The 121,896-nt window shown below is 40.0% G+C and overlaps 6 protein-coding genes across 10 annotated transcripts; 2 read left to right on the top strand and 4 right to left on the bottom strand.

Annotated features, from left to right (window-relative positions):
* Window positions 1-6,041: 6,041 nt before the first annotated feature.
* Window positions 6,042-21,545, top strand: ncln (nicalin). Of its 4 annotated transcripts, none has more exons than XM_053321673.1 (15): window positions 6,042-6,306; window positions 7,356-7,546; window positions 8,422-8,566; window positions 8,836-8,930; window positions 10,735-10,815; window positions 11,099-11,202; window positions 12,372-12,460; window positions 12,775-12,914; window positions 14,233-14,411; window positions 14,762-14,849; window positions 14,945-14,983; window positions 15,512-15,672; window positions 15,828-15,881; window positions 16,081-16,159; window positions 17,163-21,545. In XM_053321673.1, exons 1-15 carry the CDS (start codon window positions 6,132-6,134, stop codon window positions 17,223-17,225), a joined length of 1,683 nt encoding a protein of 560 aa, XP_053177648.1. In that variant the 5' UTR covers window positions 6,042-6,131; the 3' UTR covers window positions 17,226-21,545. The 4 variants fall into 4 exon arrangements, with proteins under 4 accessions (XP_053177648.1, XP_053177647.1, XP_053177646.1 ...); XM_053321672.1 differs by having other exon boundaries at window positions 15,509-15,672; XM_053321671.1 differs by having other exon boundaries at window positions 14,233-14,459.
* Window positions 21,546-21,649: 104 nt separating this feature from the next.
* On the bottom strand, window positions 21,650-52,073 carry cers1 (ceramide synthase 1). Of its 2 annotated transcripts, XM_053321675.1 has the most exons (8): window positions 50,881-52,073; window positions 30,329-30,488; window positions 26,817-26,997; window positions 26,090-26,251; window positions 25,824-25,971; window positions 25,361-25,443; window positions 25,226-25,324; window positions 21,650-23,882 (listed from the first exon to the last, which is right to left on the bottom strand). In XM_053321675.1, the coding sequence occupies exons 1-8, from the start codon at window positions 51,127-51,129 to the stop codon at window positions 23,840-23,842; spliced, it is 1,125 nt and encodes a 374-aa protein (XP_053177650.1). In that variant the 5' UTR covers window positions 51,130-52,073; the 3' UTR covers window positions 21,650-23,839. The 2 variants fall into 2 exon arrangements, with proteins under 2 accessions (XP_053177650.1, XP_053177649.1); XM_053321674.1 differs by having other exon boundaries at window positions 25,226-25,443.
* A 214-nt stretch (window positions 52,074-52,287) lies between these two features.
* cope (COPI coat complex subunit epsilon) lies at window positions 52,288-59,605 on the bottom strand. Its single transcript, XM_053321676.1, has 10 exons — window positions 59,492-59,605; window positions 59,251-59,313; window positions 59,026-59,126; window positions 57,869-58,021; window positions 57,460-57,513; window positions 57,070-57,151; window positions 56,249-56,404; window positions 53,916-53,984; window positions 53,188-53,262; window positions 52,288-52,649 (listed from the first exon to the last, which is right to left on the bottom strand). The coding sequence occupies exons 1-10, from the start codon at window positions 59,591-59,593 to the stop codon at window positions 52,596-52,598; spliced, it is 909 nt and encodes a 302-aa protein (XP_053177651.1). The 5' UTR covers window positions 59,594-59,605; the 3' UTR covers window positions 52,288-52,595.
* A 2,043-nt stretch (window positions 59,606-61,648) lies between these two features.
* tnfaip8l1 (tumor necrosis factor, alpha-induced protein 8-like 1) lies at window positions 61,649-76,072 on the top strand. Its single transcript, XM_053322568.1, has 3 exons — window positions 61,649-61,830; window positions 74,495-74,774; window positions 75,553-76,072. The coding sequence occupies exons 2-3, from the start codon at window positions 74,503-74,505 to the stop codon at window positions 75,839-75,841; spliced, it is 561 nt and encodes a 186-aa protein (XP_053178543.1). The 5' UTR covers window positions 61,649-61,830; window positions 74,495-74,502; the 3' UTR covers window positions 75,842-76,072.
* Window positions 76,073-93,816: 17,744 nt separating this feature from the next.
* On the bottom strand, window positions 93,817-102,120 carry mydgf (myeloid-derived growth factor). Its single transcript, XM_053322086.1, has 6 exons — window positions 101,895-102,120; window positions 100,311-100,361; window positions 100,150-100,211; window positions 99,784-99,865; window positions 97,105-97,177; window positions 93,817-95,462 (listed from the first exon to the last, which is right to left on the bottom strand). Exons 1-6 carry the CDS (start codon window positions 102,048-102,050, stop codon window positions 95,383-95,385), a joined length of 504 nt encoding a protein of 167 aa, XP_053178061.1. The 5' UTR covers window positions 102,051-102,120; the 3' UTR covers window positions 93,817-95,382.
* Window positions 102,121-111,023: 8,903 nt separating this feature from the next.
* On the bottom strand, window positions 111,024-115,302 carry loxl5a (lysyl oxidase-like 5a). Its single transcript, XM_053322968.1, has 6 exons — window positions 114,354-115,302; window positions 113,385-113,493; window positions 112,347-112,484; window positions 111,583-111,739; window positions 111,317-111,412; window positions 111,024-111,143 (listed from the first exon to the last, which is right to left on the bottom strand). Exons 1-6 carry the CDS (start codon window positions 115,300-115,302, stop codon window positions 111,024-111,026), a joined length of 1,569 nt encoding a protein of 522 aa, XP_053178943.1.
* Window positions 115,303-121,896: the final 6,594 nt, after the last annotated feature.

Below are 121,896 nucleotides of genomic sequence, written 5' to 3'. Positions count from 1 at the left end.
AGGAAGTCAGCAGTAAAACAGGACAATAGAGAGAGCAAACGATAGAGAGAAAGAGAGAGCGAGAGAGAGAGAGAGAGAGAGAGAGAGAGAGAGAGAGAGACCAAATCTACTGGCCATAATGAGTGAGCGTCTCTGAAAGTGGATATGAAGGCGGATGAGCCACGCCAACCTCCTTTGACCGCATTAACGAAACCTAATGGAACGGCTGGCTCCAAGAGGCCTCGTCATCCATTATCTGACTGTTGCCCAGCGCAACCAAATAGGCTCACGGCCTCAGTGGCTGCAGCTCAGCTGTCATGCACTATGTTCTCCCTTTTTCTTTGTCTTATTTCCACTGGCCTTAATGAAAATGATTGGTAAATCAATTGCCTGGTACGTAAAGAAGCCAGGGAAATATTGCCTCCACCAGGCCTGTGGCCACAAATCACTGTAAATCAAGAGGAGAGGAGAGGAAAGGATGACCATATTTTGTATTGAGAAGCAGCCATCATCTCACTACACACACCAGATCCATCATTACCAGCTCATGATGAGTGAACAAGCACAGTTCAAACCCTCAGCATGGATTTGACAGTTTCAGTGTGATTGAAGGATTCAGAAAAACTGTATTTTTCTTCTTGCATTTCTTATTTTATGAAATGATAATACTGCTAGGTTTGAAATGATAATACTAGGAGGTTTCAGAGGTTTCTGGTGCCTCAGTGTGTGATGACCAAGTTTTGAATGTTAATGGTTGTATTGCAGTGCTGAGTAACTATGCACTATCTGTTTAAGCACTCTCCTTAACTTGTACAGTTCTTAGGCACTTATACTTTACTTCAGTTGTTCTAATTTATGTTTTATCCTCCTATACATACTTAAACTCCATATTTCAGGGAGAAATATTTTATTTTTTAATCCACAACATTTATTTTAAACTTGTAGTTACAAGTTACTTTTTTTACTTTTTTATACAAAAAATAAGATGAGTTTATAGATATATCATTTTCCATAAAACTGAATGGTTTGCTTGTTTGTTTTATCCATTGTAAAGCATCCTTGGGTTTGTGAAAGGCGCTATATGAATCACATCTATTATTATTTATCATTAGAGTATTCAAAAGCAGCTACACTCCAACCAGCTTTTTTTTTTTTAAAAAACAGCTCACATATTATTGCATTAAAATAGTAATTTAAAAATGTATTAAGAATATCATAATGTAACACTAACAGGTGCCTTTCTGTCGCCATTATTCATACTTTTATGAAATTTTATTCTTGAAATACATTTGCTGATAATATTTACTTTGTAAGCAAAAGTGCCTTTTTTTAATTTGCATTTTATGAATACAACAAAAGACCAAATACAGACAGCACACAAGAACAGTATGCCATAGATTACATATAAAAAGATATAAGTAAATATAGTATATTTGCTCAGTTTATAATGCAATGATCTCATTGCATCATAAACACTTCTCTTTTCAGACTTCCCTGTTTTAAATACAAGATTCAGGTTACTATTCATTTTATATTGGCTTCTTCTTCTTCTGCATAGCACCCTAAAGGGCTTTTAGAGATTAAATATAAGGTCAGGTAATAATAAGATAACGAGATGAACCTGTTTCTTTTTTGCTTCTAGCAGTGTCATTCAAGTTTCTATATGATGAAAAATAATTATACTGTGATAAATATCTTGGATTGTGTAACTGTTTTTCCAACGTAAGGAATTTTGTTATTGTTAGATTAGGGTTAGGGTTAGGGTTATTGTGGGTGGACATGACGTTGCTTGTAATCCAGGGCTGTGGTATACTGAACTACATCATTGATATTTCACAGATTTTCAGAACATAATTGCTGGTTTAACTGCATATTTGTGTCTGTGTGTGTGTGTGTGTGTATGTGTGTGTAACAAGGTGACTGTGGATATATAATTTACTGGCTTAAAGGGGTGAATTCAGTGTTAACCTGCTCTTTACAAACATTAAAATTCAAATGATTCAGATCCTCTGACCACTCTGTCAGATCAAGGACCCACTCACTAAATTCTCAGGTCCATCCATCAAGCAGGACCTTGTGTTTTTTCCAGGTTTTTTCTCATTAACAAGGGGATTACAGCGGGTGGTGTGCAAAGGGGTGAAAGACACAGAAGACCTGCTACATAGGTCTTAGTTAGAAAACCCATCATTGTGTGCTGATAGTGGTGTCTGTGTGGAGAATTGAGCACTCCCTCTTACAGTATATCTCTGGTATTTTGTGATTCTGACCTTGTCGTTGAGTGGTTTAAGCACTTCAGTGTGGCCAGTGTTTGAGCAACCTGCCAGTGTGGTGAGAAAATGACAGCATCCTCTGAGAATGGAAAGGGGCAATAAAAAGAGGGGGGGCTACTTACATAGGCATGCTATACAGAAATTGCTTACTTACTGCAAGGTAGCTAATCTCTCGTTAATCCACGGTACTTACCCCCACGCACACTGACTGCACCTTTTGTGTGGTCTCACAGAGAAAGTGTTTTTCTGTGGCCGGGGGTCGGGAGCAAAGGCTGGTCTGATTCAGGACATTCCCAGGAGCACTGGAAAGAAATGAGGACACTGAACAGCTCATGCATTGTGTCTGTGTGTCTGTGTGAGTGTTTATTTCAGTACATTTGACGTTTTTGTGTCACAGTCTTCAGTGTTGTGCGGAGACATATATTTCACACACACATTTCACATTTGGAAAAAAAAAAGGTTTTTCATGTGAAAAATGTGACCACGTACACGTTTACTGAGCTGCTGTGTGAGGTGATGCTATGATAACAGGATGTTATGATTTTTGAGGAGTGACACAACTTCTGCTATGCCACTCATGCACCATCCACACAAGAACATTATTTTCCTCTTGGAACAATTGTTCTTTTCTACTTCTGTCTTCACATTGAGCAGCGACAGTTAGTTTGACCGGACAGCCAGTCATCTGAGCGGATATCCAAATGATCATTTCTCAATAATGTGAAATCATTACACTGAGTTTCAACCTCCACGCCAAATTGGTTTTGTGCTTTGTTTGCTGCTTGCCCTCTCACCAGCCTGGCCATGGATTACTCATACAACAGGAAATAATGACGCCAAGGTCCATTAAGTGGGATGGCAGGACATCATATCAGCATTAATCTCCACTTAGCAGAGCTGCCCCAGGAGAGAGAGAGAGGGAGGGGAGACGAGAAAGCGAGAGAGAATATGATTTTCAGCTCTTCCCAACTGGACTCAGGCTTTTAATTTTTATTACTATTTCTTTTTATGATATAAAACTTTGGTGAAAAGGTCTGGTGGGAACTAGGATCGTAATCAGGCCAAATTTTCCATTCATAAACACACATTTATTATTTCTGCACATTAATACTCCCAGCAGGAAGACACTTTTTAACATTCTCTTTATAGACGTGTTGCCTTTCCCTTCAAGCCAGTGAAATTATTTAATTTAATTGGATACATTTGTGTTTCAGAGCAAGATGAGCCATTAGAAATATATATATATATATATTTTTATTTTATGTTAAATATTTAAGTTAAAGATTTTTGTATATAAATACTTATATTTAAGATATATTTTACATCTACCAAGAGACAGCAGCACAAGGTTTTGTAAGTGGTCCCTGACAAAAAATGTCACTAAATAAAAAGAGACTTGGTAAATGTATTTTGTATTTACTGTGACTCTAATGCCACCATCAGGCCAAACTGAGCTAACCTTTTAGATTGTCTGTGTTCACAGCTGTAACTGCTGTTGAAGACCCTGAGGTCATGTTCTTGTCTTTGTGGAGGGGTGGGGGTTAGCCACCTTTTACGACATATAACTTACAATACGTGTGAAAATCCGATATGGAAATAGTCCTCCAGGATAGGAACTAATTCACATTTAGAAAATTGGGCCTCAGGTCTAAGGTTTGACCCTGTGGTGGAATGTTGAAACCTGAACCACAACAACCCTTTTCTTTGGTGCATAGGCAAAATATGTAGGGCTGCAAATAACTAGTATTTTCATTATTGATTAATGTCAATTCCCAAAGCCCAAGTTAACATTCACAAATGTTTTCTTTTGAGCCAATGAACAATCCATTACCCAAAGATATTTAGTGTACTACCATAGAAGGCTAATAAACCTATACATATTCACATTTGATAGACTTGAATCAGATTATTTGATTCTTTTTATTTATTAAAAAAACATCCAAAAACAAATCAATTATTAAAAAGATACAAAGAGCAAAAATGTAGACATGGTGTATCAACATTTTTTGTCCAGGGTCTTTCCATTGACAAGATATTTCATCAAAGAAAAACAGCCTGTAGTCTCCTTTGCTGCAAAGAGAAAAATACTACTAATAAACAACTGCCAGGCTTAATATTGACACCCCTGTCACTATAATACAACATATATTAATTTAAGCATACAAACAGTTTTAACTAGTTGAACCCTAAGTATTATTCAAATGTAAGCCAGCTAACACCACGGAAAGGCTTCTGTCTTTAATGGTTTGTGGTGACTACACACAGTGTTCTTATTATTATTATTATCATCATTATTATTATATATTACACATGATCCATCTCTACTGCCCTTCACACTGTACTGCTCCATCTGGAAAAACCAAGAACTTATGCACGGCTGTTGTTTGTGGACTACAGTTCTGCATTCAATACAATCCTCCCAAGCAGACTGTTTCACAAGATGTCCGACCTTGGCCTCCATCATAACATCTGCCTGTGGATACGAGACTTCTTAACCAACCTGCCACAGTCTGTGAGGATGGGCCCCTCCACTCCTCCTCTTTGTCTCTCAGCACAGGAGCCCCACAAGGTTGTGTCCTGAGCCCCTTCCTGTACTCACTTTATACACATGACTGCACACCCACCCACAACACCAATGTCATCATTAAATTTGCAGATGACACAACAATGGTGGGCCTGATCAGTGAAGGTGATGAGACAGCTTACAGGGAGGAGGTCCGGAGGCTGACTGAGTGGTGTTCAGTAAACAACCTGGTTTTGAACACTAAGAAAACAAAAGAAATGCTTGTTGATTTCAGGTAGAAGACAAATGATCATCAGCCGCTGGAGATACATGGGCTAAGTGTGGAGAAGGTGGCTACTTTTAAGTTCCTGGGCACATACCTTTCTGAGGATCTTACATGGACAAAGAATACTCACTTCTACCATTGTTTGGTGGAGAGTGTTCAGACTTATGGGATCCTTGTATGGTATGGCAGCAGCTCTGCAGCTGATAAAAAGGCCCTTCAGAGGGTTATCAAAGCTGCACAAAAAATAACAAAAACACACCTACCCACCCTGGAAGACATTTTCAACTCCCGCTGTCTTCAGAAAGCCACCAACATTCTGCAGGATCCATCCCTCCCAGCCCATCATCTGTTTGAACCAGTCAGTTAAAACCAGAACCACCAGACTGTTAAACAGCTTTTATTCCAAAGCCATCCCCACATTCAACACAAGCTTACAAACCCGAACTCATACCTAACAACACATATACCTTAGTGCAATATTACTGTGAATGTGGAATCTATCTATGTTGGCACTTTTGTATGACTGAGTTCCCTTTTGTATGACTGAGTATGTAGGCTATGTGTATGGACGCGTGTGTATATGTATTTTTATCTCGCCCTAATTTTTTACTTTTTTAATTTTTTTAAATTGAGCTCCATTCTCTGCCTTGGGTTTTCAATTGCGTTGTATTCTATACAATAACAATATAGAAATCTATCTAATATCTATCTATCCATGGGTGTACTGCGCCATCGAGTGTCGTTGAATATTATTGCACAGCCGTCCTTAAATGTCCCTGAAGGACCCCTACTCCATTCAATATAAAATATTTAAATATCTGAGAAACATGTAAAAGAAACAAATACTTAGCGGTGCAAATTGATTTGTTTCACTGTGTTTTCGAAGCGGAAAATAAAGATAATAATATATTTGTCTACGTGCCCCTCATAGATATGCTATGCGTGCCAGCAGATCTGGTACCTACACCGGCTGTCCCGTCGTCGCCTGATCAGAAGTGTTTAACGGCTGCCCCTGTTCCCCCGGCTGTCAGAGGCTGTGACAGCTGAAAATATCCTTTCTCTCTTTATCTGTGCGCTGAATACAGTCGCCACCATGTTTGAGGAGGCCAGTGAAGTGTTCGATAACATGTTTAAATCTTCGTTTCCTCTCACCTTCATCGTGTTTCTGCCCGCGGTGCTGATCCTGGTGTCTCCGCTGCCGGCCGAGGCGGCGCATGAGTTCACGGTGTACCGCATGCAGCAGTACGACCTGCAGGGGCAGCCTTACGGTAAGACCTTCACCCAGGACTAAATGTCAAGCTTTAGGACATTATATTGACATGTAATTAGATGTGTGTCGAGCTAACGGGAAGTTTCCCTGTGAAGAATCTTCTAATGTAGCATTAGCCAGCTAACTAGCAGCTAATGTTAGCTTCTCTTTGCTAGTAGGGAGGATCAAAGTAGCCTGTTTCCTTTAAGCAAATCAATAAATCTAAGCATCGTGCTAAAGCATACATATCTCCTTCATAACCTGCACCAGTTTCATTATTTCTGTAATGCCATTGTCTAAATAGTGTCGTGGTTAAAATCATCAGCTTTGTACGGAACAGCCAGAAAATTAGAGGCTGTCACAACGTGCCCTCCTCTTCCTCGTATGTTTTCGCCTCGATGAACTGATAAGATTATCTGCAAGTTGCTTAAATTGTGTACAAGTATGAGCATGAGTGGGTTGAAGGACTTTCTATCCCCAGTAGGAGAAAACATTTTGACAAAGGGAACATGAAGGATAGATATTATGCTAATCCACGTAGTCTACAACACTGGTGAAAGTAGTAGAAGAATAAATACTCTTTCTGTGTTTTGTATAGAAATGACTGGAGGCCAGTCAAATGCATAACTGAAACCAATTTATCAACAAGTCTTGAGAAATCTGAGAAATTATTGATTTAAGTTAAACATTTTTTTATTAAATGGTTAATCTAGCCATCCATTCATTTACTGCTGCTTACCCACATCTAGGTCATGATAATGAGTAACTAGTTATATTATTGGGAATGATTGTTTTAAACCACAAAGTAATTCACATTGCACATGATAAATAATTGTAGCTCTGGTGGGTTAAAATGTTCTTATTGATTTCTTTACATGTTTTTAAAAAGTCTTAAATTTAACGTGGTGAAGGCTACAGAAATCCTGCAAACCCAAACCTGCTGTTAGTGTCTCTGTCAGGAACCTGAGTGTGATTCATTTTATTATTGTGTCAGCATCAGTGTATAGATAAGAGTCCTAACATATATTAAAAATGGTTGATTGATGATTTTAATCATTGTGCCTTCAGGTACCAGGAATGCCATCCTGAACACTGAGGCTCGTACTGTGGAGGCAGAGGTACTAAGTCGTCGTTGTGTTATCATGCGGCTGGCAGACTTCTCTTACGACAAGTATCAGAAAGCCCTGCGTCAGTCAGCGGGGGCTGTTGTCATCATCCTGCCCAAGAACATGTCGGCTATGCCCCAGGACATAGTGCAGGTATGTATACACACACACTGTTGTTATAAATTTTGTGCTGTGTCCCATTTCTTCCCCTCTCTATTCTCAACCTTTTTCGCTCGGATGTGTTAAAGTGAAACATGGTTGTGTAACATTGCAAAGCTTTGTGAATTGATAAGGAGGTGGAGATCTTTCTCCTTACCTTCAGTAGTGATGTATTAGTGATGTTCTACCTGTGACTGTGACTATGTAATCTAGTAATTCACATTTGTGTTGTTAATCTTTATGCACATTTTCTCTTCTGATCTCAGCATCATTTAAAAGTCACGAGTACTATCCCTGCTTTAGTTTTGAAATTACTGAGCAGATTACTCAGCCACAAGCTTATCGGTTTTAAGTTTAGTTTGTTTAGGTTAGGTGCCTTGCTCAAGGGCACATCAGCACTAGTAGAAGTGAGTTTTGTTACCGTTCATATTTCTTTTGTTTTCTCTTTTTTTAACAGATTTTCAGGTTTAGTATGTCTCAAAAACAAAGAGAAATGTTTAGAGTGAGTGTAGGGAACAGTGCGGTCCTGCCTGCCCCTGACAGAAATTCAGGATTATCTTGGTGAAACACCAGCTGTGATGACGTAGACTTCCCACCTATGAGGGGGGGTTATAAATCTTCCTGAAAAGCTAAAGGTGTAGGCATATAATGAGTTACTGGTTTTGTTGTATACCTAAAATATATTTTTGGTTAATTTGATAAGCTCTAGAAAGCTGTTGTAAAGCAGTTAGTTTCCTATCTTCCTTTCCTGAAACTTTTCGGTCGAAAGAATTCGATCCGATTTCCTCTTTCAGTTTGAACACATCGGCACTAAATGGACCTCTGTCTCTTATCTTGTTAAACATGCTGTTCCTCCTTGTTTTGTGTAGCAGTTCATGGAGCTGGAGCCAGAGATGTTGGCTACTGAGACCATCGTCCCCGTCTACTTTGCCATGGAGGATGATGAGCTGCTGTCCATTTACACCCAAACCCTGACCTCCTCTTCCTCCCAGGGCTCCTTATCAGCAGCTGAAGGTAAAGACTTGATCGTGCAGGCGAGCTCTGCTCACAGTTGAGAAAGTAGATGAAGTGATCATGTTTCTTTTGTGCTTTCTTTACTGTGTGTGTCTTTCTCCTTTTTGTGTATTGTACACACTAAAGAAACAGTAAAACATCTGTGGTTGCAGCCCGGTCTTACACTGAGGGTAGCCGGGACACTTGATATGATATGATATGAGAATACACAATACTTAATTTAATAAGGTCTTTAATCTGTGATTGTGTTATTGTTGTTTTTTCTGTAGTCTTGCTACATACAGCCACAGCTAATGGCTTTCAGATGGTCACCAGCGGAGCTCAGAGCAAAGCCGTCAATGACTGGGCCATCACCAGTCTGGAGGTGAGAGACTGAACTATAATCAAAAGACAGATGTAGCTGAATCAGTTCGTTAAAAAAATGTATTTATGCCAAGGCATAGCATGTTGAAGAGAAAACGACATGGTCCCAAAATGTAAAAAGACAAAGAAACATTTGACATGAAACTAACAATAAAATCCTGACATCCAAAAGTACATCACCATAATTTAGATAAAATAATAATAACACTGCAGTACAAGGAAAATTAGCCTGTCTTCTGTATGCCTGTTGGGCTGTTTCACAACACAGCACCAGTGTAAAAAAAAAAAAAAAAGGAACTTCTGGCTACATTATTAACGTGAGGGAGTTTAATGCATGCTGGCCCTGGTATTATGGTTATGCTAAGCGGGCCATTATGTGTGAAATCATTTTATATTGCTGTATTTGACAGTGCATATTAATAACACTTCTGAGAATGTGTCAGAGTTAACCATAAAGTCAGATTGTCATCTGTAGTCCTTGAGCAGCCAAATAGTTGGAAGCACAATTGTTACGAGTAAAAGCATTGAAAACACAATTGACAATAAAAGTAGTGAAAATATACAGATATAAACAGAGCGTGCACTACATACAGATACTACATACTGTGGACAGATTATGTCATCATGTGACAACATTCACTCAGTAGTAAGATAAAAAACACTTTCCATGTTGTTAAATTTAAATGCTGCATGTTGCGTACTTTCGTTTTTTTAAATTTCTACATATATAAACTTTTAAAGCCAAAGCGAAGCTCCAAAAGTAGGTTGCAGAACAATGTTACACAACATGTAGCAAACAGAAGCTCTGTGGTTTTGACTGATGACTCACTTCAAGAAGCAGCTAGTATTTCTCTGTGTGGTTTGTGTTACTTCTTTAAAATTATAAAGTTACTTCAGTTCAATTTTAACTAAACTTTGCTTTACAAAAGGTTTCAGAAATTCACCTTGTTTCTAAACTAGTGAGAAGAAACTGAAGCGATAACATTGAGTGCTGTTTTGTTAGCATAGTGTTGGGTGTGCTGCCTGGCTGCTACAGTATTTTAGTGCCCAATCTGTGCCTTTTTTCCCCTTTCTTTTGAACATGTGGGTGGTCTTAAATCCCTGAACAAAAACAGTTGTGTGGATCTAAAGCCTGCAAGTCTAGATGGATTTGATCAGAAAGGCTTTTATTTAGTGTTTGTGTTGCTATGCACATATTGACAAATTGAATCTGTAGCCGAATAATTGTTTACACTTTAAATTGATATTATATATTGTGTCATTTATACAAACCCACTGTGTACCCAAACAAACCTTAAAACTGTTTTCGCTTTATTTATTTCTATTTACCCTCAAGCTCAAATTTCACTACTAATTATGTTGATGCAAAACCCGGAACAACTAGATTATTAATGCACAGTGGGAGATCCTTCTGTATGAATATCATTATCAAACTCAGCACTCAATTGTTGGCTGTTATTTCTGTCTGCTTTAGTTATTGTTAGAAAGAAGTTTTAAACCAAAGAATTGGAGTCAGAAAGGTTAAAAAATAAAGCTGGAGAGAAGTGTTAAAACAGGACTTTTTCTAATCTTAGTTCGTGTTAAACCAGAAGTCGAAAGTGGTTTAGTGGTTTAGTCACACTGCAGAGGATTAGGAGACAGAGGGCTTGTGTGACTGTAACCCACTGCAACACTGCACAGTTACAGGCTGGCAGTTTAAACACACAGTCACACTGGATTAGCTGAATTCTCTGCCACTGATTTACTGTTTCTGCTTTTATTTCCATGATCTGTAACTATCTAACGGCTTCGTTGTTGTTCACCAGGGTCGCCTGGCAGGAGTTGGAGGAGAGGATTTGCCTACTATTGTGGTGGTGGCTCACTATGACTCCTTTGGTGTTGCTCCAGTAGGTTCACCTTCCTCTTCTTTTCTCTTTCAGATAATCCCTGACACCTTAGAAAACATCCATAGAGTTTAGCAGCTGAAGAAATATTTTGTCTGCAAACAGCTGAGAGATGATGTTACAGTTCATGGTTTATTTAGTCTGTGAGTTGAGCAGTCAGATACAAGTGTCTCTAAGAATAAGAGATGTAAAAACTAGAGATATAATTTGTGCTTATACAGTAATAGATGTTCAAAGTATTATCAGGTAAGATCAGAAAGCTTATCTGACTTGTGTTTGTGTGCAGTGGTTGTCGTACGGAGCAGATTCAAACGGCAGCGGAGTATCCATGTTACTGGAGCTGGCTCGTCTCTTCTCAAAACTCTACACGTACAAGAGGACGCACGCTGGGTGATTAACGACACAAATGCACTCAGATTTTAATCAGCACTTTCAACACACCTCTTACACAATCACGGTAACGTTTTGACACCACACTGACGCTCCAGGTTGCTCATGAAATGTAAGCTTTGTGTGTCTAATGAACTAGTAAAAGTGTTATTCATTGCTGACTTCAGTGGTTCATCCAAACGTCAGTCTGTTTATCATGTCCATCACATTTGGAGGTTAGCGCCCTGCTCTGGATGCTTTTTGAACTCTACTGAACATTATCAGTGCACTCCCTGTGCAGTAAGAACCACATCAGACACTCAGAGTGCTCAATAAACTGATGGAGGTTTGTTCTTATGTCCAAATGTACTCAACTGTTGCTGAGTGGGAGGAGCTGCTTCTTTCACATGCTGAATAATGGACTTCACTGTTTATGCAGTGCTAAAACAGACACTTCTTTGTAGAACCAAAGCTGGCTCTATGCAGTTGATGTCAAACAACTTGTGATTTATTGTCCTCAATGGAAATGACCATTATTCCTTAATTACCACTCTTGTTCCCATGTCTGAATATCCTAGTATCATACATTCTGCTTCATCATGTTTTCACAAGTTATTCCTTTGGGTTTGTTTTGCAAATTAAAATCTAATTCTGAATCAGGTTATTATTGAGTCAATCAAGTTGAGTTTCACGACTTACATGAGTCAAATTTACCCATATTACAAACAGTCTATAACCTCAGAAATATTGCTAGAGTTAGATCCTACCTTACACTGGAAGATGCCAAAAAGATGACTCATGCTTTTGTTTTTTCTCACCTGGATTATTGTAATGCACTTTGTTCAGGATTACTGAACAAAAACATTGGCAGGCTGCAGCTTGTACAGAATTCAGCAGCCAGGGTTTTAACATAACCAGGAAAAAAGATCACATCACTCCAGTTTCATCATCATAGTGGCTGCCTGTGTCGCTCAGGATTGATTTTAAAATTATTTTACTTGTTTATAAGACTCTTAATGGTTCAGCACATTATATATATCTCTGATTGCTTAGCCGAGTATGTTCCAAACCGTCCTCATAGGTCTACAAAACGTGAAGCAGCCTCTGTTTTTATGCACTGTTTTTCTTCTTATTCTTCTTATTCTCATTCTTCTTATTCTTATTATTTATGAATCCTCTTGTATGTTCAGGTACAACCTGCTGTTCTTTGTATCTGGTGGGGGGAAGTTTAACTACCAGGGCACCAAACGTTGGCTAGAAGACAATCTGGACCACACAGGTACTGTAGAGTTCATTGGTCTAACAGTGTTCTGGATATTTATAGAACAGGATGTAATGATTCATGCAGCTAGATTTGGTTTGACACAAAATACTGGTGCCAGAATACTTGAGCCAAAACCTGAATGGAGACAGTTTATGTGAATGTATGAATATAAAGAGCTCCCTGCATTACATATACCTGTGTTACATGCACTAACAGTTGAGGAAGAGAAGAGTGAAATGATCAAACATCAAACATCATTCATTGTCTCTGCTCACCATATGAACAGGTTTTGTCGTGTCTATTAATTGACTTCCTCCTTTTCTCAATAGACTCCAGTCTGCTGCAGGACAACGTAGCCTTCGTGTTGTGTTTAGACACTTTGGGAAATGGAGACTCATTACACCTCCATGTTTCCAAACCTCCTAAAGAGGGAACTCCTCAGTATTCTCTGCTCAAGGAGCTTGAGATGGTAAGAATATGTTACTATAGAGTATAATATGTATACCCTAATTTGGTGACACGTGAATCTGTCTATATTAATAATCTTATAATTTGCATAGGAATGTAAATGACTGTGAAAAGTTGGCACACCTCACTTTAATAATGCAGATATTTCTGCAACAGAAGTTTTCTTAAGTCACGTCATGTGAGTTGTGAATCAGAGCATGTGTGTGCTACTTCACACTCAGTTAACTAATGTCCTCTAACTTAACTGTTTTCTTAATGCAAACCAATAGATGAACATGTTTAGGGTGGAAGATGCGACCAAGTTAATCTGTTACAGAGCTGGAAACACATTTTTGCTGAGGAAATGTGGTGTGAATCCTCACACATGCACTGCAACATTAAGATTTTAGGAACATTACCTGGAGGAGGTTTATGTGTGTACGCAAATGTCCAAATCAGTCGAACCAGTCAGTAAACAGACTTATTGGGGTCAGCTCCGTAGTCCATACAATGTCCGTTTGAACTCACGTGTGAATACAGCATTAAACTCTTAGAAGATTTCACATTGAGTGAGTTGACTACAGCAGTAAAGTTTGAATAATTTATCAAAATGTTGAACAAGCAGAATATGCGCTGGATAAGCACAGCAGGCCAGTTGAGCTGCTTTTTTTTTTTACTGGGCTTGAACGCTCAGCTGTTGAGCTAATGTATCGAGGTTTTTGTCTGGAAACAGTAAACACACATGAAATAATACACAACACTAAAGGGTTGAAGATTTTAAAAAGTGCTACATGTATGAAAGAATAATTCTGGAAAATGTCCAGACCTGATTCAAGAAAAACTTAAGTGTCCACCCAGGTGGGAAATTTATCTTGGGCTAAAAACCTGTGCTGCAGAAAAAACCAACAAACAAAACAAAAAAACTTCCACAAAGGCCATAACACACATAATACACATGAAGCAATACAAAACATAGTACATAATACATACAATGCAAAAAGACATTAAATACATACTCAATACCAGATAGCAGCTCTAATAGATGGACCCGATTCTCTGAATATTCTCCAAAGTTAATATGCGAAGGCAGTTTTATAGATGAATTCATTGGAAGAAGAGAGACGAGCAGTCCACTGGAAGAGTTTGAATTTAATAGATTACTAAAAACAAAAATATCCTGCTTCATATCTCAGTATTTTCGTTCCCTGATACAATTTGTTTGAATTCTTCTAGCTGTACCTTAATTACTTAGCCTGGAGCAAAGGTTCAGATATTCAAATGATCACACCTTTAGAGAAAACTAAGCTTATAATTTCTGTTTTTCTCTCCTCTCCCCTCAGGTGTCATCGAGTCAGTACCCAGAGGTCAAGTTCTCCATGACCCACAAGAAGATCAACCTGGCCGACGACATGCTGGCCTGGGAACACGAGCGCTTCGGGATCCGCCGGCTGCCAGCCTTCACTCTATCCCATCTGCCATCCCATCGCCTGGCTCAGCGCTCCAGCATCATGGACGTGCGGTCAGTGTCCCCCTCCTCTCGCTATGGAGCGGGAGAGCCCCCTGCTGGGTGGGTTCATTACTGCAAGTCTCTGAATCACCAACAGAAAAGAGTTTCCGTGTCACTTGAGTCTTTTTCATTAGTGTCACTGATGTTGTTGGTGCCCCGTTCCTTTTCACCTCTCCTGACTTTCTTCATTGCATCAGGTTAAATAAACTTTCTGCATTACAGCCCACCTGTGTGGGAATGGATGCTCTGTAAGCGGTGTCTCTTTTCTCTGTTGTTTTCCTGGGTGATTTTTTTTTTGTCCTCTGATATCTTTCACTTCTTCATTCTCTTACTGTCTTCAACCTTGTGTTTGTGTCTTACAGGCCTCATGTTGACGTGAAGAAGCTTAGCAGGAACACCAAGGTGGTGGCAGAGGCCCTCGCCAGAGTCATCTACAACCTCACAGAAAAGGTTAAATACACAGATAAAGAAAAGTGATATCAGTTAGATGCTTTTTCCTGTTTCCAGTCTGTGAAGTAACACTTTTCTTGTACTCTGCTGCACAGGGAGCTCCTGGAGACCTGCAGATCTTCAGCGAACAAATGGTCAGTAACTGTTCACCCTCGCCCTTTCACAAACATTAAGTGCAAACGTTTTGTGGATTACTGTTGAGTCCAGCGCATTCTTTTGTCTAATTGGCAATCAATCAGAATCAATCAGAAACAGGCTCGGAAATTGCGACTGTGCCTCAGGAGGTAGAGCGGATCGTCCACCAATCAGAAGGCTGGTGGTTAGGTGTCCGGCTCCTGAACGCTAAATTGATCCCAATTGCTGTGCTTTAGATCTTGAAAAGTAAAACCACTTCCAACAATCAGCTGTTTTTGCTGCTATTATGACAAAAATGATAAAAGTTTAGAATGTTACATTGTAAAGTATGATCTTTTTTAGTTGAGAAATACTCCTAACACGGGCATTGCTTCATAGTAAAAATATTAAAGTAATAGCCTACTATGTGTTTCCATCTCAGACTCTGGTGGTTATTCTTTATAAAGCACCATTTTCTTTGTGTAGCACCCTTCTTATTGGGTGTCCTGGTTCTGTATCTGTCTGTGATGTGATTTGTGTGACAGCAGGTGCAAGAGGAACAACTGTCAGCAGTGGTTGACTGGCTTACAGCGCAGCCCCGAGCCGCCCAGCTGGTTGACAAAGACAGCAGCGTGGTGTCCACCCTGGAGTATCACCTGGGACGCTACCTTAAGGATGTCAAGAAACACTACGTCAAAGCAGACAAGAGGTAAAGGAAATGAACAGAAGACACTTTTAGGCCCTTGAATACCCAAAATAATAACAATGACTCTTTCCTCTATATTTCCAGAAATCACAGATCTAACGTTAGTCATATATTCTGAACATTTTGACGATGACGGCTTGTGATTTTCTCTTCCTCAGGGATCCAGAGTTTGTATTTTACGACCAGCTCAAGCAGACGATGAACGCCTACAGGTACGGTTTAATGAGCTAGTCTTCTCTCCTCTGAGATGCTTTTCTTCAGCACTGATGTGGCCCTGTATGCACTCTCAGCTCACAGTTGTCTGGAAAGTCTTGAGTGTTGTTTCAGTCAATCCTCAGTTAACGTTGTTTCAGACTGTGGTTCATTTCTCCCTTTAATCCTGAATCCCTGATGATTCTCTCTTCCTCTCAGAGTGAAGCCAGCTATTTTTGACCTTCTGCTGGCTGTCTGCATTGCAGCCTACTTAGGGGTGATGTATCTGGCGATCCAGGTAAGGCACAGCCCTCTCAGACATGCACTTCAATATGCAGTTTTGTTTCTTTGCATGTTGATCTTATGTGAGAATAAATGAGTCACTTTTCTGTGAAAGTCACAGCAGCAGTCTCTGTAGTTGTAACATTTCTGTAACATTTCTGTAACATTTCCAGCACAAGTCTGCATTAAATGTGGTCACGTTAACAAATAGAGAGAAATGTCAAATACACAACTTGTCTATGCTTTTATATAGAGCACTGTACAACATCATCTCTTGCACACAAATAAGATACTGAAATTGTTCTGGGGGTTCTTTTCATGTCAGCTCAGTCTGTTAAATGTTGCAGTGGGAGACAAAAGAAGTGAAACATAAATAAATAATGTGCACATCTGGGAACAGCTGTGAACAATAACCAGCAGTCTCCCTCCCTAAATTTTTAGTTGTCAAATATGAAATAAATATCCTATAAAACATACTAAATAAATTAAATAAATGAGTCACATGTTGATGTTTTGTCATTCTACATTTGTGCACATCATGTTAAATTTGATGAGAACACTTTGAAGCTGTTTCATTAGAGTCTTTAATTAATTAGGTTTACATGACAATGACGTTTTAAAAATCCATAACTGACCCACACAGTTTCCTCTGGTGCAGCAGACACAGTGTTACTTCAGCATCACATTGATCCCATCATGAATAAAGCTACGGCTGCAACTAATGATGATTTCCTTGTCAATTAATCTACTGATTGTTTTTATAATGAATCGTTTGGTCTATTAAAATGAGAGTCAGAGTAATGAAAAACTGTCCAGTCATTTCCCAGAGCCCAAGATCTTCAGATACCGTCTATTGTCTGACAAAAGGTCTAAAACTCAATGATGTGTAAAAGATTAATGTTAATGGACACCAATGACAAATACTCCATGTTTGCAAAAGGCTCATGAGTTTGCAGATGTTTTGTGAGTCTTGCCTTAAAACATGAACTGATGTCTTTTCCCTTGTCGTCTCTTCACAGAACTTCGGAGTCCTGTACAGCGTTGTCCGTAGAATCACCCAACCCAAGACGAAGGCCCACTAAGCCTCACAACACTTCTTTTTTTTTTTTTTTCCTTCCGCCAGACCCCGCCCTTTTCCTCAAATCCAGAAACTCTAGCCAGTAAGAACACAGACGCCAGGCCAAGCTGCCGTTCTCGTGATGGTTTTCAAAACCAGCAGAATCATTTCTATTTCCTTCATCCTGAACAACAAACTATGATGTCAGATCCTGTCTTGCTGCCAACTTAATCTATTCGGTCTCACGGACCAGAATAATCAGGAATCATTTTTTGCTCTCCCTGTCCTGAGTACACACGCCTCGTCATTCATTTAAAATAATCCCTCTACGTTGGAAATATTTATTTATTTGATTGACGTTAACCGTTAGTTCACACCTCGGATCCAGATGAGATGAAGTGAGTGGTTGTGATGTTGCTGTACCACTGATCACTCTTCATTCCTCTTCTCGTTATACTGTACGAGTGATCGTTCTGCCAAATTGACGTCATGTGTTGTTTCGGGCAGCTAGAGGGAGACACAGACCGCACAGAGTTTAGCCCAGAGTTTCTTTTTGTGCCCTCCACCAACCTTTTTTGTCTTCTTTCAAGTCCATCTTGATTGAATACTCCCTTATGTAGGCTGAAAGAGTTATTATTGGTCTCTGCAATCACTCTCCTTCTGCATACTGGTCGTGTAGAGACCTGCATCTAATGTGAAGCCAGTGTAAGAGAATGAGCATGTGTTTAAGCTAATAAGAGGCTTCAGAAGTTTGAGTTAACCAACCCGAGTGTGTATTCCTGTCAGTCCACCACATCGAGTCCAACATCGAGTCCAACATTGAGTCCAGACTAAAATAGCTCAACAAATACAGGATGGTTCACCATGAAACTTTATACAGTCAGTTATAGAGCTCAGAGGATGAATACTCAGTAAAATGTCTCCACTTGGGCTGATTATTGTTCATTATCGATTACTTCTTTATTGTAGTCTGAGGTGACATTCATTCATTTACTATCATATAAGTTTAACAAAAGCAGAAAATATTCACATTTAAGAGGCTGGAACAATTTGTCTTTTTTTTTTCCTTAAAAAATGACAAATAGTTCATCAGAATCAGAATAGTTGGTGATTCATGAATTGTTGCAACTTTAGTTTCCTCAACTATTGGGTGGATTGCCATGAAATTTGGAACACACTCATTTCCCAGTCAGGATGAATTTTGACTTTCTCTCTTGCACCAACGTGAGATCAAAGTTTCAGTTTGTCCAGTGCTTTGATTGATTATGAAAATCAAATGATGTTAATGATAAATTATCACCTGTTAGCATTTAGTTCAAAGCTCAGCTGCCCACATAGACTGTGCAGTTTGTTTTTCTAATAGACTTTCATACCAACAGTAGAGTAGAAGTTTGGCCTCTTACCTCCCTCTTTATTTAACTCAGACTACTGAAGCTTCATATTAGCTTCAGTTCAACTCAAGAATACCACCAAAAGACACTAATAACTCTTTCAATATACATATGGGCATGTGCGTATTTTATGAAACCGTACTTGGAAAAATCTGTGAAAATGACTCCTCAACACAAATACCGTTTACGGAAAAGGCAACCTGTCCAGATGAAATGTGAAGTAGTGTTTTAGATGATCCTGATAACATTGCCTTGGTAGGACAAAAATATTCTTGCCAACAATAAATGTGTGCATGAATTTCCTCTTTTCTCCCCAATGAATAATAGACATTTGTAGAAATCTAACCCTGAAATTTTTTCTAGACTCGGTTTGTTTCCTGTTGCTGTGTGACTTCTTTGTGTCTTATTTTTTTTACCACTCAGTTTTCTTTCTTTCTTCTTTTTTTTTTTTAAAACCCTGTACTGATAAGAAAGTCTTGATGTTGAATTACTGGCGGCAAAAGGTCACATGCCACAAACGTGTTCTCTTGTCTAATCAGAGACCCTGTGTTTTTAGTGTGTTAAGAGTACAACGCCAACACATCACAATGAGATAAAACTCCCCCTTTACTCCTTTTTTTATCAGTCAAACCGTGCTGATTGTGGCAGAAATGCGATTTCTCACTTAATCTGATTTTTTTTTTTTTTTCTTTTAAAGCCGTGACAAGATTTTTGGTCAAGTCAGCACTGCAGGTTTTATACCATTGATGTCTTAAAGTGAGCACGAACACAAAGGGGGGAGGTGGTTAAATCTGAAAAGTATCTTAAAAAACACCAATTCTTTATTAGTTTGTGTAAATTCAACGATTCTGCAGTGAAGTCTTGACCTTTTCTCTGCCCTGGTCTTGCCTTGTTGTGGGTGAATGGTGTCTATTAGCTGGTTTTTGTGTTTTTCAGTGTTACTGCATGACCTCTTCCCTCCTTTTTTTTCTCCTGTTGCCATGGTAACAATGACATTTTATTTACCAACACAAGGGAACGATTCGTGTGGTACATATGATTTTTTTCTTCTTTTTTTTTTTTTTAATTTATTGAAACCGTTTTGATCTGTGCACTGAAAGTGAACTCTCCTCTCGTCTGAACTGTTTCACCTCATCCACAACACTTGATCTTTGCAATGAAAATGATATCAGTTGTGATTAAAAATAAATAAATGACAAAAATAAAATCGCACATGTGTTCTTCTTTTTGTTTACTGACATGTTTTATTTTATGGGAAAAAAATAATAACATTGGCTGAATGGTATTAAAATTGTATTACAAAAGAGCAAGTAGTGTCTTTTATCAAGTGGTCAGATTTTTAAAAAGTGGTAAAATTTAAACAGTTTGGAGAGAATAATAATAATAAAAAAAAAAAAAACGGGGCAATTTGTTTTAACTTACAGTGTTTTATCAATGGTCCAAAAAACATTTCATTAAAATAGACTTTCAATTAATTAACAGGTTTTAGTTAATGATTCTTCCAATAAAGTCATAAAAATTCCCAGATTCTCCCTTCCCTTTTCTAATTTTGATCTACGAATGAACAATAAAAATAATACTAATAAATTACAGTGCAACTTTTAAGAAATACCTGCAGTGCTTTCAGCCTGTTGTTCTCTACCAGCTTCTACTAAGCTCTCGTCTTCACTCGTCAGCAGCTCCCACAAAAACACTTGCCTCATAATTTTGGGGTGGACATTTTGGCACAATCAAAGCATTTGTGTAAATAAGTGGCGTCATGATGGAGTGAGGCCTGCGAGGCGGTTCAGACAGACAGCTCACATGTCAAAACTAAGAGCAAAGCAATTCATCCTCAATGTGGTCCTGTCAATAAAGCTGATTGACTCATGAGTTTGCAAACATTGCTTCATATTTTATCATTTCTCTGCTGAGCTTTTGTGTATGCAAGCAGGGAGTGATAAGATTGGAAACAAGACCTCTGCAATAAGGTGGTCCTGTGACTCCTGTCAGCAGTGCATGTTTTACTAATCAATTTCAAACACTGCTTTATTTTTTATCTTTTCTTTCCTGATCTTTGGTATATGCAGAGATCAGAGACTAAAGACACAGAACAATATACTACTCAACAACATGTGAAGTGGAGCCTCTGCCTGCCAATAGGTTTAAAAATCAGCTCTGCATTCACATAACATGTTCCAAGTAAGTTGTCTGACTGAACCGAACTTCGCATTAACAACTTTAAACCAACATGAAGTGTGTGAGCCAAATGTTCAAATGTTTAAATGAAATAAGAAACAGCCAAATTGCCACAGAAAGACAAAAAAAAAAAAAATAGAAGTACAATTTCACGTATTTTTTGTCACTTCTGGGTAGTATTAGAGGTGGGCGATACGTATGAGAATATTACAACATTAATATACTTGAAAAGTGTTATCTAGTGGACACCACGCAGACATATGTGTAGTAAAATGAAATCATGTGAAGGTAAAAATTTGAATTCTTCTAAACTGTTCACTAATTTTAGATACATATCAGGCATCTATCAGGACACTTTGTATGTCTAATAAATTCAGTGTTGACAGTGTGTGAGAATCCAACCTTTACTTTCACATAGAAAATCAATTGAGTACCATAGATGCAAAAAAATCCAGCTCATTGGTTTCCAGCATACAGCACAGCGTCTTAACACACTCAGAGATGTTTAATGATATTCATATGACAATATAAATAAATATGGCTAAATGATTATCATCTGACAGTATACATATTGTCATATCGCCCACCCCTAGCAGTAGTTACTTGTTCACACGTCACAGCGCTGTTTGTAGTCTGACACAGTGGGATATCCGTACCAGACTTGAGGGATGAGTCGCACCTGATTCAGATCACATGTCTTTGTGGGTTTACTGCAATCTAGATTTCCTTGTGTCATCATACAACCACTGCCGTACAGTTGATGCATCCAAGAAAAAGAAGAAAAAAAAAAAACATCAGGAAATTATGGATAATGTAGTCTCACAGTTTCAGCAGGCAGGATGTTGAGAGATCACTTCCTACCAGTAAACCATGCTATTTAAAAACCTGGGGGGGGGACTCTGATTGTTTGATAAATAACACACAGTAACATGTCTGATAAACCGTGTTACTTACAGTACAGATGGTTGATGACTACAATTTAAAAAAAAAAAAGAGCGTGAGCCAGCATTGAGATTAAAAGGAAGAGATATAAGACTGAATCCAGATGTTTGTAATGTACGACTCTCCCTGGTCCCTGGATATCTGTTCCAAGCAGACTATCACTGACTCATACATAGCAGAAAAAACCCCCAAAACGACGGGCATATAAACAGTGTTCTCAGAGAAAAGAAAACAGCAGCAATTAAAAAAAACAAAACAAAAACAAACCTAAAACAAAAAAAATTAAAAGTTAGTTTTAATTCCCCAAGTGCTGACGCAGTGGTGTTGGGGATTATGGAAGACGCACAGATAAACTAAAACGGACAGACGACATCTGCGGCCTGCTCCGGCAACACAAGCAGCTGTTCATCCAAACAAGAGCTCGAAGTTGATCGAGAAGGTGAGAAGAGTGAAAGTATCCCTTATTTTTTCTTTTTTTTTAAAAAAAACAAAAACGGTGCCACAGCTGTTACCATGAACACACCAATGAAGCAGGTAGACATTAGAATTAAAATTCCTTCCTGAACTTGTTCCTTCTTATCTTTAAAACAATGTGTGTGTGAGACATTTGAATCGCACACATTTGAGTGTGTGTTCATTATGTGTGTTCAGTGGTCACCGCTGTTTTAAAAAAAAATTTGTAGACATTAATAAAGACGATGATTACATATCTAGAGGATTTTTTTTTCTTCATCGTTTTGTTTGTAAGACAATTTTCATAGCATATTTCCAGAATCATTCCGATGTCATGCATTCCTGGATACCATAATGTGAGCATACATAATGTTTTTTTTTTTATCATACTGATTTTTAATCTTTACACAAGTTCTGGGCTATTGTTTCTAATTTTCTAGCCGTCACCACCTGTGAACCGGTTATAAATGTTATTCAAACGTCGCATTGTTTAAACAAATGAAATCATGAGGATGATACTGAAACCCAGTCAATCAATTCCAGCTATTTGCTGTCATTAAACCAGCAATCAGCTTGTATGCCTTCATGTCAGTGCAGCAACAGATGCTTTGCAACAAACGCACACACACACATACACACACACACACACACACACACATAGAGGAAAATAAGGGAAAAAAAAGAAGAAAAAAAAAAGCTTTTTCCATTCAGGAATGCAAAGTGAATATCTGTTGATCATCAGCGACAATATAGTAAATCAAACCGAGAGGTGAAATGTTGTGATTTTTGAGTTTAAAAGACTCGGCTACATGCGTACTCTCACACATACCTACACACACACACATACACCGATGTGGCTTTTTAAAATCAAACTAATGGACGCAGGGGGGGCCGGAGCTGTGCGGTCGCCACCACTGGAGTTGTGCAATGATATGAAAATCAATACATGTGGTGAAAACAGCACCGGACGAACCGGGCTCTCCTGCATCGCTGCAGCTATGAGAGCGACACTCAGAGCGACGCAGTGTTTTTTCTCCCTGTCTGAATTGTGTTTTCGGCCTTTTATCCTCACGCCTGGAGACGAAGATGAGGGACGGATTTCGAGGAGGAGGCGGAGAGAAGGAAAGCAAAGAAAAAAGATTCCAGACAGGGACTTTAGGAAACACTTGGACATAGTTCACTGATGGCGTATTGCCTGATTATCAAGTCACTGCAGGTCTAGATGTCTACAGAGTCACTACAGGCCTAACCCTCGTCTTGTCTGGGCGCTGTTAAGGGTGACGATGGTGATAATTATGACACCCTGTACTACTGTACATGACAACTACAGCCCACCTCTTACTGAAACTGGTTTGTCTCTACTGAATGTATCAAATGCAAAGTTAGCAACAATAAGACAAAAAGTCACCTGAAATAACATTCACAGTGCTCTAATAAAAACAAAATGACAGTGATGAAATGACATGGCCTAAAACAAATGAAAAGAATAAAAACTTGTTGCAACCTAACTAGGTTTTTTCCTTCCTTTTTCTTTTTTGTGACGCTCTTCCTTGGAGCCACGCTTTTTCTTTCTTTCTTTCTTTTTTCTTTTTTTTTAGCGTGACCTATCCAAGGAGGGCGTCTCGTCTTGCTTGTACTCGTAGCCTTGTGCCAGGTGGTGGCGACAGAGAGCCTGTTATAGATGCTTCTCCTTGGAGATCCCATTCTGCACGTGCTTCCTGCAAGGAGAGAGAGAGAGAGACAAAGAGAGGGAGGGGGGGGCAAAGAGGGAGGGAGAGAGAGAGAGACAACAGAGCGTCAGACAACTGAGAGCAAAGCGTCCCCGGATGAGAAGGACAGTAAGCTTGCCAGGTGATCAGCAGATGTGAGGTATTAGTGGGCCAAGAGGATATCAGCAGTGTTCAAGGCCAGAGAGATAAGGAGTGCCACATAATCACATTTCCATATGGTCTCAGGCTCTTTCATCCAATCTACCTACGAGGGTCGCTGGTTACACCATGGGAGATCTCCTCTATCTGTGTCTGTTCCTGCCCTCAAGAGAGGAGGAAGTACCAGCAGACTCTTAACGTGCTTGACTTATTAAAGCTTAAGGAAGCTCAGTTTATTGTCTCTGACTAAACTAGTCGTGGAGAGTGTCTACACATCTGCAGTTTCAGGTTGTGTGGCTTAGTGGTGGTCAAAGGCTACTATGATAACCATCAGAAGATGATAGGGGTACACATGACAGTCAGCCATGAGGCTGAAAGCAGCTCCTCAGATAAAGTCTGGTGAATCCATAACTTCAGATAAAGGAACACACAGATATACTGTGATTTTAGTCACGTTTTCTAGTTTAAAGCTCACTATTGAGTGTTGAGTAATCACTTACACATTAGAGGAGACAACTGTATTACGTAATACACTGTCTTCTTTGGAGGAATAAAGTTGAAATGTGTAAAAGTTTACTTACTAGCAAATGATGGAAATAATTGTCAATTGCAGCTCTAAACTCAACCCAGTGGCACTGAGAGTCTGACTTTAATTAATGCCATAATTCACCATAAAAGCTGCAGTTTCAAGTGTGACATCAAGGAGCTTTACTGTGAAGTGCAATGTGTTTCAGGTTAGCGTTGAATTTGCGTCAGTGTAGTTTTACTTTGACCTCAGGGTTTGACCACCTGCTCTCAGTAGGGAAGTCTTTCAAATATACAGTGACTTTAATTTTTCTGAGGCCTGTTTATTATACTTTTCAGATCTACTACTACAATTCTTTATACACTCATTCTGTATCGTATCATTTAGTCAACGTAGCACAGTCACTGATCTGGAAGCATTTACACCGGTGTGAAAGCTGCAACAGATTTTTTCATTTTTACAGTAGTTCATGTTTCCGTATATTAACGACCTCTCTTAAAACTAATGATTTATTGATGTGGAAATTCTACAAATAGCACCTTAAACAGTTGGTTTGGTTTCCTGCCACAATGCCTGCGAGACAAAAACAAACTTTGTATTTTTCCACACTAAGCTGCGGCCTCTCCGTCACATTAAACACATGACAGTGTCTGATGCTGCTGCTCACCCCTGGGCAGAGATGTGATGTCCAGCATCATCATCGCCGTTGTTCTCCACCTTAGGCTTTCTGAGCAGGCCCGCTGCTGCCTTGTTGCCCGCTGCTGCCCTGTTGCCCGCTGCTGACTTGTTGCCCGCTGCTGACTTGTTGCCGTCCTCGTCCTCGTACTCCCTGACGTCGTTCACCTCCTTCAACTTGAGCACCTTCACTACGAACACCACGATGAACTGCACAGAGCGGGAAACACGACCAGTTCAAGACTGTGTTAAATGTAATTTCAGTTTTCTCAACAAAAACAGGCATGCTTTCCACAATTTGAAAGTAGATGGCATAGAGATCAACAGGAATCAGGGAGAGAGGGAGAGATAGAGAGAGAGACAGAGAGAGAGAGAGAGAGAGAGAGAGAGAGAGAGAGAGAGAGAGAGAGGGCAATGACATGTAGCAAAGGTCCCTTGCCAGAATCATAGCAGGGACACAGCAAATATGCGGCACATACTGTACGATAATAGCCCAGCTACCAAAGTGCTTCTGCTTTCCTTTGATTAAAAAAAAGCTCTCCATCCTGTGATTTATGCCCCAAAAAAAATCTGCATTTCTGTGTTCTCACCAAGAACCAGTAGATGTTCATTAGCAGCAGGGCGAGGAGAAGAGCGTTGAAGAAGAAGTAGAAAGGGATGTAGGGAACAGATTGAAGGCTGGACACACATGTGGCATACAGCACTTTTAGAGGAAACCAGTAGAGACGGAACCAGAACCTGAGAGAGACACAACAAACATTAGGAATAAAAATATTATACGTATCTAAGTATTTTTACTAGTGAATAAGAGAGAGATTGTGTGTGTGTGTGTGTGTGTTTGTGTGTGGAGCCACACCAAGTGATGCTGAAGCTGACAGAGCCCATGTTAGACAGTATATCATTGAGCAGGTAGTAGCCTCCTCCTCTGGACTTCAGGTAGACGTTGAGCTTGGTGAACTCCAGCTGGATATCATTGATGTCATGGAGGAACAGCACCAGAATGCCTACGTTGTGGTATCTTAAGGGCAGAAGCGTACAACATGTGTGTTATTTTCTACTGTACACAAGGCAACAGTTAAACAAATGCTTGATGTGACTTATTTCTAATAGTGATCCTATAAAAGTAGACAGCTGTAAAGATCAAACCAGCAACCTTTCTAAAGCTACAATAGTAAATCTGTAGCTGTAAACAAAATATTTTACAGATAAGAACAAAAAATAATTGCAGCAGTGACGCACTTTTGAAGGCTGTGTCTCAATTCCCAAATGTAAAAATCAATTTTCTTGCAGTTGCATCTTCATTTAATTACAGGGAAAAGACCCACTCGAGCATTTCCGAGTTTTGGCTTTGTCCTTTTACCTGTTCCTGTTCTTGCTGAGCTGTGACAAATGCAACTCCTATCTTCACTTTTCTGTAACGTCATTTTATTTGCAGGCAAAAAGCTGAAAGCCTGACATGCTCATATTGTTGTGTATTCTTTAGTTTTTATTGTCTTTTTTGTTTTATGCCGAGCCATGACCACAATTGGCCATAGCATAGTTGCATTGTTGTCTTAAGGTGGACAAATAAAATTTAAAAATACCTGAAAGCATAAGAGAAGCAGATGAGTGCCAATGTGATGATGTGGTGCACCACCATGACAGAAGAGTCCTTCCTCCATGCGTCCATGTAGACTGTAGCATAGATGGAGTGGCCGTAGAAGCTGCCCTGAATCAGGTAGGCTATGGCGATGTCTAGAGGCACTGACATACCGCTCTTCCAGTCTGGACAAACAGGAGAGAGACAAGGAGCGACGTTAGGGTCTGATACACACTGGAGGTACACATCAGATATCTCAGACTTTACTTCAAAATCAACTGATGAGGAGAAAGAATGTGATCCCTAACAAGGTCAAGTCATTTTATTCTGTTTGCATAGGAAGGGTTAAAGACTACAGTTATAATAAATGCCACCACCAGGCTGATATTAACTTATTACAGAAAATAGTGATCTCTGCAACTATAAGTAACATTAAATTGTAGGATAGAAAGGCTGAAACTAGGTCTGAGGTAATCTATACACTAATATACTCACTTTCCATCGACCCCATTTTTTTTTTTTTTTAAAGAAGCAGAAGAAGAATCTAAGCAATCTGTATAAAGCTATATGTTTATGGTAAAATAAAAAAAATACTATTGGCTGATATATCATCATCAGATTTTTTAAACAAAAAAAAAAAGGTCAGACTGTACTAAAGACAAATATATCAGTGCAGGTAATGATGTGCCATAATTTGTTTCAAATTAGTTTTTAAATCAACTCTTCAATTTTTGATTACGTCATCAATGTTTGAAATATGTAGATGAGCCTGACATACTGTTATATCATACAGTATGCTGTAGCCATGGTCTATTTCACATAAATGACCGTAAATAAAAAGAGTCATATGGTCTGTAGGTGGCGCTGCAGCAACATGATCAATTTAAACAGCCTTAACTTAGTGGTCTCTCAGTAAGTCTCACTCTCTTAAAACTGTGCAGCAGTCATCCATGTATGCTGCTCTAGGACTCCCAGGGTCCCAGTCCCCATCAGATTACCATAATTCACTGTCAATATATGAGCATTTTGATCTGGATCCAGATGTAGATTCAAAATTTCTAAAAATGTTGTATTATCGAAATAAAGATGCTCTCTCTCTCTCTCTCTCTCTCTCTCTAGTGGTAAATATATTGTTCTATCTCTCTGCTTGTTATCTGTTTTCTTGTTGTTTCTACTTGGGGATCTCACACTGTTAATAACACCATAAAACAGAACATCAGAACATAAAACAGCATTCACATCATAACTTCACAGAGTTGGGAACAGGCCTGTTTACTTGAAGCTCACTGCATTAGCACGCTCTAGTGGTGGATGCAGCTGTGGTTTAAAGTGTATTCACCTCTTCTCCAGTAAAATCAGTCTATTGCTCCAACATCACTTTCTGCACTGAGACTGAAGACTGAAAAGCATCTTTGAATTGACTCTGAACAGATGCACACTAAACCAAACAGAGACTCTCAATGTTTGTTTCATCTTAAACAAACATTGGTGACCTTAATGATAATTTTATAATGACGATTGGACAACTGGAGTAAGAAGTAATTGTTAGGTATACTGTATATATCTGTTTTTTCTCCCCTTCTTTTTACCCTCTTCTCTCTTGATCTTGCAGTCACCTTCATTATTTTATTTATTTATTCAAAGTAAAATATAAATGCAAGCTTTTAAACCTTTTATTAAAAATAGTAATTTAAAAAATGGCCCAACATTGTAAACCTGGAGCTTGGATACAAAGTTAAGCATGATTCAGCAGATAGATGACCTTTTTTAATAAAGGCTACAGTCTGCTGTCAGAGAAAGCTCATTTTTAGTGGTTAAGTGTATAATGTGAATGAAATTGCAATAAATGGATGCAATTCAGACCCCTATTTAAGAAATAAAATGATTAAATGTTCAATGTGCCAACTATTTTACTTCATTATTCAGTGTTTTCATCATGAGTCAATGAATATACATAAGTGGACTTTCAAAATGTTTTTAATCTGCACTTTTTGTTAATTGATTTACTATATTGCCTTCTTATCATATATAATTTGTCTCTGGTTGTCCATTTACATTTTATAGTTTTATACACATTTTAATTTAAATGTGTCTATCTTTAATTTCTAATATCTCCACATACTGAGTTATATACAGTGACTTCCTGTGGGGATATGAAGGGTCATTTGGGGTAGTTAGTATGAAAGGAGGCTGGAGGGATCAGGTTTAACCTCCAGAGAATTAAAGAGGGTTTCTTAAGTACCACAGGCAAAATAGGCCACATGTATGTTAAGGCTCCTGGGTAACCTCGTGTCTCTGAAGCCTATCAGATGGTGGACGGAAACTTTCTCCTCCACTGTTTGAATAAGGGTTGTCTCTGGTGGGATGGGGTTACTCTTGGGGCTTGTGTAATGTTTATTGATCGGACCTTCCGTCATTAAACATTGAGAAGAAGGCTGCTAGATGGATCACAAATGAAGGGCTGCCAAGTGGGAATTGGAGCCTTTTTTTTCTCTCCTGGAGACTGTTTCGCTTTTTTCTGTTCTCTTCAAGACAAACATACCCCCCCCCCCCCCCTAACTTTCCAAAGTCGTACCTTCTTTTTGTGGCTTTAGACCTCCACCCTCTCTCTCCCCCCTCCCCCCCTCTCTCTCTAACGGTCCAACTGCATTACCCTGCTTCAGTACACATCTCAGACTGACAGCTATTAGAGGTGACGCAGCTATTAAAGATGAACCTGGCACTGTCAAAAGGCCTTTGCTGGCTCCACTCAGAATGACTGAGATGGACCGGAGCTCTGACACTTCCATGTTTGATGGAAGAGGCCAAGAGCCTATAAAAGACATGGATGGATTATAAGTAGAATACCCATTGCACATCTTTCCTCCATTAGCACTACAGTCATGGTCTTCACACAAAGTCTATTCTCCATTAGCTACAATTATGCAGCTATTTTTTTTCTTAAATGTTGGGGCAGAACATAAAACTTTGCCCTCAGTTGGCTCATTGTTAAATCATTTTACTCCTGTTCACAATAAAAAGAAGACAGTTTTCTGTTGAACCATAACTTAAATGTTGAGTCACTGGTAACAGATAACTGTATTATCATCACTGGTGGTACAAGAACTGAGAAGGATGATCAGTTCAAGGTTCAGAATACAGCCTGTACGTCTTGTATATGTAGATATATATATATATATATATATATATCTACCCTGAGAAGTGAGGTAAGAGACTGGCTCAATATTAAATGTGCGTTTTCTAAGGGCAGCGTTATCTAACATGGACCAGCTTCTGAGAAGGAATGAAAATAATTCACTGATTCAATTTGCACTGAACCTATTAAATGTTGAAGAGATTTTAACCATAGAAAACATTTTTTATGTGAATGTAATGCAGAGCACAGTTAAGCAAGTCAATTAATAGATCCAAAAGAGCAATACTATATGAATTGCTAAATAAATGAACATTAAAAACACATTACTTCCTCTTTCCACACCACACTTCTCCTTTTAATGCAGAAAATGTGAATCTTACTGTAGAAGACAGAGGGCGGGTCATGGAAAAAGGGGTAGGAGGTGAAGAAGAGCAAGTAGGTGCTGTAGCACCACGACATGGTGTAGAAGACCAGCTTCCACGCACTCTCCGGCATCTTGGCAGCATCTTTGGGCAGCAGCCTGCACCACCGTGCAAGAGGCTGCAAGAGACAGAGCAGAGGAAAACAACAGTCAGTAAGAGGAAGTCACACAGAATTTATTTTACTGTTTCTTCAGGCGTGAGGCGGGAAGGCCTTTAGATACAATAAACTTTGTTTAAACTGTTTTCTTTTACAGTATTGTGTGGTGAAATGAACAGTTCACACATATTGATCACAGTCTGTTATTGCACTGTTGTGGCTTTTGAGATGAGATGAAATCATTTGGTTGTTTTTGTTATTTCATTAATAACTATTTATGTTTTGTGTCCTGCCATGAAGAGAGAAAAAAACATTTCACTACAAATTTTCGATAATGTTGCCATTTTTTTATCTTTTAACAGCGAGAATGAGCTGAGACAGTTACAGAGAAATCTTGGTTGGAAATCTGGATTTTGGAAAGTCAACTGTTGCAACAACTTGAGGTACATTTCTCTGAACTAATAAACACTAGTCGCAGAAAACAAGTGAGCTTTAGGGAGAGACTCTACATTGTTTCTTCATATAAGGCGGCAGAACATTCAAGACACAACGTGAACAAAGTCGACATGGCAGTGTTTATAAAATAGACCACAGAATAATAGATGAAAAATGTGAGACTGCCACACATAAAATGAACAGGTAAGAAAAATGACAACATCCTGCACACAGAGGTGTTTAAGAATAACCTTCAGATTATTTTTATTAGTTTATATAGTGGTTTATATTGTACTATATAATGATTGTCCATAAAGTGTAAGATGACCTACTATTGGCCAACAGCCAGTGACTACTGGGTGTTGTTTAGATTATTACAGATAGTGTAACTTTAGGTAAATATTAATCAACTAACTCTTACACATGAACACATGGACCTCCTCCTTTGACACACATGTACGCTGCTGCATTACAAGCATGTGACTGTCTGCCGTCACAAACGTGTCTTGCACAAGTCTGTTTATAATTTGCTATGCTAGCAGAAATAGAGGAAGTCGGAGAGAGAACACTCTTCACATACTGATGTAGCCTGATAATGATGCCCCACCCACACACTAGAGGGGGGGGGGCATCATCTTCCTCCTCCCCCTCCCTAATCTTACTGCTTTCTCTGAGCCCACCTTTTGACCCCTTCTTTCTTAGTTGTTACAGAAGACTTGAAATCTTTCTGTTTGAACAATTTACAGAAGAAATCAAGCAAAATCTATGATTGAGTTGAGGAATGGATACAGATTATTAATTCTCAATGAAAGCAAACATGTAAAAACACACAGATGGACAGACACGTGCAGGCACATAGAAGCTTGGTAAAGACAGGTATCAGCTCGGTTAGCAGCTAGACAGGCAGGTGTTCAGTGTTTCATAGCTGTGCCAAGACAGGAAACCAAACCCAGCTTACCACCTCATAAACAACATGCCTTATGCACGTATACTACACACAAGACCACTTAGGAGAGCAATGAAACTGTGTAACCGGAGGCAGGAAAGTGAAAGATGCCTGTGTCAGTGATACAGTACGTCCCAATCAGTTGTTACCAAGACACTAGTCTACAGGACATGATCTGACAAGCCTCTGATTACATGACAAATTAATGGAGGAAGTATCGCCACAGCTGAATGTAAACCATGTGGTATTAGAAAGTCACTTTAACAGGAATTCACCAAACTATTTCAGTTTGAAACGCTTCCTGCCTCTCTGAGGAAATATGACACCGACACAGTATTCTCTGTCTTTTATCTCTCACTTCTTACTAAACTTTCATTCTCCCTCCCTCCCACTCTCTTTCTTTTTTTCTTATTCTCTTTCTCTTTTTCTCTGTCTCTCTTTTTCTGCAGTCTTGATTTGATGGAGTCTCTGCGTCACATGCCAGAGTCAAAACAAGACAGGGAAGGAAGCTGAGAGCAGCACTGATGTGAGATAAAATGTAGCAGCAACAGACTTTGTGGTCCTCCGTCATGACACATTTAAGAAGAAAAAGAAGAAGAAAAAGAAAAAAAAGCGAGCAGGATGGCCCCACATGATCTCACCCGGGGCTGCTGATTGGTTGAGACTGTGGGGGGACATGTGGTGCGTGTTCAGTAAGGCATGACCGGAGCACAAGACACTCACCACATTCTGTTAAGTTTCTCAGTACATCTGTATCAGCCCCCCCCCCCCCCGAATCTTCCCTTTTTCTCTTCCTGGCTCTTTCGTTCGTGCTCTCTCTCCACCCCTGTGTCTCCCCCTGCCTGCGACATTTATTTATAGAAGCCAGCTGTCAGCACACAGCATAACCCCCCACCTCCATCACCACCACTGCATCACCCCCCCCCCCCACCACTCCCTGCACATACAAAAACATAGGCCATTGCACCCCTTACAAAGGCTGAAACACACTAGTGGCTGATACATGTCACTGCAATCACCAGACCTGCCTCTGCAGCTCATATCTTATTTGTTAATCACCATTACTGTTGTCTCACTGCTGTTACATGTCTTACCAATGCTCCATCATTCACATGGTACCTGCTCTATTTACCTCTCCATGCACCACATCCTCATAATTTAACCACAGTACTGGTCTAAAATTCAGGCAGCTAAAAAAAAAAACCGACCTGTAGTTACATTTACGACATCTAGCGGTCATAGTAACGCACTCCATAACAACCCATATGACCGTAATGAACAGCTTTCCAAACACTGCTACAAGCACTGTGGTTAAGGTCTGGTTAGGTTTAGTCACAAAACCCACTTGGATAGGTTTTAGGGGTAGGGTTAGTTGCACAACCATCATCGTCATGGCAACAGCACACACAAGGTTATGGTTTGTTTTAAAAAGTCCTGACTCGTAGTTGGAAACAGGAAGTGAACCGTGGTCTCCGGGTGCCTTTTCTATCTACCCACCCAATCCATCCGCCTCCTCCTAATGAGGCAAAATCATCTCATCAAGTCACCTTATCTTCTTAGTCATCTGAGCTGTGGTACTTCCTCATAATTACTACAGCTGCTAGATGGCACATGACTATAGGTCATTTTTGCTGGCCTGAATGTTAGACTTGTCACATTTCTTGTGAGAACGAGCTGCTGAATACTGTACCTCTATTACACAACATCCACTGCTTCTTGCATGCCATCTATGCTGTGTCATCTATCTTGAGCATCTCTGATGATGTTAACAATGCAAGTGAGCATAGTCTGGATATGAAGAAGAACAAAAAAACCCCAAAGCAACGAAAGTGGTGATGTGAAATGATCAGGTAGGTTTGGTGTATTTCTGATTATACCATAACATCTCAGCTCTCTGTATGTCAGTTTTTACATTTGGTAAATGTTGAAATGTAGAGGCACAAAATTGTTTTTTTCGGGAAAATAGGAAACTAATGTGAAGGTTTTTATTAAACTAATAATAGCAATTTTGTGGTCCCTCCTATTCACAAAGGGACCCCAAAAGATGTGTCAAACACTGTTAAATACAACTAAAACACTAAACTCTACGCTATAGCACCTTTGGTCTGGTAGGTGTCGCTATGGTTACAGCCATTAATCACAGCTATTAAGAAGTTAGCCGAAGGAAAGGACTGTTTACCTGTTCAGACTAACCTTAGCACTGTTTGAAAAACACCGCCCCCGCATTCATGTCAATGGGACCACTGCACTGACACAGTGTGGGTGCCAACACATAGGGCTCCAGCCAAAAGATCACTGTGCTGGCCAAATAGATATGAGCACACATTCCTGGTAGATTACTTTGTAGCATGACTGGCAACAGTGGATAAAACAACTGTAAATACATCATAAAATCATTCCTAATAGTATAATAAATCCCTGTGTAGTGTTTTAACATGATAAGCTAAGAAACTCATGGATCTATAACTCAAACTGAATCTGTTGCTCAATTTGTACTTGTACCAACATGCCAATGCCAACTCCACAGTTAACCCCTTTTGTTTCTTGGGCTGTATTCACAAAACATACTAAAGCTAAAAGCTCCTAACTGGCCATGAGAAATTCCTGAAAATAAGGGCCTAATTTTAAGACACTTTTGAGAAGTCAGAGAGGGCCTTTTTCTAGAGAAATATTTGGTTTGTCCATTCTCGGCTACTGTTGAAACATGGCGGCCTCCATGGACAGGGACCCACTCCCTCGACAAATATAAAAAGCTCTCTCTGTTCTAAGGTAACAAAAACAAGACAATTCTTATTTATAGGTGATTATATACTAACGAAAACTGACCCAATGACCTCTGATTACATTCAGTTTTAATATTTGAACTCTTGCTTGTGTTTTTGCCTCCTGACCAGATTTGGTGAGTGATGGTCTCTCTATATTTATATGACTTACTGCGACTGAAACCACCCAGCAGGGACACAATCTTTGTTTCAAATGCAGATTGTGAGATTATATAACTCCCCGCCAATGGTTCCATTCTTGTCTCTGTGTGCCACCCAGCCCACCATCTCACTGGGTCTTATCCACCCACTCTATCCATCTACCCTGTGCCAGCCTACAGAGTGGGGGTATAGTGGGTCAAGGACACTGAGATAATCCACTCGTCCTCTGTCGGATAAAAGACAGGGCCTTGAATTACACTCAGCTGGGACCAACGACCGTTTAACCGCCCCCCGCCCTCCTTCCTCTCTCTCTCCGACAGACAGACTCTGGCTGTGAGCTCGTTCTTTAGCTCAGGGCTTCACCGGTTTTCATTTCACTGTCTGCTTCTGTCTCCATCACACGGGGAAAGAGGGAGAAGCAGAGAGGCCAGTCTGAAAACAGAAGCAGGGGAGAAAACGGAAGGTACAGTAAACTGTGAAATTACATTACTGCGTATGAAAGGAAAAGAGTCAGTATGAAAGAGATTTGACGAGTGGTTCCCCTAGCAACCATGCAGGGATGTTGGCAAAGCCATGTAGTGTGGCTAAAAACTCGCTCCACCTCTCTTCAACTCCAGTCCTTCCTCGTCCTTCCTCTTTCCCTTATTTCCCTGCTGATCTGCAGCTGCACCCCATTTCTGTCCCTTTCACCCTTTGCTCTCTAAAAGTTTTGCCCCCTTCTGCCCTTCCTGCAAGCAAGTGATGAGAGAAGAGAGAGGGTAAATGGACTCCACTGGCCTGTTGCATAAGAAGATAAACTGGGCCAGTGAGTCAGGATACTGGCTCATGTGGGGATCTGTTCAATATGGCTCGCTCTTTCACCACTCAGTCTCTCATTCCCTTGGCTCTATCTATCTTGTAGCTCTCATTGAGTCTAATGTCACTCTGACCATCTATGTGTCGCATTTTAACTCAGTTATTTCACAAATTCCCCTGTGTTCTCTTCCCATCTTTTTTCAGAATGGGATATAGGATTAGCAAAGGCTAAATCAAATGATGGTTAGAGTATTATATACTGTATCTACATATTAAAGTAAATAAGGTCTATTGATCTGCGATTAGCAATTATAAAACACTTGTTATGGTGCTTTAAAGGTTCAATGTGTAAGAATTGGCATACCCCCCCAGCCCCAAACCCCAACCCAGGCAAAACTCATCCCACCACCATTATCAATCAATGAATATAGCATAATAGCATAGCTTAGTGACAATGGTAGATTACAAAAGCTGCAGAGATCAGAAAGCGGTTTCACCACAGAGATAAATTACAACATAATTCTAAGTAACAACTAAGTAGTTTACACACACACAGTTAGGGAAGGTGTAAATCATTAAATAGCCACCTAACTCATTAATAGTAAAACAGCAGTTCTTCTGCCGCACAGCATCATTTTTTCATTAATTGCAGCCATTTTACAACATAGTAATAAAGTAGACACCTACTTTATTGATATATTTCAATATTGATTCAGCTTACTACTGTGTGCTACGATGCCAAATGGCTCATGCCAGCTTTCACATAGCTGGTGCAACTCAGTGCAATTGGTCGGATCAGCTAACACATGACCAGCTGGTGTCTCCCCGGCCAGCGTCAGCGTCTGCAGCAGCAGTCGGCTGCTCTGACAACAGTGGTGCAACTTTCCACAAGAAACGTTATTTAAATAAACTGACCACATATCTGTAATCTATATTTTTATTGCCTGAAAAAATATTAAAATTTAATCAAGTTTACAATCCTACTGTGGATATTCAAAAGCTTTCAGCCTGGCCCCTCTTTTACTGTCGGCAACTCTAGGCAGCAGTGCTTCTTCATCCTCTCATGTTGGACTGAGGGCAGACAGAGACTCATTATCACCACTGAGGTATAAAGTGGCATTACAAGACAGTACCGAAGGGACAGAGCCAGGGCTAGCTGATTATGCTAACTTCAGCAGATATCACTGCAACACAATACATCTTTGATATCACGTCAAAACTGTTATTTCTTAACACTGATCATTTTAGTTTACTGTGGAGTCTTCAAACTAAAATTCTGGCCAATTCTTACACAATGAACCTTTAAGTCGGCTAGACTCAACTAGTTTCAACCATAGACTGTATAAAAGAAATGGACGTAACATCCATGACGTCACCCATTGGTTTGTGGACTGCTGCTCGGAAGCCAATAGTTTTGAATCTAGGCAGCGCCATCTCGAAAATTTCAGGTGCATGCTGGGAAAAAAAGAACACGGATTCTACTTATATGGGCATGAGGCGTACCCATTCTTGCCCACCAAGCTCTAAATGATCAAATACTTCTCCAAATAATAATTAAAAAAAAGAAAAACACCTGTCAAATAACTTAACAAATCTTGAGTGTGAGGCCATTACGACGTCTGGAACTAGGTTACATTATTAGCAGTCGGTCACTAAGTGTCTCATCACAAGCTTTCCAGTTGTTAGTTCACCAGTGAAAAAACTTTTAATGTGAAGCAGCCACAAGAAGTCTTTTCATTATCAGCAGCTTAACAAAGCAAGAGTTTTCGTTCCAATTCCAACAGCCTGGCAAAGAGAGCAGATCAGACAGCCGTGAAGTTGCTATCTGTATGATAAAAGTTTAAAGAAATGTGGGAGTGCAGTTAAACTCCAAACCACAGTGAAATCTACATTATGCAGCTACAAAATACTGAGGGGGGAAAATAATCAACCTTTTGAAAATACTGTTGTCTCTCTTGGCTCTTGCTTGTATGCACATACTGAGCCACTCGGTTGACAGCAACTCTCAGCTCCGTGATAGAGAGCCCAATGTGTGCTTAGGCTAGTATTAGGCCTCCACAACCTTACACAGGATGAGAATTGATGAATGGACCATGACAGTAGAGCTCAGGTGATGGCAGCGCCTGTCATGTGTTGGCTCTGTTCCCATGAAGGTCTATAGTATTACAGGTCAGTGTGGCGACCCCCCGGCTGTGAGGGTGCGGTATCCATGGAGATGATCACAGCAGAAGAAGTGTGATGATCACACCAGGAAGTGTTAAAGTGTGGGCATCGCTCATCCAGTAGCCTAACGATTAAGGCGCATACCAAAGTTTAATGTCACTAGTTCAACTCCAGCCAAGGACTTTTGTTGCCTGTTATACTCCCCACTCTCTCTCTCCTCATGTTTCCTTTCTTCCCAACACTGTTAACTATCAAACAAAGCAAAAGTACCAAATTGTATGACGGCAGAAACACTAGGTTAAAACATATACCGCTGGATAGTGTATAGTGAATTCTTGGATATGAAATGTTCATTGGCAATTTTCTGTCATGGTGAATGTAATTGTTGTTAAAGTGTACTGAAGGAACATATCACATGACATGGTTCAATAACATATAAGGTTATATATGCAGTTGCAAAAACAATATTTATTTTAACCACAACTATTGTAATTATTTGTTAACTCCTCTTTTTCTTTCATCTGTTTGTATCTGCGGATGTCTTTAAAGATATGGTTTCATCCATAATTTTATGTACAATTAGCATGCTAGGCTAACAGTCTGTCAGCTGTGTAGCTTCAGAACACACAAACACTGTAAATGCACCTTCCCAGCACACTGCCTAATTAGCTGCCAACCATGAAGGCTGGTCAAATGGATCCATCAAGTGTCTTTGTGTCCATGGTTTGGTGTTTCTGTCAGTGTCCTCTGTGTGAGACACTTCAGTTCGTAACTTATTTCGGGACAACCCCCCCCCCCCCCCCCCCCACCACCAAAGTGTAACTGAAACTGTTCACACCACTTAATTTTGAAGAAGCAACGGGCAGTGGGGAAACTCCCGCCAACCAATGATGTAACTTCATCACTCAGACATTTGGGATGATAGAGCTCATCGAGCCAAATAAAAACACAAAAAATAAAAATAATAATGATAATTGTAGTGTGTACGTACTGGCATGAATAGTTGCCCTGTCCTAGTCTCTCTCTCTCTTTCACACAAACACACAGACGTGCACAAACAAACAAGCACACGCACTCCTACCTCTCCAGGTCACTGAATATGGATGCTGGATAATCCATATCCTGCCTACTCACTGGAAGCAGCTGAGGCTGATGGCAGACAGTTGTGATGCATGCTGGGAGATGAGTCAGCTGCTAATTTGTATTTGACTTAATGAAAAGAAATGGTCTTGAGATGAAAGACACGCTGTTATCAATCACTCCACTGTTACCATGCATGTCAGTGACTTGGTGAAGAAATGCATGGCTAACATAATCACACTGGGAAAGACCCACACGCACATGCTTGTAAAGACAGATACTTCAAGCACGTTCCGTATTTGAATATATTTCATGTGTTCATATAGCAGGAAGTGAAAGCACTGCACCTCTAACTCAGTCTCAAAATAGCTTTCCAGATGCAGTGAAGTGTGCACATTAATGGTGTTCGCTTCACCAGACAACAGGCTTTTTTTATTTATTCCAAGACCAAAAAGCTGCACTGCATCATACCAAAGAACTTATGAAGACATTAGTTCAAATAACCACCTTCGTTCACATTTTTCAGGACCTGCAGTTTTTCACCAGCATACTTATTTGCTTAATCTGTGACGATCAGGTGACCACAGTGCACCAAAGTCAAATGTTTTAAAAGGTGTGTTCTTTCCATGCCTCATGGATACTAAAATGGGTGCATCATCAGTGCTCATCCAGTCACGTACTTGCATGCAAATTAGTTTGCTCTGTGTTGACAGTGCCTCATCTATAAAGTTTTTTTAATAGTAGTTCAACCACACTCTTGGTTCAGCATCAGTACTGTGTTAAACTGGCTATTTGAAGTAATATTCAGTAGACCTCATGGACCTGTTATTTTTGTCTGGAAGGAAAGAACCGTTATCCCTAAACGTCCACGTGATCAAGCTCATTTCCTTGCAAAGTTCACTACGGTGCATTACTGCTTTCAAGTGCATTTCACCAAGCAGATGATAACAGACAGAATGACTGAACTGTGCATAAAATGCAGCCACATGTAAAAGTTGAGCATTTGTTGCCCTCAGGTGAAACCTGTGTGTGTATGTGGTCTGTCAGAGGCTACTTTCAGACTTCAGGACCAATTAATTGGGGACGGCTTGTCCAATTGGGGACTGAAGCCATAGCCCCAATTGGGAAAAAGCAGATTTTTGGTTCAGTCATTAAGGTTAGATGGTAGTAAAATAGTAGAGTATTGTTTGGGTTAGGATAGGTATCAAGGACACTAATGTAAGTCTATGCCCTGTCCCCAAAAGTGACTGTGATCTGATATGTGTGTGTGCGTGTCTGTGTGAGAGAGAGAGAGTGAGAAAGAGAGCAGTCGCACCTGTCAGGAGGAGGTCTAGCCTATTAGTCAATCCCAGTGGAGGAATTAACCCCTAGACTTTGTGCTTAAATTAACTCCTGAAGCATCAAAGTAATGAACATGGTGTCTGCAGCAAAAGATTTTCATGGGATTCAACTAAAACACACTTTACACTGGTATATACTCCTACTATTACATATCTGTGAAGCAGCTTCTGCTGCAGCAGGTGCGTATGTCTCTTAAAGACGTCACAGATTGTCACATATATGTTCACTAAGTCGTAGCTTTGACAGAGGGTTATTCTGTCTAGGTTTAAGAAGACAACAATAAAAAAATTGTGTTTTAAAAGACAGCTTTTAGTGTTGAGTAAAATCAACAATTTTCACATTTTTAAAAGAAATACCAACTCTCCACCATATTTAATCATACTCTCTAGTGGAGTGAGATGCAGCCTCTTTTGGTTTTCAGTATTTTTTTTTATCTTCTGCCGTTTCCTCACACATATTGTATTATTTCATACATTATTACATACAGATACCTAAGTGGGCTGCAGTAAAGTTCAGAGCTAAATCTACCTGACATCAAGACACCTGCTAGGCAGTGTTTATCCATCTCATTCACATTTCATAAAAAATGTACATTCCATGTTAAGCAATACTATTTGCTGACCCAAATCAACTCAGCTAATTCTAAGCTACATTGCCTTGAGCCATTGTCCATGTATCATAAACATTCTTTCATCAACCATGTTGTTAGATTTTGGTGGAAAATAAAACATTTGTCCACTCCATGGGAAGGGACGAAACATTATTTTCCAACATTGGATAACATGAATTTGACACACACCAGAACTAGTCTACTGCAGCACATACTGTTGGAAATAAGTAGTATAAAAAGTTTATTATTTACTTGATGCAGTTGTATATCTTACTCAGCAGGAAACATCAAGCTTGTGATGTGTGATCATGTTTTTTATGTGTCTAATAACATTCTGACTAGTACAGTATAGCATCATTATAGTGGTTTTCTTTATCTTCATTCCTAATTATCTCTGTGGTTATGCATTTTGCAGAAGAAACAAAACGTTTATACAGTAACATTTCAAACCCAAAGCAACAGAGACAGTGGACAAGTACACCACACAAAGGTCCAGTGTCTGTAAAGTGTTCAATGATTCACTCAAGCTGCTCCCTGTCCACACTGACAGATAGAAGACATATGGCTGTCATTCATAATGCAGCATCTATCCTGCTGGCAATACAGACAGAATGAGGACTAACTCTGTGTATGTATACAAATGCACTGTCTTAAACAGGCCAGTCTACAGTGCATATGCTTCAGCAGGCGGTGGTTTATGAGCTCACCATAATCCTCCAGCCAGAGATAATCTAAAGCTATCTTGAAACACACACACACACACACATGGGCACACACACAAACAATCCAAAGTTGGTAAAAATGATACTGACTTTTTTAATATGAGGCAACAAATGGCAGTGTGTTAAAAGGCAGATCTGCAATTTTCCAAATATATATTCGCAATTCCTTGCGGTAATTATTCCTCTTGTTCCCCTTCAAATGTGCTTTCAATGTAAGTGACAGTGGCCAAAATTTCATGCATGTCATTTCCTGCCATTTTGTGGAAAGAAGTTTATTTGAAGCTTATTTGAGGCTATAGCCACACACTTACATTAATTCATTTTAGCCTAAAATAACCTAATAGATGTGTACAAACGATGGAATAAAATGAAAACACACATGTATTAATTATGAAAATAAACATAATAAAAACATCTTCCTCATGGTATTGATTATCACTAACAATACCGATCTATACAAGCCAGTCCAAAAAAAGGAAAAAGAAATCACAAAAATCAATACTGAATCACAAAATTACAGAAAAGCAATTGATATCCAATTATCACCGTAAGAACCAATGCTCCATTATACTGACGGATCCTTACCCTAACACTATTAACACTGATTATAAAACCACATGACAGGTTAACATTAACCTGTGTGTTTGTGGGCGTGTGCTCACATGTGACTCGAACAGAATCTTCTACGAGCTTCAGGAGCTTGGCTCGGGCCGATGATAACAGCTCCAACATTGCAGATAGGCCTCAATACACTAACAGACTAATGGAGTTAAATAAAGATCGGACGGCTGGATTAAGGCTAGGTTATTGGTTCAGGTATGGATTATAGCACGAATACAGCAGACACACAGTCTGTTGGGGTCTGCAGTGTGGTGACAAAGTAATACTAGATCTATTATAGCTTTTATTCATATGGACAATTTTTATGGCAAGACTAAGAATTTACGAACTAAGAACTTACGAATGGCTTTAGATTTTTCTTGATTTAGTTTTACTTGTCTTTCTCAGACTTTTAAATACAGTAAATGGAAGATATGTGGCATTCTTGTGGCAGTTTTCGGGGTTTTCTGAACATGTGGTCTGTCTGACTCACACCTTGGTTAGAAACATGTTAGAGCAACCTCTGTAATCACTGCCAGATGTTGTTGATTTCCACTAAAAGGCTGAACTAACTAGCTTTGTGACCATTCTGACCCAATACCACATGGTTGGGGGAGACGAGACAGTGAGAGATATGCGTTCACAGGGCAACAGATAAGACAAAAGAAAGAGATATACAGAAGAAAAAGGAAAAAGACAAAGATGAAAAACCAGACAACAGAGCACACAATTGGCACCAACATCAGTCAAATCCTGGTCAAAAATGGCTGTTAGATTTTCTTCACTCACCAGCTAAAAACAATGGTACTCTATTAAGTGGCAGATACAATTTGAGCATTAAACCTATGACTGGTGTCCATGCAGATGTAGTGGTCTCTTTCACTGCAATGGACAGCTGTATGATATGACAATATACATACAGACGACTGAAAAATGGATATCGTTTCATATGATACTCTATCGTTTATTTTGTTGTGTAGCATCACACTTTTTACAGCAATACTGTTTGTCATTTGGAGCCTGTCCAAATGACTTTAAATAAATACTCATTAATACTCACGTTGCAGTAGGGCGGTGCCGTATGATCTCAAGATGGCACATTTTCTGAAAATTCAATGAATAGTTTCTGGTGTCTGGATGCATATGAAAGTCTCACCTCCACCAGTGGCAAACCACAGAGTGGTGTGACCGTAAATGAGTAGAAAACGCTGAAGTTACTATGTTTATTCATGTCGTTAATGCCTTCAATTATATGAACGCTTCATTTTAGCTCAGTGTACTGCGTTAACTGTCACTTATGGTCACGCTACTCTGTGTTTCACCACAGGCAGTTCTGAGCAAGGATACTGACCAGAAACCTTATACCTATATCAGGACATGAGTTTTTGGTCATATCGCGCAGCTCGACTGCGATGTGTGTGTGAGTATGTGAGAGAGAAAGGGAGAGCAGAGGGATGCTGAAACTGATCTAATTGCATCCCAAGAATGCTTCTGAAATCCAACCCATAACTAGAGTAAAGAGAAGCAAGCAATTCATTATCAACACCCTGTGGACTTCAATGGAACACACAAACAAACACACACATTTGTGCTTTCTCATCTGGCATCTGCGGACATTCGTTTGCGGACTGCCTGCTGCCTGTGGCTGTGGACCGCCTGCTGTCCCCATGGTCCAGCTTGACACCCACTGCTACCACTATTATTATTATTAGTCATATTTCTATTATTATTATTGTTGTTGCTGTGCTTCTCTGTGTCGCTCACCCACTCTTCCCTCTATTTCTCTCAACCCAACTGGTCAAGGCAGATGGCTGCCCACCGGGAGTCTGGATCTACTTGAGGTTTCTTTTCCTGTTAAAGTGCTTGCTCATGGGGGAATGTACAGTCTCTGTAAAGTAAAGACAACAATCTAGACCTGCTCTATGTGAAAAGTGCCCTGAGATAACTTCATTTTGTGATTTAGTGCTATATAAACTGAATGGACTTGACCTGACACGCAAACACATGCACACAAAAAGAGGATGTGCATATTCTGGTTGACCACTGAGCTCTCACACATTTATAGAGTGGCCTCGTTAGAAGAGAGACAGCTGCCAAGTGACTGTGTGTTCTTGTCTAATGAAAGCATGTCCATTCTGTCTGTCAGGAGGAAAATAAGGTCGACAGAAAGAGAGAGGAAGAGGAAAAAGATAGAGAGTGGCCGCAGCAGCTCTGTAGCAGTCGACGCCCCTCAGCACATTCCAGCTGACCAGAGGAGAGAGTCTGACTGTCACAGTCAGCAAACACATGATTCATGTTCCTGCATTGTCGCTAGCGGTATATATGGCTGCTTTTAGCTATGATTCACCAAGTACGAGTGCACAACCCCCCCGCCCCCCCACCCCCGTTTCTTCCTCTGGTAAAACCATCGGTAGACCTGCTATCTGTTTATAACTGTCTTAAACTGACTCCAGGCTACTACTAAATGATGGCATATGAAAATAAAACTGAACTGAACATATCGAAAAAGGAGAAATTATGAACAAACCTGAGTGCTGTGTTACTTTCTGTTCTGCCGATGAAGAAAAGAGTCGATATGAGTCTGAAGTGAGCGCTAAACTACAAGAGATCCAACAGGAAGGAGCAGTAACGGTGAGCAGTGAGTTTCTTTTATGGCTGCCGTGTGGTTATTATGACCACTAACCACACAGTATTTTATTTTTTGCTTTAGATGAGAACTGCTTTAAGTTTTGTACAATGCTATGTTTATTCACTATTACCTTGATACAGTAATTCTTTTGTATATTTGCCTGCCCAAGGACTGATTATGAAATGTAGCTATCCAGCTAACAGTCAATGTCTGTCTATGAAATAAACCAACTAAAAATATATGTATTTTTATTATTGATAATCTGTAAATTATTTTCTTGACAATTGGTTAATTGTTGATCTGCACAAGGTCATATGTTATGTGTTTATAACAACGACAGCCCATATCTCAAAGTTAATAAGTTTATTATCCTGTATAACAAAGAAAAGTATTACATCTGAGAAGCGGAAACCAGCTAATAGAAACCACAAACATCTTTTTTTTTTGTGTCTCGTCTCAGTAATTAACATATAATAGAAGGTCTAAATGTGTCATGGCATGTGTATAGAAATCAGCCTTTGAACTTGACAAGCAAGCCACCAAATGCATCAATAGGAAATGAAAACTGGGTAGCTTGATGCAAGCATAAAAAGCCATCAACACACAAGGTTAGGAACATGCTGTAGCCTTACTGTAGGCCTTTTATAACTAAACATACACAAACATTGTGCATTTACAATAACAAACATAATTTAATATTAATATAGATGAAAACAAAAATGATGGGATATAATTAGGCTTTACCGATTTCTAAAGCCACATCTACTGCAGTGACATATTATGATTGATTACAGCAAACCCACAGTGTACAGTGGGATTGAGAGTTTAAAGAACTCTTAAGTGCTTTGTATTTATAATATATGACACATTGATGCATATAAGGCTATAGATCACATGTCAGGTGATGGTGAAAGTGCTGCTCATCTAAATGCCAAATGATGATGGATTAGATAGCTGAGTCATGAGAAGGGAGGAGAAGAGAGATCACAGCATGTGCCTAATAATAACCAAATGTCAGAACAATTGTTTCCAATCAGTGTCAAAATTACAAGTAAGTTTCACCTGAGTGGGCACTTTTGGCTGAATGGATAACACTTCCCCTTACCACAAATCCAGTATCAGGTTTCTCTCTGCAACTCTAATTCACAACAATGAGCAGGGGCTTAGTGGAAGGTGATCTGGGATCTGTGGTCGGGGACCTTATCAAAGCTCAGGCTGCTTTCACATTTAGAACAACAGCGGGGTATGAGGTGCGACTCGGCTCTATGCAGGGAGATAAGCTCTGCAACAAGACTGGAGATGGCAAGCACACTGCTGCACTGGCTGCACTCCTCTGCGTGACCACTTCAGTTTGTGCAAGTGTGTGTGTGTGTGTGTGTGTGTGTGTGTGTGTGAGGGGCTATGGGAGGCATTTATGAGAGCGGTTATAAACTGCTGCTGCTGAGAGGGTTGGACCACTGCCTACCTTGTTTTTCTGCACTGTTTGTGTGTTAGGTATGTGCCGCCTCTCCCCTGATGCTGCTGGATATTAACGTTTAGCAGTAGTCAAAAGTTGCATATTTTATGTGAATGAGCACATGTCCTTTTACCAACAAATGTGCGTGTCTGGATATGTGTTCAATTGTGTTAATAATTGGCTGCTGCATGCTGAGTCAGCAGGCTTGCTTGCAGGCCCCTCGGCCCACTTTTCTCCGCCATTCCTTCCTTCCTCTACTCTCCCTTCCTTCTCTGTTTATTCATCCACTCAGAATACCCTTCCTCTCTCATTCCAGTAATATCACTTTGTCACTGTTCTTGTTAAAATCATCTTTTCCTCTAAACCATCTCATCCACCCAGAGGGTGATAATGTATGTGATAATAAGTGACACATAGCCATGCACGCTTTGCAAATATGTGCGAACAGGAACATACTGTATGTATCTGAAACCTGTCACTCATAAAAACAGGCACACAAATGCAAATACTTTAAATCCAATGCACACAACTCATTCACTAATACATTAAAGGCCTTATAAATTACCATAAGTACATAAAGAAATAAACCTTCACACGTTCTGATAAACATGTTTGTGCAGAGTGAGGACTAAAAGAAAAAGAGGAAGGAAAACTTTTGGTTTCCAAGGTAACCCCGGTTCTCTGAAAAACGAGTGAGGTATCCCACTATAGGAAGCAGCACCTACTGACCAATCATGGAAGCTCTGACACCGTCACATCTGTCGTGAGGCAGATCAATCGTCTTCAGTTGCATGGGCCAGTTGGTCCCCCCTATATAAACACCTGTGACACCCCACATGGCATTCTCAAGTGTATTTCTTCCAGGGGTCCCACAAATGCAAGCAAGCAGGGCAGTGTTGTAAGGTACCTCACTAAGTTTAAAGAGAACTGGTGGGTTACCCTGGCAACCCACCCAAATTTCATCCTCCAAAGCCCAAAACACCTCAACCCAGAAAGGTCGACACCTTCATAACCCTCATTATTATTGTCACCGAGGAGATACAGATAAACCTCCTCTCTATTACTCCGCTCCTCATTGAGTTGGGGGCTGACCAAACAGCAAGTGCTAGCCTTAGCCAGCTTGTTGCTGGGCTTCATTACTCCCATACATACAATGCAGACGAGATGGGGGTCCCTCCCTGAGATGGTTAACCCACATGTGGCTGGTCAAGGCCAGGACTTGACATCCTTAACCTGACAGCTAGCAGCAACAGACACACTGCTCACCTTGATCTGCTGGCTAGACAACGCCTTCCTGAATCAACAACAATAATAATAAACAACAATAAACCTTTCTTAATGAGAAAAAGCTTGAATGATCTTCATGGGAAGATGTACTTCCACGCTGGCTTTAGCCTCAGGCCATGGTACTTAGTGTCAACACTCAACTTAAAGGGCACATTTACCTTTGTTAAAACTTTAAAGTGCTAACATCAGTAGTGCCGATGGATGAGTCAGGAGATCATGATGATGTATTGCAGTGTCTTCATCTGAGCTCAAGTGGCTCATCAATAAGTTGTTTTAATTTAACCTCAAGATGTGCTGTAACCCATACACCCCAGCATCAAACTTCAACGTTTCCAAAACGATTGCTTCGAGGGGGAGTCCCCCCATACCCCCCGACCCCATCCTGACCTCAAAGCAGCCAAGCTAGGGGAATCACTGAACCTGATGGGAAACATGATGAAAAACACTCACTCAACCACACAGTAATGTATACAGGGCCCCTCCCCTCCCCCACCACACTCTCCAGACCTCTCCCCACAGCATTATCACTGACACGTGAAATGATGGTACCATGTGCAACCTAGTTTCCTTCCTTTGGTTAATATAATCTGAAAGACACAGGACCTCAAAATGCTGGACAAAAATGGTCCAGGTTTGCAATCTTGACTTTACTTCCATTCTCTGCAACTGTGTCCAAACACTGAATCATTGATGGCTTTCAATGTGATTGGTTTCATCAGCAGTATTTCTGCAAATATATATCTGCCCAATTTAAAGGAATCAATCTGTTGCGGAAGCTCCAGCAGAGAGGCTTTTGGCAGTGGGTGGGTTCTACGAGAAGACACGCATCTTATTTTAACAGGGTTTGGCTGCAGTCTCTGTGGTACCACTCACTGAGTACATCAGGCCAGCAACATACCATAGTCAAAGGAGCTAGTATCACTTGGACTGCTTTCATAATTGGAATCTGTACAGTGAAAATGCAGACCAGAGTAAATGGAGATTTGAAGTGGGTCAACTTTCATTCTTCAAACATGACTGGGAGTACTGTAAGTAACAAAACAGAAAGCTAATTATTTTCATCCATCAGTTCATGTGGCAGAGGGATTCTTAAAATTTACCAGCAACATCTGCATGAGAAATATGAGTTTAAATAAGTACAGGCTCCCTGAATTATATTACGATGAATGCAATTTGACAAACAAATTTCCCACTCAACGATCCCTGATGATGCATGTGCAATCCCCACAGAGCACCACTCTTTCATTCAGTGTTTTCAAAGGTTGTCAGAGGTACCGGCACTGTCAGATCACATCACAGTAAGATAAGCTTGCACCGTGAATATTCATTCTCTAGGCCCTGCTTTGTCTCCTGATGCCTAAGCTAACATTTAATGTACATAGAGTGTTGTGAATTCTGAACCAAATAAAGTATGTGTACTCATGATTGTCTGTGCTGTCATTTATTTTACTCATGTGACAGATCCCCTATTTTACTGCAATTGTGTGCAAATAAACTGTGAAAACCCACATATTCAATCATTACTCACAAGTCATTAAGGGTGGTGCGGTTTACTTAAAGTCCAACTTTATAAATGAGAAAGCATCTTGTTTTGTCCTAGTCAGCTGCGTACACTGTACTCAATTAAGACTTCAAATTATGTGGTTGTACTCATCTGACAGCCCACCTCAGCTTTTGTGATGTATAACAGCAATACTCATATTGCATTAGTTCAGCATGGCTGACCTAACACTGAACCAATCCTCTTCATCCCTAATGTAAGCACTGTAAAGACAGTGTTACACATGCACTAAATTATAGTGGGCAAAAAGACAGATTGATAATTCAACCTATATAAAAAATATCACCTTATCTTTTAGAAACCTTACACTATGAAAAGCCTCAAATGGGGTCCATCCCATATTGTTCCAAAGGAGTCTGCAAGTTACACGCTCAAACACACATAGACAATGTAAGAGGCAAAACAGGCGTCATTCTTTGCATTCTCAGGCCACATCTGGCATCACAAATGGGGCCCTGAGCTACAGTATACTGCTGCAGCATCATCATCGTAGCATCCACCACGTGTAGACACTCCACCCCCACCCACGATGATGGTAGAATAATGAGCCAGAGGAGAAGGGTTTTCTTTGGTAAAACTAACAGGGTGGAGATACTCATGCCTTAGAGATGGATGAAGGAAATGTAAGAGACTCAGGCATAGGGCCAGTTTGTGGTAAGTTACAGTTTTATAAATGCATGTCCTCAGGTACCTAAAGTATGCCATCATTTTCTATTGGTAGCATCACAAATCTGATGCTTCACAGTCTGATGGTCTCATTTCCGAATAAAGAAATTAAAATAACGCATATACAATAGTTCACATTTGTAATATCGGGGCATTACGATGATATTGATACAGTGGGATGCTATACATTTGTCTACCATTTAGAATGAAGTAGCAACTTCTTTAAGTAATATCTCTTGGTGTAGTTGCAAATCAATGAGCAACTTTATTGATTTCTCAAAGTATACTACTAATATTGATCTCCCAATATAATAACATGTACATTACACTTTATCAATATTACCCATATCTAATCTTTTAAACTGACTGATTGAGGCATGATGTGTGGGTGTGTGTGTGTGTGTGTGTGGTTCAGACTTTGCTGCTTTGTCCCCAAAAAAGTACCTAAAAGTCCTAACTCTAAATCTGAAAGCTTCATGATTATATTGACTCATACAGATGTATTAAATGTAAAACTGGATGACTGGATTGCATTGTAGTCAGCAAGCAAATATTATGTTAAAATAACCACAAATAGAAAATGGATTATATTGCAAAGTCACCAGAAAGATTAACATGCTTCACTCTTAGAGACCTAATTTAGCCTCTGAGCTACAGTATACAAATGCAGACTTCAATAGTATTCATAGCACCACTAATGTCCATACCTGCCTGCAAGTGAGACTGAAGCTTGCAAATCAATTGTATGTACAAAAAAAAAATTGAATTCTACTAAGACTGTGCACACTAAAAGTACAGGAACCAATAGAAACCTGTGTGTACATGTGTGTCAGATGCCTCTCTCAGCTGTGTTTCTGGCAGGCTGTGGGTCAGGTTAATATTTTCTGACGTGTGGTTAAGCTATCTGAACAGGGGTGAATGTTGTCAGTTGCTCCTGGCTTGTTTCTTTATCTTAAACCTACAACTGGTTTCAATATTTGGACATCTGTTTGACTCATTCTCACCCCTCATTTATTCTGTTTGCCTTCCCAAAGCATGCGGCTTCACTGACAACCCCTGGGAGACTGAAGGCCACATTTCTGCAGTGCAGGAGCTCTAATTAGACGAATGAGCCACTAAGCCCATCAATTAAGGATGTAAATAAATTAACATTAGGTAGCTGAGGGATCAGTGTGTTTTGTGATCGTGTGTCACTCACCTTGAACAGACTTTCTGTCAATCCCCGCCTGATCTGCGTCCACAAAAAGGCGCAAAAGAAGAACAGGGATATTTCCACCCAGGTAATGTACGCGTTATCCAGGAGAGTCCGTTTGGTGAGCTCCAGACCGCAATTGCTACAGTCTCTCCATGCACCCAGCATGACGGTGGAGGCTCTGCTGATGAGGTCCAAGTATCCCGGCATGGGCTCCACTTCCACCGGCTCGGTGCCCCCCGTGTGACCGCCCATTGTAGTGCGGCGCAGAAAGAGAAGAAGCCGGGGGGGAAATCACTCCGATTGATGGACACTGAGATCCCAGGGAAGCTGCACAGTCCAGACGGTGTGACAAATCCGTCAACAAGCTTGCTAGCTCACCTAAAAAAACCCGCAAAATCAATCTTTATCTAACCAGCTTACCCTCCTCAGTAGCCTAATTCTTTGTTTTCCAAATTAAGGCATGGGCCCATTCTTCGCATTCAGGATAGTTTTATGAATTATAGCTGGGCCCACCAGGTCTGACCACACACACACACACAGGCTACTTGCCTGTATTTATTATTCAAACAACCAAATTATTTAATGGGGTTTTGACCGCTAATCGGAGCCATCTGCGTCTGTCTGGAGGCTTCTTCGGATCCTCATTCCGCTACGCACACGGGCTCATCATTAGCCGCCTAGCTAAGAGAAATCAAACGCACACAATAGTGAATGGGCCAGCATTGGCACAAGCTTCCTAGCTAGCTATGTTGCTTGAATAAATTAATCAAAAACGTTGACGGAAAACGCGCACACACATCAACAAATTGAATGTTAGTCTATAAGGTGTCTCTGTCGCCTCTCTCCGCCAGGCTCATCTCTCCGTTACTCGCCTTATATAAGGGCTCTTTTCCTGCTACGGCGACACACTCCGACACACAAACCGGCAAGTCTCATGCGAATATAAGATACTCCACCGAAAATGAAAGGATAAATACTGAGAAAAGTATCCTATGTGTGTGTAAGAGAGAGCGAGAGAGAGAGACGGGGGAAAAGGAAACTGCCGCCTCCCTTTTTGACGTCTCTTCGTGTCCTCCTCTGCGCTGGTCAACGTGTCCTCCTCTGCTCCTCTTTCAATGAGGATCAACTGGTACGATGAAAAGCAGACAGCGTAGGTTTATGAGAAACGGAGGCGACGAGAAGAAAAAAAAAAGCTGAAAGGGGCGTGACGTAATTAAGACCGCTATCTTCGTTTTGAACCCTCTACTTGAACCGCTGAAGATTAAAAAGGGATGACTTAAAGAGACAGTACAGCCATATGAAGACAAAATGACAAGACATATCCATTTCCTTCATATGCACACGTGCATAAAAGCACAGCTAAAGGTGCTTGTATGTAGAGTTAATTTTTTTCACAAGACCACACAACAATTGGTATTAAACATTTATTATCATTTCAAAGGAATGCTTAGATTACACAAATGTATTGATTTCAATTGGAGAAATGCTCATTTATTAAGAGAGGCAGACATGTTTCATCTAACCCAACTAGTAAAATGATGACCCCCCCGGTCTGGTTTAAATAATACAGCCAGAGTTTTATTTAAACTTTTTTTTTTCCTTACAAGTCAAAAATATCAAAGCAAATACAGGTAAGTTAGATAGAAAGAGAGAGAGAGAGAGAGAGAATGAGTGTCGCTGAAGTCCACTGTTGAGCAGCCTTTACAAAAGCAGATGTTTCATGCTGTGGCGGTGGGGGCGTACTGCATCTCTAGTCTGTCAAATTCATTCTCCTGCAGAAAAAAACAAAGAGCAGAGGAAACAGTTAGACACCAGAAAAAAAAACTGACCAAGGGAACAGCTGTGCCTCACATGGTTTGTTTGGAAAGGGTATAACCCAGTTTTAAAGTGTTTATGTACATATGCACTCTTGTGTAATTACTACACAATGTGTGGCAAAGGCTGAAGATTCAAAGTTTAACATGCTTATTGGCTTTGCTCCAAGGACACCTGCTGTTCCCATTTCAAAACAACCAAGCCAGGTAATTAAATTATAACAGTAAAGGTTGTGGAGGCCAGTCACTGTGAGCAGATCTGAACCTGAATAGCACCCGGCCATCTTAGATACATCCCAGATATTATCATTATGTTTGTTTTTGACTTCTGGAAAATCTGGCATGATGTTTCAAAGAGCAAACTGATTAGTAATGTTCAAGAGAAACACAGAGCAGTAACAGATCCATGCTTTAAAACACAGCATCTAAACAAATCTACCACCATCTGAACACGAAGGAGAGCACTGAACAACAGATCCCAATAATAGTCAGTTACCTTGGAGAAATAGTCTTTGAGGAATGGATGGGCTTTGTGAGCATCTTTCAGCTGAGAGAGGTACCGATTGGTTACCTGAGGACAGACATTTATACATATGTTAGAAACTAACATGACAAAGTTAATAACCAGAAAAGCCTCTTAAACAGCTTCTCATCATAAACAATAAGATCCTAAATGAACTTACACAACTTCCTTCCAAATGTATAACTTTTTCTCCCCACATTCAAAGGTTACAACCTCCTACTATACCTGAGGACTACTATTACATTTGTTAGCAGTAACTGCCCACGTAATTCCTGTTAACCTTGTGTAAGAAGTGTTAATCAGTGGTTATTACACTCTTTAATGATGGCTTTGAGTCAATCGTCAGCATTCTACTGCATTACTATCAAGTTCATCAAATGTAGCCTAAGATAATTGAGTCTTTATCTTATGAACTCTGGAGTTCCAAGGTGTATAACTCACACACAGCACTAAACTAGCAGATATGCTTAGGTGATGACTTTCATGATAGAAGACCAATGCAATCAAGAAATTGCTTGGTTGAATGCATTTTCCTGGTTTAATCAAAGCAAAGCAAACACACTTTGCACTTTGCACTCAAAGTAACAGAGAAAGACTGTTCAAGTCGTCTTTGACCAAAGTTGAGTTAGCCTATAGGAAACTGCAAAAGTGATGGCAGTTAAAGCAGTGTCTCGTTAACAGCTTTGGGTCCAAAGTCTCACCTCGGGAGCTTTGCCCAGGTGTTGAGTCAGCACTATGAGGTTGATCAAGGTCTCAGGGTGGCTGCTGTCCTGAAAGGGGTGGGGACAAGAGAGTGAGATACAATAAAACAACAAACTGAAACGTGAAGACAAGACAGTGAAAGCGAAAAGGACCTCCTGTTCAGTATGTTACTAACTGAATGAAATGACCTTATCCCCTCCATAATATTCACAGCGCACAGCAGACGACACACTGGTGCAGGTAGCTTTTGTGCAGCGTTCCAGTCTGCTGCTAACATCTGCCATAAGGGGCTAATGAGTATTGTTCCCAAAGCGCATCTACGCGCACATGTAAAACAATATAACATCTGTTTATCTATTCAGTTTATTTACTCCATTTATCACCATAGAAACAGTTTGTCTGGTTTTCCTCGGGAGGAACACGAGGACTGAAATCATTAATGTATAGTCACATTGCTTTTGGCTTATGTTCTCTTTCTGTATAGTTTAGTAAGACATAACATCAATGGATAACCATCTCTCTGTAATAATTTTACTACTGCCAGTATGTCACACAGTCAAGGCAACATGAAGTTGGGGCATATTTTCTGAAGCAGGATTACTGTGTTCTAACAGGTGGATATTTAAACAAAAAGGAGAAAGGCCTCATTTCAGTCAACCTAAATTCTTGGTTTAGTTTTCAGTTATCCCACAAAGACATCTCAGAGCTGACTTAATCTCAGAGCTAAGATGGTCTGGTTCAACCAGGTCTGGTTTCAACAGTCAACATTACTGCTTATTAAAAAAACAGACCTGAGATATAAATCACACTGTGCCTACATTTACAATAAAGTAGCTGAAATATTCACAACCACAGAGTAGCACATATTCAACATATAATAACAATGAAAAATTAATAGAAGCAAAAAAAAAAAAAAACTCCATAAAATTAACATTTGTATGTCAGTAGTGTGCACTAGTCAACCCCTATTAGACTTACTGTAGCCTGCTGAACAGTATGTGGTGCCATCTACTGTTAGAAAGCAGGAAGCTGAATTTTTCAAACTGCGCTAGATTCAGCCTAATTTCTGAGACTGATGCTATTGCCATTAAAAATAATAGGTTTGGGCATCCTATACATGTATTTCTGCAGGTGCTGGGCAACAGAAAAAAGAAGAAAGAGCAGAAGGGTACCCACACACTGCTAAAGTGGTCCAAAATCTTCTTTAATTTCCCCTGCATGTCTTTATTGTATCTTGGCTTTAACTCTCAAACAGCAATCATTCAAAAAAATGAATGCACCAATGACTAGATTAATGGCGGGGGCATGACACATTTTCTCACTTCTCTCTAGTTTCACTAGAATGCATTTGGTTTCACACATACCTCAAATTCATATGAAACAGACTGTTTGGGGATTATTAAAAAATAGTTTACATAATTAACATTTACACTGATAGCCATCCAGAAGTTCAGACTCCCTTATCTAAAGATTATATGTATCGGTACACAAACCTGATTAAATTGAAATTAAAAATGTTCAAATCTGAATATCATTATTTTTGTTCAAGTTGTGACATCACACTAAGGAGTAGTTCAGATTAGCTATTTCAAAAAGTGCTTTTGCGGCACATTAAAAGAAAAAAGGAAGAGACGCTTCTTGTTTTCTGAACTACCCCTTCTTTAAGGCTGATTTATACTTCTGCGTCGGAGCAACGCAGTCGTTGTCCTTTCGAAGTTCTGCGTCGAGGGAACGTGTTGCTTGGGGGTGTGACTGTGTGGGTGTGACTGTGTGTGTGTGTGTGTGTGTGTGTGGTTTCAGAGGAGTCTCTATCTGTATCCTTGTTTATCTTCCGGTCACATTAGCATGTAGCATTGCGCTATGTGCTCTAATAACAGAAAACACATACCTTTTGTTCATTATTAAAATATAGCAAGTGCTGGAGGAACTGACACTTTGACCAGACCAATCACAGCCCTTGTGGTCCGCGTTGCCATGACGCGTAGTTAGGATTTTTTGGAAGTGCACGTCAGGCTACAGGCATAGGGGTCCGCGTTGACGCAGAGAGCTCTGTGTAGGTATGCCTTAGGTCGTTCTGGAGGCTTCTTCGTTCCGACGCAGAAGTATAAATCAGCCTTTAATCTTTGCTTACTCTCTAATCCTTGTCAATGTATCTTGTCTTGGCACATTAACTCAGGATTAGTGTGAATGTAATACCAGTCTCAGAAACAAACTGTTGAGAGCTTCAACTGAATAGACAACAAGTGCTAGTATGCACAACACAGTATGCTTAGTATCTCAGTTGATGTGTGAGGGTGGAAGAGACAAAAACAAACAATTATTGTCATCTAACCTTGTCAAGTGCCTCCTGTAGCACTCCCTCAGCCTCTTCCCACTTGTTCTGAGCCATGTAACATGCTGCCTGACCATTGAGAAGCAGCAGCGTAGATGAGTACTTGTCTGACATCTCCTGGAAAATGTAGTAGGCATCCTGCAGCTTCTCTCCACCCTGGAGCGACAAGCAAAACCGCAATAAAAATTTAGGCAAGAAGAAATATTATCTGAATGTTCAGCTGAAAAGCCTCTGATGAGTATACAGATCCTTTTTGTTGTATCTTTTTTTTTTTTTTTTTCTTATATTTTTTTGGGGCTTTTTCCCTTTAATGTACAGGTAAATGGAGAGAGACAGGAAACTGGAGGCAGAGAGGGGGGAATGACATGCAGGTGCGGGATTCGAACCGGGGTCGCCTGCAGCGAGGACTGTAGCCTCACAGTGCTCTACCCACTGAGCTATGCTCAAACCCATGTTGTATCTTTTTTAATTGTTCCTGGGTGCCTGCTGCTCTTCAAGAATTCAAAGCTCTAGTGTGAAATATGAGTAATTTAAATGAAGCATAATCCACCTAATACCTGCTGTGCTTTCACTCACTTTAAAACAGCTACATACCAAATTGCCTGCTAATTAATTCAAACCTGACTACAGCTTCACTCAATCACAATATAAAACAGATAATGTGATGAATAGGAATTTAATTTCCTCAGTGTACATGCAGGGGCATTAGGCTTCTGATATCGACCTCATTATGAATGAAAGGTTTACAAATTATTCATTATAGAGAATTTGTTTATAAATCAACTATGTATCACAAATGAAGCATATACTGGTTTCCTCACCACAGCAATATTAACCCAGGCTGTGGCCAGCTGGGTTAGAGTAGCATCTTCATCCTGCTCCTGCATCTTCTTCAGCTCTTTCCTGTCAAAACAAAGGGAATATTGTCATCATGATTAAATAATACAGATATAACCCCAATTTAGACTTGCTTTTGTTTATGCAAAGTTTATATATATATATATATACACATACATACATACATACATACACATACACATATAGTTCCAGACTTCTACTACAATAAGGTTAATGCGAATTTGCATGATGAATGCATGCACAAAAAACACCTGGATGTTTCCATGAGGCTTCAAATAACAAAACTGACCTTACAATGCAAATCACCTACTGTTGATGTTGTTTTGACATGAACCCTTTAAACTAATTCATACCTTGCCAGGTCAACACGATCCAGGCTCAGCAGTACCTGGATGGTCATGGCCATGCTGAAAAATAAACAAATGATTAGGTCAGTCAATTTCAGGCTAATGCCATCAAACCAAGATCATCAGAGTGATGTGGTTTAGACAAGGGAGCAGAAACTGAAATTTGCAGAGAAAAATTAAAGTACTCTATTAAAAGAGTACTTTATATTGTCAGACTGGTGATGGACAGTATTTTTTTTTTTTTTAATTTCAAATATGCTCCATCATCTTTATTGTAGCTTGAATATACTTTTTTATAGTTTGCAGAAAGTAACAGATTTGATTTTATTTGATGGTATGTTCACTAGAAATAAATCTTAGTCATAAACAAAATATTGCTGAGACCTTGTAAAGTAAAATCTTGATCTCTCCTTACCACTCCAGGCTTTCTCCTTGATGCAGAGTCCTGAGAGCAGCATCAGTGTTGCTCTCATGATAGTAGATGGAGGCAGCCATGAGGAGGAAGGTGGTGTTAGCGGCATCCACACTCTTTGCCATCTTCTTGTCTAGATCAGCAACAATAACATCCCTGCACAGAAGACAACAGCAGGGAGAAGAATTCAGACAATGACGACTTTAAACTGGAGAGATTCCTTGAATCATTTTCAGGTACTGATGACACTTTAAACTAGAAGGGCAGTATTCTCTACACATTCATTTGCATTTAGATTTGTTATGACCAAAGCAGGGTAATATATTTACAATATGTAGTACATTCTAAAATATTCTGTTACAAATAAACGTATATTGCACTGATTAAAATTCACTCTTTAAGATGATAGTTGCCATTCAGTAAGAAATAAACACTCTGACATTGACACCATTTTGTTCAGGGTAAAAGACCTTACTTTGCAAATTGACGATTACAGCCATGAAAGTTGGCAGCACAAGTTACTTTAAGTGTTTCATCACCTCAAACAGCATCTCTGATATGAAACCGAAGGTCATCAGTCTCATCTTGCACTGTCATGAAAACGCTCCCATAGAGACGTGGCTGTAGCCTTTACCAAAGTGTGCAGTATGCCAAAAATAAAAAAAGATTGGAAGAAAGAGCCGCTGCCATCATATACCACATCAAAGACATTGATCACTATTGTGTAGAAAACTGGGTTCAAGTGGCTGTATAAGATCCATCAATTTACATATTTATTTATTTTTCCAAGCTTTTGTCTGTCTGTTCACTGTGTAGATGTTTATTTTTTAATTGTTAACTGTACATAAATCCTGTAAACAGACAGACCCACACCTAACGAAATACGTACATTACTGTCCCTTTCTTACACTGTCATGTTTGCTTTTACATTTATTGTTAAATGATCCTGTGTATTGTTATTTTTCTGTTGCCATCTGGACCACACTAGGCTGATATATATGATTCTGCTTGTGATAATTCATGAAGCATGCTCAAAATGTTCCGTATGATTGCATTTCTACTTGTGTTTTATGCAGTCGGTATGTGATTAACAATTCTGACACATTTTGCTGAGACTTTCAGTATACTTGTACTTATATTTTGAAGTCGGGGCTAAATACCTTTTGCCTTCACTTGAGAGATACTCAGCAAACATCCTGACAGCCTGCAGCTCGGGTGAAGAGTTGCCTTTGATATCATCCAGGACAACAGCATACTTCCTCTGCAACAAAGAACACAATAGATTTAAGTGGCCAAGCTTTTAATTTGATATTGACTGTACTTTATTGTACTGCGACAGTGATTAATTACACAGATGATAATGATACTTCTCTACTTGGATTTACCTGGGCAATGTAAGCTCTGTACAAAAACATGTCCCGTTCAGTCTCCTTATCAGGTGCCGAAGGCTTTTAAAGACAAAATAAAAACAGAAATTATACATTTAGGCTAATTCAACTCAGTGAGAGAAATAGTAGCACCAATATTTAGCATTGCTGCTCGCCAAACGTAGCACTCTCTGCTGTGAGTCAGAGAGCCACAGAGTGGACATAACAATAACCTTTATGATATTCAAATGTTTCCTACCTTCACCTTCTGAGCCTCGTTAATACATTGTTGATAACTGCCGATATAATAAGCATTTTTCACATCGAAGAGTTCATCAACATCACCCTGCTGCGCCGCCATATTGACTGTATAACTTCCTGACACGTAGCACAGATACGTCACCTTCCAGCGTTGCACCGAGGATTGTGGGAAATGGAGTTCAATAAAAAAAGGATTTTTTTTTTACTGGTTTGGTTTTATGGCCCAGTTTCTACGATGGAATAGACTGCCAAACCCAATGTTAAATACGTTTTCCAGATCCAGTTCTTCCTCTCCAGCCTTAAAGAGGGAAATCACTCTTTAAGGTTTCTCATCCTTGAAGTAGGCAGTGACAAACCACATGTTCCTCTGACTCCTGTATGTGCCAGTGCCCACATAATCATCAGTGATATTTCCCAGGTCAGAGATCATAATAGGGTAGATTAACAATAATGAGAGCGTATACTCTGTAAAAGTATTATGTTGTGTTGAAAAATAGTAATACTTACATACTTAAAAGTACACCATTATGTATTTAGGCCTAATTATTTCCTTTGACACTATGATTTGCATCAGCCTACTGAGGCCTATGATGACACAACTTAAATTGACAAGTGAATTATAAGCATAATGGGTTTACAGGGCTTTCAATGACATTTATTCACACACATTAAAATAATGATGCACAAAAGGTAGGCACCAGTGTCAGCCTATGTGTTTACAGACTAGAGGGAGTATAATTAACTGATAACTGAACTAATCAATTAGTAGATTACTAGAAAATAGTCTGCACAAGTTTAATTATTGATTAATTATTAATTAGTATTTTTGTTGCACTCCTGTAATAGAGTGTTTAGGACTGTTGGCTGACCAAAACAAGAAACTTGAAAACATCATGTTAGGTTCTGGGAAACTTTCACTATTTTCTGACATTGTATAGGTCAAATAATTCATACAAATTATAGGATTGTTTTAATGTAATTTGTGTATCTTAAAATACTAGAATCTACAGCATATTTCTGTAGTTGTGATGTGATTGACAAAGGCAGTCACTAGAGGGCTCCCTAGATTGATTTCACCACTGCAGGTGTCTGTTTTATTATGAGACTTGCAGCAACACAGTGCTTAGACATGCAATCCAATAGATATAAATATTAATATGCATCATTTATGGGATAGTATCACGATTCCAAAAACAACCCCCAGTAGGGCTACAACAGGCACACAGGTGGCTGAAAGACGTAAAGCGTGCATCCATAAAATGACTTCAGTGTTAAACTAACAATGCATTTTTTTGACCTCGGGAGTTCCTGTGTCCTCATTAGACAGATGAGGAAAAACTTCCCTTGTCTTAAAAACATCCGCTGACAAAATTGCAGACCTTCTCTCACTCTATCTGTCACACAAACACACACACAAAGAGTTGTGTTTCCATCAGTTCAGAGGATATTACATTGACCTACATTCATTTCCTGGAGACTTATCCTAACCTTAACTAAACCCTAGTTTAAACTTAACCTTAAACTAAGTCTTCACCCTAAAATTAATTATTTGCATTGGGTGAACTTTTTTTTTTGCCATAAGGGAGGTCCCCACAACGCAAGAAATACCTGGACCACACACCCACCCACACACACACCCTTTCCCATGACTAATTGTATTTTGGGCTGTTGCATTTGTTTGTTTGACTACTGGGTGATATTAGATGGTGATGTGTATTTCATTAATGTGTAACTTAACAAGCCACTTTATCACTCCATGACAGAAATACTGCTCACCACAGTTCCTGCTCATTGTTCCCTTCACACCGTTTCCTCTGGGAAATGTGCAGCCTTGGGACTGGACAAGGATAATTACTGGAAACCCTAATGGGGGCAGGGGAATGCGCTGGCTGTAAATGCTCCTTTCTGTTGGCCTGATTGGGCTGGTCCGCTACCCTCGTTGCTCCTTCATTGGTTCAAGCCAACATCAATCTGTTGATTTCCAGGTCCCCCTCAAGTTTGAAACTTTTTTTTTTTACGAGGAGGAATCGGGTTACAACAAACTCTTGTAACCGATCTCACAGCAAGCAGAGGGAAGAAAAAATACTCTTTCAATAATTTACACATCTGTGGCTGATACACGGTTACAGAACAAGAAGAAAAAGAAGAAGAAGCGACGACGTGTTTTGTATCGCACAAACAACTGGACATACAACAAAAACAAGCCGAGAAACAAAAAAAAACATGCTGTAAAACAACTTGTCCTTGCGTTGCCAGGATGAAGACTTGAAGATATTTTGACTTTGAGAGATTAACATCTTGTCGGATGACCTGGGACCCGCTGAGCTGAGAGAGAAGGTGAGTTAACGGTAGAGTAGTTTCTAACGCTATCAGCGGCCTGTGGTCAAGACCGTCACTTTGGACTTAATTAGCCTTTATAAGTTAACTACAGTCATGCTGCACTCACAAAGATGGACCTATTAACACTTCATTTTGTTTACTAATTTAGCTAACTTGGCTTTCTTTGAGCGGCTGTGTTTTTTAATATGGAGTTTGTATTTTTGTAGCTTATCAGTCAGGAACAGGACGTGATTCAAATAGCATTTTACACAATAAACCTAGCTAGTAACTTAGCAACCACTGGCAGCTAAATGTGCTCCAGTTTATTATGGCGCATATGATATTAGACTGATTTATTTTTAATAATGATAATATTGATCCAGGTTTAGAGTTATTGATTTAGTGTGATAGATATTGGCAGTCTGTAGCAACTATCATGTTTGATATTAACACTAGATCAAAAAAGTGGAGAAACAGTTAATAGAGAAGGCATTTGAGTGAGAGTGAAGCTAATCAAGTTTATTAGCTTAGTTATTGAAGTTTAATGAGAATCTTTTCAGAATGGGTTTCCCACCATATTTGGTGTTACTGTATGTGAAACCAGTGGTTGGAAAATTGGATAGCATGCCTAATGACACGCCCTTTTACATCAGTTATCCAAATATTTCAAATTCAGTATTCATAGGGCTTCGAACCAGATGTGCTGAATTAATCTACTACTCGAGGAACATGCTAGAACAAAGACAGACTATTTGTAGGGCAACACTGAGATAATATCCATACTATGTGCTCATGTGAGACAGTCTTTCAGGACTTCATGTCTTGCACTACAAAATCTCCACCCCTGAACGTCTTACAGGAAATTAAGGAAATGTAGAAGAAAAAGGTCTCTAAAGGTTCATCCCAGCACCTTACATACATCCTTGTAGTCTACTGCACACCGGGAATGAAAGGGTGAAGACATATGTTTTGAAAACACTGATATGTTTTGTAACACATAGGCGTGTTTACATTGTAAAGCACCTCTCCAGAACAAGGCTTGAGTTTGGATGAATAGCTTCACTGTGCAGCCAAGGCTCTGGCAGGTAGCAGCGCACATTATCATGCACAGCCTCTACAGACATGTCAAATGAATTATGGCCCTGGATTAGGACTTGGAGATGCCTCTCCTCTTGCATTAGCTGTGTCAGTGTTGAAGTGATTTGGCATTCTTCTACCAACTGTGTTTCAGTTTCCTGGGCTTACTTTGTGTCTTTGTTGTTGGAAGCAACAGCTGACAACCAGTGAGCTGAGGGCAGGGCCGAAATGAATACTGCAGAAGAACTATAAGGCTTTGTCAACATTTACTGTACATGTTGGCCAGTGTATGTAAAAATACAGGCCAAAAATCCTTGAACTAAAACCATTTGTTGATTTACCAAGTAGTACACGAACAGAAAGTTATTCATCAGCAATTTTGGTGATTGATTTTGTCATTTTTCAAGCAAAAATGCCAAACATCTCTTACAGTAGGTCCAGCTTCTCAACTGTGAGCATTTCCTGCATTTTGTTTTATATCATTTTAATGAGTATCTTTGGGTTTTGGATTGTGATGGGTACTTGGTCATTTGAAGGCGCCTCTTTGGGAAATTGTGGTGGGCATTTATCCACACTGTTATTTGGAGGCTAAATCAGTGGTTTCTAACCATTGTGGTCTGTGACCTCTCAAAAAGGAGCGATGTCTTGCTTGTACATTTAATCTCTTTTGGTTTTGAACTGTTTGTGGAACAGAACAACCAACCTGAATGTGTGAGATTTAGGAAATTATGATGGCCATTTTTTTTTGTATTTTCTGACATTTTTTAATCAATATGGTAATTGATGCGAATCATCACTAAAGTAATCAAATTGGTGTCCCTTTCCATGGACTGCATGGAAATATATTGAAAGTGGAACACAGTACAATAGAAGTACAATCAAAGTCCTTTTGTTTTAGATTTCATCCATGACTGATTTTAATGAGTATTTGCTTTTCATCATTAATCATAGCTTTGTGCTTCACAACAACTTTATCATTGTTTCGGGATAGTATGAATCTGAGAGACAATAAATAATAATGTACAATAATTAGCCAGCAGGTCTAGGCATCTATTTATGTGTATGTCAGTGTAATTGTGAGGATCCCCTCCTCCGAGTGTCTTTTTAGAAAAGGACAATAAAACCACTTTGCCAGACATTCCCCATGCAGTGTTATGGGGGGGCAGAGCTAGAAACTGTTGCAGTAATGTTTGAGACACTTGTTCCTGCCGAGGAGAATCCATGGCAACTCGCTGACAAGACAAGAGAGGTGTTTGACCTGCTTTTACTAGGCTGCAAAGTTCATGAGCACACATGTGGTTTCCAGTTTCCTTGGAAACCTGAAACACGCCGAACATGTGGCCTTGTCTGAAAGAGCAGAGCTGCATGACCTGCAAATATTGTGGCATTGTTTCAAACAGGGAGAGTGAGATATGGCGCTATTTGCCAGTCGGCGTAATAGACTGGATTCATTTGAGATCCCACTCAAGTCGTCTATTAGTCACAGCCACGTCCTCTGATATCGGTCCCCGTTGTTCTCACTGATCTCCATCCCTGCTGTTCTTACGGCCAAGCACACTGGTATTTTCCACTCCATTAACATACAAAGTTAACAAATTACACTCTCTGGGCTTGAGGTGAGGAAAATTACTCATAATGTGCCCTGCTCTTATGGTGGCCTTAATTAAAATGTCAGTGGCCCAGACATCAGTCATAGCTCAAGCACCCTTTAGCACCTTGATTATGTCTCTAGTTATTTGTGACGCTGTTAAGATACTAATTTTATTGTAAATAATATGTAATTAAAACTTGGACACAGCAGTCAAAGTAAAGTCACGTGATAGTGGGTTGGTGTTTCTCTTCTTTATATTCTCTATTATGTTTACGTGTCATGCCAAATCTGCTCAGTTGTAACAAACAACTACCCACTTATGAATTTTAATGCGAGAACAAATGTTGTCAGTGAGTGTTGTGTTGGCCCTCGGGCAGCGCGGCAGTGATGTAGCTGCTGTATTCCCAGCCTTATTATACATGCACAACACTGACTGATGTTCCTAAATTAAAGCTATCATCTCACTGGCACCGTCTTTTTACTGTACGAGCCGCTAGTCCGCTTTCCTTCTAATCCACATTGCTGCCCCAACCTGTTGCACCATGGCAGACTTCTCCTAGCCTCCGGTCTATTTTAGTCCAAATCGGCAGGCTGAATTATTAATCCCCGATCCATTATATGCCGATGTATTAATTATTAATTGTTCGGCGGGCTCTGGCAGATCTGAGAAAACTGTTAAAAAAGGGGCAAGATGTCTGAGCGAAAGGCACTGATTGCCTCCTTTCTCAGCAGATCTGCACAAGCCTTCACAGATGATGACTGTGTGGGAAGATGAGAAGGCGACAGCACATTACCATCATACATACTGCATCCAAAGCAAAGCATGCATTTGGTATGTGCCCATATTTTATATTACATGCTCGCCTTTTGCTTCTGATGCAGTTACGACTCTCATGTCAAAGCCACCGCACCAGATGAGTGTGTACGTGTGAACAGCGAGACCATCAGACAAACACACACACACACACACAATTGTTCCCTCACACCGGCTCCTCTTATTAGCAGTCAGCGCCTCCTCTGTTATGCAACATCTCAAGAGAAGGATGAGACAAACACTACAAAAGTTGATGAAAGATGAAATCGCAGCGTTCGCTTGTCCTGAAATCCTGCTGTTGATTCCCTCGCAGTGGAGTGGCTCCAGTCGTACAGCTCATTTGAGTGGTTACTTGTCCTCTCTGAACACAAAGCACGGATGTACCTTATATAACTACCAGCACTGTCTATTGTTTCTGAAAAGTGGAGACAGATTATATCATACAGCTGGGGAGAATCTGCAGAGAAAGAAACTGCCCCATTAGAACACATTTTAACGACATCCGTCATGCTTTTAGTCATGATCAAGAAGCTCGGTCTCAATTTTATTATCTTCTTTTTATGGCTGCAACTAAAGACGTTTTTTTTTTTTTATTTAATTGTTTGTTATTTTGACAGAAAAGGGGAAAAATGCCCATCAGTTTCCGAACGCCTTTGTCTTATCTTATGTGATCTTATCTTTACGTTGCTTGTTTTGTCCAATCAACAGTTTATTCAGTTTACAATCACGTACGCCAAAAAAAAAAAAAAGGCAGGAAATCCTCATAACTGAGAGGCTAGAAATGGGGGATGTTCTGCAGTTACGCATTGTGTTGCTGATAAGTTTTCTGTCATTGGTCTCATTTATGAATTGACTTATTGTTTCAGCTTTAAATTGGACTCTGTATTCATCGAATGTTTCACGGCTTTGGAAAAGGTAGAATAGTGGTCCGGCTTACTCCACCTGTTCACACAGTGCCTGTTTTTTATTTACATTATGCTTGTGGGAGTGCTACCAAAAGGCGGCAAAGCAAATACAGTATGTAGAGGAGGGAGTGTACACAGTTCAGCATCATTCAGTCCAGGTCTACAGCTCTGCAGTCAATGCTTTTATGACGTGATGTGTAGTTTTTGTTGGCGCCGTGTCAGGTGAGACGTGGTGATTCAACTCTGTGTGTTAGAGCTCAATTGTGCTGTATTGAGAAGTGTTTATATTATGCTGCCACCCACAAATCCATCACAATATGGCCATAAGTGTGGTCTAAAAGTTATCATAATATTCAGTAGCACAGAAACAATTGTTAATCGATATAAAAATAATCAAAACTGCAGCATTTTGATAATCAGTTCATCTTTTTTCATTCATTTTTCAAGCACAAATAAACATGTTCTGGTTCTAGCTTCACACTTGTGCGGATTTCCTGCTTTCCTTTGTGTTATGTGATCGCCTTCTGAATATCTTTTTGCTTTTGGATTGTTTCTCAGATAATAGAAGCTATTTAAAGACTTCCCCCGGGGCTCGGCAGAGATTGTGATGACATTTTGTAGATCAAACGATTAATGAGGAAAATACTTAAATCAACAACAGTCTGACAGCATCTCACAAAATTGAACATTACCAGCTTCTCAGTGGCAGTTTTTTATTGTGCAGAATCGTATAAAAGAGGCTGCAGATGTTGCTTGATGATGTCTTTCAGGCACTTTTCAAAAAGTGCATTTCAAACAGAAGCAATTTTGATAATTGATTAATTGTTATTTTTTTAAAGCCAGAATGCCAAAAAAAAAATGTTTCTTACTTAATGAATATACATTTTTATGGATTTTTGACTGTTAGTCGGACAAAAAAACTTAAATGTGTCACCTTGGGCTTCGGGAACCTGTGCTAGACATTTTTACTACTTTTTGTAGACATTTAATAGACCAATTAATTGAGAAAATAATCATCTGATTAATCAACATTAAAAATAAATATTAATTTCAGCCCTAAATTCAGTTCTCACTATTTTTATCTGTTGGCCTTTCGACTTGTTTCAATCCTTTTACGATTCAGATTATGGTATTTTAGTGTTAATTGGACAGTTGAAAGCAGCAAGAGAGAGGAGGAGGAGGAGGAGGAGAGGGGGGGAACATATGGTAAAGGTCACTGGCCAGTCTCTCACCAAGCACGTCTCACATGTCCGATGTAATGTTGTCACCAAGATACTTAAATGCTTTAGGAAGAAAGTACAGGACTAAGAAGATGCAACATCCTCTGTTTTTGATGAAGATGGAAATATTAAAACTCATGTATGCCACCATTAGCTGAGAGTAACCAGCAGCAAAAGGTTACTGTAGTAGAGATAATTACGGACATTATGTTGAGAGCAGATTATAGGTTTTTGTTTGTGTTGTGTAGTGCACAATTCTTGTATGATTCATATGATTGGTGTCTATTCAGAGAGTTAAAGCAGTAAATCCCGACCAATACAGAGCTCCTCTCAGTAATCACTTCTATCCCAGAGCAGAGAAAATCTTCTCTGCTGATGGAGTCATCTCTTTCAGGGTCACAGTGCCCCAATCCATGTGACTAGTGATCCCTGAAGAGCTTGAAAGTCGTGACATTTTCTGCTGCCATCAACCAATCACTTGTGCGACGAAGTGTCATGGAAAGTTCTACATTGTCTGCCAAAGCTTTTTTAGCAACTTGTGGTGGCCAAGCAGTGTAGAGACACAGTTTCTATTGGCTTTTTTTTCTCTTTATGCCGGCTGTTATCAGTATCCACCAAGCCGTCTAGATTGGCAGCAGCTATTAGAGTGGTGATATTTTGGATACTGCAGCCTCCTCTTCCTCACGAGGCTTGATGGCTATGGGGTGGAGTGGGTGGACACTGCAGGTGTATCCAATTTCTGTCCCTTTGTCACCTGTCAGACCTCAGCTTTGATTTGACTGACAGGTGAGTACAGTCGATGTACAGGAGGTGCTGTATGTAGGATGCCTCCCTTTGGAAAAGCAATGCTACGCTCACATCATGGAGGATTTACATTAAATATGAGCAGCCACTCACAGCATGAGTGTTCATGTGAAGTGGCATGTGTGGATTTTCGGCAAGTAGGTCAACACACATGATTAATGCTGCAGCTAGTTCACCAATGAAACAATTGAATAAGAAGACATCAAAGTAAGGATTGAGAGTTTTTATAATTGATTAAGTTAGTTATCAATGGGGAAAATCCAAATGGTTTCTGATTCCATCTTCTCAAATCTTTTTTAAAAATCTTTTTGTTGTTTAATCTTGTTGTATTTACGGGTTTGAACTGTAGCGTGGAGAAAACAAGCAATCGACATCTCACAGTTTACAGCCTGGAGAGACCTTTTCTCTTTCAGATTGTTTTATTATTGAAAGGAGTTACTATTAAATAATCAGTATCTCCCAGAAGTTATTTGGTGACCCCTCAATCCACAGTTTTGGAACCACTGGGCTAAACTATTAGCTATTAGGGCAGCACATACGTTCACACGTGATTAATCTGCTGATTGATTTTGTCATTAATTGATCAGTGGTAAATAAAATGTCAAAATAGAGAACAATGACCATCACAATATTCTTGAAGTTGAAGGTGGCTTCTTCACATATCCCACAAATACTTCAAAACTCAAAGATATTCAGTTTATTGTTTCCTATAACATGAGAGAAGCAGTAAACCCTCACTGCTGAGAAGCTCAAACCAGAATATTGAATGAAAAAGAAAGACAAGGACTAGTTCTTCTTTATTATAAACTTCTTAAAGGATCCAGCTCCAGTTATCATGGATTTATTGTGAGTTTAAGGCATTGTAACTTATTTATTGCCTGAGAATATTTACCCCTTTTGTTACAAAATTATACCAAATGATTGATACTTTAATGTGTTACACAATGCCTCTAAGTCATAAGGCAAGGCAAGGCAGCTTTATTTATGTAGCACATTTCATACCCAGGGGCAGCTCAATGTGTTTTACATAAAAACAAACATTTAACAGTAAGAATTGGAAGCATAAAACATACAATTAGAAATAAATAAATAAATAAAACCCAATTGTAATAAGAAATGGAAACAAAATACAGAAAGAGAGAAAGGGAGAAAGAAAATGAAAAGCTAGACTAAAATAGAGCATAAAATAGAGTGAGTGCATACTAACAAGATATAGACATTTTTACCTTTTATTCACTGTAAGTCTCACAGGGTTTCACAACAGCCACATTATTGGCAGCACTAAACGAAAAAAGCCGCTAGTAGGAGTTGTCATCCCACTCTTTTCCCAAATGAGTCGGGTAAAGCTTTTGGCCCGAGTGTCCTCAGCGCAGTAATCAGCTTTACCTGCCCTGAAACTCAAAGAGGCAAAGCACATTAAACCCAGATAATAAAGAGCCGATCTAGCTTCATCCGACCCAACTTCAGTAATAAAGACTGGATATCACAGTGAGGTTACATCTTCATCATCATGAGCATCTTTTTACCTTGATCCCTCAGCCCGGCTGTCACGCAGCTTTGACGAGGCTGTCTACACCTGCAGGAGGGTGAGTACATTACCCAGACTCCTTCACTGTCACGAGACATCCATCCAACGCTGGTCAGAGGTCAGGTTTCATTTCCATGAGTCATGTTGGCTGAGCTTTTCAACTACACGTCTTTGTGAGTGAATGTGTCCTCGTTCTGAGCGAGCCGATGATTTTGTATCTCGTTTAACTATCGTAATTACGCTGAGGAGCTGTTGGCGGCTGCAGTCTGTCTTTGTTTTTCATTTCCTTTTCAGCTGCTCAGCAAGCCAGACCAGCAGTAATGTGCATGTGTGCCAGTGTACAGATGTTTGTTTGCGTGCTATGACGACTGTAGCTCGTATATTTTACCACAACACTCTGCAGTGTTGCTGCTGTCATGTCTTGTTTAGCTTTAAATCTGTTCAAATTCAGTCTCTATAAATTTTGTGGAGACGCTGTGTCAGGGTTGGTCGGGCCTTCCCTGGGCACTGGACTTCACAGGCCATTTAGATTTGGCACTAACCACTCTGATGCTGCAAAGTCACCAGAAAAAAAGGAATCCTTGATCGAAAACCTTTTCATCATACGGAGCGCTCCATCCCATGAGAACTTTTTTCTATCAAACCTTTATTTTTCTCGCTGTGGGGAAACAGAGGGAGGAAATGAGAGCCACAGTGAGAATCTTCCTCCATCCTTAAGATAAGAGTGCCAGGGGTCTGTTATGTGATTCTTCAGCAACATGAGCGTGAAAGCTCATGTTGACAGTCCTTAGCTTCACTTCTTTTAAATGGTTGTATGTACGGGCATAGCAGAGAAACACTCTCATTTTCATCTTCTTTCTTCCTCTTTCTCTTCCTTCACAGAATTGACAGCTACGACGGCTCCAGTGCCCAACTAGAGTGGAATTTAATGAGCACTTTCAAATCACCCTCCAATCTGAGAAAGAGGTTGTTGTTCTTAATGTGTCCATTATCCAGTTTGCCCTTTTCAAAACTCTTATACATCCGTTCAGCAAGAGCACGATGAGGTAAATGCAGACTGACTTTAAGCGTTGCGATAAGTGATTCTTCTCTTGAGGCTGACCATTTTGATTAGAGGATGACAGCTGGACAAAGTGATTGTTTTCAGCGGACTGCTGTCATAGAGATAAAGATCACAGTACACTCAAACAGGAAGTTCTGTTCTGGTTTTGTTTATTTTTCAGTCTGATCTTTAGTCAGTGTTTTCATTTGTGTATTTTTATTCACATTTTGAAGTATGGCATTAGGAAATGTTGATAGAAATGGCAAATTTGAAAAAGTGTTGCAGTGGTTTTTGCCTTGATTGAGGTAATGTGCGAAATGAAAACCTTTTTTATCAAGTTCGGCTGTAGCAAACATTCAACTCACGACTGATCAGTTGTTTCTGCTGTCGGCGTCTTCCCGGATATTCCCATAACAAAAGAACGCAGCAGATCATAGCAACTAAGAAACCAATACGAGCTGATATTATAGAACAATTATGTAGATGGCGACTTCTTTTGTTTCCTGTTCAAAATGTCTTCTTGCATAGCCGAGTGTATTCGCTCTGAACTAGTCGATGGAAACGCGTAATCCGTTTTTTCTGGGGAGGGAGGGTTTCCCCTTTTTTGCGAAACATTTCAAAAGTTCGCTTAAATTTCGTTTGACAGTTAGAAACGCAGCTGCTGTCTCTCTCCTTGTTATCTGTTTCACACACATTGCATCAGAGCAAGTTTTTTTTTTTTGTAACAAGTGCAGCTCGGTAACTTGTAGAGTTAGAATCATGATGGTGAAACGGTCAGCAGGGATTCTGCCAGTGATCCTTGATCAGCACAGCGAGAGGCCTGATTAAATGTCCAGCACCTGCACGCTGAGAGGGAGTGAACCGCATTCAGTATGAGACAGTATATAAATGACCTCGTATCCAACACCTACATTTCCCAAATGTTTGAGGATTGATATGTAACACCCTCGCCCCTTTATATCCATCTCCCTGCGTCTGTTTTTGCTCTCGCTCTCTCCTCGTGCGTCTCCTCCCTGGGAAGTATCCTGCTGACTCTCTCTAAGGAGTCTTATTGATATTCTTGGAGAGGCATTGCAGAGAGAGAGAGAGGGAGAGAGAGAGGAGATGGGGGGTGTTGGGAGGGGAATGAAAGTCACACTGTAGCAGCAGACACACAACGCCTTCTAGTTACAACAGTAAAAAAAATCACAAGTCACCCACAGGGATGTGTCACCGTTCATTTTGTCTGCTACTATAATATCACCTCTCCTGCTTTGGATCTGTATTGTCCTCCAGCATGTGATTTGGCAGTTTGCCAGTCACACAGATTTTCAGGCTTTAGGGGTTACTTTCATTTGAAGGGATATTGTAAAAAAAAAAAAGATGAATCCCCTAGTGTGATGTGAAAAGGACAGTTTGCTTAAATATAATGATTTTTGTGTTCACTGCGGCTGTCAACTATTAAGCTACGTTCAGCATATCAGAGACAGTGAGATTTATCAAGGAAACAAGATCTGACTGTTGATCCTCATTTCTATGTATTTTCTTTCCCCCAAGGCGCAGAAGTCTTTCACTTATTTGCATGTGTATTTCTTTAATTATTGATCAATTGGGTATTGATTTTCTCCAGTGGTGCTGATATAAGTTTAGACATTGTTCACTACCTTTATGTTGAAAGATGTAATCATGTTTCCTCTGGAGCTGATTTGTCTTTCTTGTCTTTTCTCTGTTTTGTATCAATGTTGACTTAATATTCTTGTTCGTGTTTTGGGCTGTCAGTCAGACATTTTAAGATGTTAACTTGGTCTCTGGGAAATATTTAACCTGTTTCCACAAAGTTTTCATATTTTATCAACAAAACACACTAAACAATGTGTAGGTTAATCAATAATGATAATAATTGTTAGTTGCAGGCAATATTTTTCTCAAAAATCCTTCATTCTTTATACAAATGAAGACTTCCCAAATGGTAAATGTAGCCTTGGGAAAGCTTTGTCTAAATAAGTTACAGTCTAAAATGATCAAAAATGTTAATTTGAATAATAAAGAAATTAACAACATGACTTGGAGGAACAACTCGATGCAAGCTTTCAGTACTTGGCACTTTTTAATACATTGTGTGATGGATACATTTAGTCAGTGCCAAAAAAATATTGACATTTAGTGCCCAGCCTCACGGGTTCGTCCCTTCATCTGATAAATTATAATACATTTCTATGATATATGTGTTTCCTCCTGCCACCGACTGTATTGACTCGTGTCCTATTTCCTCCTTTTCATCTGTTAAGTCGAATGTCCAGTTATTGTTAGTGTGTGTGTGTGTGTGTGTGTGTGTGTGTGTGTGTGTGTGTGTAGCCAGTGGAACGACCTTGGAGTATCTCCTTACATATGATTGGGAGGAAATTACATCTGAACTCTGTGTTGAAGGATACGGTTTATGTGTAATTTTCTACATGCATGACTGGGAATAAATTACGACAAAGTTTAGCATTCAGTGTGAAGCTGAGACAAATACCAGCTTGTTTAAGCCAATTATCACAGAAGAATTACATGATAATTTGAATCTCTGGTTCTAGCTTGGAAAACGTGAGGATTTTCAGTTTTTCTGTGTTGTGTTATTGTAAATTATCTTTTGGATTTTGGACTGGTGGTGCTTCATAATCAGTATTAGTGAAAATAATGAGTATTTGCAGCCCTATTTCAAGATTTCTAAAATTAATTTTAGAGAGGTTCAAAATATGAGGAATACATTTTTTCTCAATAAGTTTGTAAGTTTCTGAAAGTGGTGGCCATCTCGTGTCAAAATAAACTTCTTTCACTTGCCTCTATATGTCACCTTGATTCATACTCCTCATGCCAGTGTAAGAAGGCACTTGTGGAAAACAACTTTGTCTCTGCCTGTTTACTCTTGTGTACTCCAGGATATCCTTGGAGATATGTGAAGCTCAAAGAGGGAGCACAAGGGAAAATAAATTCATATTATTTCTGAAAAACAGAATATACAAACCTGAAGAAGTGACCCGCCGAACGCTGAAATGATGTGGCATGCTGTGGACCTGCCTCATTTGATTGGGGAGATGGGAGGATGTGAAATCTGGCAGCCTCAGTGACCCCCACTATTTATGAGTCTCTGTCATATGCACAACCTTTCACTGAGTCACCGTGCCTCGGCTCACAATCCATCCACACACAGCAGCAGCAGCAGCATCATACATAAATCAAGCAACACGTGTGCAGTGAATGAGTTGGCACTCTCACTCTGACACACACACACACACACACACACCTTGTTTTTGAAACACGCATTTTGCATAGTCGTGCTGTGGCCAACTTCACTCCTACATGGATACTGAAACATTCTTCTCTATCTGGAAGGCTACGAGCCAGAGGGTTGCTGGGACTAATTTGACAGCTGCCATGGCTCATTATGTGATAAAGGGGACAGTTCTCGGCCCTGCAGTTTAAACAGTGTGTAGATGTTGCTCGCAATAACCTCACACATTGCAAGCTGTCAGGGAAATATGTTTGGTCCTTTTTTACTTCCAAAAATTGAGAAAGTTTGAGTTGATGTCCAAGAAAGAGCTCTTTACTGTTTATATCTGTGTGTGTATTAGTCATAGAAACCAAACACTCATCATTAAAAGTGTCTTTACGTTGCGAATAAACACCCAACTAAACCGTTTCCTTCTCTTTACTCTTTCTTACTCATCTGATTTCTCCAGACTCGACGATGGACTCCTTCAGCACTAAGAGCTTAGCCCTGCAGGCGCAGAAGAAGCTGATGAGCAAGATGGCCACCAAGAGCATGGCCAACCTCTTCATCGACGACACCAGCAGCGAAGTGCTGGACGAGCTGTACCGTGTCACTAAGGAGTACACCCGCAACCGCAAAGAGTCGCAGAAGATCATCAAGAACCTGATCAAGATGGTGGTGAAGCTGGGAGTGCTCTACAGAAACAATCAGTTCAGCAGCGAGGAGCTGATCCTGGTGGAGACCTTCAGGTGGGCAGCAACAGTCACTCAGGGAATAGTTAAACATTTTCAGCTGCGCCAATTAGTTGATCAGTTGAGCGGCAGAAAATTAACAGTTTTCATTAGTGATAAAAATGTAAATACCCTCCTTAGCCTTGTTACATTTCTGTTTGTATTCAGATTAAACAAGCACTACTTTGTGCTTTAGGGGGTTTGGAAGGTGAATTTTTTAACTTCCTGCCTGAGGGCTCCTGCTCTGTACTAATATTGATCTTCTCATCTAACTCTAAGAAGGAAACCTAATAAATAGTTTTTTACATTGTTTACTTTCAAGGGGTTTGAATGAAAAGGTTTTGAGACTTCATAGCACATTTAAATAACGTTATATTGTGTGTCAGAAGGTGACAAATCTCAAAAAAAACAGCAGGGAGTGAGTTCTGATTGAGAGCTCCAAGTAGGAAGAACTGCAGTTGAACTACATTTTTGTGTGCTGATGGAAGCAAATTAAGGAAATTGACTCTACGATCAGTTTATTTTGCACTAAAATAGTACAACTCAGCTTGGGGGCATGTGACACTGACATAAGTGCACAGTATGGAGAATGGTGATTATATTAGCATGGAGATGTATCGCTGCAAAGGACAATGCTATGATAGATATGGAGGGTGGGGGTTGTGAAACTTCTCCAAAAAAAAAAAAAAAATCACAAGACAGCAGTTTCTATTTTTACCCAACTGATATCACTTTGCTTCTGCTGCTCCAGTCAGAATTAGAAACTGACAGCCTCTCCTCTCCGTCTGTCTCACAGGAAGAAAGTCCACACTCTGGCCATGACGGCGGTCAGCTTCCACCAGATCGAGTTCACCTTTGACCGCCGGGTCATGAGCGCCATTTTGAATGAGTGCCGGGAACTGCTGCACCAGGCCATCAAACGCCACCTGACAGCCAAGAGCCACTCGCGCGTCAACCACGTCTTCAATCACTTCGCCGATTGCGACTTCCTGGCAGCTCTCTACGGGCCCTCTGAGGTTTATCGCGCTCACCTGCAGAGAATCTGTAACGGCGTAAACAAGATGCTCGACGAGGGGAACCTCTGACCTCTGTAGGCCTTGTTATGAGGCACCTTTACCTCTAGTCACCCCTCATGTACCATCTTGCAGGATTTTTTTTTTTTTTTTAAGGTGACAATCATGAACATTTATTTTTTCATTTGTTGGTTTGTGATTGTGTGTGCCTTTCAAATGTTACTGTAACACTGAAACTCTCTTGGCTAGTTAGTCCAAAGTCTAATTCCTCTTCAGCCTGACTTTGTTTTTTGTTATTTTAAACAATACCCAGCAGCTTGTTATTTTAAATGAATGTAAAACATCATGCTCTTATCAGTATATTCAGAGGTAGGAGCCTTGACAACTGCGCCCTAAAAAAAACAATTTTTTTCTTCATTCCAAGGGCACAAAGCTTGCAGTCTTACTTAGTCAAAAAGACACGAATCCAGGCATAGGCCTTCAGTTATATCTCTGTAAGGTGCCTTTTAATGGACGAAAAATGGTTTTGAGAGCACCAGGAGAGGAAAGAAAGTGAATTTCTATCTCTTCGTAATACCCAAGGACATAAATAAGTGACCTTTTTTTTTTTGTTCTGTTTTGTTTTTTTCTAAAAATGGTATTGCACTCAATCCTGAACAAGCGCTGTACTGTACTTTCCTGCAATAGTGAAACCATGTGAAGCACAGCAGTAATCCTGCTTAGCCTGCATTTACAGATCTCACCATCATGCACTGAACTCCACTTTGTAGAGAGACCAGGCTATTGTTGAAAAGGGCATATATGAACCCAGTTTTGCTTTTAATAGTTTGGTTTATAGCTACCACATGCCACCACAACAAAGATGAAGTATTTGGGTCACAGGGGACCATCAACATGTTGGAATTTGATCGTGCTGCATTGTCTCTGCTCTGACTCAGATGTCTCACTGGTTGCACACTCGTGTGCTTTAAAAGCACTCACAGAAAAACTTCAACTTTGTGTCTGTAAATGGCATAATCACAGCAGGGGAGCACCAGGTGCAAAGGTTGCTCTGGCATTTTATCAGAGGGGAATAAAGTGATAGCGCGCGCAAAGTAGTAGTCATAATAGATGCTGGAGTTCAATGTCAGCTGTGTTACAGATTTATTGGCGCTGCCTCAGGTCTATCCAAAAAGCACTAAAACTCTTGTTCGAAATTCTGACAGACCTGAACTAAAAAGACTCCCATTGAGCAGCCAGATGAAAGGCTGGACGAAAAGCTGCAGCTCCATGTCTATGAAAAAGGCCAGGCAGGGTGTAGAGATTAGAGCAGAGACAAACACAGTACCTGATTGTACTCTCCCTCTGCAATTATAGCTCCCAGCTCTGGGGCGGTGGTATAATGGCCTGAAGCCTGCCTCCATCGAGCAGCTACTCCATTTCACCACACAGCAGCCCCATGTAATGTGATGGAGATGTTTGCGCGTTACAAGTCCTTTTTAATGGAGTGAAAGATGTTGTGTTTCTTCCTTTATAAAGGAGCATATGAATAGTTACTACTATCCCTCTCAAACCTCACATAATAGCCATCTTTCCTTTTTTGTCTGTGTGTTTGTATCACTGAGCCTGTCTGGGAGATTGTTTTGTGCTGCGGCCTCATTTTGTATTCTGTGTGTGTGTGCATGTGCGCGTTGGTGTGTGTGTGTATGTGTGTGTGTGCGTGCGCGTTTCTGTGTGTATCTGTGAGAGAATTGGAAATTGAGCCGTATAATAAGCACTGTGCTTTTCCAGATAGGATTGCTGAAACTTTAACTTCATCCACAGCACCTCTGCCAAAGAAAAGAAGTCTGATGTTACTCAAAATGTAGCCCTTTTTTCCTGAGAAACATTATAGAAAACCGTATGCACTTGATTACTAGTAACTCTGATCATGATGAAAACAAAGGTGGTGACTGTTGTGGTTTCAGTCCTTTTTTTTTTTTTTTTTTTTTTTTTCAAATTCACCTGAGTATATTCTTGTATCTTAGACCCATTTTGCGTCATTTTGGGAGGCTATAAAAGTAATTATTTTTGTAGCAAAAGCAGTTGACTTTAATTTTCTCCAATTCCCTCACATCTCAGGGTTTTCCCTCAGTTTAAATCAATGTCATTCTAAAATAGACAGATCAGGAACCTTTTCAACAGCCCTGTTTATTTTACTAAAACTCTCAGTGACTCATACTTTCCTTGTTGCATTTTTACTCTTGTGAATTGAAATGTTTTTATTTTCACTTGTGTATATATGATTGTTTTTGTGTCTCTGTATTGTATCTATACACAATAAATATAATACAATTTACTTTTTTAAAAGAATACATTTCTCATCGTCTTCTAATTTTTAAACCCTCCCAACGAGTGTCTTCCCATCTGTATGTCGGATGTTGGAATTTTCCGGCCAGATTGGAGGGAGTAATCTGACTGTGCCTGACCTGGATTTAGTCGAGCAAATCCCTTCCTCCCGCTCTGAGCATTGTTGGGAAACCATGAACGTAAACACAAGCCCATCAGACTCACAAACAATTAATGTTTAGGTCATTTTTTTCCACTTGACAGTTGAAGGTAGAACAGGAAATGTATTAAACAACTCTGTTTTTTGGAAATTTAAACCATGAGCAAGACTCACTGTATGAATGAATCTGCCATTGACTTTGGAGGAATGATAATTTGGTCGATAGCACGTCTGCAGATCTTCCCTGCAGCACATTGAAACTACTGCAGTACCAAGTGTCCAATTACCCTCTAATGGTCTAATGGTCATTATCTCAATATCCTTCTTTTTTTTTTTTTAATGAATACACCCTCGAGTTCAGGTGACCATGTTCTGACTAAATTGAGATGTGAGTACAATTCGGTCTCCCTGTATACTTTGTCCTCTTTTTATTTGACTTATCTATGATGTCAAACAAAGCTAAAATATCCTGACATCAACATAATGATTCATCTCTGTCTGTTCTGATTTTTTAGGGTAGTTATGTAAGAACCAAAAATCAAGAATGGAAGGTAAAGTTTTTTTAGTTTCCTCTCGTTCTTTTTTTTCTTTATTTATTTCCAATGTGTGCCTCGCTCAAACACTCCAGTGACAATTTTCAATTTCAAAATGACAGTCACGACTTGATTATCAGTAGATGTGACTGAGTGCTTTAATACATTTTGGTGAGGCGAGCTTCCATTGGGGCATAATTATCATTTTGACATAATGAAGTGACTACAAAGGTGCTGCCCTGCATCGTAAGAAGGAGGGAACTGAAAAGACGAAGCGTACCGGGACCCATTACTCTTTCACCTCATGTCCGAAAGCAGATTATCAAGTTATAATTTGTTGAGCCAAACTCTTAACCTGCACTGCAAACAAAGTTGAAAAGAGCTATCGTATCGTCACACTTTCCACTACCAAAATGACACCCTGAAATCTTTGCTCGGCTGTGTACACTCACAGTGATAGTATAGGAGGAAGGACAAACTGAGCAGGATTTTCACGGTCCATCCCTTCAAGGGTACAGGCAGTTGGTTTTGGCATAACACTGCAAACTCTGGCTGGTTGTCAATACGGTCACAAACACTCTAATGTTTGAGTCCTGGGTGGTGTTGCAAAACAAACCACAGGGCATTGTGTTCAAACAGCAGGCAACACTCCGCATCACACTCCTATTTCTAGATTTCCTTTTATCGTCAAAGCCAATGAAGATGCCTTTTAGGCCTAATGAATGGCAGGTTCTGAGATTGCAGTCAAGAGAAGCGAGGCATTAAAGAAGAAACTGCAAAATGATTCAGCTGTTTCTATGATGATAGCTTTATTGTCCAATTTATACAAAATTAGCTGAGGAATATGGATTTGTTGATTTCTGCTGCAGTATAGCAGGAGATGTACCTGGCACAGCGACTATAACTGACACCCAGTGAGGTTACATACAGTAATAAAATATTTGGTCACCGCATTGTTTTTGTTCCTCATTTCACTTCATGGAAATCCATAAATTGAGACCAATATCCGAATCCAACATTTGCATACTTACTTTCTGAATCGTATTACAGTGTGTGCTGAGAGTAAGAGGAGCGGCCCCTCTCATATGAGGCCTTTACTGACCTGTTAAGCAGTTCCAAAAACATTTTTCTCAACACCAATCTCATGTAGGTTAGCTGCCTGAGCAGAGCAGAGTGAGCGCTGCTTATTATGTATTACTTTGCTTTTGTAGTCCCTCCACATCGTTACTCATCCAGTATGCTTAAAGGTGCTCTCCCCTCTGGCAAGCACAGCTATGACAGTCAGCTTGGAAGTTAGAAGTCTTTCAAAACTCTTTTTTTCCTCCTGTCTTCCTCCCCCATCTCTGTCTCTTTTACTCTTTCTTGGTGTCCTCGCGTCTCTCTCTTCCTCTTTCTCTTCCTCTGTCTTTCCTTCTTCCTCACTCGCTGTAGTCCTCAGAGAGCACCTGACTGACGTGTTGTTCAAGGATGAAAAGCATGGTGGAGGCGAATCCAAAAGCAAACAATGCAAAAATACACGTGAGAGGACAAAAACGACATTGCTGTACACACACATACAAAACTCAGTGCCGAAGGAAGCCCTGAGGATTATCACCAGTGCGACACTGGACACTTCAGGGAAGACAGCATCTGCTCACTTCCATTTTTAACACCGCAAAAAAGAACACTGTGTTCTCAGAAAACTTCTCATTTTCACTTTGTGTAGCTACAGTGTCATATACAGGCATGTGAACACTTATATTTCCTTCCAAATGACACATTTCTGCTGTCCAGGTAGCTATAGAAAGTTCTCAAGTGCCCAGAGGCATTCATACTGTGACTAAAAGCCATTTTGCACAAGAAATTCTGACAGACATGGGGCCTTTGCCTTTCAAAGCACTGCCTTGACATCTATCTTTTCCACCAACTTATGTAAGGTGTTCAGTGGTGTGCTTTCTCTCTGTATTTCTGTCACTCTGTTTCTTTGTGTCTCTCTACCTGTTTCTGCTCGAAGAAACTCAATCAGGAAACTGTATCTGCAGTGGCAGTAAAGTTCAGCAAACACACACGTGCAGCCGAAGTGTCCCAGCACACACGCTCTGCTGCTTCTCGATGGGCAGTCGCCCTGTTACAGGACTCAAAACAAGTGAGGGAGTGCTACAGGAGGTGGTGGACAAGGTTACAGGGAGGCCATATGCTCCCAGCTGTTCCAATGATATTGAAAACTACGTCACAGTGACAAAAAAGGCCCCCTGTAGAGATTAAAAATGGCAATGGAGTTTGCAGAAAAAGAGAACATATATGAAACACTGCAGCAAGACTGCTTTAGACCTCTCTCATTTTGGTTTTGTCCTTCCATCACTAACACACATAGCCAGCTCATAATAATAATACAATGGACGGACTAAAGGCAAATGGACTCAAGAGGCTTAAATGGACATCAACTGTGACAGCTATTATTATTCCACATTGACTTTAAAATGAGAAATGATTGTGTGTTTAACTGCCATGTTATTTATAGACGTCAAAAAGTGGGTGGCTGAAAACGAATACTTTTAAGAAACATGAATTCCAGGTCTTAACACAAACTTCACTGCTATCTGCAGTCGGATTGGTAATATATGAACCTATTAAGCTATCTGAGAGAGAAATAGCTACGTGACTCTCTAAAAATCAGACCCAACAAAGCCCCTGGGCCTGATGGTCTAAGAGGAAAGGTGCTTAAAGTATGCTTGCACCAGCTTAAAGGGGTCATCGCTCAGCTGCTTCAGATTCTGCTTAACTGTTTTCCAAACTCATGGAGAAAAATCCACAATAAGAGCTGTGCCTAAAGTCTCTGGAGCAACATCTATTAAAGATTTAAGAGCAGTCGTGCTCATTCAGTCAGCACCCATTCTAACTCCTCTGTCAGTAATCAACTCAACCGCCTACATTTGCTTACAAATTGCAAAGGGTGGCAGAGGATGTGACTCTCACTATAATGGACCAAATACCTAAACACATACAACAATCAAAATAATTTGCTAGAGTTCCTTTATTTGATTTTAGCTTTTAATACTGTGCAAACACTCTTTTAGAATATGATCATTTTTAGAAAGTTGTGATGAACAGGGTGAGCTTGTTTTATTCACTGGGGCACCACAAGCAAGTAAACTGTAAAAGAATATGGCCAAAACAAAACAACAAAAACAACTTATAATACAAATTTTTTTTTAAAAGTGGGGAAAGTAACATCCATTCTGTCACACTTAATAAGCCTGTAGAGGATGTTAAACATTTTAACTAATTGGGAACAATAATTAAAAGTTAAAGTCTAACTTTTAATAAGAACTCAGAGAGCAGTTTTAAGAGAGTCAATCAGCAATGGTGTTAACCAACACATACTAGAAATGGCTACAGGAGCCTGGTTGAAAACATTTTATTATTTAACAAAACAGCTTGGTACAGCAACTTGAGTGTGAAGGTTGAGAATAAGCTGTCCAAAACTGTTAACATTGCAGGGAAAGTGATTGACAAGTCACAAAAACAGCTTTTCAATATATTTGCCAGCAATCCACAGAAAGGCTAAACAAATAACTGCAGATACTTCACACCAACTACACTCAGAGTTTGAGCTGGCCGTCGATTCAGAGTCCCAAGAGCTAGCAGGAACATACAAGTAGTCTTTTATTCCCTGTGCCACATAGCCATTGAACACTAAATGACTGCATCAGGGAGCACTTGTTATTTCATAAGATTTTCTCTCTGGTGTTATTTATATGACATACCTGCTGCCACCTGTCCATTCACAGTATTGTTTGTTTTTAATTATGTGTTGTGGTGGGTGTAGTGTCTGTACTTTTACTGCTGCACTTTGGGAGAAGCCAAAGACAGATTTCCACTGAGGTAGACAATAAAGTCAGTCAGTCAGTCAGTCAGTCAGTCAGTCAGTCAGTCAGTCAATCAATCAATCAATCAATCAATCAATCAGAAACATGTTCAAGGAAGGATTCTTTGTCCTGTAAATAATAAAAAATAACATTATCGGTGGCTCAGTGAAATCATATTTAACAATCAGGCTTGTATCAACACAATAAAGATATAAAACAGTCTCATCTTTTAGTTAACTTTAATTCATGTTTGTCTATGTGTGTTTCTGTTCTAATTTTCATTTCATTTGAGCACTTTGAATTACTTTTGTGTGAGACTGAGCAATGAACAAACAACCACAAATGAACTTGATTAACTAACCATTATTTCAAAGGAAAATTCAGTTTCAAATTCACGTTATGTAAAACCTTTTCAACCTTGAATATGCAGACACATTCATACACACACAAACATGCATTCACAGTTACATTTTTACATTAAACACAAACTCATCATCACATAGAGACAGTCTTTAGTTGTTTGTACAGATGTGTATGCACCAGTATGCCCTGCAGAAAAAGAAGCTTGGAAGGATTAACTGTGCCAGCTCTATTACTTTCACTCTTTATCGTTTTTTTATCCAGACTTGTGGTCATTACTGGCTGACAGCAGTCGACATGTAGACAGGAATCTTCTTAGTCTGTAGATTACACATAGCCTGTGTCTATGTTCTCTTCCCTCCACATACCTGTATAGTATAATCACTGAATGAAGTCATATTTTAACAGGGTACTACCAGAGGAATAGATTGCTATGCTGACTAACAGAATGACAGATGCTTTGAGGGTCTCTCTGCTGAGTGACAGCCAACTGTCAATGCTTTTGTGTGGCTATACTGCTGTCTTTTCATTTTGGATGCTGCCAGAGAGGGAGGGACCCATCCAGCCGCAGCTGAGTGAAAAGGCACCTAGGAGGCATCTTTGGGCTTGTCAGACACAAGAAATCTAATCCAGACTGCCAGGAATTGGAATTTGAATGAGAAACCCGAAAATAGCAGCTGTCTCTGCATAATTGGAACAAATGGAAGTTGGATATACTGCGGAAAAGAAAACAAGAAAACAACTGGGATGTAACGTGACACGATTTGCTGACAGTTACAATAAGCTGGGGAGAGCTGTGGCACAGGCAGGCTGTTGTTTGCAGCTGGGCAGCTTATAGTTTCTGTCAGAATGCTGATCTCTGATCTACTAGGTCACAATTATGTGCCCCTCTACCATTCATCCTCCATCCCTTCCTGCTGCCATCCTACCCTCCTCCTTTAAACCCCCTCTGGTATCCTAAGCAGCATTTAATTGTAGGGGGCTGAGCCGGGGAAGGGAGTAATCAGATGAGAATGGAGGCAGAGGGAATCACGTGGGTATACATTGGCTAACGGGGGATTAATAACACTGGCTTGATTGAAGTTCAGCTGCTCTCCCTCCTGGGTTTCAGAGGGAGAAAGAGAGTGACAGAGAGGAGAGGAAAAGAGAGGAGAGTAAGACAGAGTTGCAATAACAGAGGATGATAAGGGGTTTCTCAGATGTGATCGGAGAGTAACAGAGAAAAGAGACAGAGATGGGGAGAGAAGAGGGAAATAGAGAAAGGGAGTTAGAGCACTGAGAGGGAGTGGGAGGAAGAAAGAGCGAGGATAGGAGGCAGCGCAGCGCAGTGCGGGGGGGAGAGAGAGACAGAAAGAGAGAGAGAGAGAGAGAGAGAGAGAGAGATGTAGAGACAGGAAGCCTCTATTGCTACTGAGCCAGTGAGACGCAGGCAGGCAGAGGGAGAAGACGGAGAGAGAGGCCCTCAGCATCAGCCCAATGAGGGGGTGAGGGGCTCAAGAGCGCCACAATGTCGAGAGTAGTGGGAGGAGAAGCAGTAACGGAGGGGAAAGAAAAGGCAGGGCGATAAAATCAGAAACAGGCTTCCACAGCAAAAGGGGGAGTGGGCGGGTGGGATCTGAGCCGGAGAGGGAAAAAGCAGATAAAAGTTTTGGAAACAGAGTAGGAGAGGGAGAGGGAAGGGGAAAAGAAACCACAGATAGAGTAGAAACAGTCCATGTTAATGGCAAAGGTAGGAGGAGATTCATGGAAAAAGAGGAGGAAGCTCTCTGTGTCTCAGGAGTCCTCCTCTTCCTCTTCTGCTTCTTCTTATTTCTGTGAGGCTGCTAGACATCATCCATCACCATGTTCTCTGACAGCAGGGCTCCAGCGCCTGGGGAGCAGAAAGGCTTCAAGCCTCACGCCCCTCACTTCATCCCGTGGCTGCGCAATAGTCTGAAGCCCCACCACAGCAGTGACCTGGGGCTCAATGGACCATACAAATCCAGCTCTGAGGCACGCAACAACCTGACCCCACTGGAGAGACCCAAGGGGATCGGGTTCTTCTCCATTCAGGGCAAGGACAGAGCAAAGAAAGGCGAGCTTCGGTGTAATGGCGTGGGGATGGCAAAGATGCTGCCGGTGGTGCTGAGGGGGCACCACATCCTGCCAGGGAGTCTGGGGAAGCAAAGGGAGGACAGTCCTGCCAGGTGGAGCCAGTCTCCAGAGCTGGAGCCAGACCCCAACACGCAGATCAGCCCAGGGGACGGGCCGCAGGGTCTGGGCAACAGTTCCAGCTCTGCCCAGAACAACCACACCTTTGTTAGGAATCACGGCAGCCACCCGAGCCTCCTTCATGCGCAGAATGATACGACTAGCACCTCAGTCAGGAAATATGGGCCACTGACGGGACCCCCACCAGTTCCTGTTCCTGCACTGCTGGCTGAGGAGCCAAACTGTAAGGTGCCTGTTGTGGCGTGCATGGAGGACAGGAAGGGGAAGGTGTGGAACTATGCCAGCCATACTATTCGCAGGAGAGACCTCCATTCATCCAGCTGGCTGAGCTCAGACACTCAGGGATTAAAAGAGAGGCAGCAGAGTTTCAATTCAAGCTTCAGCTACATCAGCAGGAACTCCCAGAGCCAGAGAGACCTGACAGCACTGAGCGATCCACCTGTGGAGGGTTTCAATGACCCACTTAATGGAGTCACCTTCTCCACAGAGGTTTCTCAGAGAGGCCTCGGCTGTACCAGAACTCTACGAGGCCCCAGGAAACCCAGACCAAGCTCAGAGCACATCACAGTCCTGGGCCAGAACCAGACATGGGTCCAGCACAGACAAACAAACAATGAAGGGGAGTCTCAAAGGAAGGGAGCAGGCTGCAACAGAAAGGTGGTTCGAACCCAGATTAAACGTGTGGTGAACAACCTGGAACAGGTTCTTACAGCACTGAGGGACGTTCACCAGGAAATGAAAGAGGTAAAGAGACAGATTTTTGTTGATTTTGCAGAATTCACAAAAGTAATAAGTTAGAAACAATAAGACAAAATCTGTTTAGTATCTGATTGATGTTTGGTCAAGTTCTTCACCCACTAATCTTCACATTTCTATCCATGTCTAAAAAGGAAAATTAAATCAGCTCAAAATAGGTTCAGAGAAGTTAATGCATCCTCTCTCAGTGATTTTTTTCCTCACGCAGGAAATGTTTGTGCTCATTCTAAAAACCTTCAGGGCTTGCACACTTACATTTTAATATGCATTAAAAAGTCAGCAGCAGGGTTGCATGAATACACCACAGTCTGCAAACTGTTTCTCCAACTCTCCAATATCGCCTGTCTCTAAACATACAGTATTCAGCACTCATTCTGAATTCATAACTGCATGTTCACAGAGGTGAATGACACAATAGTTCTGCCTCATTTGCCTGATGCTTTCAGAGGCTGCTGAGATGATGCTATGTGACATCAGGCAAAGCAGCCGCCTTCCCCTCTGCATCTTTTTCTGTCTTGCCTCCTCTCTGTTCTCTCATCTCTTCCTCCACTCTCCCTCCTTATGGACAGATGCTGCTCCAGGCACTGCTGGATAGCGTCCGACGCTTTTCATAATCCATTTATGTCTTCACTACCTCTTCCTCGTATTCCTCATCCAGTAAAAGTGACACGTAAATCTCGCCTCTTGGCATTTGATCTGCGTCTACGTGGTCGGGAGCTAAACCTGAGGTAGTAACCTCATCATCTTGGCTGGGTGGGGGGGTTATTGTTGGGAGGGCTGTGCGAGGTTTTGTGTGACAGTGTTAATATAACACTGATGAAAGAGCATACAAGCTACACAAAAAGAGGGGAAAGAGGAGGGGGGCAGACAAGACACTGTGATAGAAAAATCCCGAATTTTAACAACAGAGACGACAGATCAAAGGAAGATAAGGCACCAGAGAAGACTTTGGTTGCATATTTATTTCAAAGCCCTGTTTTATCATTCTGTTGCATGAGCAGCAAACCCTCAGTTTTATCTAACAATCAGTGACTGTTATGAAACAGTATTGGAGTGATCCTTTAAAGCGTTTTATACAGATATTACAGCAACATTTAAGACTTTCTTTCTCAGACAGCAGGAGAAAAAACATCTCACACTTGAATATGATGGAGATCCTTTGCTGAGGCATTTTAACAGCACAAACTGCACATGACTCAGAACCTGAAGCATGAAACTGAAGAAGTTCAAGGAAACGACTGAGCTCTATAGCAAACACTCATCAGCACTACATTAAGACCTGAGGGGTCAAAAAACATTGTTTTTAATAAACACTCTGGGGAGCAGCAGCAGAAAACCGGGGTCCTGAGCTCTTTTATCTCCTCTGATTTCTGACATTAACAAGCAGCATTTGCCCAGAGTCACTTGATGTGCATGTACACGCTGTACTTCAAAGTCATATGAAATGCCTCGCCCCAAAAAGCTACAGCAAAAAAAACAAACACAACAAAACAAAAAAAAATCAGGTAATCTTTTGACATCAGCAAGGATGTTGTTGAACACAAAGAACAAACCAATAATTCATCTGTTCCAACAGGGGGCCAATGATTTATCTGCGCACATAGAGCAGGTGGAGAGATAGGTCAAACATTTTCCCCAGTGTAATTTTCTCCAATCTTTCCAGCCTCCATCATATGTGTGTGTGTGTGTGTGTGTGTGTGTGTGTGTGTGTGTGTGTGTGTGTGTGAGTGTGTGTGTGTGTGTATGTGTGTGTCCACCAACCTCACTGTGTCTTTGTGCTAAGCATTTGTATGTTATGCACACACTCATGCGTTACATGCACTACACTCATTTCAATATGTGTATGTCTGTGTATGATATATTATATAGTGTCTACTGGAAGTGAAACCCACCTAGATTTTTTGTACACATTTCCTGTAATAGTAATCTCATCCATTCTAGGCTGAAGTTGACATTTTTGTACTAAGTAGTTGCACGTGTGACATACTTTCAGACACAGATTAGAGCTATACATCAGGTGAGAGAACATGACCCAATTATAAATGAATACTTGAGAAAACAATTAGCCACATTTTAAATGTAAGATCTTCATCATTATATCAAGTCTACAGTGTTTTGTTTTCAATTATTCTGCTTGAGCTTTTCACAGTGCACAATGTCTCAACTTGGAAGAAAACTCTTTAAATTAATAATAAACTGTTAAAGCACTCAGTTCATTTATTTATAAGACAATCAACTGACTGGTAACTTTAAATGTTTCATAATCAAGTAATCATTTAAGTAATTTATCAAGCAAAAATATCAAACATTATCTGGTTATCTGTTTAACATAATTCATAATTTAATATCTTTGGGTTTTGGATTGTTGGTTAGACAAAAAATAAACAAAAAGAAAACCCTGAGGTTTGTAACCAACATTTTTCACTGTCTCCTGTCAAACAGTTTATTGCAAAAATAATTAGCATATTAATTAATAATCAATAATCTAACATTTCTGCCTACATTAAAGGGTACTCCAGTGATTCAATATTGCATGTTAAATTGGTGGATTAACAAGATACAGATTTTTAAATATAAATCAAATTTAAAGCAGCAGACATTTTGTCCCTAGTATGAGTCAAGATTTTTTTTTAAAGCAACATTAAGCAACCAGTTTATCAGATCATACAGCTGACCAACCATATCACCTGGCTAGCAGCTGTAGCAGCAGGATCTCTGACATTGTAGGTGCAAATGTATGTTTATTTGGATAAACTGACCACATATTGGGGGATCTAAATGGTTATTTTCTCACCTGAAAAAATATTAAAACTTAAAGTGACATATTAACAGTCCTATACTGAAACTTAGAGCAACTTTCAGCTTGGCTCAAAATCTCTGCCATTGCTGCTGGTCGCTCAGGGCAGCGCTACTTCTTCATCCTCTCATGTTTGACTGATGACAGACTCGACGCTACAGTGACTTACTGTCATCACAAATTGGTATAACGAGACAGGTGACTGGGGCTTGCTGGTTAGCATGCTAACTCCAGTAGATATCTTTTCAACACAATACATAGATGTCTTTTGACATAACATCAAAACTGTTATATATTCACATTCTGTTGAGAATTTTGGTAATTTTTTAATCTTTCAAACTAAAATTCTGGCCAAAATTTAAGTAGATCTTTAAACACATGTCTTTCAAACTCCACACCTGTAGTTTGTGAGTCACACTTGAGTAGTGTTGCTTGTGACATGTTGACTGTCCTTGTAAACTTGATCACGTCTTTTATTCATCATCATATTGTATGTATTTATCCATCATTGTGTGTATTTTCCAGGTGGTGCAGCAGATCGACCATCTAACCTCGTACATTGATCTTAATGAGGAGGAGCAGCAGCAGCAAACTAGAGGAGGAGACAGCATCTCCAGTCCAGGTTCCAGCTCTAGCGACGCAACAGTGGGCAGCACTCATCGGAGGCCCTCAGAGCCTGAAGATCAGCCAGGAACCATACAGTCATCTGGCACCCTTCGGAGAGCTCATCGTACCAGGAGTCAATCTCCACTGAATGTACAGATGTGCCCGGTAAACTCGAACGAGAGGACTCAGACTCTTTGGCTCACCAGTGGTCTGACCGCCACTAATGAGACCAGCAACCCTCCTCAACCCCAAAACCTTACCTCTCATGACCTTACTTTGTCTCCCCAAAGAGGGCTCCCTGTTCGGCCTCCCACTCCTGGTCTCTCGCCACTAACAGTAAACCTCCATCACTCCAACAGCCCTGGTTCTCGGCTTCACTCCCCTGGGCCCTGCCCCTCCATCAGGGTCAGCCCTGTCTCCCCTCCCTCCCCTCTTACTTCAAAGCCTCACCCACCCCCTGCCCTTAGCCCTTCTGTCATCATAGAGACCAAAGTCGGTTCTTATCAGACCCCACAAAGCGACCACCCATCTGCTGGCCCGCTCTCTCCATCACTGACCCAGCCACCGTCTGCCAGCTGCCCACCCACCGACTCAGAAACTCAAACTGTGTCCAACATTGACAGAGAGGGGCGAGCATCCTCAGCGGGGCCTGTTCAGGTGTGCTCCACTCCCGCAGCCTCAACTAAACCACCAGCAGTACAGGGTCGCAGAGGCCGCAAGCCTCCGCCATACCCACACCACAAGCGCTCTGAAAACACAAAGAAAGTCAAGGAGCCCCGCAAAGCTCCTCCGTACCCTGAGAAAAGAAGACTGCTCTCGACCACAGTGTGAGACTGATCGCAGCAGGAGGGGGAGGCTGATTGAACAGAGCCATATTCACAGCACCAGCCATGAGTCTGCAAGAGCGGAGAGTGATTTAAGGCTCGCCAAGTTGAGCTGAGACCAAGTTTCCAAGGTGACAGGACATGAGACGCAACTTGGGGTGAGTATGTCAGGAGAAACAGCTTGGCTCTGCTCACATCATATTCCATCTCTCCTTCTCTTCAAATCTCTTGAATACATATGCTGAACATAGGGCATCATAACATCTGTCTAGGTTAATGCTCTGGTAACAAGAGCCCGTGTACAGATGCTCACTTTGCACGCCACCTCTCACTCCCACAGATTGCTCCGTTAAAGGGCAAAGGATGAGGCCTAATTAGTCATAAATATGAAGGAAATTGTAATTATTGTAAGATGACAAGACAAAGTAAGACCTGATTACTTTAGAGCACTTCAATCTATGCAGCCAAAGACATCCCCTCTCATGTATCAGCATCGTTTGAGTGAGATAAGTGCTGTCAGGAGTCATGATGGTGTAACGAGTGCAGCACACACTGCTTTGGCTCAGCGGTGTGAAAACCACATGCGGGGGGAAGAGAGGCTGGAGATCTGTAGGGATCTGGAGACAGAAAAGGTCTCATAATATGAGAACACCTCTTATCTGGCCTCAACAGATAAGAAGTGAACAGGCCGAGTTGCTCTGTGCTGACTGGGTCAACATCCTGACACCTGGGTGCACGTCAGGGGAGACAAGGGGCAGCTGGCCATTCGTTGTACCCTTCACTGGGCCCCTGGTGTTACAAAAACCCTATCTCCTTTGCTGCCTCTGGCTTGAATGACCGGGCCACAATCTCCATCTGTTCCCCTCCAAATGTCAGGAGATGCAAAGAGAGAAAACCAGGGGGCAGGTGTGCGAGAGAGTAAAGAGAGAAAAACAGACACTGGAATGCCAGACGGAGCAAATCGATGGCTCATTCATGTGATGTTGTCCTCTCTGAAATGTGACTGTAGTTTATTTCATTGCCTTAATGTGGCTCTTTCTTAAAGGATAAAGCCAGTGTTATTCCATGTCTTTCTTACTGTCAACAAATCAAATGAAAAGATCAAAACCAACAGCATGTTGATCCGTCTCTCAATACTTTCTGACTTTCCCACTTGTCTGTGATGCTCAGACTTAATCCCAATTGATCCTATTGAAGACGGAAATCTTTTAAAAAATGGCTCCCACTGTAGTTTCATTTTTTAAAATGGGAGTAATTTTCTACAGATGAAAAAACAGTTTTTTTTTTGAGACATTACTCAAACAGGGGGATATTGTGCATTTGTTGGGGAATAAAATATTAATTAATGGAAGTCAATAACACAGAAGACTAAGATTTCAGGGTTTGAATTCACAGAAAATACTTGTTGGTACTTTTGTGGGATTTATTGACATAAGAAAAACAGAATATTGCAGTGTTCTGCTTAAATAAAAGAGTACAGCCATGCTCTGTGTGGCTGTGAGGTACAGAGGTGAATGTTAGCGTCAGCATGCTAAAATACTTATAACGACAATGTCAACATGCTGATGTTTAACTATTTTGTTTACTATGATTACCACCCACGTTTAAGGTGTTATATAACATGCAAACATTTGCTAGTCAGCACAAAGTAGAACTAAGGTTGATGGGTAATGTCTTTGGTGTTGCAGGTATTTGGTTGTCAACCAAAGTATTGGATAAATTCATTCAAGAAAAAGTCAGAGGATATTTGAATTATTACACAGCAAATATCATGAGGCAATCTATTTTTTTGACCCAGTACACAAAATAAACATTAGCTTAAAAACTGTCACAAATGTATTGTATCGTTGACATTCAAAAGACACACAAGTTATTAAGAATTGATTGATTGATTAAAAATCAAATGTAAAACAAGACATGTTAATTTAAGGAGAGCAGATTATTTAGTTTTGGTAAATAACCCAAGAGTAAATTAAAAAAATAACACTACAACTGGGTCAAAACAACCCCTTCATCAATTTCTGGGTAAATGTAACCCAGTTTTATGTTGGTGCTAAACCCAAACTGGGTTAAGTTTGACCCAGTGAGTTTTAGTGTGTATAATTCCTCCTTCCGTGAACATGAATTTCTGTACCAACTTTCATGGTACAATCCATCAAATAGTTGTCAAGACTTCACTCAAAACCACAGATATAACCAGCTGGCTGCTGATGTCACCACAGTCGGTGGGATTCATCATCTTGGGATCATAAATGTGTGTGCAAAATTTCCTCATGATCCATCAGACAGTTAAAAATATATATTTCTTTGAAGTGTGACGTGAATACAGTATCATAGGACAGTCAGATATGTTTTGCCCCCATAACCTTTACATATTAATCTCTTCTCCATCTCTACCCTCCTAATTCATCGGATGATAGTTGAGATGTTTCAGTCTGTACCAACCAACAAATAATGGCGCCCCTGCTACAACGCTAATGTGACTAAAAGTGTTTCTGATCAAGGCTTTTTATGTAATGCACGCAATCTTAATCTAAGCCAGTGTTTGGCAGCATCACGTGTATATATTTTCCTGATGCTCGTGGTGTAGTTTTAAAATGGAAAGTAATCATCTCTACTGGTTCCAGATGGTAAACAGTAGTGATGTGTTTGCACAGAGGTAGCGCTGAGTCTCAGAGACAGAGTGAACTGGCGCTGAATAAAGAGATATTGTACTACAGAGACTCATCACTCAATGGAATAACCATCTTGAGGAAAAAACTGTCAATTCTTTTTTTCCCCCATGAGGCCACAAACCTGGGAATCACAGTTTGTAATAGTTGCAGCTTTGCTAGAAAATGCTTTAATTACAAGGAGGAGACTCTGTGGAAGCTTTTTGGCACAGCTTGCCATGATGTTATTGTTGAAACGCTGCTCTGCCAAAGTGCTACAACACAACTGAGTGTCTACATGAAATTCTGATGTTTCATGGCCATATTTCACATTCAAGCACTGGTAAAGTGTGTGGTTGCTATAAAACATGCAGTTACTCTATCATAAAATTCAACCAACTGATGCCAAGTTGAGGACAATCAAGATTACAGATTTTCTCTTGGCTTAACATAAAATGAATAAATCCCCCCCGACTCTATATCTCTATAAGCCAACAAAGATCAAAGCCCTATACATTCCCATATGTGCTGCTGGATTTAGTCGATCCTCCCTGCAAAGCCTTTTCCCCCCAGAAATTAGGGAGAAACAATAGAAACTCTTTATCTCATGGAAACATTTATCCAAGGACAATATATGTTAATGGAGCACGCTTATAGAATGCATTTTCTTCTAAATGCCTATTTTAATATATAAGTTTCATATGAGGTCTCATTTGTATGCTGGGAAACTCTTTTTTTGCATGCTGCATAAAAACTGAGTTCATATTAAGAATACGTTAGAGCTGATAGTAAAATTGCTGCTGTTATTTTGGATGGATATGACAGGGGCACGAAAATGCTTTCCGCCATGTTTACCGTGGCTTGGCTGCTCAGAATATTTAATGCTTCTTTGCTGGCACTCGAATTTCTCCTTACTTTTCATGTTTACCCTTTTAACAAGGCTGTGGGAGGTTCAATCAGATTATGACTGACATAACAAGACAAAAACATTGAGTTATCTCCAGAGCACTGACAATGTGTCTTTATTGAAACATCCATCGCGTGTCATCATGAATCAGAACAATTAAGAAAGTAGAAAAACAAAATAAGTAACATCTTGTGTGTGTGTTTTTTTCTATTCTGGATCAGCATCTGAATGTGGCCATTTCCTATTGTGGCCCCAGAGGGAGTTTCGTCGGTGACAAAAGGGACACAGACGTCCCTGCTGAGCCATTTCCTCGAGCCATGACGATCACCTCTAGACAGATGAGAGAAACCAAACCCAGACCAAACAAGGTACGAGTCTCACGAGTTAATCCGACCGCAGAAGCAAATCAGCAAAATCCTCAAATCTGAAATCAATCCCCCAGAACTCGTCCCGTGGACACTTGTGCGGATCTAAGAGGGTTGGATCAATGTCAGGAAGATAAAGGCAATCCTACCCGCTACATAAGAGAGCAGAGACAGCGGGGAGACGCGTTATAATGATGTACATCAGAAACCTGCACAAGATCCTCGCTGATCCACACGTGGCACTGAAAGATGAAAGTAAAGGGTGCAAGAGGGGCTCAGGAATATGTGATGGCATCTCTACCAGTCGAATGTGTGTACACTCTTGATTTTAGCATTTTTGGGTTTAAGCTCAAACAATGTTAGTGTGCAGTCATTGAAATACTTTAGAATTAGAGAGGAGAATATTCAAAATTAGGGATTCCTGCACCGCCTGCTACTTGTGTCTAATTATCACAATTTAGGTCATTTTCATTTAATTTAAAACATTTATTCTCATTATTTAGTCATATTTTCAGACCTTAGGGTTTTTCACTATGCATGCACACTAACATTATTTAAGATTTATCAAAAAAATGCAAAAATACAGTCATTTGTATACCTTTCTGTTAATATGATGTTATGAAGCTGCTAACTGCTTTATTACTAAGTATCCCTTCTGGCCAAAAACACAAACATAACAAAAACATATCACAAGTAGTACTGATTGGTGATTTAGGGCACTGCTTACAGTTATCATAAACAGATGAAGATAAATAGAAAGATGAAGAGAGAGACAGAAAGTGGTTTTCTTCTCAACAGCGGCTCAGAACAGGGTGAGAGATTGAGGAAAATGTAATTGTTTGCGTGTGTATGATGATATTGGGGATTACACATGATGGATAAATCCCTCTCTACTCTAAACAGGTTATCTTTACTCTACAAGCCCCCAGTCACCAATCCTCTATATACATTCACTCTATCCCCAGTGGATCAAAACAGATTTAGTCTATCTAAATCTTATAACCTCAGAAACAGCTATGGTATCGGAGCACTTTCTCTTATGGCAGAATTTACAGTGGGAGTATTTATGAAGATGAAAATCCACTGTGGTAAGAACAAACCAGGTAATTAGTACAAAGTGTTCCTAAGACAGTATCATCACCATCCAACTTCAATTTTTGGTTGTCACTCAGGAGGAACTCAAATCTATCCTTCATTGAGCTGTGACACAGAGACCCAACTCAGAGCTTCTTCAAGTACTCCAATTGGTCAAAAACATGACCAAAAACCAAGCCAGACTCCCGACTGATTACAGCTCGTCATGTCGTGTCCGTCCGATCGCGGTCAGTTTCGAGAGTTGAGCGTTGAACTTTCCACTTGTGTGCGTCACTAGAGGTCAGAGGGGAGAGGAAATTAGAGTCAGAGTCAACGTTAAAAACCAAAACAAAGATACACACAGTCATTGAAACCAGCCAGCATCATCATCATCATCAGAAGCAGCAGTTTCAGACCTGCAGTTCCAGTCAAACCTGCACGGCTCATTGGCAACTAAATTAACCACAGCAGATGATTACAGGTGCAGACAGAGTTGAGCTCCATCTACAGGTAAACACAGTCGCAGCTGCTGCACTTTCAACACTTGTGCCACCTGCAGGCAATCAGTGCTACGACTGCAGGTTATTTATCTTTTTGAAGCTGCTGCATGTGGTTGAACTTTGGTATTTTACATATTAAAACTGAAGTGTGTAATCATTTTGTTAACTGAAGCATTTTTTCTGCTGAATTCTGATAATTACTTTACCACATTTATTTGTCTGAAAAAAAGAAAAAGCTGGGTCAAAGGAAAAAAGAACAAAAGAAAAGAAAATTAGCTCTGTATTTATGCTGACTAAATACTTGAATTATAGACTGAGATTTTAATAATTGAAATATTTGATGTTTATTAGTAGAAAAAATGTTTTTTCTCTTGATAAAGTATGAGAGTATGTCATTATAATACGAAGCTATCTTTTAAAAATGTGACAAAAATCTTGTAATAACGTGAAAAGGATGGTGTTCTTGTTATAACAAGAAACTGAGCAAATATCTTTTTTAGGGTGTCATATATCTAGTCACCCCTGGTATCTAGCCACCCTAGTATCCCTCCATGACTTTCCTGATGTATAATAAGAACTGGATACAAAATGGTGTCCACTCAGTCGCATAAGAGTTGCTCAGCTGTCACAAATGTCAAAAACAGCTTCTAGTTTTTGGGTTTGCCTCTGCGTTGTGCGGCCCAGTGAATATACACATAATAAATATTTAATAGAAAACATCATAATTGACCTTGTTTGCAGTTCGAGGCATCCCAAGCTTTACATACTTCTCTGCGGGTCGCAGGGGGATTTTTCACTGCAATACCACAAGCAACCACTGGGAAAAACGACCGGCAAGGCTGAGCAGTGGCACCCTATCCAGGTCTTATAATACATCCATGGTACAACTGGTCTGACATTGATCGAAAGGCTCTGCAACCTGCTTAATGTGAACATGCACGTTTGTGAGTGAGTTACAAGCAAGCTCATTGATTTACCTAAAATTTAAAAAGTAATTAACCTTCTGTAGTTATGGAATCTATCTCTAGAAGTCATGAGTGCAAGTGTTTTCCAGATGTCTCCCATAGATGGGATTATCCTTAAGTATGTGATAGTCTCTGGGTTTTGGAGTCTGTACACGTCTGTACTGTGGCGCCTAGTCTTCTGAAAATGGCAGTTACAGTAAATTGCTTTTCAGTGCTTCTTGTCAAATCCTGCTAATCACAGTCCGGAACTGAAGCCACGGCAGGGATTTGAGTAGAAAACTGAATAACAACAAATAATGCTACAGGGACGAATGGCATCCCACTCACAGCTGGAGCGTATGCTTTAGAGGGAAATCAGCGGGGAGCTCGCAACATGATGGAGGGAGGTAGCGACAGAGAGCGAGAGCAAGAGATTGACATGACAAGCAGAGGGAGTTGATTGAACACTAGGAAATTCAATCAATTTCTCACCTGTTGAGTCTCCTACGGTAAATTCCTCCGGCTTCAAAGGCACGTCACTCTGCCCTGCCGCCGCCGTCGCTGACTGGAGACATATACAAAACAAGTGATGAAGAGGAAGAGGACAGGGAGGAAGACAGGGAAAAAACAAGGAAAAAAATAAACAAAACAGGATGAGAGCTGATGAAATTGGAAGTTGGAGAAGTAGGAGGGTGTGACAACAAGGTCAAGGAGATGTTGTGTGGGGGTGGCAGGAGTGTTTGTTTGTTTGTGTGTGTGTGTGTGTGTGTGAGGTTATTTTTGTCTCGTCATTTAGTGAAGTTATTTTCTGTGTGTTTGTCTTCTGCTTGCAGGGCACGGAGCCAGAGCAGGAGGAGGAAACATGTGCTCTCACTAATGACAGCGTGTCAGGACTGTCCTTGCTGGGGGAAGGAGGCGTGTCAAGGTGTGCTTCACTTCACCGACGACCACATCAGACACGGCGGACCTCCGCTAAGTGACTGAGCTCAGAAAAGAGCCCAGACATTAACCTTCCTCTCGCAGAGACAGGATTCGGAGTTTGACTTCCAGAACAAAATAAAGTTTCTGTGTAACTCTTTTTCTCTGCTTCGGTTAGTTTGTCAAAGATTGTACAAGCCGAGATGTAGAGTAGCTCAAACCATCAGTCATGGATCTAAAAATGTACAGGGGCATGTGGAGCAAATTATGGGTTTCCATGGAGACATGAGTATGAGTGAAGGGGACGTAGACAGCAAAGTGCAAGTGATTACATGCTTTATGCAGTTCTACTCAGGACTGCATGGTCAGGCACATTCTGCACTGTTGAGGATGTATTTAGAAAGACCTCTGAAAGCTAACGAAGGCCTACAGAAAATCTCATCAAAATTATTTGATTAAACCCCAACAAAATCCTTAGGCAGTGTTATTGGCCATGAGCTTAGTATAACCAGTTCATGAAACCAGGGAAAAGGTTCATTGTAGCGTCATTTCAACAGATATCAGTATTTCTGACATTTCTACTTCATGAGACAGAAAGGAGAAAATGCTGTCTATGTGGATTTGGTGACTCCTGATTCTTTTTGTGAATCATAACATTTTAAAAAGGATAGGCCGGAAATATTCTTTATTTTTCTTACTGTAAACAAATATAATAAAAAATAAAAGACCTAAAACCTACAATACCTGAGTCTGTCTCTTAATACATTCCATTTGTTTGTTTTAGAAAAAGGCTCAGAAATGTCCTAAAAGGGGAACTTGTAGTTGTTAGCAAATGTCACTCAAATGGTAGTAAATAGTGTATTTGTTGGGGGTTGTTCATTTTCACCCACTGATTTGTTGTGAATTTCCAGCAGCAGGAAAGTGGATGTGGGATCGACTCAAGAATAAACTGCAGTGTTCCGCTTCATTGTGATAAAGGAACATGTCATCCATTGCAGCGGTGTGGCTCATTGATGTGATTTTAATAGTTTGAGGAATAAGCTTTATCAGGTTTTGGCTACACAAGCAATATTTGTTAGTTTTGGTTTTGGCCATTTTGTGTCATTTGTTGACCAATAAATAAAATACAGAAAAGCAACCAGCTGTACTCTAAGATGTTCTATTAGGGCTGCAATGACAATTATTTTTGTTGATGATTAATCTGCCAATTATTTTTCTGGATTCATTATTTAATAGCAAAAAATATGCATTATAATTTCCCATAGCTCAAGGAAATGTATTAAAATGATCAACAGTCTAAAATCCAAAGATATTCAGTTTACTGTCAGCTTACTGTATGACACAAAGCAGCAAAACTTAAAATTTGAGAAAGACTGTTTTAGTCTTTTCTGCATTTGTGTTTAAAAAAGGACCAAAATGATTATTTGAATATCAAAATAGTTGCAGATTCGTTGCAGCTCTACATTTTATACAGATATTCATATGTGTTATTTGTGTCATTACATGTAAAACTATTTTTTTTTTTTATTTGCTGTTTCAGAAGCAGAGGTTTCCAGACGTTTTAGAGAGGAAAAAGTAAGAAACTGTAGCACAGAAAAATCCTGAGGCTGACTAAGTACTGCTGTTTTTTCTGGTGCATAGGTGAATGATTTATTATTTGCAGGAAATGCAAAAATGTTCATCAACTGTGTTTTTGCCTTGAATTTCTGACATTTGTGCAGACTCTGTAATTTCTAAGCTCTAAAATGATTTTTGGGCACAGGACAAGCTTTAATCTCAACACTGACGGGGTGCCTGAAACATCCCAGGTAATATCAAGGAAACGCTCTCATTATAGTTTGTCTTTGTTAGGCAGTAATGTCCTCTGAGCTCTCTGCTGTCCAACATAAGTTCAACTCCAACTAATCACACAGCAGGAGAAAAGCTGAGGAGCTAAAATTGAGGAAAAAGCTTTGTCATGTTTTGCACCTGCAGTATTATAACTACAGTCTGCAGGTTGTGGTGCAATTTAACTTATGAATTACAGCACTGAGGACCTGGAATGTCCATTGTTCAGAACAAATCTAATTAATTTCATTTTTTATATATCTGGATAATATCGAAACAGCAACAGTGCTGCCTTTTAATCTCACACGAGCTCTAAGATGTTACCTTAATACAAGAGTTTAAGAATTCTGTGCTGCATTGGCTGGTGGTGTTATATAAAACCCGACAGCTACAAAAGTAGACAACCAGTGTTTCTTTTATACTTACATATGCATTGGCATATTCAATTTTGGTTCCCTTCAGTTCTGCTTTGAACTGAGTGAAAAACAGGTAGGATTTTCCCTGAGGCCTGGCGAGAATGAAAAAGAAACATTTATTATCAACATTAAGTCATTTGCATTCATACAAAGTCAGACAGAAAACCATAATGCTAGAATTGTTTTATTTCTCCTCTTGTTTCTGTCACGATGAAGTAAAATCACTGAGTGAGTCAGTGTAAACAGAGACAGACGGGACAGATTGTCACTGATGACACGCTGGTCGTCAGGGTCAACGAGCTGATGTCGAGACTGTGTAGTCTCTGACTGTGTGTGTGTGTGTGTGTGTGTGTGTGTGTGTGTGTGGTAACCTCACCTCCACACAGAGCACGAAAACAGTCTGTCGTCATCACTCAGACCCACACTCATCAGCCATTGCTGTTTGGCAGAAAAATAGAAGAACATTTAATCACATATAAAAACTTTCTGTGATTAAATGTCAATAACGTGATGCTGGAGAGAAATAGACAGACTCACCTCATTGGTTCCTCCTTGTGAGGCGTACGTGAACGAGCATTCATACTCCTTCTGTAGTAATAATAATGTGTTTAGTTTTAATCAGAGCTACAAAGAAAAAGATTTCACAACTGATTCCCTTTTCCAAACTATTTAATCAACAATTTCCATTAATCATGTGTGTTTGTATTCTGATTATGTTTCAGGGGATGAAGGAGAAATGCTTTTGAGCTATTTTCTATTTAAAAGAATCAGTATGCCTCAAATGAGAAGCTCATCAAACACGTCTACAAGACTCTTTTTTTGAAGGCAGTATAGGTCGACTGCATCTAACAGACAATCTGACAATAACGCCTCCTTATACATAGATTTGTCATGCATGTGGAGGTGAGAAAGTAGGCAGGACTTTTCTCTTTTTTCATTCTTCACATACTACTTCTGTTAGTTTTATGTGTACAGATGATCTGAACATGTGTGCTGTGGGGATGCTTATCATTTCATTGACAAACATTTCAGTGTTTTATAAAGAGAATTGTCTGTATTTCAAATTATTTACATGTAGTGGACATCACTTTGTGTTCTATTACACAGTCCTTTTTTCAAACATAAAAAAGCACAGGTGTAACAAATAGTGTTATTGACTTTTATTAATGGCTGCATATCATGAAAGTGTGCCAGCTCAAGGGCTTTGGTGTTGGCTCAACCTAGTAAAACACAGCAGGTTTGTTGGGTTATTTAAATACTTCTGAGCTGTCAACTTAACCTGTTTGATTTCTGCTATGACACGTCAAAATGTCTATTGTGTAAAACTATTGTGATGGTTGAGATGAGAGAGAGAGATAAGATGTATCTTTATGTATCTGCCTTGGGAGAAGTTCAAATTAACACAGTAGTACAGTGGGGAAAAAGTAGCACCACAAGGGTAAAAGTGATAAAATAAAAAAAATAAGACATAAAATGTATATATGAATGTGTAATATGCAGAATTTCCGGATATTATATACATGTGTGCAATGTTCCTGGGTTTTACAGTACATCGTAAGGACAGCATCAGTCTTTTTACAGGGAGGTGCTGGGAGCTGTGCTGTTACACAGTCTGGTGGCTGATGGTATGAAAGATATTAATACATTGTTTAGTTGCAATCTTTATGTATAAACATGAGATGTACAGTAACTACATTTTTAAACGATATAAACCAGTTTAACAAACCAGTTCTCCTCTCAGCCAATCAGAGGTGCAGTTGTGGCAGCGACGTACAACGACGTGGCAGCCGCTCAGAGGCTGTGTCGTCATCACGCACGGACTGCAGTGGTATGTAGTTTTTCTTTTCTTCTTTTTTTAACTTATTTTGTTTTAGTAAATACGTTTCATTTAACACCAATTAATGAATGAGACGTGTCGTTTAAACACAGTGAAGCTTCTCGTCTGTTTACTTAGTGTAACTATCGATTAATCAGGAGTAAAGGTGTGAATTAGCCTTCACAAACATTCACAAACTCATGCAAAGGTTTAAATGTGTGCTATGCTGTTATGTGTCCGGGTGTGTTTGCAAATGAAAGCAGACTATGTGAAATAATAGATAACACCTAAATACAGTCACTTACCATCTCCTGGCTGAACGTGTGCACCACTCCTCCCGGTTTCACGTTGAACTCCACCGTCTTGGTCCGGTCAGGAGACGCGCTGACCGGGACACACAATGAGACCAGCACCAACAGAGCTGATAAACTCACAACACCACAGGTTTTTGGGCTCTCCATCGCTTCTTCTTCCTTGGATTTTGGTCACCCCGGGTTACCTGCTATCCCGTCGATGGTCAGTGTCGTCACACTACGCGTCACATCAGGACATCACAAACCAAACCAAAATGGTAACCCTAGATCAGCGAAACCCTCAAGAACCACTTCAAAATATTATTGTGTCGTTGTTTTATGATGTGACGGTCCTGAGTTTGAAGCCTGGTTGAGATTAGGCTCAAAGAAATTACTTGGTTTGGAAAAAAATAATAGTTTGGGTTAAAATTATCACTTGAAATGTGATATGGGTTCAAGTTAGGACTTCCTTTTAAATCTCGCGAGAGTCTATCTAGGGTTACCATTTAGATAACTGTGGTTAAACCATGAAAAACACATTTATTTATTTATTTCTCCATGTATGTATGTAACTATCTAAAGAAATCTGGTCAAATGGTCATACTATATGGAAGTGACATTTTAATTTAAGCTTAAAATACATCAGTGGAAAAATGTCTCAAATTGCAAATTTCATATAGATAAAATGACATTGACCAATAGAAAACCAAACTCAACTTAACATCTAATTGATATTGACGTTTGTTACAATTCTCTTGTCAAGCTGAAAAGTAGAAAAGTAACAAGGACCCAAACAATATTTGAGACATATAAAAAGATCAATGTAAAATGATGTTTCCCCCTCTTCCAGTGTATTATTTAGCTTTCACTGAATGTTAAAAGCTCCTTGCACAATACCATAACCAATTTAAAAAATGTATTTATTAATTTAATATTTTTCATGTCCTAACTGAATTACCTGACACTTGGTTTCCTCTTTTTGAACTTCAAACTTCAGGTGTTACTGTTGTTTAAGTGTGACTGTTAGTGAAGTTTGAGAAAAAAGAAAACAAATGAAATCAACCCAAAGCCATAACATTCTATCTTATTTTAAAGTATGACCACCACATTTACTGTAACACCACCAATCATGGCCACACAGTGTCGCCCTCATTCAATCAAGTTTACAGTGTGTGTGTGTGTGTGTGTGTGGACTTAGTAAGTACTTCAGTAAAAATATGTAGTCTCAGTGTGCATTTAAATTCATTATTGACATTGGAAACAGTAATTTGTCAAAACTATCCTCATCCGCATCCCTCAGACCCATGTTAGCTTGTGTTAGTCTCTGGAGTTCCAGCCCTGACCACAGAGCAGCTCCTGGAGCATCATTTACAGCATAATACTGAAGTCAGCAGGAGACCTGCAACAGGGAAACTGACATATTTTATTGCAGCAACAAACCCTGCAGGGCACCTACACAGGACTCTAGGAGCTGCACTGCAACAAATAAATTCAATTTTTTCAGATATATCTGAATTACAGGTTTCCTTCATGCATAAAACATGAATTAAGATTCAGGGTTCTTGTTTGACTAAGCAGTGAATTGTGTATAACAATATTCCTGTAAATACAAGTAGATACATCATCATGCATGTTTGTGTAATTAGACTACTAATTCCTAAACCGTTGTTGTTGTTGTTGTTGTTGTTGTTGTTGACACCACAGATACCACAATAATCTCCAGCAGTCAACCAGAAAAGCAGTCATCCAATTAACCTGGCAAATGAAAAGATAACCTTGATAGGATATGCACACTACTTTAACAGTATATGTAATTATCTCTATAATAAGTAATAAATCAGTTTTGTAGCATCTTGTCTGCCATGCTGTTGGATTTATATGCATTTAGCTTTATGTTTTGACACATACTTACACGTTTTAAGCAGTACAATGTGATACAAACCAATTCAATGCTCAACAGTTTTTAAAAATGTTATGACTCCAGCCCTGTCCATGACCCTGTGAGAGCTCATGATTCAGCTCTGGGTTATTTTAACGACACTGTAATGATGTATCGTACTGCAGTGCCGTTTTCAATAGTGCCAGAACCGTGTTCTTGGACACCACCTTCCCCTAGCTGGCCTTTGTCGCCCTCTCAGGGTTTATACCTAAAATGTAATAACAGAGAAGCATGTAAGAGTAAAGATTATTTGTACTTAATGAAAAACACCATTGCATTCAGCAAACAAAAACTTTTCTCATAATAGTGTTTCCATTATGACAGTATCTGAGTCATCCTTATTTTGACGTATTAGGAGTGTTGGTATATTTGTACTTTGGAACAGAACAGTGTTAAGCAGATTTTAAGAATAAACTTCTAGATAGAAATAGCAATTATAATAATAACCTTGATGATAATGCCATATACGTTACTCAAGGATGCCAAGACATCCCAATTACTCACCCAAGGAGGAAATAAAAGCAAATCAATCCAGTGTTATAATGGCCTTACCCGCTGAAAAAATATCCTGTTAGTAGAAAAAGAATAGGCTTGAATTATTCTGGGTTCAAACTGCATGTGCTAGTGTTGTGAAGATCTCCTCTATCACCCTCACTGTATTTCTATGTTTTCTCTCTCACTCTCTCCCCCTCTCTCTGTTGATATCAAATTCAAACTTTAATTTTATTGGCAGACATTGGTAAATGTGTATATATTTTGTCCTGTCCAGACCTGCATAAAAAAGAGAGACAATTGTGATTCAAAAGCATGTAGTGTTATAATCTGAATTCAGCATTACAATTAAATGCACATGCCAGCTAAACTTCAACTTGCTATCCGAAGGCACAGTTGTAAACATAAAGTCAATATAGAAACAAAATAGAAAGTCACAGCTTATAGCAAATGACAATTCGACATTTCTGGACAGAGCTGAAAAGAGAGGCAAAATATCTGAACAATATTTAATACCAGAAGAGAATTGACCTTTTAACAAACTCCAGCGTCCTTGTAGCTTCCTCTTGGTATTGCACGTTGAAGCATTGCCCTTTTTATTGTGGAACAGAAGCAAATGCTGACTTATTGTTCTTATTAAACATTTTTTAATAATAATAATTTGTTTGCAGACTTTGCTGTCATCTTTTACTATTGAATTTTCCACAACAAAACATTTATGATTGATTAAAAAGTAAGGCAACGTTGCAACGAATTTTTGAGTATACTCAACTAATGGGCGGTGAAGTTGATTTATGTTTTCAATCTATACAAACACACAGTTTCCAGTTTATCAAATGTAATCATTTAAATGTTCTTGACTTAAGTACATGGGTGAATAGTAATGTTAAGTTTTCTTAACATAAGTTGACACACCACATTAGCTCTTAGTTTAGAAAACTCTTTACCTAAGTTTTCTTTTTTCTTTTTTTCTTTTTTCTACAGTGTAGCAACACAAACTATTTAAGTCATCTGACGTCGAGAGGGGAAACTCCATAGGTTTTTGTTTAGGGTTTTGGGCTGTGTCTGTTTGTTTAAGTCATGTCTGAGAACTACCTCCTATAGAAGGAGGGCTTTCGGCAGACTAAAGACCCTCTCATACACATGCACTCTGGTTAAATCTGTGCCTCTGTGTTTTTACTGCCTGGCTCCAAACCAGGATTTCATATGCAGGTGTTAAGGTGAGAGGGCAGAGTGCACATCTCGTCTTCCCAGATTTATGAGCTACATTAACACGTCACTGAAGTTTTTTGTCTCATTATGTTATTCCTCTCAATCAGTAATTCCTCATAGCATACCAGAAGTAATATCTTCCTACATTAAGATTTAAATGGAAACAGACAAATGAAGGCTATTTAAAGAGCTCATCATCATATCCCTGATGTCTGATTTTCTTCCTCAAAGAGTGATGACATTTTTCTGCCTCCTCGGCTGTCTGGTTATATCTACTGTCTGATTTTGATGAATAAATATGCATTCTCAATCAAAGCTGGCAGAGGCTGTTGCATGCATACAAAACACAGACCATTTAAGAGCTATCTAGTGGAGGAATAACACTATAGGAGAGCACAGTAAAGCATATTGATTGAATTGATTCAGTGTGAAGTTTGAGTCAGTAGAAAAGTATTTAAAAATTGATTGAATGATTTGGAGAGACACATTAGTGTAGTGAGTGAAAAAGAAGCAAAAAATGTCCTTTAAGCACTTCAATTTATATAATTTGCTCTACAAAAATAACTGATAAACTTTGAAGAAATGAATAGCTCTGAATATTTGTGCCTCTTAGTCCTTGTAATTTTTTTCTGTTGCACAAAACGTAATGTTTCCTCATCTACAGCAGCTACTGCACATGTACATTCCTCCCTTTTTCACAGTAGAACAACATTTTGTATTACAGGAGACATGGACATTCTCGTGTCTGCTCCTGCATGTATGTGTGTGTGTGTGTGTGTGTGTGTGTGTGTGTGTGTCTGTTTACATGTTCGCCTCTGGGGTCATAAAGCATTCTCCATGTGAAGTGTGACACATGAACAGATGTTTGGTACCAATGGAGACACCTCAACATTGGCTGACACTCATGTGCAAAACCCATAAAACAATACGAGTATTTAGAAACCAAATCCAGACCAAAAATAACTGGGTGGTTTCAGTCGAATAACCTGTCTGCCCTCTTCTCCCTTCTCTTCACACTCGCCTCTTCCCCCTCTTCTCAATAACCTCCTCCTGCTCCTTCTCTGCTGTTTGCAACCTCATCCGGTCAGCCTCCCTGCCCATTCCCACTTCCTGGCCCAAAAATAATACAATAACAGGATTAATAACAGCATGCATTCACTCAGACAGCCTGCTGAGTATATTGATATTTACACAGCAGCTCCGAGGGGAAAAGTACAGAGGGCATTAAGCACACATTCTTCTATTTCAAACAGGGAAAACTTTTATATCTGTAATGATGAGTTCATGGTCAGACTCCGGGAGTCCTTGTCCTGCCCAGGTAAATATTGTTCCCTCCTTCAGGATGTCAGACACTCAGCTGTTTAATACCAGGAGGAGAGAAATATATTCAGTCATTTCCACTGTGTGCATACAAACAGATTCTTCTCTTTACTATAAACAAACAATCCTGGACAAGTAAATATAGACCATATTTTCAGACAGAAAAATGGAGCATGAGCACTGACTTGGCATCTATAATCATCTTACTAATGATGCATGCTCATACAGTATGCCTGACATGCTAAAGAGTGTTTAAAAAATCAATACTTCAGTGCGTCAGTGGTTATATATCTGTAGATTTATATACATCAGTGTCAATTTAATACTTTTAATGGATTTGAACAGCTGCTACAGAGTTAAATGAGCTCTGTGGGTGGAAAAACCACTTTCCAATCTGTCTTCATCGACTCAGAATTGCTCTCTACCTGGTTGATTAGCACATTAGCGTCACACTGATTAAGAGGGTACGTGGGCATATCAGGCATAGCGTTAGACTGGTTTACATCATATCACACTGACAGAAGTTTCAAGCTCTCTTTTGGTGACTTTGTGTCTGATCCCTCTCAATTGTCTCCTGGTGTGCTGTAGGATTTATCTCATCTCACATTGACTACTGCAATGTTATTTTGTCCTCACTTAGGATGTTAGCTCTTGATCGCCTGCCGTAAGTCTACTCACCAAATCACATACAATCTCAGATTACCCCTACACTTAAGTCTCTTCCCTGCTGTAGTTCCAGTTTGAAATCCTCATTCTTACTTACAGAGCTGTGTACAGTCAGGCTCCTGCATAAGTGACTTTAGTAAATGATAAGTGTTCTACAAATGAAATGCACTTACTGATGATTGTATTGACATTAGGAGCAGAGGTCATACCTAACTACTTAGAAATAATACTGATTTATACCAACAGAGGTGTAATGTTTATTATAGTTATAGTGGGATTAACCTCCTCATCCTCAATAATTCTTCAGCAAGACCTTAAATTACATTCTAGTAACAAGTTTCCACTGATATAAACTGCTAAGAGTAAAATGTATGATGCAAAAAATATTGATAATGCTTCACTTGATGCAATGCTAGAACCATAAAATAAATCATACAGTGTGCTGGATTTAAATGTTTAACTACGATCAATATTTTCATATTAACAGTGCATCAAATGACTATGTGAAGGTGAAAAATGTTGCTTGTAGTGAGAAACCAACAGAGAATTACCACTACACTCAATTATGTAGCTCCTGTCGGCTCTATAAAACATTTTAGTCTGTTTGGCAAATTGTTTTGATTTTCCAGCCCACAAACTCTCATCAACACAGTTTACAGACTGAGGAGAGCAGTGAAAAAGCTCTAAAAACCCACAGTGCAACATCTGTCCAACACCAAGCAAGAGACAGACGAAGTTAGCAACTAGCTGATGAACACAGAGGAGAATTCAACCACTAAAAAGCCATATATCTGTTTTTCTGGAGACCAAAACAGAGCTAAAAAGCAGAGTTAATGTTGGACTGACATTTGCCAGGTGGACACAGACACGACTCCAGATAAATGTCAACACTGTGCCTGATGGATGTGTAGTCTAAATAGGATTTTTTTGTTTTGTTAATATGATCATTATAACAACTTTATAAGGTGACATTATGTCAATATTGTGTTCAGTTTTTTCCACTGCCCCCAAGAAGCCACAAAATCCATGAATGCAGCTTTGATATCAGTGTAATATGATTGAGGTGAAGGAGTAAAACTAGTAAATACAGAATAATTGGATGTGGGAGAAGACGTACAAAAAAGTTTAATCCATTCAAGGGCATATTTAAGTGGAACATGAGGAGAATACTGGTTAAACAGTTCAGTGTTGACAGTTGTGCATTTTCAGTCTGCACGAGGCACAAATGGACTATCATCATGTGTCACTGCAGTCTAGCCTGTTGGCTTTGACACTTGTTGAATGGGAGTCTCAGTCAGGGCTCTGGGCAGAGCCTCACAGACTTTCAGCCCAAGATAAGGATGATTTAGCTCGGGTGCTGCTGATGTCAGCAGTTTGCAGTCAGGTTTTCCTGGCTGTCTGCATATCTGTGGAATTTCTCTCCTCCCTGCCATCTCCAGCGGGTGCAGCTCTGCCCATCCTGAATGCCCTGCAGGCTTAGCACATCGGCCTGCCCTGAGCAAACAGCACCTGGAGCGGTGGAGGAGTCTCTACTCTGACCCACTGTCACACTCAAATTCACATCAGTGGCTCACCTCACAGGCTCTCTGACCAAAGATGGTTTGGGCTCAACAGAAAGGCCATGTTTGGAAAAGAGGATGAACGAAATCTGGGCTTTTTTTGAAAAGGGTTCATACCCAATGTGATGTGGATTTCTGTGGTGTATATGTATTCAAGAGAGAAACTTTTAGATCCACATCCTTTGATAATTTGTTTAACACTCCCTCAGAATCGTTGTGTGAATTTGTGTAAAATAACAAATGGAAATTGTCTCATCAAGACTTATAACCTTTTACAGCAAACAAGGGCAAACTTACACAGCAACTGAGAAACCCACAGTTCACTTTGTTGAAAATAAAATCTCACCATTACCACGATACACGAGTGGAGGAATTGTGACCATCTGTAGCCTGATGCTGCCTACATATCTGTGATTGAGTCAGTGAGTGAGCTGTGCAGCTCAAGTACAGTTACAGATCCTGTAAAGTGTTTGAGAGAATAAACTCAACGACCTCATCTCCCACCTGCCTGCATTTTCTTCTCATAGACATCCTGAAACTGTTTCCTTGTTGAATCAGGGTTTTGTATTAAAGTTGCTGATAATCTTCCACTTCATGGAGTGGAAAGAGCTTTCGGTTGAGCCACAGATCTCTCCAGTCAACCTGCTCTATGTCTACCTTGTCAACGACTATGGTTAACGTCTTTCCTTGATGTTCAAAATTGTACATTACAAGACTATGAGCATATATATTTGTGCTGGACAGGAAATATTTCTGTTAAAAAAAGAGCAAAAAGCTTGACTTGTGTTAAGAATAGTTGTGGTGATTATTCATACATTTCCACTCTCCGGTCAGACAGTGTTCTTAATAACTGCAGTGACAAACAGAGTGAGACATTCCTCGACACCTCACATGAAGTTATTGCCAGGTGAATAAATGTTTTCCCACCTTCTGTAACACAACACGAAAACACACGCAGCAACAGGCTCCGGGTGTGAAGCTGCATTTCTGTTGCTAAGAGGAATCCTGTCAGATATTTCTCTAAGGTGTGTTAGTCCAAAGGCATTTAAGAAATGTACCACTTTACCCACATTCTAATGGCCATTAGCTCATTTCATATATATATATACCACAGACAGCCTGTTAACAGTAAATGAGCAGTGGAATGACTTCATGTTGCTAAATATTTGTTCAAATTATCCCATCACCAGTGATTACTCAAAACAATTTTTTGACCGTGAGGATGTTAAAAGAAAAAGCTGAAAAAGAGTCCTCAAAGGTACTTTTGTTTCCAGAAATTCAAGAACTCCTTTATTAAAAAATATATTAAAAAGTCATAACACTCTTCAAACATTCTTTCACTAAAAATGTAAAAGAACAGACTTTACATTTGTGCTCAGATAATATATAAAAATGTATTAAACCATGCAAGAAACACATACATCAGTTTTTTATATTGTAAAAGGCCTCATATATTGTTCAATTGAATACATATTTAGTCCAAAGTAGATTGCAAATATATTTTCTCTGCAAAGGCAAAATGCAGATCAATTTCAGGGGAGAAGAGCACCACTGCAAAATAAGCACCATTTTAGTTGCGTAACTTGATTGAAGGAATTTAAAACAGCTTGTTTAGTACTTTTTTTCTTACATTATTTATGATTACATATTTTCCTCAAGGTTACAGCACACATATGGCCAACAGTAGAGCTGAACGGTGCTTAAAAATCCACTCATAACTTACGATAACTTAACATCTAGACAGCTTGGCTGTAGCTACAATATATCATAAATACAAAATAATTAATTTAGCCGCAGTCTTAACTGTACATTAAGAGCAAAAAGAAATGACTGACTTAGTTATTTTCTTTGGTCAGGTCAGCTTCTGTGAAACAAAGAACAGACATCTGTGATGAGCGATTCTTTTTGTTTTCTCATCTCAGTTTTAAAGAGTGACATGACTCTGTGTTTGACTTACACAGTGATCCTGCAGTTTCTCGCTTGTACGTAGCTTCCTGTGTACCTGATATCACACCGCACCTCATTATTGGAGAAATCTGACTCCTGGACAAGCTGAGAGGGGTTCACTGTCACCTGAGAAATACAGAAAAGACATTCATGTAAATACATTTCAGCATTGTTCATGCTACTCAGTTCTTTTAAAATCAATTTGACTCCATTTGATATAACTCCAGTTGTTGTTGTCTTATCATTAATCAGCTGCTTATATATCTTGTCCGATTCATAAATCAGCTCTGGGCTCCCACCTTAAGTATGTAGTTTCCTGGTTGTACATCAGTGATGTCAATCCACTGACAGTCGATGTTGGCATGATATGTATCATAGCAACCAGGACCAAGCCCCTGAGAAAAAGCCATGTGTATAATTTTATCTTCTGAGGACTTCAAGAATAAACCCATATTTGAAATATATTAATAGCATAAAATGTTCCACATTTAACAAATCAGACATTCAAACAAACATGGAAGGATGGTTGGTTCAATGGACAAATAAATGAACCAGACAGACCAACCTGTGTGTGAGCGGTGCAGGCGAAGCGCCGTCGTACTCCTGGGTCACATGACGTGTCCTCCAGACAGAAACTGGCCTTGTGTCCCTCAGCCACTTTCTCTCCAGTGGAGATGTCCAGCAGGTCATAGTTACTGAAGGCCTCCATACTGTGGTAGTGCCTGAGGACAAAAAGAGAAAAACACACAGATACAAAAGAGAGCTGTAAAAATAGTTTGATCATATACTCATGAGCACCAACAAAATACATAAAACAGAGATGCTTGACAACCGTAATGAAATATGGGATGAGTTCTTCAGAAATGATTTATGATGAATAAGCTGGATTAAGGAAGGATCAAAGGAAGCCATCCTCATTTCACTGAAAAGATGATGAGCTGTGGCCCAATGTAAGATTAATGGTCTCCTAAAATGAGACATATTGCAGTGGAAGAAGCTATTACAAGTTCAGGCTAGTAAGTAATAAAACATATTTTAAAAAGATACCGAAGAGTTAACAAATACGTGAAAGATTGTCAACAGAAGTGCAATTGGAGTTAGTGTGTCTGACTGCTGAGTGTAAATGTTTGATTTATTTGCAGATTTGTTATATCCAACACATTTGTTGCTTTTACTACATTATTTTATCCACGTTTTGAATATGCATGACATTTAATTTCTCTTTGTGAGGACTGATTTCTCATGGTCTGCTAATATGGATCCTAATAGCACTGTGTAGGGACTGGGTTGTTAAGGTACATGTATATGTGTATGTAACAGTGAACATACTGGTGACAGCTGTGCCATTCCCACTCATGTCTGGGCTTCACTGGGAGGAAGTCGGCTGTTCCTTGGTTCTTCACACGCTGTGGGAACCGCAGCAGGACTCTGTATTCGAGATCACTCACTCTTGGATGGTACGCTGACCTGGAGGGAAGAGAAATGACGTGTCTAGTTAAACTCAAGCATCTTTGCTATGAGCTGACACAGAGAAACATTATCTGTACTGCGCATACTGTACTGCACCCTGAAGCTCATATCCTCTTCACTGACCAGGTGACATAATATTAGATTTACTGTCAAAGTGACAGAGGTGGTTTCTGGGCTTGCCTCAGGGGTTTTTTGTATTCACCTCAGGAATCCGTTGCCTTTCATCTCAAAGCTTATTTTACTTGGCAAAGTAGCTGCTCAGATCAGAGGAGAGAACCTCGGGCGGTTGCCAGGTTTGAGTCCAGCCGCTCTGTCACTCAGCTGTAACTTCCAAACGGGACTCGGGCCAGCACACATCCTAATGTGGCAACCTCAAAGGAATCCTAAACAGTTATCATCACATTTTTTCTTTAGTCCTATGTATACATGTGTACCCAATTTTTTGTGTCTTAAGTTATCTAGAGTAGCGACTCTCAACCCCAGGGACCTTGAGGGGGGTTAAGGGTGTCCGCATAAAAATGAGGGATGTTTTATTTATATTAATTATCTCACTGACTGGGAAAGATGGATGTATAAGAATGACTTTTCTGTTCATAGGTTTCACACTCTTCACTGTTAATCTTCCAATCTGCAGAATAGACAGTGATGGAATTAATTAATCTTATAAAATGGGGATCCCTGACACTACATCTTATCAAATACAGGTCTGTGGCCTGATGTGTATCAATTTGGGGTACTTAACACCAGAAAAAAAGGTTGAGAACCACTGGTCTAGGGGAGCTGCTGTCTTATAAAATTTCACTCATACCAAAGACAAAGTGCACTTTATAAGGAGAGGAGTGAATTATTTACTTGACTGGCAGATTTACGCAGTGTAATGACAAATGAAAAGGGCACCTGGACAAACAGTTCTCCTCAGCTGCACAGCGGAGTGCGTACATCTGAACTCTCTGGATGTAAGAGGCAGCTTGGATGTAGTAAGGGTCAGGAACCAAGTCTGGGAGACCTGCAGAGGAGATCAATGAACAATGCAGGGTCATTTACTATTGTTTAAAAATTGGGGATTTAATCAGTTCAACTTTTTTTAATCTGCACTGGAAAACAGGTGGAAGCTTTTCAGTTCCAGTGAAGTGGGGGCATTAAGCATAATGATGTATAATCAACTGAAATCTATGTGGTGATTTGAATATGAACATATAAATTATGATTGACATCATCAGAACATGTATCTTACTTTTATTATGAGATCTATATTTATCTGCTGATTCGATTTACAAATATGGAACATAAGAAGAACAAATATAAATAATTAATAAAAACTACTTAGGTTTGATACATGAATGCATTTGATATCAAACATGTGCATTATACATCTACTTGAACATATTACTGAATAGAGAACTTTGGATACGTATACTATCATAACTTACAGAGTTAATGTCTCCACCACTGGCTACTTACTAATGACCTAGTCTATCAATCAAACATTTTAATTTTGCTCATAGCCTCTCATAAATGAGATATTACTTTTGTCAGAAGGGGGCATTAACTCTCCCTCTAATTAAAAATGTATTTAAATGTGCATTAGAAAAAAGAGAATTACATTTTGAGCATGAAAATGGACGCGGGGCATTTAGTATGTAGCTTTATGCACTGCTTCAATCAACGAGCCGTGATTGATGAGGCGTATGGATTATTCAGACTTCAGATGGTTTCAGGGTGTTAGGTATTAAGACTTTTTTTTTTTTTATAGGTTGAGGTCCAAACAATGTCTGTCAGGCTAACTACTTTACATACACTTAAATTTGAGTTACACTTAAACACATGCACTTTAATTTAAGCTTTAATCTCTCTTGTCTGCCGTACCATTGTGGAAGAGCCTGGTGCCATAGCCCGCCCCTGGTGGTGGGCGCGCAGGGACCCTGTTTCTGCGGTCCGGTGGGTAAATGTCATAGAAAACTGAGTTCCTGTGATGAATACTGTGTGGATCCCGTGGGTCACTCGTGTCCGTAATCCGTGTTGTATCCGGCCTTGGACGAGGAAAATGTATTTCTACCGAGTTACCTGACAGCGCTGTGGGAGAAATATTTGCCTCTGGTGTGACTCTTTGCGCGCTGCGAGCGTCTCCTACACTAGTTTGCTGTCGTCCATTCACTCCATCCTCGGCCGTGTTGACCGAGCCAGTTGTGGCAGGTGACTGGGCTATTGAATCCGAGCTCTCCGGTCTTATCCGACCGCCTCGGCCATGCGTAAAGTCTGGAGATCTTACCGGTGACTCAGTAGCTTGTTGTGCTCTAGTGCCATGTCCAGGTGTGCTGCGGCCTCCTCTTGGGATTCCGCTGCCGGAAAACTCCTGGATGGTGTTGGGGGCGGGAGCGCTACCCATAGCTATAGTATCTCTGGTGGTTGCGGTTCGCGGTGGGGCCTGACTATGTGACCCGGGTCGTCCAGAGGGAAGCAAATACTGACCTGCTTCAGCACCAAGAACCAACGCATTCATTTGCCTTAATTCGTTTCGTTGAGAGTTGACTCCGGGTGCGCCCTCGAGGTCTCCAGGTCTGGTTCTTGTGGATCTACTGTGCGCAACAGGAGGGTGAAATTGTTGGTTTTTTGTTGTCAGTAAGAGCTCAGGACGTCTTCTGCTGTGCGTGGGTGATCGGTATTGAGTCCCAGTGCTCAGTAAACTGTACACCTGACCGTTATTCTCCCACTGAATCCGGTGTCTCCACGGTCCAGCAGGTGCGCGTACATGTTGCTGACCAGTACACAAACACACCAGAACATCAAGAAGGCAAATAAAAAAAAACTTCTCCATGGCTTAAAGTATTAGTTTCTTTATCTGAAGGGCTCCAACGCCGAGACATTAACGACGAACATGTGAGTTTGACCTGGGCGATGAGGTGCTGTTTGAACACACTTTGACTCCGTTACGCAGTTGCGCACAGCATCACCACAGAGAGTTTTTGTTGAGACGTCTCCAAGGGTCTGTAATGTGAGTTTCTCGCAGAAAAAAATGCTTTTATCCTCCCAAGTAGAGCAAAGAGCTGCACTCACGCTCTCTTGTCACAATTTAACCATTTCACCACCACCAATGGGATGGACTTCACACCAAACCGACTGACTAGAATGACATCCTCCAAGTGAGCAATAGCGGCCTATTCATCGCCATGATAAGTTTTCAAATGTTGCTTCATGTAACTCAGTGCGTCAAGCTTATAGTTTATTTAATTTAACAATCATATGGATCATATCACATGATTGCTTAAATGCATTATGATTACACTTGACTACAGGCTTTTTCTACAATCGTAACAGTAAAGTGCACTTCAGTGTGGACACTTTAATATAAGCTGAAAATGCAAAGACATCAGGCATCGTTAATATCTTGGCACATAGGCATACAGATAGGTGGTGACGGTAACACACAGTCGGTTTATAGTATGGGTCCGTCCTGGCCTGCATTCATCCAGCTTCATCAACACTGAAGTAGGGTCGTCCTCCTCACCACATGATGGCAGTGATCGCTCACAGAAAGTCACTTATTTTTTACAAAAGGCTCGTGACTTTTGCAGGTGTCCTCACTGCAGCTCTGAACATGAATGGAGATAAGACAAAGATGACTACAAAGTTCTGCTGTAGAGTCAGAGAACTGATGAACCTGTTTTTTGTCATATCTCACAGGTGCTTTATTCTAGCATTCCAATTTTTTTTATAACTTTGTTAATCAATCTGTTCTTAAAGACTGAATAATTCTGTGTTTTAATTGTCTTATCCACTTTTCCTGGGGACCCCAGTCGAAAAAACCCAATTCTGCCTATTCAGTGTTGATAGATGAAACTATTTACTGGGTCCTTATTTAAAGTATCACACACTATCAGGGGGGTTTGGAGGGGGGTTTAAATTGTTTTACACAATATACAAATTAACTGTAACTTTCCTAATAAGATCATATTCGGTTTTGTTTTCAGATGACATTAATAACATAACTAATGTTAAATGTTTTGAGAAGAAATAAGTTATTTGCTGTAATGGTAGTTTCTTACAGTAGTTTATTCTTGGGATATCCAGGGACCCCAATCAGTAGTCCTTGTATGTTAAATGTGTGTTCAATATGTTGGTAGGATGAGAGTTTTGTATTCATGATTGTCTGGAGGATAAAACTAGTAATTAAGAGACACAACACCAGTCTTATCTCCCCCAAAAGATGTCTGCACTTTATGTCTCAACTTGGGCTGTGTGACACACTTCAAAGTCAGGCCAAGTCTATATTTATATCCCTTTATCACTGCAGCATGTTTAAAGGCCTTCACACCCCTCATAGCTTAGAGGCAACCCTGTCTCCCAGAAATGACATGGGCATTTCTCAATGAGTATGACATCAGTCTGGTTTGGGATATTTAAATTGTATTAATCATATGTTTTGTTTATACAGTTGGACTGTATGAGCATGTAATCTAAAGGGACCCACTTTTGGTTAATAATAACATTGTTATTGATATAAAGTAGAAGATAATTCATGGATATAATGTCATTGTTGGTTGATGTTTTCCCAAAGACTTTTCAAGGTCTTGATTGTTGAAATGTGATGTCTTGGTTGTTTTGTGTGGTGAGACATGGTGATTGTTTATTTATTACTCATAATCTATCTAGGTGGCAGGTCAATACACCATTGGTGGCACGTCAATACACCATTGCTGACATTACAGCTGCTGTTGAATGTGGATGTCAAGTGTTGATCTTGTAGGACAGAATGGCTCTCAGAGGACAGAGACATGTTGTTATCAAAATCAAATACTTCCACTAAAGGCTATTCATTTTCCCAAACCTATTTTATTTTGATCAAATCTGCAAACTTTTTTGCAGTTCTCACACAACGACATTCAGACTTTTGTGGCGGATTTCCATTAAGTTGTCTCCACCTTCATATTCACTGTTACACACACACACATAATGAGGAGGTTTCAGCTTGTCTTGCATTCAGTTAGAAGAATCACTGTTGTCCTCTTTTGCCTCACTCATCCTCTATCGCAGCATTTGCGTCTGTAGGGACGTGCAGACAGAGTGGTATACAAAAGCATGGTGCCAGTCCCGAGGGCATGGTGACAAACACAACCAGCACAATGAGGATTAGAGGAGGTCAGAGTCTATAAAACAACACCACCAGAACCCCTCGCTAAATATACCCACAAACCCTGGCAGGCACTCAGAGCCTTTCAGCAATCTGTGGGAGTATAAATCCATGAGTGACTGTGAGAAACAAGAGTAGGGAAATGTGTGTGTGTGTGTGTGTTTGTGTGTGTGAGAGAGAGAGAGAGAGAGAGGGAGAGAGAGAGAAAGAGAGAGAGAGAGACAGAGAGAGAGAGAGAGAGAGAGAGAGAGATCATGGGGCCCAGGCTGGCCAGGTCTAGTTGGTTCAGGCAGGCTACAACGGGATGAGTGTCATTCCTCCAGTATGTCCACTGATCTCACACTGTGTGAAACCTTAAGATCTCTCAGTCGGTGCCACACCTCCGTCTCCTAACTTGTCGACACACATAATTTAATCTGCCACCTCCTCTGGCACTGACATTCCATGTGTGGGACTTGATACCATGAATGAACACCGGCTTTAGTTTCCATCAAAATTGCTTTAGATGTTAACGAGGCAGTGGGATTTTACCAGAGGTCTGTTTATGAAAAATTCTCAGTAAGCTAATAACTATCTTAGTTATTGGTTAGCAGGTTAGCTACAGGTTAGCTTGAGGAAGGCACTCAACACTGATCAATAAAACCTGGCAGAGGTTCAGTTTAAATGTGCACACATATTCTGACTACTATGAAACTTGAGCCAATGATGCACCTGAAAATATGGCACAAAATTATCCGAATCTGGATGAAGTGTTTACATGCCACAGTATACTGGCTTCAAAGTAATCCAGCTAACTATCCAGGTTCCTCATAATCACAATTGAATGTGCATGAAAACGCATTGACTCATGTACTCTACTTTAAGAACAGGTTGAAGGTGAAGTCTGTCTTACAACAACAGTCAGGTGCCCAAATAAGCACTAAACGATATTTTCCTCACCGTAATAATTCCTCCTCTTCATACTGGCTATTTAAAGATGCCCTTCAGATGCACTTTCAATGAAGAAATGCATTCCCAGAACCTTAAATATCAGTCCTGCCAGCTGCTCCCTACCAGATCATCAATGCTGTTTTATTGTATATTTGTCTCCCAGCCACGTGTAATAGTTATCCTGTCTCTTATGACCTGCTTGTTTTGCCTCCTGGACTTGTTGGGACTGTCTTTTCATTGCCAACCTGTAAACCAGTTTTTTCAACTTTCTTTTAATGAAACCCTTCTCATTTAACCTGTCCTGTACTGGTTTCTGCATTTGGATCCTCCTCTTGTATGTCCTGTTATCCTTGTACCAACATCTGTGACAATATTTCACAAATGTGTCATAAATTTGGTATGTAAACTCTTAATCCCCAGCGGTGACATTCCATCTCTGGGTCTGAATGTGAACATGTTGATAATAAACTCAGTTTAGATGTGATAACAGCGAGTGACAATTTTTCCATGTAGGTAATAAACCTCAATGTCCCATTACGCACATTTAGGAGACCCTTGTGAATTCAAAACAAATGTCAGACTTAATAATTAATCCAAAACACAAAACATTTAACACTTAACACTGTAAGATTGATGGTTCATTTCTGAACTTGTAAACAGCTTGACAAAGATCCTCCACCATGTCTCCATCTGCTGAGGAAGGATGTGGTTGAAAGTAAGCTGTACATTTTGCTGACTTTTCTGTCTTTTTTTTGTCATCCAAGTCATTATGTCATGCTTCAGAGCAACACTGATTGACCTGATTCACCTGTTGACTTTATTGTAACCATGTGAAGACTGCAGCCATCCATCACAGTGTCCTATTGCAAAGAGGCATTGAAGAGATCAAATTAAGAATGGTTTCACTTCCGAGACACAGACACAAACTAACACAGCAATTACATAACAATGGAAACATACTGAGTGTACCCTTGATGGCTCATCTGACCGTGACGTGCATTTAGTCACAACATGCTGCTGTTACGTTCTGTTCTTGGCCAGAATCATGTGGGTCTGACTTAAGGCATTTTCATGGACACAAACCAGACATAAGACCAGTTGATTGAGGACATCTTGAGCAATTGGGAACAAAAGCTGTGCCCATAGTTGGTAAAATACAGATTTTTTCTGTCAGGTGGTCGAGTGGTTAGAGTGCATGCCATATACACAGCCAACACGTCCTTTGCTGCATGTCATACCCCCCTCTCTCTCCCATGTTTCCTGTCGGTCTACTGATAAATAAAGGCGTCTATGCCAACAAAATCTACCAGATATATAACTAACTTAAGAGGGCCCACACTGTTGATAGATGTTTGTTTCAGTCACATGGTTCACCTGGACTGTAAAGTAATGAGGTCAGGTTTGTCCAGATCTGACTGGAATTGTTTTCACTGTAAACCAGCTCGGGATCATGTGGCCACAGTTTTTGTCTAAACGTGCATTAGTCGACATGCATCTGTTGTTGTAAACTTTTTGAGTATAATGTTTGGAGTAAATGACTTGGAAAATATCATTTTTTGTGTCATGTTTTCTCTTGTTCATGTTTGTCGTCGGTGAACAGATCCACCTGAGTACATGCCTCCACAGCCGCCCGTCACACACACTGCTGTCATTTTTAGCACAAGGAGTCCAGACCAGTGTGGTTTCATCCACATCCACCTGTTACAGCGTCACAACAATCACCTTGTCACTCCACTTCAACAAGACACACACATGATAGATTACTCACACATACAGCTGATGTCATCAGGGGCTAAAAGAACCGGTTGTTACTGTAATAGGTGTTGATGAAATGTGGGTTTAATTAGATTTACCAGAAACATTTTTGAGTGTGAGGCTGACGAACTGTGAGGATTAGCTGCCCACATACAGGAAAATACTCCTACTACTAATAGTTTATGACAGTGGTTCTCATGGTGGGGTTCAGGGACCCCCAGGTATCCTTAAGGGGGTTCTGGGAGTCCGCAGCAAAAAGGGGAATCATTTATTTTAACTCTAGTAACACAATGTGTGATTGACAAAGTGATTGAGTAATTAGACTATCTTTGCTCCTCCTCAAACTGTGTGGTAATTGACCCTTCTGAGGTACAGTCTATCTTTGGGAATGTGTGCAACATGAAATCTATGGGTCCTGATGGTCTGCCCGCCATACTGTTGAAACATTGTTCTTCTGAATAAACAGATGCTTGGTGCCCTATCTTTCAGTTGTCCTTAAATTGTCACACTGTCCCTGCACTCTGGAAGAAGTCCACAATTATTCCAGTGCCGAAAATATCTTGTCCCTTAGAAAACAAGGATTATCGTCCAATAACACTAACATGTGCTGTCATAAAAGGCCTTGAAAAAGTTATTGTTCACTTGATTAAACCTGGGTTATCCCCATCCCTTGATCCTCTCCAGTACGCTTACAGAAAGGGGCGCAGTACTGAAGATGCTATTGTTAGTGTGTCTCATTTAGTCAGTAAGCACCTTGAAGACCCCAAGGCTTACACACACATTTTATTTGTTGATTTTAGTTCTACCTTTGATACTGTTTGCCCCTATCTGTTTATCCAGAAACTGATCAACCTGCATGTTAACCCCATGATTATTAAATGGTTTTATTCTCTTTTAATAAACAGATCACTGCAAGTAAATGTCAACGGCACACTCTCGGAGGCTAAACGCTACAGTACAGGTATCCTTCAAGGAGCTGTTAGTTCTCCTCTAGAAGCAGCCAGCATCAAATTCTCTGATGACACTATCATTATCAAGTCTCTTGAGTGCTGGTGAGTGCTCCTCTGTTTATTCTAATAAAATTGCTTCCTTTAAGGACTGGTGTTAGAAGCACCATCTAATTTTAAACATGAACACAGTTGATCGGGAAAAAAGGGTTAGGGTTCATCTCTTCAGACTGTTTTTGAGAGAGTCGCTATAAAAACAGTTGCACAAAAAATTGTTAATGACTCGTCTCACATCCTTCAATCTGAATGTGAGTTATTACCTTCGGGGAGACGTTACAGAGCACACAAGCATAAAACGAATTGCTATAAGCTCTCCTTCCTCCCTACGTACATCTCTCTTCTTAACTAATCAGTCACTTAATTTTAAACTGGTCTTAATATGATCCCAGCCTTCACTCTTTGGTTTTTATCTGGATAGTATTCATTATTTTTATCTAGATTTTATTACTTTTAACTCTGTTTCTGCTTTTATTGTAGAAGTATCCTACTATCATGATTTCATTTATTTAATTTTGTTCTGATTTTATTACTTATTGTTCATTTATATGCGCTGTTTTTATTATTTATTTGCTCGACATATATATTTTTC

Source organism: Scomber japonicus, chromosome 7 (genome assembly GCF_027409825.1).
Source record: "Scomber japonicus isolate fScoJap1 chromosome 7, fScoJap1.pri, whole genome shotgun sequence".
Taxonomy (NCBI): Eukaryota; Metazoa; Chordata; class Actinopteri; order Scombriformes; family Scombridae; genus Scomber; species Scomber japonicus.
The sequence above is the reverse complement of the archived record's forward strand: the minus strand, read 5'-3'. Positions and strand labels throughout refer to the sequence as shown.

Coding starts and splice junctions, on each gene's coding strand:
- cers1 (XM_053321674.1), bottom strand. CDS start 51,129: ATGGGCGGTCACACGGGGGGCACCGAGCCGGTGGAAGTGGAGCCCATG. Junction 30,489..50,880: donor TGACAGAAAGTCTGTTCAAG/GTGAGTGACACA, acceptor TGTCTCTTGCAG/CCTCTTGCACGGTGGTGCAG. Junction 25,972..26,089: donor GTCAGCTTCAGCATCACTTG/GTGTGGCTCCAC, acceptor TGTCTCTCTCAG/GTTCTGGTTCCGTCTCTACT.
- ncln (XM_053321670.1), top strand. CDS start 6,132: ATGTTTGAGGAGGCCAGTGAAGTGTTCGATAACATGTTTAAATCTTCG. Junction 10,816..11,098: donor ACTCCTTTGGTGTTGCTCCA/GTAGGTTCACCT, acceptor GTTTGTGTGCAG/TGGTTGTCGTACGGAGCAGA. Junction 12,461..12,774: donor AGACAATCTGGACCACACAG/GTACTGTAGAGT, acceptor TTTTCTCAATAG/ACTCCAGTCTGCTGCAGGAC.
- mydgf (XM_053322086.1), bottom strand. CDS start 102,050: ATGGAGAGCCCAAAAACCTGTGGTGTTGTGAGTTTATCAGCTCTGTTG. Junction 100,212..100,310: donor CACAAGGAGGAACCAATGAG/GTGAGTCTGTCT, acceptor TCTGCCAAACAG/CAATGGCTGATGAGTGTGGG. Junction 99,866..100,149: donor TTTTCGTGCTCTGTGTGGAG/GTGAGGTTACCA, acceptor CATTCTCGCCAG/GCCTCAGGGAAAATCCTACC.
- cope (XM_053321676.1), bottom strand. CDS start 59,593: ATGGCGGCGCAGCAGGGTGATGTTGATGAACTCTTCGATGTGAAAAAT. Junction 59,314..59,491: donor ACGAGGCTCAGAAGGTGAAG/GTAGGAAACATT, acceptor TGTCTTTAAAAG/CCTTCGGCACCTGATAAGGA. Junction 58,022..59,025: donor CTCTCAAGTGAAGGCAAAAG/GTATTTAGCCCC, acceptor TCTTCTGTGCAG/GGATGTTATTGTTGCTGATC.
- loxl5a (XM_053322968.1), bottom strand. CDS start 115,302: ATGGAGAAGTTTTTTTTTATTTGCCTTCTTGATGTTCTGGTGTGTTTG. Junction 113,494..114,353: donor CACCAGGCTCTTCCACAATG/GTACGGCAGACA, acceptor TCTCCTCTGCAG/GTCTCCCAGACTTGGTTCCT. Junction 111,413..111,582: donor CCTGCACCGCTCACACACAG/GTTGGTCTGTCT, acceptor GCTTTTTCTCAG/GGGCTTGGTCCTGGTTGCTA.
- tnfaip8l1 (XM_053322568.1), top strand. CDS start 74,503: ATGGACTCCTTCAGCACTAAGAGCTTAGCCCTGCAGGCGCAGAAGAAG. Junction 74,775..75,552: donor ATCCTGGTGGAGACCTTCAG/GTGGGCAGCAAC, acceptor TCTGTCTCACAG/GAAGAAAGTCCACACTCTGG.